This window comes from Pongo pygmaeus, chromosome 11 (genome assembly GCF_028885625.2).
Source record: "Pongo pygmaeus isolate AG05252 chromosome 11, NHGRI_mPonPyg2-v2.0_pri, whole genome shotgun sequence".
Taxonomy (NCBI): domain Eukaryota; kingdom Metazoa; phylum Chordata; class Mammalia; order Primates; family Hominidae; genus Pongo; species Pongo pygmaeus.
Window position 1 is genome coordinate 107,876,218 of NC_072384.2, and position 116,839 is coordinate 107,993,056.

General features: G+C 40.2%; 2 protein-coding genes across 21 annotated transcripts; one reads left to right on the forward strand and one right to left on the reverse strand.

Annotated features, from left to right (window-relative positions):
- Positions 1-2,435: 2,435 nt before the first annotated feature.
- On the forward strand, positions 2,436-77,441 carry CREB1 (cAMP responsive element binding protein 1). 8 transcript variants are annotated; one of them, XR_008501169.2, is made up of 10 exons: positions 2,487-2,706; positions 29,558-29,679; positions 34,147-34,293; positions 35,039-35,080; positions 41,384-41,484; positions 44,112-44,254; positions 49,217-49,399; positions 51,441-51,591; positions 70,944-71,513; positions 73,093-77,441. XR_008501169.2 is itself a non-coding variant. In XM_054478884.2 (9 exons), exons 2-9 carry the CDS (start codon positions 29,566-29,568, stop codon positions 71,086-71,088), a joined length of 1,026 nt encoding a protein of 341 aa, XP_054334859.1. In that variant the 5' UTR covers positions 2,466-2,706; positions 29,558-29,565; the 3' UTR covers positions 71,089-77,441. The 8 variants fall into 8 exon arrangements, 6 of the variants coding, with proteins under 6 accessions (XP_054334862.1, XP_054334859.1, XP_063503898.1 ...); XM_054478884.2 differs by having other exon boundaries at positions 2,466-2,706; positions 70,944-77,441; XR_008501170.2 differs by lacking the exon at positions 35,039-35,080 and having other exon boundaries at positions 2,476-2,706.
- On the reverse strand, positions 55,404-97,228 carry METTL21A (methyltransferase 21A, HSPA lysine). Of its 13 annotated transcripts, none has more exons than XM_063647835.1 (5): positions 96,812-97,216; positions 95,982-96,157; positions 93,553-93,664; positions 92,368-92,421; positions 55,404-55,883 (listed from the first exon to the last, which is right to left on the reverse strand). In XM_063647835.1, exons 2-5 carry the CDS (start codon positions 96,126-96,128, stop codon positions 55,816-55,818), a joined length of 381 nt encoding a protein of 126 aa, XP_063503905.1. In that variant the 5' UTR covers positions 96,129-96,157; positions 96,812-97,216; the 3' UTR covers positions 55,404-55,815. The 13 variants fall into 13 exon arrangements, with proteins under 13 accessions (XP_063503905.1, XP_054334868.1, XP_054334869.1 ...); XM_054478893.2 differs by lacking the exon at positions 55,404-55,883 and adding an exon at positions 83,164-85,173 and having other exon boundaries at positions 96,872-97,204; XM_054478894.2 differs by lacking the exon at positions 55,404-55,883 and adding an exon at positions 83,164-85,173 and having other exon boundaries at positions 96,843-97,204.
- Positions 97,229-116,839: the final 19,611 nt, after the last annotated feature.

A 116,839-nucleotide genomic window follows, 5' to 3' on the forward strand; every position in this document is an offset into this window, starting at 1 on the left:
CCAGATAATGGAGCTTAGACAATGTGTGGTAAGCAAAGGGAGGCCACTGGGGGAATTTAAGCAGGTCAATGATCAGATTTATATTTAAAAAATTATTCTGGCAGCAGTATGGCAAATGTATTGGAACGAGGCAAGAGCAGTTTTGGAGGACCTGAATGGGTTACTGTGGGACTTCAAGCAAGAGGCGACAGTGGTTTAGACTAGAATGGGAATGAAAAAATGGTCATGGGAACAGAGAGAAGTCACAAACCCAATTTTCCAGGGAGCAGACAGATGTAGGCGATTCTGCTGTGTGTTGGAGGTGTGCTAGGTTTCTGGCATGAACTGGGTAGATGTTAAGGTACCCTTTACTGAACCAGGGACTATGGGAGGAGCATTTTGAAGGAATTATGATATACAGGTTGAGTTTGAAATGCCCTAAGTCATCCAAATGAAAGTGTACCAAAGGCAGTATGTTGGAACTATGAATGTAGGATTCCAGAGCAAGATCTAAGCTTGAGTTATGGATTGAAGAGTCTTTGACAGAAGGTATTTGATGCTGCTGGAAGAGCATAAGACCACCTAGGAAAGTATATGGGGAGACTCAGTAAGAGGGCCAGGGGTTCAGCTCAGCATGATTCCAATGTGTAAGAGGTAGATCAAGGAGGAGCCGGTTGTTAAAGAGCAAACTCAGGTAGGGTGGAAACCTGGGACTAAGACCAGAGGGAAGAGGGTATTTGGAAGCGAGTGTGGTCAATCGTGTCAAATACTGGGATGAGGGCTTGTAAAATGAGGACTGAAAATGATCAGCTGCATTTACAGACATGAAGCTTGTCTGTGGACAACTCAGAGCCACTTCAGGTGAGCAGTTGGGACACTGGAGAGGGCTGGGAGGTGGGACATGAGAGACTGTCCATGGAGTAAGAGACAGCTGGAGTTGTTGGAGAGCAATTTAGGGAAAAGAGAAATCTTTTTAAAGAATTGAGAGACTTAAGCATGTTTAAATACTAGTAAGAAAAAGCCGGTAGAGAAAGAAAGGTTGAGAATAACAGAAGGAAAGGAGACTTGTGAAGGGCAAAGTCCATGAGAAAACAGTAGGGTACCTGGAGTACCAGGAAGGACAACTCTTTCTTTACAAGAGAAGTGAGTCATGGGCGGAGTCCAGAATCGAACCCTCTCTGCTTCCTAAAGACACGTCTCCTTTAAAGGACAGAAAAAGAATGATTAAGACTTGAGGCCGGACGCGGTGGCTCACACGTGTAACCACACCACTTTAGGAGGCCGAGGCGGGTGGATCACCTGAGGTCAGGAGTTCCAGACCAGCCTGGCCAACATGGTGAAACCCCGTCTCTACTAAAAACACAAAAATCAGCCAGGTGTGGTGGCAGGTGCCTGTAATCCCAGCTACTTGGGAGGCTGAGGCAGGAGAGTCGCTCGAAACCGGGAGGCGGAGGTTGCAGTGAGCCGAGATCGTGCCACTGCACTCCAGCCTGGGCGACAAGGGCTAGACTCCGTCTCATTTAAAAAAAAAAAAAAAAAAAAAAAACTTGAAACCCCAAGGAGAGGGCTGCAGAGTTCACTACCAAGGAGAATGGGGACCTAGTGGTGTGGTCCTGAGCGACCTCTGAAAGAACAATTCAGTAGTTTCCAGCCACGGAAGTCCCCCTGCTGGGTTTAGGGTGCAGTGGGTGCGAATCCCTGCTGTAGAAAACAGGCTGAGGAAAGAAAGCGACATAGGATGTTGTCTGGAGAAAGGCGGGCAGGTAGGATGGGGCGTATTTCCAGCGGTCCGGGCAGGTTGTGGCTTGGAGGCCTCCGAGGGCCGTCGACGTCAGCCATGGCCCGGGCACAGCCCCGCGAGGTGCCACAGTATCGGGGCCAGCGCCCCCCGGAAAAGCATGCTCCGCCGGCGGCCGCCAGGTTTCTCCGCGGAGTCTCGGAAAGGAAAACCCGTCCCCACGGGGGGTCCCACGACGCCCCCGGGCCCCAGGCCCCAGGCCCCAGGACGTTGGCAGAGGCGCAGCAGACCTTCTTCCCTAGCCCGCACAGCTCCCGCGGTCCGGCCGCGTCCCAGCCCGGGCTGCCCGTCCCCGGTCTCCCGGCGGCGTCGGAAAGTTCCCGGGGCTGGCGGCGGTCAAGAGCAGAGCCAGGGCAGCCGCAGCCGCCTTCTAGCCCGCCGCTCACCGCCGCAGGGGCAGGCCTGCGCGGGGGTTTCCACCAAGTCGCCGACAGCCCTCGGGAATTCCCCCACTGGGCCACACACAAACCCCGCTTCCTCCTTCAAATTTCCGCTGCCGGCTTTATCGATGCGAAAGCCGCAGTGGGGTTTAGACCACTCCTCCCGGCGCCGGGCTCAGCCCGCCTTCGCCTTCCCTCTCCCGGCGCAACCCCTTCTCCTCGCCCGAAGAAACCCGAAGGTCTTCGGCAAGTTCCGTCCCCAGCGCGGGGGCGGGGCCGCTCGAGCCGCTCCGGGCCTAGCTCGGCTGTTTCCGTGCGCGGCCGCTGCGCACTCGGCACTGGGCGGCGCTGGCTGGCTCCCTGGCTGCGGCTCCTCAGTCGGCGGCGGCTGCTGCTGCCTGTGGCCCGGGCGGCTGGGAGAAGCGGAGTGTTGGTGAGTGACGCGGCGGAGGTGTAGTTTGACGCGGTGTGTTACGTGGGGGAGAGAATAAAACTCCAGCGAGATCCGGGCCGTGAACGAAAGCAGTGACGGAGGAGCTTGTACCACCGGTAAGAGGAGCAGGAGGAGGAGGCAGGAGCCAGAGAGAGCCGGGGGGACGGAGGGGGGACGGGGAGGCGCCGGACACCCGCGCTTGGGGCCTTCCCCTCGCAGGAGGGGCCGCGGTAAAGATGGAGCCTCCGCCCGAGCCCCACAACATCGCCGCCGCTCGCAGCGAACAAAGAATAATGGCGGCGGACTGGAGCCAGCGGCGGCCGGGGCGGCAGCGACTCTGCCTGCAGCCAGCGGCGGCGCTCATGGCGGGGGGCGGCGGGCGGCGGGCGGGGTGGGAGCCGGCGGCCGGGGGTGTGTGCGGGCGGCCGGCCGCGGCGAGCTGGCGCCCGCGTTCCCGCCGCCGCCGCCGGGCCGGGCGCGGAGCCGGGAACCCGGAGCCGCCCCGGGGGAGGCCGCCCGCTCGGCCCGGCGCTGCCCCCCGCGCCGCTTGCTCGTCCGGCCCCCGCCGCCCGCCTCGCCCCCGGCCCGACCCGGCCGGGCCTCCGGGGCAGCAGCCGCCTAGGTGCCGGTGGGGGGTGGAGGAGGAAGAAGGCGACAGTTGAGGGCAGAGGAGGTGAAGGTGCCTGCTGCCTTCCCGGTGGCTTCGGTGTCTGCCATGCCCGCTTCGCAAGGGGAAGAGCTGCAACGTCTGACCTACTCTTCTCTCCACTCTTTGTGCAATAAAGTTCGAAACCCAAGGTTTCCTCTCGTGCTGTATTTTATTCATGCCCTTTCCCCCCCGCTCCTACACCGTTGAGGAAATGCTGCTTTCTGCCCTGTGTTGCTTAGTTGAGAGATGAGAGCTTGTGCTTTTGGGGGGAATTTTTGACTCCCTCACCCCTTTGCTTTTTTTTTTTTTTTTTTTAAGTCAGTCATGGAAATGCATGCTTTTTGGGAGAAAGGGTGCTAAGAAAAACATTTATAATAACTTTTTAAACTGTTGGGATCTTATAAAAGGGAAGCTGGTGTTTGAAAACAGTTTCGGTTTTAACCCTTTTCAATAAGGTAATCATCACTTGAGGTCTATCATTTTGAAACACTTAGTTGAAACGAGTATCAGCCGATGTACTCTTGTTTTACATCATTTCGCGGGGTGCAACCTTGCCAACCGCGTTTGGGTCATCTGGATCTCCCCTCACCCGCCGTCCCACTCCCCCTACCATATTTCCCACGAATTTCTGTGTGAACTTTAATGAGAAATTGATTTAATACTATTTCTAAAAATAGACTTTAAAGTATCCATTATTTGTCTCTCATGCAGTAGGTAACCCCCGTCTTGAGATTGACAATTTAAGCCACAAGCTGTATTTTTTCTTCGCCTGTTGGGAAAAGAGGACAGCAGAAAAGTCATTGACACATTAAAAATTAAAAGACAATTTTTAAAGGACGTGAGGAATGACCTATTTAAGTTTGTAATACCATCTCAAGTTATAATTCTAACCTCAGCTGGCGTCTACCTTCTGAAGGTTTAGTAGAAGATACTTTTGATTGCTGCCTATTGAAATCTTTTACATTTATGGCTCATTTCCTGATTTAAAAGTAAAGCCCCGAACAGTTATTTTAGGTGGTGCAAAAGACGAACAAGTTTGTTTTAAAAATACTTGTCTGTCACTGTATGATTGCATTGTGATTGATACGTACAAACATTCTGGTTAAGAACAAATATTGATTGGCAGCAGAAGCACTGTCTTATTTTTCTTTATCCTAGTCACTTTTCCAAAACGTGCTCTGCTGTATTGCTTCTCTTTAAAAGACCACCTTGGCAATTTGTCATTTCCAAGAAACTTAATTAAGAAGAGGCAATAAAGGGAGGTTTTCTATGAAGATTGGGGAAATGATTTTATTTCCAAACACTGAAAAAATTATAGTATTGATAATGGTAGGTTACCATTTTTCCTTTATGTTGTTCCGCAAGCCACTATCAGTTGAGTAGAATTTTTTTTCTTGTTAAGAATATAAGTCGGGCGCGGTGGCTGAGGCCTGTAATCCCAGCACTTGGGGGGTCGAGGCGGGCGGATCACTTGAGGTCAGGAGTGCAAGACCAGCCTGGCCAACATGATGAAACCCCACCCATCTCTACTAAAAATACAAAAATTAGCCGGGTGTGGTGGTGCGCACCTGTAATCCCAGCTACTCGGGAGGCTGGGGTTGCAGTGAATTGAGATCGTGCCACTGCACTTTAGCCTGGGCGACAGAGCAAGACTCCGTCTCAAAGGAAAAAAAAAAGAAAGAATAGATGACTCTTCATTTGTGAGATTTTTAAAAAATTGTTTACTGATGGCCGAGTGTGGTGGCTTACATCTGTAATCCCAGCACTTTGGGAGGCCTAGGCAGGCGGCTCACGAGGTCAAGAGATCGAGACCATCCTGGCTAACATGGTGAAACCCCGTCTCTACTAAAAATACAAAAATTAGCTGGGTGTCGTGGCGCGTGCTTGTAATCCCAGCTACTAGGGTAGCTGAGGCAGGAGAATCTCTTGAACCCAGGAGGTGGAGATTGCAGTGATCCGAGATTGCGCCACTGCCCTCCAGCCTGGTGACAGCGAGATCCCATCTCAAAAAAAAAAGTTTACTGATAGGTTCTTTCTTTAGTCTTGCCCGAGAGATATTTTAAGTTGTATTTTTTATTTTAATTTTTTATTTATTTATTTATTTGAGACGGAGTTTCGTCCTTATTGCCCAGGCTGCAGTGCAGTGGGCTGGTCTCGGCTCACTCACTGCAAGCTCCGCCTCCCAGGTTCAAGCGATTCTCCTGCCCCAGCCTCCCGAGTAGCTGGGATTACAGGTGTGAGCCACCGCGCCTGGCCTATTTTATTATTTATACATTCATAATTTGTGATTCTTAGCAATTCCAGGTGAAACTTCAAACTTATATTCATTAATACTTGAACATTCACCTGGAACGTGTTACTAAATTGTACTTCTGCACTGTTCCAGCCATGGGTAAAAATTACAGCTGGATCTGCTTGAATCTTTTTTTTTTTTTCATGAACACCTACATTTAGAAAGCTAATAAATTATTTGACAGAATTTGCTTGAAGAATGTTAAAAGAACACTTCTTTGGGAATTTAAGACTTAAGTGTTACCTGTTTTGAATGAATTTTTTTTTTTTTTTCACATAAAGAGCCTGAAGAAACTTAGACACCTGATCCATAAAAATGGCACCTTTTTCTACTTTCTGAAACTCATATTCTTGATTAGGTCTCATTATTAGAAATTTTGGTTTCTTCATAGAGAAGTAGCTTTATTTCTCTCTCATTCTAAGACATTTGGTTTTGTTTGTTTGGGTACAGTATGGTTATGGGGTTATAGTAAAACCAAGTATGTGTCTTCTTCACCTGTTTTTAAATTCTCCTTTTTATAACAAAATTATTTTTAACCTAATGCTTACAGTATATTACAAAATTTATAATTTCATTTATTCCATAAATAGCTTATCAGATATGAGTTACATAAACTTGTTTACGGCCAGCTTGTGACATAGTTTTGCAAATATCTTGATATGTGGTGTAATTTTGATGGCTTCTTTATTGAATAGAACTCAAATCTAAATTTAAGAATGTAATAAGATGTCAAGATGGAAAAATGCAGGATTTTTTTTTTCTTACCCATGTGTAAACTCATCTCTACTGCAGTATCACTTGAGACAACAGTTTATGGTAATTCAAATATTTATTTAGCACTCACTGTGACAGAGAAGGTAGTTGAAAGAGCATGAGGTTTGGAATCATAGGCCTAGGTCTGAATCCAAGCATTGCCACTACTATCCTGTACCCACCCTAAAGGAATTTTGTGTCCTAAAGGAAGTTTGTTAATCTTTCTCAGCCTCAGTTTCCCTATATGTAAAATTAGGATACTACTACTTATTTCATAAGATTGTGAGATAAACATAAAGTACCTTAGGGCTACAACTAATGATAGCTAGTCCCTTAAGCTTTATTTTAACTTCCTACCTGTGGGCCCTTAGGCAAGTTATCTTCTCAATACCTCACTTTCCTTTCTGATCAATGTAGAATAACTACCTCAGAATTGTGGGGGTTAACTATAAAGTAATACTAAGTTCCAGGCATTGTGCAAGTGTCAAGTGCCCAAGTGTTGACAAGGCTTTTTTCTTTTGTTTTAATTTTTTTTTGAGACGGAGTCTCGCTCTGTTGCCCAGGCTGGTGTGCAGTGATGCAGTCTCAGCTCACGGCAACCTCTGCTTCCTGGATTCAAGTGATTCTCCTGCCTCAGCCTCCCTAGTAGCTGGAAGTACAGGCATGCACCACCACGCCCGGCTAATTTTTGTTTTTAGTAGAGACAGGGTTTCACCATGTTGGTCAGGCTGGTCTTGAATGCCTGGGATTATAGGCGTGAGCCACCACGCCCAGCTGGCCTGTTACTTTTTAAATTATTTATTATTACTATATGTAATACAGTGGGTCAGAAGCTACAACAAATCCAAAGATGAATTACATTGTTTTATCTCTACCTCAGGAACTGTTGGGGACACAGTGACTAAGGCAAAATATGTGTCAAAAGAAAGCAGTCAAAGGAAAAAGGGATCACCTTTGGTGAAGTGAGGGGTATATTTTTTATATTTCTAATTTGGTTTTTTGAATAAGTAATTCATTCACATGATCTATAATTCAAAACATATATAATACAGCAAAATGCCCTACATTCTCTTGCCCTGTTACCTAAGTGTTAGCAATTTTTTATTTGTCCTTTAAGAGGTGTTTTATGCAAACACGAGCAAATATGTATGTACAGTCTCCCCCTTTTTGTACAAATGGTAGCATACTAGGTATACACTCTCCTATATCATGCTTTACCCCCACCACTTAATATGGCTTAGCAATTTTGTATCAGCACATAAAGAGCTTCTTCATTTTTTAACATACAATTGGAGGCATTTTATTCTGTAAGTAGACTGTATTAACCAGTTAGTGAGCTGCTTTTATTCTTAGGTCTTATATGACCTTTTTAACTAAGGGAAACTGCCATCTTGCCTTTATTTCTTTAAATGAAAAACTATTTATTTGAATGAAAAATAAATAGTTTGTGACAGGAAATTGTTATTTAAAGTCCCTCATTTCCTGTTTAACTCCAGTTTTTAAAAGTTTTAGTAAAATGATCAAAATGTACATGAGGAGGCAAGCAAGCCAGGTTAAGAGTTAACTCACAAGGTGAATTTAACTCTTTTGTTGAGGTTCTTACAGTTCTGAACAGACTACTTCTTTCAATTATTATTTTGGCCCAAAAGGTTTTTATAGCTTTCTTTCTTAATGAGAAAGAACATTTCATATAGTCCATTGTTTTTTGGTTTTTTTTTTTTAACAGACAGCTCATGGGATATTATTACCCAGTAAGGCTGATTACTATACTAGATTTCTCCCTGCATTCATTTATTTTTTACATACTTGTTAACTTACCTTGATGATTTTCTAGTATTTCTTAATGTAATTATGTGAGTTTTATATTTTGTATCTAAATTTAAAAATAGTGAGATTCACCTATATGATTGCTGAGATGATAAACTTTACTGCATAGATGATTTTTTTCCGCCTGTGGAAACCTTTGGTCAACCAGTTGGACCAAGTAATACGTATTTCAGCCAAAGCACAAAATACGTTTCACTACCTTTTTTTTCTCTAGCTTTTCGAAACAGCATTGAGCTACAGTACTTTTTTATTTATTTATGTGTTTATGTATTTATTTATTTATTTTTATTTATTTATTTTTTTGAGGCAAGGTTTGGCTCTTATCACCCAGGCTGGAGTGCAGTGGCACACACTTGGCTCACTGCAACCTCTGTTTCCTGGCTCAAGCCATCCTCCCATTTCAGCTTCCTGAGTGAGTGGGACAACAGGCGCGCACCACCAGGCCCGGCTATTTTTGTAGAGACAGGGTTTTGCCATGTTGCTCAGGCTGGTCTCGAACTCAGTGAGCTCAAGTGATCCACCTGCCTCAGCCTCCCAAAGAGCTGGAATTACAAGCGTGAGCCACCATGCCCGAATGCTGTAGTACATTTTAAATATACATGCTGTTTGTATTTATCTTTAAAATGTACACACTATGACTTTTTTAAGTTGATTAAACTCAGAAAGTGATTAATAATATAGCAGCAAGGGCACAAATCTCTTTCCAGAAAAACATCATTAAGTAAAGCTGTCATGGGCCAGGCGTGGTGGCTGATGCCTGTGATCCCAGCACTTTGGGAGGCTGAGGTAGGTGGATCACCTGAGTTCAGGAGTTCGAGACCAGCCTGGCCAACATGGTGAAACCCCGTCTCTACTAAAAATACAAAAATTAGCCAGGCATGGGGACAGGTGCCTGCAATCCCAGCTACTCAGGAGGCTGAGGCAGGATAATCACTTGAACCTGGAAGGCAGAGGTTGCAGTGAGCTGAGATCGCACCATTGCACGCCAGGCTGGGCGACGAGCGAAACTCTATCTTAAAAAAAAAACAAAAGCTGTCATGGTATATTTCGTTTTTTGTATTCCCAAGTTGGTGTTTATGCGTTGATCATATATGCCAAAGTTTTTAATGTAAGAATATTGTTTTGAGGTTTTACTAATATTTGATTTAAAATATTACTATGTGCTATTTGGCCAGGCATGGTGGCTCAACGTCTGTAATCCCGGCACTTTGGGAGGTCGAGGCGGGCGGATCACTTGAGGCCAGGAGTTTGAGACCAGCCTGGCCAAGATGGTGAAACCCCATCTCTACTAAAAATAGAAGAATTATCTGGGTATGGTTGTATACGCCTGTAGTCCCAGCTGCTTGGGAGGCTGAGGCAGGAGAATTGCTGGAGCCCTGGAAGCGGAGGTTGCAGTGAGCCAGTATCACGCCACTGAACTCCACTCTGGGTGACAGAGCAAGATGCCATCTCATAAATAAAATATTACTATGTGCTATTTGTACCTGCTAAATGATTAAAATGTTTACAAAGTGCTTTGTTGTTGTTGTTGTTGTTGTTGTTGTTGAGATGGAGTCTTTCTCTGTTGCCAGGGCTGGAGTGCAGTGGTGTGATCTCAGCTCACTGCAACCTCCGCCTCCCGGGTTAAAGCGATTCCCCTGCCTCAGCCTCCCAGGTAGCTGGGATTACAGGCGCCCGCCACCATGCCCAGCTAAAGAGACAGGGTTTCACCATGTTGGCCAGGATGGTCTCGATCTCCTTGACCTCGTGATCCACCCACCTCTGCCTCCCAAAGTGGTGGGATTACAAGCTTCAGCCACTGCGCCTGGCCTACAAAGTGTTTGTCTTTACATATTGGGATGGGGGTGGGGTAGATCATTGAAATCTGTAAAGGCAGAACGTTTTTTATCTGGAACATATCTGTAGACTAACAGAGTTAAATGATTTCCCACAGTGTCATGGAATCATCAGTGGATTGCCTCTTGGGGTGGAGGCAAAGATCATTAAAGCAACAAACTGATAATGTGAACCTGGTTGTTTTTTCTCTGCCAATTAAACATATGCTAGTTCATTCATTATAGAAGAGCCAGATGCTGGTCAGCGTGCTGAAGTTGTAAGTAGAAGGTGTGGTTTTATCACATCTGCAAATGTAGGTTTTTGAGACAAAACTTAAATAAGAATAGACATTAGTTTTTCTTCACATTCAGAATGTCTGACTCCCCTTAATATATACACACTCTTGCCTTATCTACTGGGTTTTTTGTTGTTGTTTTTTGTTTTGCCTTTTTTCTCTCTCTTTTTAAGCTCTGCCAGACAAGGCCCTATGAAGATAGGTTTTACAGGTTGAGAATCTTTTATCTGAAATTCTTGGGACCAGAAGTATTTCCAGTTTTGGGTTTTTTCAGATTTTAGAATATTTGCATATACATACATAATGAGCTATCTTGGGGATGGAACCCAAGTCTAAACATGAAATTTGTTGCATATACATATTATACACACAGCCTGAAGGTAATTTTATACAAAATTTTTAATAATTTTGTGCATGAAACAGTTTTGACTGTGACCTGTTACATGAGGTCAGGTGTGGGAATTTTTCATGGCATCATGTCAGTGCTCAAAAAGTTTCAGGTTTTGGATGTGTTATTAGGGATGCTAACCCTGTATTATATTTTGCCCAGATGTTTGCTTATTTGTTTTCTAGGCTACCAGAAAGAGGGTAGCTTAGAAAAACGTATTCTGGCCTTTATTCCAACAGATGAGAAGGCAGTTTCTCCAGTGATGAATAATTACCTATAATTTAATACATGCATTATACATCTCCAGTGATGAAAAATCACTATGTATTAAAAAATTCTTGAAGCTAGGTACATAATCTCCACTTCTAAAAAAGAAAATAAACAGTAGTACTCCTTGATGAACTTACAGATGCCAAGTTGCCTTTTCTTAGGGTTGAAATAAGGTGATAAAGGAGTTTACCGTGAGACTAGCTGTGTGAACAAAGATGAAAAACACCCTTTCAGTTTTCTTCCTCTTGGATGATTCTAGGATCTCTAAAAAATCTTAAAAGGGGCGAGGTTTTGAGAGGATGAGGTCTAAGGAATTGATGGTGAGTTTTTTCTGAAAGAAGAAAAGTGACATTTGATTAGATAAGAAAGGGTTAAAAGGGAAGTTATTAATAAAATAGTTTAGGAGTAGAGTGGATCTGAAAGTTGACTTATGCCAATGATGATAGAATGTGTCTTTCCCCAAAGATTATTGCATCTTCTCTGAAACGAAGACATTTCTTTCATCAATTTTAAGTGAATTTCTAAGGATCTGGTTATCTACTTGTGAGTTTTTGGTTGTAATTGTATGACAGTACAGATGTAACTAAAAATGTTTGTAATTTACCCAAGGTTAAATAACCATTATTTTTGAGGGCTGTTTTCCCTGTTGGTATAAGTAAGTAGTTGGCAGTAGGGGACGCAGAAATACCTTGTTTCTCACCACTGAAGTGAAAATTACAGATTATTCTGAATTATTTGTACTCTTTTTTTTTGAGAGGAATCTCGCTCTGTCTCCCAGCCTGGAATGCAGTGGTGTAATCTCAGCTCACTGCAACCTCCGCCTCCTGGGTTCCAGCAATTCTCCTGCCCCAGCCTCCCAAGTAGCTGGGATTACGAGCATGTGCCACCATACCTGGCTAATTTTTTATTTTTTTTATTTTTTTTATTTTTAGTAGAGACAGGATTTCGCCATGTTGGCCAAGCTGGTCTCGAACTCCTGACCTTATGTGATCTACCCGCCTCAGCCTCCGATTACAGGCATGAACCACCGCCCCCGGCCCTATTTGTACTCTTAAAGGGGAGTCATTTTCTTATAATAAGTATCAGTAGTAGCTCTATTGTTTGCTGTGATCAGTGGTAACACCTTGACTTTATGTATTGCCATTTATCAATCATTTATTCAGTGAAGATTTATTGACCATTGACTTTATTATGGTTGGGAAATAATCGCAAGAAAATTTATTCCGTTAGGTATTTATAAAAATACCTAGGTATTAAATGAAGATTGTTCTAGTTGATATAAGCAATAAAGCCTGACTATACGGCTCCTATCCTCAAGAATCTTATGGTGTAGTAGGGATGATGAAATAGTATAAGAATGATTTATATGTCCTAGAATACATGACAGAGTTTTTACTGTCTTGGAGAGCTATAGAGTTCAGAAGAGAAGGGGCTTAGTGAGGAAAAGTTTTGTGGGAGAAGTAGAATTCAAGTTGAATACTAAAGAACTTAAGTAAGTACAGATAAAATGGAGTGTATTCTAGGCAGTGGGATGGACAAAAAAATGAAGACATGGACATATAGTGAACTTGACATACTCATAAATTGGTGAAGAAAGTATTAGATTATAGATCTACATTATGAGGAATGCTGAGTATGAGGCAGGGAGCTTTGAGTTTCACATAAGAGAAGGTAAGATATAAACAGGAATACAATGATGAATTGGGCTGAAATGTAGATTTCCTGACTCCCAATCCTTCTCCTTAGTGTAGATAGAGATATACGGTCACGCACTGTATAAGAACGTTTTGGTGAATGACAGATTGCATATGCAACAGTGGTCCTGTGCTAGTGTAAACAAACCTATTAAGAACTTCAGATAGGTCCTTCAGGAGGTATTCCAGAAGAAGGCATTGTTACCATAGGAGATGACAGCTCCATGCATGTGATTGCCCCTTGAAGACATTCCAGTGGGACAGGTTGTGGAGGTGGAAGGCTGTGATGTTGACAATCTTGACCCTGTGTAGGCCTAGGCTAACATGTGTGTGAATGTCTTTTTAACAAAAAATTTTAAAAAGTGGCTGGGAACGGTGGCTCATGCCTGTAATCCTAACACTTTGGGAGGCTGAGGCAGGCGGGTTGCTTGAGCCCAGGAGTTTCAACCAGCCTGGGCAAAATGGCAAAACCCTGTCTCTACAGAGAATACAAAAATTAATTAGCTGGGCTTGGTGGCGCATGCCTGTAATCCCTGCTACTCACGAGGCCGAGGCAGGAGAACCCAGGAGGCAGAGATTGCAGTGAGCTGATACTGTGCCACTGCACTCCAGCCTGGGTGACATAGTGAGACCCTGTGTCAAAAAAATAAAGTTTAACAAAAAAGTTCAAAAAGTTAAAAAAAAAAAAAAAAAAGGAAAAACCTTAGATTCTTTTATTGCTTTACTTTATTAATAAATTTGCTTTCACTTAAAAACCCTTTAGAGAAAAAACATTTTTATACAGCTGTATAATGTATTTGTGTTTTAAGCTATATGTTATTACAAAAGAGTCAACAAGTTAAAAAAATTAAAAAGCATATGAAGTTACAGTAAGCTACAGTTAATGTATTACTGATGAAAGAAAATTTTGTTTATATAAATTTAGTGTAGCCTGGACGGGCACGGTGGCTCACGCCTGTAATCCCAACACTTTGGGAGGCCAAGGCAGGTGGATTACCTGAGATTAGGAGTTCGAGACCAGCCTGGCCAACATGGCAAAACCCTGTTCCTACTAAAAGTGCAAAAATTAGCCGGGTGTGGTGGTGGGCGCCCGTAATCCCAGCTACTCAGGAGGCTGAGGCAGGAGAATAGCTTGAACCCAGAGGTGGAGCATGCGGTGAGCCGAGATCACGCCACTGCACTCCAGCCTGGGTGACAAGAGCAAGACTCCATCTCAAAAAAAAAAAAAAAATTAGTATAGCCTAAGTATACAGTGCCTATGAAGTCTACAGTAGTGTACAGTAATGTTGTAGGCCTTCACATTTCTCACACTGATTCACCCAGACCAACTTCTAGTCCTGCAAGCTCCATTTGTGATAAGCACCCTGTACAGGTGTACCATTTTTTATCTTTTATATTTTATTTCTTTTATTTTTACTGTACCTTTTCTATGTTTGGATATGTTTCGATAACAAATACTTACCATTGTGTTACATTTCCCCACAGTGTTCAGTACAATACCATGCTGTATGGGTTTGTAGCCTATACTATGTAGCCTTGGTACATAGTAGACTATACCATCTAGGTTTTGTTTTCACAACAAAATTAACTAATGATGCATTTCTCAGAACATATTACCATCAAGTGACACATGACTGTATATGTATTACAATTAAAAATTGGACATCATAGATTCTTTTTTAAACAGCTTTATTGAAATATAATTCACATACTCTACAATATACCCATTTGGTGTGTACAGTTCAGTGGTTTTCAGTATATTCACAAAGTTGTACATCTGTTACCACAATCAGTTTAGGACATTTTCATTACCCCTAAAAGAAACCTACACATCTCTCAGCCATCACCTCTTAATCTCCCCATACCTGCAGCCCTAGGCAACCACCTATCACCTTTCTGTCTCTATAGGTTTGCCTATTCTGGGACATTGTGTATAAGTGAATTCATATAGCATAATGTCCATTGTGATGAGCTGCCTTTAGCATAATATTTTCAAGGTTCATGTTGTAGTATGCATCAGTATTCATTTTTATTGCCAAATAATAGTCCATTTTATGGATATACAACATTTTATTTGTGAGTTCACGGACATTGGACTTTTTGATTATTATGAATAATGCTGCCATAAACATTCATTTATGTTGTCTTGCCTTCATTTCTCTGAGTATATACTCAGGAATGGAATTTTATGGTAACTGTGTTTAACCATTTAAGGAACTGCCGGGCTGTTTTCCAATCTGCTGCACCACCATCAGTGTATTAGGGTTCGAATTTTCCCCCATCCTCACTAACACTTGTTATTATCTGTTTTTTGGGGTTTTGGGTTTTTGTTTTTGTTTTTTTTTGTTGTTTTTTTCCCAATTATAGCCATTCTACTGAGTGCAAAGAGGTAGCTCAGTTTGGTTTTGATTTGTATTTCCCTCATGACTAATGATATCAAGCTTCTTTTCATGTGCTGATTTGGCCGTTTGTATATCTTCTTTGGGAAAATTTCTGTTCAGATCTTTTGCACATTTTAAAATTGGGTTGGCTTTTTGTTGTAATAGTTGTTTATTATTCTAGATAACAAATCTCTTGTCAGATACATGATTTACAAAAATTTTCTCCTGTGGGTTGTCTTCACTTTCTTGATGGTGTCTCTTGAAGCACAAAAGTTTTTAATTTTTATGATTTCCAGTTCATCTAATTTTTCTTTTATTGTTTGTGTTTTGGTGTTATATTGTGTACATCATAAATTCTTGTTTATTATAAACATTTAAAAAATATCTCTGTGATCTCTGTGAAGGCCCAGGCAAACAAGATACCATTACTTAATGAAAAATAACTGAAGCTACTAATGTGTATTTGGAGTTATAATCCACCTACCTCAGGCCTTGCCTTTGTTCTGTGTCCATATCCTTCAGTTTGTAGTGACAGATGAAAGAAGCAAAGATGAAAATCGAGAAATAATTTTGAGTGAAACATTTTAATTTGAAGCACAGTTGTCCCTTGGTATCGATGGGGAATTGGTTCCAGGACCCCCTCAGGTACCAAATCCACGGATGCTTGAGTCCCTTATATAAAGTAGTATAGTATTTGCATGTAATTGACGAATGTCCTCCCATATACTTTAAGTCACCTCTAGATTACTTATAATACCTTATACAGTGCCTGCCCATCACTTGACTCTCATGGGTTCAACATAGGAGTCAGCATGCAGCAAATTCATGCTTTACTTTTGGGACTTGGGGATTTTTTTCCCCCAAATATTTTTGATCTGCAGTTGGTTGAATCCACAGATGCTGAATCTTTGGATACAGAGGCCCAATTGTAACTGTGATTCAAGAATTTATTATTTATTATGAGAGAATTTATTATAATGACTGTGATGGTAGTTTATAACTTATAAACTCTACCATATTTGGGAAATTCACAGTTAGAAACATTTACCTATGAAGGGGGAGTGAGTAGTCATTCCTTCATTTTTTACAAATAAGCTGAGTCGTAGAGAATTTAAGTGATTTATTTACTGTGTAGAAACTCACAGTAAGTAAGGCGTAGTCTTCATCACTCTTGTAGTACTGCATTATCTCTGTGAAGTTTTCAGGGTTTTTGTTTTATTAATGGTTATTATTATTATTATTATTATTTTTTGAGATGGAGTCTCGCCAGGCTAGAGTGCAGTGGTGCTATCTTGGCTCACTGCAGCCTCCGCCTCCTGGGTTCAAATGATTCTCCTGCCTCAGCCTCCCGGGTAACTGGGGCTACAGGTGCATGCCACCACACCCAGCTAATTTTTTTGTATTTTTAGTAGAGACAGGGTTTCACCATGTTGGCCAGGATGGTATCGATTTCTTGACCTTGTGATCTGCCCACCTCAGCCTCCCAGAGTGCTGGGGATCACAGGCATGACCCACCGCGCCCAGCCAAAATTTTGTTTGTTTGTTTGTTTTTTGAGACAGAGTCCTGCTGTGTCGTGCAGGCTGGAGTGCAGTGGCACAATCTCGGCTCACTGCAAGCTCCGCCTCCTGGGTTCATGCCATTCTTCTGCTTCAGCCTCCCAAGTAGCTGGGACTACAGGCGCCCGCCACCACGCCCGGCTAATTTTTTGTATTTTTAGTAGAGACAGAGTTTCACTGTGGTCTCGATCTCCTGACCTCGTGATCTGCCCGCCTCAGCCTCCCAAAGTGCTGGGATTACAGGCGTGAGCCACTGCCCGGCCAAAATTTTTGTTTTTAAGCAATATTAGTTTAGGCTTGTAAGTAGCTCACTTAGGGTAAATATTCTAGCCAAGATCATGAAAAAATACGTTGATTTCATTATGTTCTTAATCAGATCTGCATCAGATTACCATAAATAGGCAGCTATTCTTTCTTTTTTTCCACAATTCATTGTATTCCTACCATTTCCAAATAGAAGTTTATGGTTTTAAATTACTGATGTTAAGTACTTGTTTGGAAGGAATTTATAGTTAAACTAGTTATAATAATTTATTCAAGCTCTTTCATATATAGTACATATTTTATCTCTCATTAGTTTCTGTAAGCTCTTGAGAGAAAGGTTCTTTTTTATTTCCACCTTTTAAGTTCAGGGGTACATGTGCAAGACGTGCAGATTTGTTACATAGGTAATCATGTGCCATGGTGGTTTGCTGCACACATCATCCCATCACCCAGGTATTAAGCCCAGCATTCACCAGCTCTTCTTCCTGATGCTCTTCCTTCTCCCACCCCCAACCTTCTGACAGGCCGCAGTGTGTGTTGTCACCCCAACCACCAATGTGTCCATGTGTTCTCATCATGTACCTCCCATTACAAATGAGAACATGCGGTATTTGGTTTTCTGTTCCTGTATTAGTTTGCTAAGGATAAAGGCCTCCAGCTCCATCTATGTTCATGCAAAGGATATGATCTCGTTCTTTATGGCTGCATAGTATTTCATGGTGTGTATGTACCACATTTTCTTTATCTAGTCTGTCATTGATGGGCATTTAGGTTGATTGCGTGTCTTTGCTGTTGTGAATAGTGCTGCAGTTAACATATGCGTGCATGTATTGTTATAATAGAATGATTTATATTCCTTTGGGTATATATCCAGTAAGGGGATTGCTGGGTCAAAAGGTATTTCTGCCTCTAGGTTTTTGACGTATTGCCACACTGTCTTCCACAATGGTTGAACTAACACCACCAACAATGTAGAAGCATTCCAGAGAATGGTTCTTTTATTTTTATTTTGTTTTGTTCGAGACAGTCTCACTCTCTTGCCCAGACTGGAGTGCAGTGGCATGATCTTGGCTCACTGCAGCCTCTGTCTCCTGGGTTCAAGTGATTCTCCTGCCTCAGCCTCCTGAGTAGCTGGGACTCCAGGCATGTGCCACCATGCCCGGCTAATTTTTGTATTTTTAGTAGAGATGAGGTTTCACTGTGTTGGCCAGCTGGTCACAAACTTCTGACCTCAAGTGATCCACCCGCCTTGGCCTCCCAAAGTGCTGGGATTACAGACGTGAGCCACTCCGCCTGGCCTAATTCCAGAGAAAGGTTCTTATATGTTTTATGCTATAGTCCCATAGTATGGGACTACTACTATGTAGTAATTTTCAGTTCTGCTGAAAATGCTGTAGTCGTTACTACGTAGTAGGCACAGAATATTTGTTTGAGTTATTCTCTATTAAAGGGTCATAAATTTGAAAGGTAAAGGTTAAGAACAATTCCTCTTTAGAGTTGTACAGATTAAAGGAAGTGGACTTTTTTTTTTTTTTTGAGATGGAGTTTCGCTCTTTCTGCCCAGGCTAGAGTGCAATGGCGCAATCTCAGCTCACTGCAACCTCTGCCTCCTAGGTTCAAACGATTCTCCTGCCTCAGCCTCCCGAGTAGCTGGGATTACAGGCATGCGCCACCACGCCTGGCTAATTTTGTATTTTTTTAGTAGAGACAGGGTTTCTCCATGTTGGCCAGGCTGGTCTTGAACTCCTGACCTCAGGTGATCTGCCCGCCTTGGCCTCCCAAAGTGTTGGGATTACAGGTGTGAGCCACCGCACCTGGCCAAACATATTTTTCTTTAACTGAGGAAATTAGATTCATTGTCCAAAGCTTAAAAGGAAGGTTTTCTACTTTGAGTTTTTATTAACTCTGACACTTTGCTATGACAGTACTTCCAGCCTCTGAGACATGAGAAATAGCGTGAGATTGTAGTAATCAAAATGACCTTACCAGAAATCACCACCAGGTTGGTGAAAAACAGTACATCTACATGGAAGGATGGACTTGATGTTGATTCTTTCAAGATTAAAGATGAAGATGCCTGAACTTAAATCAAGTCTTTTATCAAAACCATACATAAAGCAAAATACACTGTATGATACTGTAATGGTGGACACATATCATTACGCATTTGTCCATAGAATGTGCAACACCGAGAGTGAACCGTAAGATTAAAAAAGAAACAACAACAATAGGCTGGGCGCAGTGGCTCATGCCTGTAATCTCAGCACTTTGAGAGGCCGAGGTGGGCGGATCACCTGAGGTCAGGAGTTTGAGACCAACCTGGCCAACGTTGTGAAACCCCATCTCTACTAAAAATAAAAAAATTAGCCGGGTGTGGTGGCGGGTGCCTGTAATCCCAGCTACTTGGGAGACTGAGGCAAGAAAACTGCTTGAACCTGGGAAGCGGAGGTGGCAGTGAGCTGAGATCATGCCACTCACTGCATTCCAGCTTGGGGGACAGAGTGAGACCCTGTATCAAAAAAAAACAAAACAAAAAACAACAAAAACAAATCAAAGCCTGTACATAAAGTATGTACTGTTGCCTGCATGCCATTTGTCAGTTTTAAAGATTAACTATGGTCAGTTTTTAAATGTAGTCCAGTATATCCTTGGTACCTTTGAGTTCTTGGGCTTTTTCCTTTGCTGTTTGACTAGTAAGCAAAATGTAATAAAAGTAATTAGCATATTGCATAATAGTCCACATAGTTCCATTCCCAAATATTACAGAGAACTCCTCATTTTTTATAATATGGGAGGCTATCTGTTATAACCCTGAAGTCTTGAACATTCCTTACAAATCTCTTAACATCTTTTGTTCTCCATCTGTGAAGTTAGCTAACACCAGAATTCCTGTATTATGACTCCTCCCATAACATGTGCTGTCTCACCTCAAGAAGACTGAATTTTCACTCTTCCATGTCCGATTTGTAAATAATTCACCAAGAATAACATTTCAAAATTTAGTTCAAAATAACAAATGTTACTTCATAAACTTATTTAAAAAACACTTGGACATTCATCTCCCATTTGGATGTAGTGATTTTGACGTAATCACTTTGATTTTCTTAAGTAAATGTAAGTAGGCTATACATTTTTAACTTCGGGGCATAATAACTTTTGGGTACTTACAGTTTCAGCATTGAGCTAGTTTACAAAGCAGAACTAACATTTGAAGACAGCTTCATTCTTTAGTCAACATAAAAATTGCTTTTGTCAAAGTAACTGTATGTAGGAAGTATACAATCCTTTTTTATTAAAAAAATGAGCTCCAAATAGCCATTTAGTAACACTTCACGTATAGAGGTTTCTGTGAGATCAATTCTTCGAAGTGTTCAAAGTGTAAAAAGCTGTGAAACACCCATTAAGTGGGTGTTTGGAATGAAAGGGGAATGGAAAGAGATGAGATAAAAATATTATCTAAAATAATGCATAGTCGTGGCTGCTGCTTTGCTAAGCAACACTGTCTCTTGGTGGTCACATACATGAAGACTTGTTTCAAATTCGTGAGTATAGTCTTACCTGAAGGAAAACAAGGCAAGTAAACTTTGCAAATACTTAATTTCAAACAAACAAACAAAAAACTTTAAGAAAGCACTACAGTTTTCTTGTTGAAAGGCGCTATAGAGTTAGTCACATATTCTGAGATGGCTGTCAAACCATGCAATATGTTTCTATATATCAGATGACTTTTTTTTTTTAATTGAGGTGGAGTCTCATTTACTGTGTCACCCAGGAAGGAGTGCAGTGGTGCAATCTCGACTCACTACAACCCCCACCTCCCAGGTACAAGCATTCTTGTGCTTCAGCCTCCTGAGTAGCTGGGATTACAGGTGCACGCCACCACGCCCAGCTAATTTTTGTATTTTTAGTAGAGGGGGGTTTCACCATGTTGGCCAGGCAGATCGCAAACTCCTGGCCTCAAGGAATCTGCCCGCCTAGGCCTCCCAAAGCGCAGGGATTACAGGTGTGAGCCACTGCGTCTGGCTGGCATTATTTCTAACACACTTCTGTTGAATACTTCCTTCAAGAACAATATCTTTGTCATAGAATATGCTGCATTTTTTAAAAACAAATTTATTTATCAAGGATGGCATTCAGTTACCCTGGTAATTACAAAACTGCAATAATAAAATACAAAATATTGAACTTAAACAGTTTCTCTGAATTAAATCCAATAAATAAATCAGAGAATTTGTTTTCTTAAATAATATTGAAAAGATTCCTGGGGCCAGGCCCGGTGGCTCACACCTGTAATTCCAGCACTTTGGGAGGCTGATGAGGGTAGATTGCCTAAGGTCAGGAGTTTGAGACCAGCCTGGCCAACATGGTGAAACACTGTCTCTACTAAAAATACAAAAATTAGCCAGGTGTGGTGGTGCACATCTGTAATCCCAGCTACTTGAGAGGCTGAGGCAGGAGAATCACTTGAACCAGGGAGGCAGATGTTGCAGTGAGCCGAGATCATTCCATTGCACTCCAGCCTGGGCAACAAGAGCAAAACTGTATCCCCGCCTGCCTCCCCCGCCCCCCCAAAAAAAGATTCCTTTTTGCTATTTATCGCCCTCTTTTTAGTGACTATGGTGGTAGTCGGGTTATTTTGGTATTTACTATTAATACAGAGTTTATAAAAGTAAACAAATTTTCAAGCTTGCTTTTATTTTTGTCATATAAGTAATTTAAATCTTATCAAATTCAGATCACAGAGTTAACTTCATATATAACTTTTCTTGCTTTCTAATATCTAGATTGGAGGCTGAAATAAGGATTTGTTCTCTGTTAAAAGCAGAAAGACCTTGGTAGGAGCACAGGGAAAACTCAGCTTGATAAAGATACCAATTTATTTTCGTTTATCACATTGTCTGCTCTGACTTGTTCCCTTAAAATATTTATAACCTTTGTTACAGTGTGATCAGTCCAATCTAGTCTAAAGTTTATTCAGTTGAGGTTGATCTATGTTGAGGAGTGTGTGTACGTATATACATACATGTATATGCATATGACATTTGAATATGCTTTTTTGCCTGTCTGGTTTCAATGAAGGTGTGCTATATTTAACACCAATAGACTATTATTAGCATCAGAAACCTGGAGTATTGCTAAGTTTCCAGTATTGATTAGATAACATCTCAGTTCTGCCGGGTTGGACATATGGTGAAGATAAATGACAAGTATTTTAAGGTTAACCCTCCCCCGCTAAAAAAAAAAAAAAAAAAGTGCAGGAAAAAAAGTAGGGGAAAACAGTAGACAGTGCACCCTAGTTATTGATTCTTGGAAAGGTAAAGTCTATCGTGTAGCACCTGAACATTATAACACTTTAGAAAATTAAGACATTTGAAGGATGTAAGAATGTATCAGCAAGGCGTTGGCTGGGCGCGGTGGCTCACGCCTGTAGTCCCAACACTTTGGGAGCCCGAGGCAGGCAGATCACAAGGTCAGGAGATCAAGACCATCCTGGCTAACACGGTGAAACCCCATCTCTACTAAAAATACAAAACAATTAGACAAGCTCACGCCTGTAGTCCCAACACTTTGGGAGCCCGAGGCAGGCAGATCACAAAGTCAGGAGATCAAGACCATCCTGGCTAACACGGTGAAACCCCATCTCTACTAAAAATACAAAACAATTAGACAAGCTCACGCCTGTAGTCCCAACACTTTGGGAGCCCGAGGCAGGCAGATCACAAGGTCAGGAGATCGAGACCATCCTGGCTAACACGGTGAAACCCTATCTCTACTAAAAATACAAAAAAATTGGCACGCGCCTGTAGTCCCAGCTACTCAGGAGGCTGAGGCAGGAGAACTGCTTGAACCCAGGGGGCGGGGATTGCAGTGAGCTGAAATCATGCCACCACACTCCAGCCTGGGCGAAAGAGCGAGACTCCATCTCAAAAAAAAAAAAAAGAAAGAAAAAGAAAAAAATGTATTAGCAAGGCTTTCAAACAGTTACCCTAAAAACTAAGTACAGGCACAACATAGCTATGTAGAAATAATTATGTATCACATGTAGGTACTTCTAGATATATTTATGCAGAGTATTTTTAGTTAACATATCTGACTGTGACAACAAAATAGTCATTTAGTTTTAAAATCATGTGCCCAAATATGCGTTTTGCTGTGGTTACCCTGGAGACTTTGGAGTTCTGCCATGTGATTTCCTTAAATCCCTGGAATTTTTGATTGCTGAGAATTCAGGAGGAGTTGCCCACTTGTTAGTGTGCAGGGAAATGTGTTTTTCTCATTTCTAGTTGAGGTCATTCTATTTTTTTTTTAAATCATAGCATGTGTTCCATTAGTTATGAATGTATTATTTCTTTAGAGTCAAAATTCATGACTCATTTCTTTGAATATTATCTCTGATCCTAAATGAGATCAAAATTGTCCTAGATTTAGGAGTTTTAAAAGTTTACTAGGTTGTGGGGAAGATGGGTTTATTTTTCATAAACTTGAGCTAGAATGTTGACGATTATAAGGACTGGGACACTTCCTAAAGGTCAAAATATTTTAAGGTGAAAGTATGTATTCTTTCCTTTTGCTTAACGATTGAAAGAAAAAGCGGTAATATGGGCTTGCTTTCTGTTACGAGCTTTAATTTGTAATTTGATGAAGATTTTTGTTAACTTGCTATAGGTAGTCAGTTAAGGAAACAGTGGTGCCAGAATTTGTCCCTGATTCAGTATAGTTCTGTGCAGGTCTTGAGTAGATGAATTTAAATGCTACTTTATTAGTAAGCGTTCAATGGTCAGCCTTATACTGAGAACCTCCAAACTTCTTCCCAGCTTTATTTTTCTACACGCTTCCCATCATCTGACTTGCGTGTTTTACTTGTTTACTAGAATGTAAGCTACATACAAGCAGAGTTTTAAAAATTTTTATTCTGTTCATTGCTTTATTCTCAGTAGCTATTATCATTTATCTTTTTTCCTTGTTTTCTATGCAGAGTCTCTTATCAGCCACTACTTGCTCATTTCCATACAGGGCTATAGTTCAACCCTTTGCTCATACCATTTTTCTTATAGAAAAAGTTCTTCCAAAACTTATCAATACTGTATTCATCCTTAATGTCTCTTTGGAATTCTCTCATTCTCCTGACTTGCTGAACATAGTCTCTTCTTTTAAATGCTGAGGAAGCACTCATTTGACACTTTGCTGAGATGTTTACCTAAACTACATTTTAAACTTTTTAATTACTACTGTTTTTACTGTGGAAAGGGGTATGAAAGTGTTACAGCCCTTTACGATTGGGAAATCTAGTCAGATAAATTTCTTGAGGCTAGGATGGAAAGGAAAAACTTTACAAGTTAAGCAAAGGGACTGTTGTAATTAACTGTTTAATAACTGTAACAACATTTATGACCAGAGCTACATAATAGATAAAAGACAATCTCCACTAAGAGTCTTCATTGGGTAATAGTATGACTTGTAGTTTTTTAAAAAAATGCTGCTAATAATCTCAGGTTGTATTACAGTCTCATGATTATACAAATGGTTGGGAATATCTCTATTTGCCTAGGATCAAGAGGCTAGGTGACCTCTTACTCAATGTGTCATTCTTTGTTATATGTATTAGTATATAGTAAAAGGAAATACTTCCTTTACCATAAATGTTATTTTATTATGTGGCCTTGTAATTATGGTCTCAGCTCCTAGGATCAGAGGATTTAAACTTAGAAGACATTTTTCGGCTGGGCGCAGTGACTCAACGCCTGTAATCCCAGCACTTTGGGAGGCTGAGGCGGGCGGATCAGGAGGTCAGGAGATCGAGACCATCCTGGCTAACACAGTGAAGCCCCGTCTCTACTAAAAATATAAAAAATTAGCTGGGCCTGGTGGCGGGTGCCTGTAGTCCCAGCTACTCAGGAGGCTGAGGCAGGAGAATGGCGTGAACCCGGGAGGTAGAGCTTGCAGTGAGCTGAGATCATGCCATTGCACTCCAGCCTGGGTGACAGAGCGAGACCCCATGTCAAAAAAAAGATAAAGAAGACATCTTTTAATTTTTTAATTCATCCCTCTTGTTTTTACAGATGAGAGACTGAAACAGAAAGTTTAGTTTGTCTAACAACCACTGGAGACAATACCAGTTGGTGACAAATCCAGCTTGTCATCACGTGTTAGGCTGTGTTTCCCACCTACTTAGAACAACATTCTTTGTTTTTCTAAGATTGAATGAATAATATTACAGAATCACTTGACTTTTTACTTTTTATATTAAGGGGTAGAATTCCAGAGACCATTATAGCAAAATGATGTATATCTGTGAATTGGTTAAAAAATTGTTTCTTTTAGACATAGCACTATTTCAAAATTTATTATATAAGCTCATAGTTTCTAAAGGATTAATCTTATGTTAATTTTAAGATAAATCCTAAAAACCCCCAAATCTTAAACCTTAATGCCAAATAAATTTTAAAAACAGAATCATTGGAAGAACAAGAATTAGAGGACTATTAAGCCAATAGTATATTTTAAGTGACTTTACGATACATTCTGTTTCTGATGTTCCAAGCCTGATGTTTCATGTCACATTCTGAGTTCATATGTATCTGGTCTTTTTCTTATTTTATAGCATTATTCAGTATTTTATTATTTATTTTTTGCATTTGTTCAGTGAATTAAGAATCTCCTTCATACCACTTGGGAACCCACATATGTGTCTGGATTATGGCACTGCCAGCTAGACTGGTACTGGGTAAATAGGAAAATTAAAAATTCTACACATGATACTATACCATCTCTTCTGTCTACACCTGAGGGTATAAACAAAAAGAGCAAAAACTTTCAAAGTCCAAAATAATTCTCACCAGCACTTTAAGGAAAGGCCTACTTTTTCTGATGAAAGATTATATTTATACTGTTGCCCAAGTGATTGATATCTACTTAAGATAAAAAATTATAAAAAGTAAGAAGGCTGGCCGGGCACGGTGGCTCACGCCTGTAATCCCAGCACTTTGGGAGGCGGAGGCGGGCGGATCACCTGAGGTCAGGAGTTCGAGACCAGCCTCAACATGGGGAAACTCCATCTCTACTAAAAATAGAAAATTAGCCGGGCGTAGTGGTGTATTCCTGTAATCTCAGCTACTTGGGAGGCTGAGGCGGGAGGATTGCTTGAACCTGGGAGGCGGAGGTTGCAGTGAGCTGAGATCGAGCCATTGCACTCCAGCCTGGGCAACAAGAGCAAAACTCCGTCTCAAAAAAAAAAAAAAAAATAAGGCTATCCTCTACCCTAAAAAGGATTGGTAGGCTGCTTGAATGAAATGATAATAAAACACCAGTTGTTTAAATGGGTCTCCTATACATTGGAAATATCACACTTTGTTTTAAAAAGAAATATTATCGAGTTGTGGAGGGAAGAGGATGAAAAGCATTTTGAGTATGTCTTTGTAACTAAAATTTACTGGATTCACTAATGGCTTTGTTATTTTATTGTAATAGAGTAATATTTTCTAAAACAAAAAGTTGTAATGGTGTTCTATACCTTAAATGTCAAAAAAAATTAAGTAGTCTCAATGTGTTATAAATAAAAATGAAAGAAATGGTCAATCTGTGCATTAGATTGTGTTTAATCAAATGGTAGGATAAAACTATGCATACCAGATGACAGCATAGCTTTAAAAATGTGGCTTGGAGTAAAGTCTTTCAAAAATGGTTGTGTATACTCTGTCCACAAAGGAGGTATTATGATACATTTGTATTTATCTTCATTCTAGATAAAATGATGGTTTACAAGGGGAGAAAATGAAGAAAAAATTATGAATGTCTATTTTTTTTTTTTTTTTTTTTTTTTTGGTAAGACAGAGTCTTGCTCTGTCACCCAGGCTGCAGTGCAGTGGTGCGATCTCAGCTCACTACAACCTCCGCCTCCCAGGTTCAAGCAATTCTCCTGCCTCAGCCTCCCAAGTAGCTGGGATTACAGGCACCTGCCACCACGCCCGGCTAATTTTTTGTATTTTTAGTAGAGACCGGGTTTCACCGTGTTGGCCAAGCTGATCTCGAACTCCTGATATCAGGTGATCCACCTGCCTCGGCCTCCCAAAGTGCTGGGATTACAGGTGTGAGCCACCACACCTGGCTGTGAATGTCTGCTCTTAATACCTTGACTCATTACTGTCATTGAGTGTATTCATTTGTTTATTTTATTTTATTGTTATTGAAATTAGTTTTTTGTGTTTATATGCCATTTTCTTCAAGATGAAAATTATGGATAACTTACAGGTAGACTTTTTTTTTTTTTTTTTTTTGAGATGGAGTGTCACTCTGACACCGAGGCTGGAGTGCAGTGGCACCACGTTGGCTCACTGCAACTTCTGTCTCCTGGGTTCAAGCAATTCTCCTGCCTCAGCCTCCCGAGTATCTGGGATTACAGGCACCCACTGCCACACCCAGCTAGTTTTCATGTTTTTAGTAGAGATGAGGTTTCACCATGTTGACCAGGCTGGTCTTGAACTCCTGACCTCAGGTGATCCACCCACTTTGGCCTCCCAAAGTGCTGGGATTACAGGTGTGAGCCATCGCGCCCGGCCCAGGTAAACTTTTGTTGTTGTTGTTTGCTACATTTGATGTCTTATTTTTAGTTTAAAAGACCACAGTTTGCAAAATATAACTCAGTGAGTTAATCACCAGTGATTATTTGATAATTTGATTATTTGATAATAACCAGAGTTATTTGATAATTTTTAAGTTTTTTTATAATTTAGAAATATAGGGTAAATAGGCAAAATTTAAACAAAAATGGTAATTTCATGTAAAAAAGTATCTGATATTTTAAAAACTTTGTATGCATCTCAAAATCATGATTAAAGTATAGTTTTGGTTTATTATTTTAAAATGTTATACATGTCTTCTGATATTAAAGTTTGTTTTAATTATACAAGTAATCCTGAATCCATGCTCATGGGAAGAAAGATACTTCAGTTAATATTAAAATACTGAAATATGTAAAGAGTTAAAGGTGAAAGTCATTCTGTACAGTTCTACAAAATTCTATTTCTCTGTTCAGAGCTACTGCTTATAGTTTAGTGTTTAACCTTTACAACAATTTGTTTTACTTTTTTTAAAAAATGGGCTCTATTTTACAATGTGTCAATATATTAATTTTTTTTCATTGTTACAATTTTGTAATGGTTCTCTTAATGATGGATAATTGTTTTCAGGGTTTTTTTGCTATGATTAAAAAATTTTACAGTGAATACTGTTGAACTACATCTGGATATTACTATCAATTATATGGTCAGTGCACTTGTGGCTTTATGAATATTTTAAATAATGTAGTCAAGTCTGTTTATCTTTTTCCTTGTCATCTGTGTTTTGTGGATTTTGGTATTTCCAAACTATTCATTTCTACAGAGATATTTTCATTTCCATTTCTTAAACTGTCACTTGTAAAACACTTTCTTTTTATAGAACCTTATGAGTGATAGCAAGATGTATTAGTATGTAATACATTGTGATGGAGTGTAATGATCACAAGGATCAGTGACAGTTTTGATGATCAATTTCAGAGTTATAAAATAAATGAAATATATTCTGGAAAAGTTGTGGGCTTTTTGTGTTATTTGTGGAATCACTAAAGGTAGTCCCTCACTATTAACAAATTTGTTTTGACACATAATATGTGAGGCACTGAATTATAATAGGCACTAGAAACGTTGCCTATTTTCCTGAATCCTTTAGACAGGATTGCTTCCCCAGTTACCAGAGATTTCTCTAACCTTGATTTACAGTAGCTACTGCTGGTAGGAATTGCTCTCCACTCCACTTTTGCTGCCATCCAGTGTTACATTACCCTACAAATATACTAAGTGCTTAGCAAAGCAGAGTCCAAATGTAAGATCAATTTCTGTCTTACCCAGAATTTTACAATTAAAAAATATAAAAGGTATTTCTCTGTGTGTGTATGTATGTGTACAGTATAGTGTTGCATGCTATACATGGGGTGAGGTATCAGAATGCTTTAACTTTTTCAGTGTTTGGCACCTCTAGTTTGGCTCTGTGGCCATTTATTCCACCTTTCTACCTTGAAATTCCACAACTTGGGCTCTTGAAATTACCTGGTATGGTGCCATGCACGTGTATTCTCAGCTACTCCAGAGGCTGAGGTGGGAGGATCACTTGAGCCCAGGAGTTTGAGATTGAGATTGAGATGAACTGTGAGAACACGCTACTTGTACTACAGTCGGGGCAACAGAGCGAGACCTCATCTCTAAAAAGTTTGGGCTTGAAAGGGGCTGATTTTGTCCTACCACTAGTAATCACTTTTGGAAGTAGCTTACAATTGCTGTTTTCCTTCTTATGGGGGGAAATACCCTTATAGGAGGTATTATGAAGCCAATATCTAAGACTCTGTCATCATTAGCTCACTTCCACTCTTCTGCCATCTCTCTGTACCTGATTAGTATAGTTTTGAAAAATTATAATTTTGCTACCACTGCACCTCTCCTTGTTAGTAGGGGAGATTTATGTAAAAGAAGAATCTTTTATTTCTAGACAAGGTAATATCCCATTGGGAAGAAACAGCCAAGGGAGAAGAAATGTTTTTTTCTTCTTTGAAGGGACTAGAACTTTTATAGCTCAGCAGATTTGAACAAGTTTGACCGTAATTCAGCTACATTATATTTTAACTAGATTTCTGAGTTCATATGGTAACCTAACCACCACATATATCCTATTTATAACTTGAAATTTGCCTTTAAAATCATGAAAGCCCAAAGCACTGTGGTGCTTGTAACACTCTTCCATATTATTATAGGTAACTAAATGACCATGGAATCTGGAGCCGAGAACCAGCAGAGTGGAGATGCAGCTGTAACAGAAGCTGAAAACCAACAAATGACAGTTCAAGCCCAGCCACAGATTGCCACATTAGCCCAGGTATAAAATACATGGAGAGATTCCAGTTTGTGTCTCTTCCTAGAGGAATACGTTTCCAAGAGAATTTAGTTGTTATTACATAGATATACATAGAATGAGCAGAGATATTCTTACAATATCAAAATTCCTATTTACTTAGTATTAGAGTATATTTAGAAATGATAGTATTCAATAACAGTAAAATGTATTATTAAACACTAATACAGTATTTTTAGTGAAATGATCCAGAAATAATTACATTTTAAACTTATGGGTAAATGGTGCTCTCAGATAAGGGAAGAAAACCTTGGCTATGTATGACAACTGCTTTTTTTTTTTTTTAATATGACACAGATTTATTTTTCAGCAGTGGGAATGCAGATAATATGAAAGCCTAAGTTTATATAACTAAACTAAAAATTAGGATAAGCAAATAAATTGACATGTAAGGAAATTTTAAGGATGATAGCAGCTTTTTGTTTCCTGTATATTTTAAATATAATTTCTGATTCTTTCATCTTTGTCTTTAACATCCTATCTTTAAGAATATTTTCTCTCATTCTTATGTTTTTGTTTGCATGCATTCTCCTCACCTATTTTATTAACAGTTGTTTACATAGATAGGAATGAGAAAGGTGGTTAACTTAAAAAACAAATAGCAAATACAGACCTGCTGGGTAATAGTGTGATACCGTCTCTTTCAGATGAAGGTTCCCAGGAGAATATAATCCTAGCAGAAGCTCTGATATATGTAGCTTCAGTTTCTCCAAGAGTTTAAAAGTTCCTAGAGAAGTCATCTAGCAAGAATGAATCATGGGAAATAGAGGACTCACCACACTTGGGTGTCTGGCTGAGATACTGTGAGCCAGATACTGGATTTCCAGCAAGAATATAGTCAGCAGGAGTGAGCTGTTTTGTGTTTTCTCCTAAGACCAGCAGGGTTTACCTCCAGCCTTCAGGAATAAGACAAAGCCAAATACATTTAATGTACTCATACAAGGCAGGCTGCAGGATTGAAGGGGAGAGAGCCAGGACTTCCATCAATATAGGGTCAACAGATAAGAATCTGGGCTCATCTGTACATTTTGCCCTTTAGAAAGAAGAAGACACAATGCTAGGCTGGGCACTGTGGCTCACGCCTGTAATCCAAACACTTCAGGAGGCTGAGGCGAGCGAATCACTTGAGGTCGGGAGTTCAAGACCAGCCTGGCCAACATAGTGAAACCCCATCTCTACTAAAAATACAAAAATTAACCAGGCGTGGTGGCATACACCTGTAAATCCAGCGACCTTAGAAGGCTGAGGGAGGAGAATTGCTTAAGTCCGGGAGGCAGAGGTTGCGGTGAACTGAGATTGTGCCACTGCATTCCAGCCGGGGTGACAGAACAAGATTCCCTCTCAAAAAAAAAAAAAAAAAAGAAGAAGATGCAATGCCAGCAGGCTTCTTTATGATGATAGCCCTTAATACATCTTATCTCTGGAGTCACACTATTTTGTCCAGTCTGGTTGTCCCCAGAGTCGGCTGTATTGTGTCATCCTGGGAATTCCTTTCTCCCTACTTACATTTTCTAACAGTTTGTGTTTTTGATACGGTAAAGCATGTTTTTCAGTGGTTTTATGAGAAAGAAAGGTTGGCTGAGTAAAGATAGCATGTTATAAAAATTGAATGTATGGGCCGGGTGTGGTGGCTCATACCTATAATCCCACACATTGGGAGGCTGAGGCGGGCGGATCATGAGGTCAGGAGATTGAGACCATCCTGGCTAACACAGGGAAGCCCGTCTCTACTAAAAATACAAAAAAAATAGCTGGGTGTGGTTGTGGGCTCCTGTAGTCCCAGCTGCTCGGGAGGCTGAGGCAGGAGAATGGCATGAACCCGAGACCGCACCACTGCACTCCAGCCTGGGTGACAGAGCGAGACTCCATCTCAAAAAGTAAATAAATAAAAATAAAAATTGAATGTACATGTGCCTTAACATCTAGAAGGTGTACAACAAAAATATTAAAAGTGATTAGCTGTGGGTGATAGGAATATAAAGGGTTTTTATTTTGTTTTTTATATCTGTATTTTATAAATTTATAATGAGAGGAGCCATTATATAAAATTATTAGTGTAGAAAAGGGATTATTCATTGCGTTAGCTAGGTATATTTTCCCTAGAGAAGACTCAGGAAAGAGAACATAGTAATTGCTTCAAATATTAGAATAGCATTTATATGGAATTGAGATGAGATACTCTGAATAAGGTTATGGTTCTCAAACTTCAGTGTAGGGGAAAGTATGATTGGATTCCTGTTAGAGTTGACTTTACAGAGTATCCTGTGTGACTCTAATGAAGCTATTCCATGGACCACATTTTGAGAACCAAATAAAACTAAGCAAGACTTATAGTGGCCAGAGAGAAAGTGATTAATAAGTAAGGACTTTATTACTATCCAGAGATGGAAGCTCCTGGTTTTAACCTATATGCGAAAGACTGTCTTTATAGGGATCTTTCCCCCAGGCTTCACAGTCACATATTTCGCTGCCTGCTAAAATAAACATCTCTACAAATTCAGATGTCAGATTAGTTTCATCATCTTCCATTACAACCCCAGTCACCCAAAAGCCTATCCTTACTTCTTGCATTCTCTTTTTCAATTAAGGACAGTCTGCCAATTCTCTTTCAGACATGAAACGTGGGTCATCTGCAATTCCTCTCTCACCTCTTTTAACCATTCAGAAAGCCCTTTCTGGACTGCTTCCAAATTTTCATAAAATCACTTCCCTCGTTCCCATCTCTACTACTACTAACTGCCCTCTTTTTGGCCTTCATCATCTTTCCTTAACTACTGCATGGGCTTTCTTCGTTGGTCTCCCCACCACCAGTTTTCCCCCTGAAATATGTATCTTCCACACTGCCACTAAAGTGATTTTTTTTTTTTTTAGATGGAGTTTTGTTCTTATTGCCCAGGCTGGAGTGCAGTGGCGCGATCTCGGCTCACTGCAACCTCTGCCTCCTGGGTTTAAGCAGTTCTGCTTCAGCCTCCCAAGTAGCTGGGATTACAGGTGCCTGCCACCACACCCAGCTAATTTTTTGTATTTTTAGCAGAGATGGGGTTTCACCACGTTGGCCAGGCTGGTCTCGAACTCTGGACCTCAGGTGATCCACCCACCTCGGCCTCCCAAAGTGCTGGGATTACAGGCGTGAGCCACCTTGCCCGGCCTAAAGTGATCTATCTAAAAGCAAACATCACCATGGTATTCAGGAGTTCAAAGGCCCTTCAGTGGCTTCTGCAATACCCTAAGGATAAAATGCAGTTTCTCTGATGTGACATAATACAGGCTTTTTATGACTAGCACATCTAGCCCCACCTGCCTCTGTTGTTTTCTCTCTCCCTACTTCATACATCATACAGTAACACACTTATGTGCACCATTGGTGCTGAGCTGCTGGTTATCCCACTCTGCCATGTGTGCTGTTTCTCTTTGCTTTTGCCACTACTCCACTCTGTGCTTGAAATTCTGTGACTCTTCCCTGTAAGTAATAATGACAAGTCGAACTTTTTTCTTTTGTTTTAAATTCACATTCTTCCCTGATAGCCTCCCCTTCTCTTAGGTTGGGTAGAGTAATTCTCAGTGTGTCCATTTTTCTTTTAGCAAACCTCATTACTACACTGAATTGTGTTGTGTTTCTTTTCCCCATTCCTTCAGATACATACCCCCAATAATTTATTTGAGGTCAGAGACTCCCATCTTTCTCACTTTTGTAGTTTCAGTTCTAACATTATTCCTGGAACATAGGTCCCCAATAACTGTTTCCTGAATTAGCAAATAAAATTCCTATCCTTGAACGTGTTCAAGCATAGGAGCAATAAATAGCATCTGATAGACATGTATGATTTAAGGACCCTTTTAACCTGGATATTGACTCATTAAAACTGCCTTAGTTCTAGACTTAGTAGGTCAGGTTTGCTTATGCTTGAGAGCAGTTAGATTTTAGAATGTGACTTATTTAATATGATATTCTTTAGAATTTTATGTTTCTTCAAGGATAGTATATCTGTTGGCCTTGGGTGAACACTTAATCTCATTGAGCGGTTATTTCTGTTTTTATAATGGAGATCATTATCACCCAGTCTTCAGTTTCTTCAAATAGCAAAATCAGAAATTGGAAATGAAAGCAGGTGGGAAAATGTAAAGTGCCATACAAATAAAGTGATATCTCATGTTCAGAGAGTCTGTATTACATATTTGGTCTAACATGGAAATAGTTTTTAATTTTTTGTCACTTGGGAAGAGCTGAAAAGGGTAGGGGTATAGTTTTTGGTGTTTTTTATAGTGTTTTTTCTTAAAGAATATTAAATTTAGTCATTACTTTCATATCAGTGAAATACATATCTAGCAAAAAGGTCACGTTTTTGCTTCTAAAAAGTTATTTCATATTGAACATGAGTACTGCCATAGAGTGTCTGGGATGATAATTCTTTTCTGTGTTCAACACCATAGGTATCTATGCCAGCAGCTCATGCAACATCATCTGCTCCCACCGTAACTCTAGTTCAGCTGCCCAATGGGCAGACAGTTCAAGTCCATGGAGTCATTCAGGCGGCCCAGCCATCAGTTATTCAGTCTCCACAAGTCCAAACAGTTCAGGTATGTGTATAAAAAGTTCTGCATCTATTTTAATAACTATTGTTTATAGCCATATCTCTCTCCTTTCACTAGTTATGAAAATAAGGACACATCTAGTTCAGTTTATTTTATTCACAGTATAGGAATATGCTGCATCTGTATAGTCACCTTATGTATAGGAACATATATACAGAAGAACAAACATAAAAGAAAATGACTAATTTCTTAAGCTGCAGAAGAAAAAGAATTGATTGGGGAAAATAACGAAGTACATGAGATAAAGTGGAAGTGTTTGGGAGAAACCGTAGGACTGAAGTACCTCAGTTAAGGAAAATTGAGATGCAAAAATAGTAACTAATTTTCTAAATCTGCAATTGGAAAAAATAAACCCTTGATCAAAAATTAATAACCTTACCTAAGATATTATTTGAACTTAGAAATTACATAAAGCATTCGTAAAATCAGCTGTGCTTAGGGTTTTCAGTTACAGTGTGTAACTTTGAAATAATATATTCAGAGGGTACATCTTAAGGGTCAGGAATTATACTATGCATGTTATCTAATTCTTTGGAGAGATCTTTCCTTTGGGTTTGATCCACAGGTAATAAAGGCACTGTAGACCTTTGAGGGTGACTACTCTGTTTAACTGTAGGGAATCGAGAGCAGTATAGATCATTGCAATTGAGCTTATTGAAAAAAAAGACTTGAACGTTCATTCAAGTAGGCCATAACCCCAGCCTCCCATTTCATATTTTTTGCTTCACAGTCTTCCTGTAAGGACTTAAAAAGACTTTTCTCCGGAACACAGGTGAGTCCTAGGTCCTAGATTTGGAGAGAACTATTATTAGAAAGGAAGGTGAGAAATTATTCTTTATGTCTTTGTCCTTTTCCTCTATAAACATGGAATTTCAACACTTGAACAAAAACCTCAGAGATCTTCTGGGTCTAGGCCATACTTGTTACCTCCCCAGCCCTTAGTCTGTTGCTTAATTCTGTTTAACATTTCTCCCCTCTTCCTAATGGTAGTCCAGCATTTACTTGAACACTTTCAGAGAAAGGAAGCTCAATCTCCTGAGGTAACCTGTTTACAATTAGGAGTGATTGCTAAAATATTCTTCCCTGTGATGATCCAAAATATATCTTCCTAAAACTTTTACCTAGTGATCCCGGGTAAACACAGGTTCTATTCTCGGAAACTAGATTAGCAAGTCTTAATTCCTGTTCTATTGGACTGCTTCCTCTTCCCCATCCCCCGCACCCTTCCTATTTTTAAGAAAATTTCCAGACTAAACAAACTATTTTTCTTTAGCCATTTATTAGATGGTATAACTTTGTTTCCTCTTCACCATCCTGGTTGTTTTCTTCTGGGTGAGCGCTGTTATGTTTTCTTTACATATAGTAACCAGAACTGATTAATATTTGTAGAGGGGAGAAGTGCTGTCTTTGTCCTGGAAGCATTCTATAAATGTCCTCCGTAGAATTTGTCAGCCATTTTATACTATTGAGTCATTGAACTGCTATTACCCACCTCTACTTCATTCTGTCTTTGTGCTTTTGGTTCGCTTTGACACTTAAGTGGGAGTGTGGGGGAGGAGAAGTAATGTTTTTGTGTGAAATCATCAGTTATATGAATTTCCGTAAGACACTGGGAATGGCATTTGTTAACAAGTAAAAGATAGTGTTGTGCAGGTAAAGATCTAAGAACTTGATATTTCTATGAAATCACAATGACTGAGCAATAGTCCTTTGCCTTAGTTTTTATTCCATTGAGTGCTACCTTACCATTGTCCATACTGTGCCATTACTAATTCCCTAACCATATTCTCCTCTTGGTGATAGTGAGAAAACTTGATTTGCTAGTGAGGAGACCTAGATTCCAGACCCAGTTTGGACATTAAGAAGTCAAATTGCCTTGGGCACATCTACCTTTCTCTTTTTCACTTATAGAAGATCTTTCTATAAAGAACACAAAAATTACTTAAGTTACAGCCACAAAATTTGCTAAGAGTACTGTTTTTTATTGTAATATGTGTTACTGTTGATCGTATTCTTGATTTTAATCATTATTCTGGGGCAACATAATTTGGACATGAAGATTTTATGGCCATTAAGTGTAGAAATATTCTTTTTTTTTTAATGTGCTTGTATTCATCTTTAAGGAACACATTTTTCCATTAAGGTCCATTAAGGTGAGCTGTACTTCTAATTTAAGAGTGTGTATTTATAAAAGTTAAGTTGGACTTATTGAACCCTGGATTCTACAAATAGAGATACAAATATAATATTTTTTTCTTTAAAAGGCCTAAACTATAGAGTATCTATTTTAATAGTTATCTTAGCCAGTTAATGGTGATTAGTGTTAACAACTAGGAAATAGTTTATATCAAAAGAGATGATCAAACAAGGAGAGGATCTTCTAGATGGGAGACCTCATTAATATTCCAGAATAAAGTTTCCAAAATATACAAGGTACAGTTCTCTTGATGTGAGAATAGATTATTACTTTAAATTATCATTCATTCCTACAACAAATGTTTATTGGTGACATGCTGTGTCAGTGTTCTAGTTGCTATAAAAGACAGCAATGAGCAAATAATACTTCTCTGTTCTCAAGAAGATCACATTTTAATGAAAAGAGACAGACTATGAAAAAATAAATTGTGTCAGGTGAGGAGAATTAACGAGAGAGATGAATAAAGCCAGGAGAAAGGGATGGAGAATGATGTGGAGGGAAGGGTGTTCTACTTTATGTAATGTGCTCAGGGAGCACAGCACAGACCAGAAGGCAATGAAGGAGGCTAAGGCATGCAGATCCAAAGGTTTGGAAGTAAGGGTATACTTGGGATATCAAGGAATAACAGAAGGGTGTGGCTGGAATAGAGTAAGTGAGGAGGGAAGTGATTGGAGATGCAATTTACAACGTAAATTTGTCTCCTTTAAAATGTCAAATCTACGTACTTTAAAACCCTAGGAATAGAACTTTGTAAATTGTTCAGGAGTCTTCCGGAGTTTCAGCAGGTATTGAACTTATTTGTTAAAAATACAAAATTGTAACCCCTTCCAATTAACATGGAATAAACTGACTTAGAGCCAGGGAGATGAAAATAATAAACTAGATAAATCTCATTGAAAGCTTACATAATTGGTAGATGCAAATGAAAATGATTATTTAGTAAGCATACCTCAAATGCACCTAGTTTTGTTATCTACATGAAGTTTTCTTTTTCAATGCCAGCAGTTGTTAAATCACATTTCAGAAAACCCAAGCTTAGAATCTGACTTCTAAATGACTGTTATAAAGTGTTAAATGAGGTCAGACTCCGTGGCTCATGCCTGTAATCCCAGCACTTTGGGAGGCTGAGGCGGGCGGATCACTTGAGCTCAGGAGTTCCAGACCAGCCTGGCCAACATGGCAAAACGCCATCTCTACTAAAAATGCAAAAATTAGCCAGGCGTGGTGGTAGGCGCCTATAGTCCCAGCTACTGGGGAGGCTGAGGCACAAGAATTGCTTGAACCCTGGAGACGGAGGTTGCGGTGAACCAAAATCATGCTGCAGTGCTCCAGCCTGAGTGACAGAGTGAGACTCTGTCTCAAAAAATAAAAGTGTTAAATGATTTTTTAATGAAGCATATTAAATCATGTCATTCTCACTATCCTGAAAAATAACATTATTTATCTGGAAGAAATGTATAAATTTTTAATATCTATGCTTATCCTATCTCTTTAAGAACTCTTGTTTTATAATACGAATACTTAAAATTTAGGAATAAGAAAAATGTATGCCTGTGTAAAATTTTTCTTATTTATAAGAGATACACACAGATCAAAAGAGTTGGAAAATCATTAATCTAGACTTTCAGTAAGCTTCTTGATCAAATGAGTAAAACAGTGTATCTAAGACCAGGTGCAGTGGCCTATAATCCTAGCCCAGGCAGGAGGATTGCTTAAAGCCAGGAGTTCAAGACCAGCCTGGGCAACATAGCAAGACCCTGTCTGTACAAAAAAATTAAAAATTAGATGGGAGTGGTAGTGCATGCCTGCAATCCCAGCTACTCAGGAGGTCGAGTCTGGAGGATCCCTTGAGCCCATGAGTTTGAGGCTGCAGTGGGCTGTGATCGCACCACTGCACTCCAGCCTCGGTGAGTGAATGAGATCCTGTCTCTTAAAAAAAAAACAAAAAAACTATATCCAAACCATGAGTCTCAACTCTACCGAGGGATAGTACTTAAGTTTCCAAAGGACCATATATAGGTTTAGGAAACATCGAATATTACCATTGTTTTGATTGGTTCTAGTTACTTTATAGTTTATTTTAAAATTTCAAATAATCAAAATGGAGTCCTCCACCTTTCCAATATAAACAGGTAGTATGGGTTTTAAATAAACCAAAGTTGAGAAATACAGACCTAAAACTTTATATCTACAAGTGGTAGTTTAGCTTTTTGAAAATTTCTTGACTTACAAGTGGCCAAAATTAAAGACCTATTTAAGGAATTCAGAAAGAAGTTAATAAGTGATAGGAGATGAGAATAAAAGGAAGGGGTTCCATCATTGGAATGTGATGATGATATGTGATGTTTATAATTGGGATATAATTTTTCATATGTATGTTTTTATTCTGTTATTTATAAAATAGATTTTTGACATGATTTTTATTGATCTCAGTTATGTGGGTCCAGTATGATTTTTTTTTTAAATATCAGTTTTAGGTTCACAGCAAAATTGAGAGGAAGCTACAGAGATTACCTGTATACTCCCTCCCCAACTCCGTGGATAGCTTCCCCTGTTCTTAACATCCCCCCCTAGACCGGTACATTTATGTTATAATTTGATGACCCTACATTAACACATCATAATTACCCAGAGTCCATAGTTTACATTAAACTTCATTCTTGGCTTGGTATATTCTGTGGCAGTATTTTTATTATTGATTAAGTGGTAGATAGGGACTCCATAGGAATTAGCTTCATGGCTTACTTCTCTTCGGATGGTATTCCCAAAGAAGAAGTATTGTGTTTATTTCAGTGGTCTGAATTCTCTTTACATTTACAAAGTTGCAAGCACTAAATAGTGATAAGTTAATTCCTTCTGTGTGAATTGACAAAATCTTACAGGTCAGAGAAAGGCAACCTTTTTTTTTTTTTTCATTAAGGGTCATAGATCCAGAGTTAGAAAAAAAAAAAAGGACGCAGATTTAAAAACAACATTAATTTGTTTCAATTCAGAACTATCCTGTGGGTAGTTTTTATGTCATGTTTTAATGTTGTTGTTTTAATGAGTTCCAACTTGGAAGGGGGGTGTTCCTTAATCACTATATGTCCTTAAGAGAAGCACGTAAGGATGGGGCATATGAGAGTCAAGCAGTGGACACAGAAAGAGCCGCAGAGGAGCTAAGTGAATTCTGAGTGGAGTATTAATGAAGGGAAACAACACTTGTCACAGTACTATCAACTTTGAGTTCAGTCTTGTTATTCCTTGAATTTCTGATCCTTTCCTTAGGCCTTTTCATAGCTCCTGATCTCCTGTATGTGAGAAAGTTTGTGCAGAGACTCGTGTGTGGGCTAGTTACAGCAGCTACTGATTAACGTGAAACTTTTCTGTGTGCTTCTTTGGCAGTAATTACAGCATTATTATTCTGCTGAGAATCACAGACTAAATTCAGCATTACTCATCTTTTTATCTGTCATTTGTGAATTCATTATATGTTGCCTGTTGATTTTTTCAGACTGTACTTAGACTTTAAAGTGTTTGGATGGGGCAGATTACTTCATTATAAATATATTTTACTACAAGTTACTAGCTTTACCTGGTTTCATTTTTAAAGGAGCATGCATATCACAAAGCCCTGTAAAATGAATGCCTACTTGGGAGAACTGTTAGGCTCAGACCACACATAGAGTACGCTTGGAATTTCTCAAGTACCTCTGAATATGTTTTCTTACTGCCATTGCCATACGTTTTGACGTGGAGCTGACCTACATAGACCCTTTTGTCTTGGTTAAGTATAATTCTTACTCTAACTGCATAACGTGCCCCTAGTTCAGGAAAGAGCATAACATTTCTGCTGATTAGAGAAACTTGGGCAGTATAAATTTGACAATCAAGCATACTTAGGTAAGTGAACTCTTCTAGTCTAGAAAAGGTGTGAAAATGCCACTGGTTGCTGCTTCTGACAAACCTGGTTTGAGACTAGAACAGTCTGGTTTGTGACTGGAATCACCAGGATTTTGATGCTGGTAAGGACGTCTAAAATGGAGGTACTAAATATTGACAGTGGCTCCACTACTTCCTAGCTTTGTGACTCGGGTGAGTTACTTCTTTGTGCCTTAGTTCTTCCATCTATGGAATGGATATAATAGTATAGTACCCATCTGGCGCCTACATTACTGTGAGTATTAAGTAATATAGTATATGTAAATGCATTAGCATAACACCTGGCACATAGGCATCTGTAGATTCTAGTTTCTATCATTAATATCCCATGTAAAATTTTTATTCACTTATCTTCATTACTTTTCAGTCTAGGTATTCTTATCAGAAAAGCATAGTTCTTTACCTTGAATTTTTACTTTAAAGTGATTATGGAATGCTAACTTTGAAACATGTTAGGAGTTTTTCCTAACTTGCTAGGAACAACTGTCAGGGATGTGATGATGGATCGCCAGTCTTACTGTACAACTGTAAATATATTCATAAGTGTTTATACAGTTAAAGAATAATATTGGTATAGTCACTATATAGACTTAGGACCAAATATTTAGCCATCCATTTTATCCCTTATATCAGAAACCTTATTTTAGTTGGTAGTTTTGTTCCAACAAATGTAAGAAAAAACTGGTAAGTAATACTGATGCATTTAGGATTGATTACATGGAGTCCTGAAAAAAAAATTAAACTGCAACTATTTCAGGTTCTCTAACTTCATCTTAGTTTATAGGGTAAGTAAAGGGAAGGGGAGAGTGATTGGTTTGGTTGTCTCCCATAAGAACTGATTTTTTTCTACTGAAGCATGTATAAAGTTTATATATGACTTTTTGTATTTGACTGTTTAATAAAAATTTTATAGGAACTAAATTTGATTATCAATATGAAGTTTTTCTTTATTTTCAGATTTCAACTATTGCAGAAAGTGAAGATTCACAGGAGTCAGTGGATAGTGTAACTGATTCCCAAAAGCGAAGGGAAATTCTTTCAAGGAGGCCTTCCTACAGGTATGGAATTTAATATTTAGAATCAAAGATGTGGAGGAAGTCTTAGGTAGTTGCAGATAAAGAGATGTCAGAAGACCAGTTAGTTGCTCAAGTCAGTTCCTTATAGATTACTTTTCTTCATCTTGAGTTATTTGTCTCAAATAAAGTGGAAGCTTATCCTACAGAATAAGAAGAGCACTTTGTTACTCTCACCAGTCCTTTTTTTTTTTTTTTTTTTTTCTGTTTCTGTTTCTGTAGACTGTGCTGGCTGTCTTTCTGTTAAAAGTTTGGAATACAGTTGATAAGGTTATAGCATTTTTTAGTTATAAGCCAACTCCGAGGCTCCGTTATTTATCTACTTAGTAACACATTGCAAACCATTTTTTATGCCATGGTACTTAACAGATAGCTATTAATTTAATAATTGTCTCAGGGAGATGCTTTACTAACATCCCCTAATTTTAGCGGTAGCTTACTGTAATTTTTATGTTCAGTTATAGATGTTGCCTAGTCCATGCCTTGCCTCCAAGGGGAACCAAAACCATTTTTTAATGTAAAAATTAGCTCCACATTAAATATCTTCAGGAAGGGCAGTTCCATAAATCTTGATAAGTTTACTTCAGCGTTGAAGAAACTTCAGACTCATAATTATCTTCCTTGTTAGTGTAAATTATTTTTTATATATTCCTGTTTTTCAAAGGGATGGTTTTTCCCCCCGCTTGGCTATTAAACTAACCCTTTTCTCTGTCCTTACAATTAAATTAAGAATCCTAAGTGACTAGCAATAAATTGATTTTGAGGTCTAAGAAATTTTATGTTACCAGTTTATGTTATATGTATTTGTATTCATAATTTAAGTATAGCTAGTGTTAGATTTTAACTTTGAAGTATATCTCCTGTTAGTATATAACACATTTGATCCTGAAGCAAATCCAACCAAATACTACTAGTAAAGTAATTACACAGGTAAATACAAAAGCCAGGATTATTATAGTTTTGGTTTGTGACTCCTTTTTTTCATAAGTGATTGGAAAGACAAAGGCATAGAACAATAACTATAAATTTATGTGAATAAGCACATGATATATGAAGATGTCATTTTTGATAATAACAGCATAAAGGGACAGAGTTTATAACTAGTTTGTTACAAATTTAAGATATCAAAAATTACTTGGGTTAGGGTTTTTAGGGGTTTTTTCCCACCTTTCAGTGTGATTATGTTATTCATTTGAAATATGGTATGGTTCCTTTGTTTTTGGGTTCCATTTTAGAGTTTCTCCACCCATCCTTGTTGATCTTTATTTTTTTTTTTTAGTAAGTGAAACATTTAACACTGTACCAAAAGTCAGAATTGCACAAAAAAGGTATACTCAGTAGTGCCTCCCCATTCCTTCTGTCGTTTTCATTTCTTTCCTACTCATCCCCAGTAAATAGCTAAAACCATTACTCTGGTTTATCTATCCTGATTTTTTTTCTTGAACAAATGAGCAGATACATGTCCGTTTTCTTATTTCCCTTTTTTTACTTCCACAAAAGATATGCTGTATCCATTATTTGGATGTACCATAGTTTATTCAACCACTCGCCTGTATATAGGCATATAGATTGTTTCCAGTGTTTTTTTTCCTTTTTATTTGTTTTTTGATTTTAGACCTTGGATATATGTCTCCAGTATTTTGCAGTTACAAACAGTGCCAATGGGAATAATCTTAAGCAAGTTTATTTTCATATTGTTGGAATTGGGGTGAATTCCTGGAAATGGGATTGAGGCACGAACACCTGTATTTCCTTAAATATCAACAATTCCTTATATTGGGGTTGTGCCAATTTTATACTCCCAGCAGCAATGTATGAGAGTGTGGTGGTTTTTTTGTTGTTGTTGTTTTGTTTTTTTTTTCTTTTTTTTTTTTGTAACTTTGCTAACAGATTTTGTTACACTTTTTTATGTTTCCCAATCTGAGAAGTGAGAATTTAAAAATCAGGTTTTGATCTTTTTTCCCTTTAGTTGATCGTTGACTTTTTACTTTCCGACTTTGTGTGTGTGTTCTTTGAGATGCAAAAGATTTTTTTTAATGTAGTCAGTCTTATTATTACCCTTAATTGCACCCTTCCTTACATTGAGGTTAAAGATAATACATCTTTTTTTTTTTTTGTACATATTTGGGTTCCTTTTGACATCTAGATCAATCCCTGACCGATGAAGAGTTTATTCATGTAATTTATATATTTTAAACTTCTGCTGGCTGGGTGTGGTGGCTCACACCTGTAATCCCAGCACTTCGGGAGGCCAAGGCGGGTGGATCACCTGAGGTCAGGAGTTCGAGACCATCCTGGCCAACATGGTGAAACCCCGTCTACTAAAAATACCAAAAAAATTAGCCAGGCGTGGTGGCGGGCGCCTATAGTCCCAGCTACTCTGGAGGCTGTTGCAGGAGAATTGCTTGAACCCGGGAGGCGGAGGTTGCAGTGAACCAAGATCGCACCACTGCACTCCAGCCTGGGCGACAGAGCAAGACTCCGTCTCAAAAAAAAAAAAAACCTTCTGTCCTAAGCACTAGCAGCTTTCTGTCAGTTTTCTCATCTTTAACTGTATTTAGCCAGTAAACTTTACTTATATTTTTAATTATTCTAGTTTTCTAATTTTGTAGGAAAATTTTGAATGACTTATCTTCTGATGCACCAGGAGTGCCAAGGATTGAAGAAGAGAAGTCTGAAGAGGAGACTTCAGCGCCTGCCATCACCACTGTAACGGTGCCAACTCCAATTTACCAAACTAGCAGTGGACAGTATAGTGAGTAATAGACAATTTCTATTTCTATTGTGAGGAGAAAAAAGTGAAGAGAAAAGCTAATAGTTGCATTCTCTTCAGAGAAACCATATAAGTGCCAAGTCTTCTCAGTTTTGCTGCCATTATTATATTTCCTTTACTCTTCACTATGCAAAGGTCTGTAATGGTAGTATTTTCTTTTCTTCAGAGAGTTTTAGTTAGGATTAGTCAAGTATATAAGCCTTTTAGATGTCCTTTTGTTTTGTGCAGATGCATGAAAAGTCTGAAGTTTTTGAACCACTAATTGAGACCCTAGGTTTGAGGCCTCATATGTGTTGAGAGAACATGAGTTTTTTAGATTAAAAAAAATCATTCCTTGAATATATCTCGGTATTCATTTTAATAGTTTTTCTTGCCTTCTGAAAGTAGCATTTTAATATCTTCGTATTTAATAATGTTTCAAGTGGGGATAAGCGTGGCTTGGTTGAGTCAGCACATTCAATTATTCCTTTTCATATGAAAGATAGTAATATACTTTTTGGCCCACATAAAGCAAAAATTGCTCTTACAAAATTATTTAAAAGTTTTCATTTCTATGATGTCTCTGTCTGGCACTTAGGTCTGTCTTCTTATCTTTCACCAAAATCTGTTATAAGGCACTTTTGAATTTTATTTTGTTTGATCTAAAATCAAACAAAATTTGTTTGAATGGTATTTGTGTGAATGGTACTTTTTTCTCTTTCCCTTTTTTTTTTTTTTTTTTGCCTCTCAAAGTGCTTTATTCATTCAGTGATTTTTTAAATTTGGATTTATATATTAAACCCAGTGCTGCCCATTTATATCCTTTTCCCCACCCACCTTAGTTTCAAATTAAATGTACACATTGAAACTTCTTTACTGAGATAGTTTCCTAATCCCTGAGGGAATCTGTATCAGAAATATGCATAAAAGTTTGAGGCCAGGCACAGTGGCTCATGCCTGTATTCCCAGCACTTTGGGAGGCCAAAGTGGAAAGATCACTTGAGCCATCCAGGAGTTTAAGACCCCATCCCTATTTATAAAATTAAGAAATATGCATGAAAGTTTGACCCCCATGTTATTTTTTAGTTCCGGTTCAGCTTTGTTTTGCATAACTCTAATTTGCATTCCCAACTGTATTAAAGACAAGTTCTCAAGTAGCAAACTTTTTAACTCTGCCAAGGCTGAAACTTTTGACACTAAGTAGAAGGAAGGCATTTTTGACTAAGCTTTTTATCCACTATGCTCAATTAGCTTAGTCATGTTTTTTCTTCTTAAGATCTTTGTGGCAGATATAAAGTACAACTCTTTACCTACAACTCTGTACGTGTGTGTGTATTATCAGTTGAAGTCTCATACCAGATGCTTTTAGTTATTCAAGATGTATATTTGAAGACATTGATACATGATCTTTATTTTTCCCCTACTTCAGCATACCTGAGGGATACAACATACTCCTGTCAGTAACAGATTCACTGTTACAGAGATTCTCACTTGAACTAGGAAGCATGCTCTTTAGGAAAGAGGCCTATCAGAATCTAAAAAGGGGAAATAAAGGTTAGAGAAGTACCAGCGCCCCCATAGATGTTTAATTTGGTACACTCGTCTCCTCCAGCAGCTGAAAATTGCTAGTTTTAAGAGATTGAGCCAGGCGCCGTGGCTCTCGCCTGTAATCCCAGCATGTTGGGAGGCCAAGGTGGTGGATCACGACGAGGTCAGGAGTTCAAGACCAGCCTGCCCAACATGGTGAAACCCTACCTCCACTAAAAATACAAAAGTTAGCCGGGCATGGTGGCGGACACCTGTAATCCCAGCTACTCGGGAGGCTGAGACAGGAGAATTGCTTGAACCCAGGAGGCGGAGCTTGCAGTGAGCTGAGATCACACCACTGCACTACAGCCTGAGTGACAGAGCAAGATACTGTCTCAAAAAAAAAAAAAAAAAAAGAGAGATTAATACTTTGAAATTTTTAAAGCTTTGTTCATTATTTTTATCCTGTGTCCTCTCTGTATATGCACACATGGCTTTGATGGAACTGATTTAACATTATATTCTTGATTTTCATTAAGAGCAATATAATAAATACATATACAGCAACATTTATATTTCTTAACTTACAAAATGAACATATTGTTGTCAGAATTCACCATAGATATATAAACACACATAGTTATATATTTTGTTTAATAGCTGCATTGTGTTTCACTGTGTAAATACAGCACTTATTTAAACATTCTCCTGCTGATGAACATTTAGGACATTTCTATTGTTTCAAACAGTGCTATATAAATATCCTAAGAGTGGAATTATCGACCATCCTGGCTAACATGGTGAAACCCCGTCTCTACTAAAAATACAAAAAATTAGCCAGGCAAGGTGGCGGGCACCTGTAGTCCCAGCTACTTTGGAGGCTGAGGCAGGAGAATGGTGTGAACCCGGGGGGTGGAGCCTGCAGTGAGCCAAGATCAGGCCACTGCATTCCTGCCTGGGTGACAGTGAGACTCCATCTCAAAAAAAAAAAAAAGAGTGGAATTATCAAATTAAAGCATATCCTCCGCAAGTACCCTTCCAGGTGGAGGCATGAATTTCCACTCCTTCCTTAAATTGGTTATTTTATTAAATTCATGCTGTTACTAGATTTATCTGTTACTTAGTTCAGTGTCCCAGATAGTAGAATCTTATTAGTGATTCTGCTCTTAGATAGAAAATGTGTATCTGTCATTTTGAACTTGAATTTTTTTGTTTCACTAAATAAAACTATGACTCATGATGTTTCCCTCTTTATTCTGGCCACTCTGATTCTTAGCTAACTTTCTGTTTAATTGTATTCTTTTCTTAGTCTAGATTTTCTTCTACAATTGTTTTATATAACTAAGGATACATCCGTTACTCGACTTCTATCTTTTTATTTTTGTTTTAATGAATTGTGTTTTATTGAAAGCTATCTCAAATCTTTTTGGAATAATAAAGTGTATATACGTAAATATTATAGAGAAAAACTGTGTTCAGTAGGATTAGACTTCAGTTTCCAAAGTATTTTCATATACATGACCTCATTTGATATTTACAACAATTGTACTTAGTGGCTAGAACCCAGATGCTTTTGTTTTTAGAGAACAGATAACAGAATCAAATAACAGTTTAGTGATGGCTGGGCACAGTGGCTCACGTCTGTGATCCCAACACTTGGGGAGGCCAAAGTGGGAGGACTGCTTGAGGCCAGGAGTTCAAGATCAGCCTGGGCAACATAGCAAAACTCTCTACAAAAAAATGTTTTTAGAAAATTAGTAGGGACTGATGTCCTGTGCTAGCTACTTGGGAGGCTGAGGCAGGAGGATCACTTGAGCCTACCAGTTGGAGGCTACAGTGAGCTGTGATCTTGCCACTGCACTCCAGCCTGGAAGACAGAACAAGACCCTGTCTCAAAAGAAAAAAATGAAAACAAAAAACTGTTCAGTGATGGAACTCAAACTACAACCCAGTCTTGTCATATATGGTTTACTATTTCTTTCTTCTTCCCACCTTGAGTTCACTGCTCTGTAGCCAAGAAGAAAGTGGTATGTTAAATACAGTAGAATTCACTCATTAACTCTAAATGAGAAATTGTGATTTGTTTCTGTTAACCTTCTGATTCTTTCAAGTAATCATGCAAAATTAATCTTAGAATAGTTCTTACTCATTTTTCTCCCTGCCTAAGATAAGTAAAACTTCTGGGATTAGCTAAACTAGATCCAGTGTATATGCCAGCATCTTAATTTTCACAAGTGTCATTTTGCTGAACTAATCACACTGTAGCCATTAACTCTTCTTACTTCTTGATGGGGCAGTAATCAATTTTCCATGTACAGATGGCTCAGGATGTTATGATTTCCCATAGCTGGTGGATAACTGATCCCAAACTAATTCCCTTGTAATGGACAGTAACATGCTTAATCAGACATGTTGACTTTCCTGCATTGTTTACTTTTTTCTTACTCAGTTAAAATCAGTTTTGCAGTTTTATATGTGATATTGTGATTTTTGGTCCTTCTCTTTCTGAAAAGCTTGACCCCTACAGGGAGAATTGTCTAGAGAGGATATTGCCACCTATCTAAAAAATGCTTTTTCCAAATAAATCATCTAATTTTTAAATTAAATTTTTCTATGTACTGTAGCATAAAGGTGATTTAGTTTTTCATAAAGTGAAATATCTACTAGTATGAGCAAAAGTTGACTGATTTATTGTTTAACAAATGAATGGCAGGTGTGGCTAATTAGGGCATAAACAACAAAGGGTTCTATATGAGAATGCTTGGATATGTATTAAATAATTTAGAAATGACAGTAAAAGTTTTTTTTCTAAATGATGATCTTGAGCTCTGATTTTAAAATTCCTTGACAGACTGTTGATAATTAAGTTCCATAGGATATTTCAGTTGTTTCATTGAGCGGATTAGGTACCATTAAAGAATTTCTAAAAGAGTTAGGGAATAGAATGCACTGATGAACTGCTTTATTAGTTATATGTTAAAACAACCATTTATTGGGTGCCTATTTCATGGCTGCCACTGTGCTAAGTGTATGAAAGTATATAAGAAAATTCCTACTCTCCAGAAATTTATTTACTAGTGGGACAAGTATTAATATATTATGCAGTTAATGCTAAAATAAAAGAAAGGATCACAGAGTGGAACCTCTTCAGAACCAAATAACTTCAGAAGGAATTTAACATTTTTCCACTTAAAAAAATTGTTAACAGGCATTTATTATAATAAATTAGAATGCAGTTCATAGAGTGCATTTCTGTTGTAGAAGTTGAATATGAGTTTCCTGAGGAGCAAGTTACTTGAATATATCAGACCCTTCTTGGTGATGTTATTTGCTGTAACTTCTCCTAGATTATTTTACAAATTATTCTACATTGGATGTAATGTTTTAAAAGTCTTATATGGTATTAAACTTGTAACAATAAAATCCATTGGCTTTTAGTTGCCATTACCCAGGGAGGAGCAATACAACTGGCTAACAATGGTACCGATGGGGTACAGGGCCTGCAAACATTAACCATGACCAATGCAGCTGCCACTCAGCCGGGTACTACCATTCTACAGTATGCACAGACCACTGATGGACAGCAGATCTTAGTGCCCAGCAACCAAGTTGTTGTTCAAGGTAAGGGAATTCAGAATTCACAGGTGTGGTAAATTCTTCAAAATACTAAAATTTTATAAACTCACAGAAAAAGTAAGTATCATATTGCAAAGCACCATTCAAATGTAGTTAACATTTCTTCAGTATAGATAGTATTTTCCATGAACTCTTCCATTATTCCAATTGGACCAAAATGTCATGGCATAAAAACAACTATTTTCAGTTTTAAAAATATTGCATCTATCTTTAACATCTTTTGGGGTAGAAGAAACAGGATAGGTTAGAAGGAAAGACCAGGAAATCAGAAGTTAGAAAAGATGGATTCTATATCTACTGCATGGATCTGCTATGAGGCCTTGAGTAAAAGTCAGCTGCTCTGAGCCTCAGAAAAGTGTTTTGTTTTTTGTTGTTGTTGTTTTTGTTTTGTTTTTTCATCTGTAAAATAAGAGTTGCACTGAATCTCTGGAAACAATCTTCAGAAGTTCAGGATTCCGTTTCTCTGCTTTTTTTTTTTTTTTCCAAAAGAAATTTAAATCTTCTGAGATCATCAGTTTTTATTATTATTATTATTATTTTCTAGAGACATGGTCTCACTGTGTTGCCCAGGCTAGTCTTAAACTCCGGGCCTCAAGCAATCCTCCTTTCTCGGGCTCCCAAAGTGTTGGGATACCTCTGCACTTGACCCAGTTTTTGTTTCAAATGAAAACATTATATTCCACAAGATCTTATACCAATATGCAAATCTGCTGCTCTTTAGAGAAAAAGTAGTTGTTAAATTCTTGACAAATTATAGAAGTTGCTTTTTTGGTTTTTTGGTTTTTTTTTTAGGTTTTTTTTTCTGTTTATTTCAGGAATCTTTATGGATAGCAGTTAACCATTTTTTTTTGGATTCGTTTGGATATTTCAAGAATATAGTTAATGCCAGGTTAGAAATTTGCTGATTGAGGAAATAATAATAAATTTGTTTCTGAAAATATTTTTATAAATAATAATGCATTTTGCCTGTGTTAGGTAATGACAGTTGTATCCTTTCACCATGGATAATTGAATAATCCTGAAACACCAACTGGAGAGAGTCATAACTTATTTAAAGAGCCCTAATGTTTACAGAATATATTCTGTTATTAAACGAGTATTTGAAAAAGATACTATTTTGCTTATTGATGAGAGTAAAACACCTTTTCACTTTACATGCAGGTACTCAAAAATTGTAAAGCAGGATGTCAGTGAATTTGAATTCTGAACGTCAGTTTGAAGATGGTAACATGTTTAGTATATAAATCTTTTCCACTCAAACCATACATTTTAATTGATATTAATAATTAATATGAATAATTTTATAAAGACCTTCCAATTTTTTTAAGTAACATTAGGTTCCTTATTCTTAGGAGAGCATATTACGCTGTTTTTAGAAGCAGTTTGACAAATAGTGATTGTGTTTGTTTTTACAAATGGTGAATCAGTTAGAAAAATAAAACTTGAGTTTATTTAGCCATTATCATTTACATTAAAACAATATGTATTCAAATAATATAATTGGCATCAAGTGATACACTTTTTCATACTTTTAGTTTTGTTTTAATTCAAAATTTATAATAGTTGACCATAATGCTTTATTTTCTTTTTCATTTTGCTATTTTATGAAAAATCATGGTCGTTTTTATGTCGTGGCAAGAGTCTACTTGAAATTTTTTAATATGAATTTACCAATATCAAAGGAAGACATTGAGGACTATACTCTATCTAGGAAGATCATCCAAGCTGTGCCCCACTTACCTTTTAGACTTAAGGTTGGTAAGCATGTTAACAGAATAGAACTGCATTCAAATGAAAAACGTAAGATCCAGCGGACATAGGTTACTGTAATAAATACATTACATTGGGAATTATTTCTTAGTAGTGGCACAAAGAGTGCTGATTCTTTCAACACTTTAGCCAGAATCATCTTTTCTTTTTTGTTTCCCTTTTATTCCAAAATACATGCTTAGATTGATGATTGATACACATAATTGAATCAAGTTGCAGTGTTTCTGTCTTACACCATGCTCACTCTTTTTTTCAGCTGCCTCTGGAGACGTACAAACATACCAGATTCGCACAGCACCCACTAGCACTATTGCCCCTGGAGTTGTTATGGCATCCTCCCCAGCACTTCCTACACAGCCTGCTGAAGAAGCAGCACGAAAGAGAGAGGTCCGTCTAATGAAGAACAGGTACAAATACTGCATTTACTTAGATTGTTGTGGGTTGTGTCTTCACATTCTGCTGGATGTGTATCTTTACATCTACTGGTAATAGGATCTTTGCATTGGATTTTTTTTTTCCAGCAGAATTAATGGATCTTGCTAAATTTTCTTTATTTAATAAGCTGCACTTATAAGATAGCTATATGATTATGGGTCAATCTTTGATCATGGAGTAGTTTTCTTTCATGCAGTTTCCCCACAGGAGATTTAGTGCACAACTTTCCTATGTTTGCACTCCAACCAGTTAGCCAGGTTATTTAAAAATGGTTTCTTTTCATGTATAGTATTGTTCAAGAAGATCAAGAGTTTCATATATGTATATTAACTGTGTGTTAAATTTTATCTATATTAAATTTACTTGATATAAAGTAAATGTATGGTGGCCAGTTCATGTTTTAATGAATAATATCTTTACTCAAAATAATAACATTTTAACACCTAAAGATTCTTCAAAAATATGTTAATTCTAAGAATACCATGTTACGGACAAAAATCTTAAAATATAGTCTTCAAAAAATACTACATTCAAAATCTGTGAAATGCTGGTAAAGCAATTCTCAGAAAGTAACTTTATTGCTGTAAATGATTTTGCCATCAAAAACAATAAAAATGTTACTAAATATTAATTTAGAACTTTCATATAGAAGTGACCGAGACAAACAGAAGAAAATGAAAATAAGGGTATGTAAAGGTTTAAAAAGTTTGAAATTGGTGAAAGTATCTCACTGTTCATCCCAGGATACTTCAAACACTGATAAAGTGAAAGAAGCAGGGCTTCCAAGTCCTAGCCCTATCCCTCCATTTTGGGAGAAGATAGTAACCTCCTGTACCTCAGTTTTGTAAAACGGGATTCCAGCACACACCCAAAGTATTGTTTTAAGAGTCAAGTAAGAGAATTCCTTTGAAAGCACTTTGTAACTGTAGTGCTCTGTTGAAATGGGTTTGTGTGTGTGTGCAATTTCACTTACAGCTCAGATCAGCTTTTTTGTTCCTAAAATATTCTTAGCTGTCACAATGTTAGTAAATTATATCTAAACTCTGAGAAATGGCAGAGATTTTTCTGGGATATTAGAAAAAGAGTTGGAAACAAACCAAGTGACTTTTTTTTTTCCTCCCGAGACGAAGTCTTGCTCTGTCACCCGGGCAGGAGTGCAATGGTGCAATCTCAGCTCACTGCAGCCTCTACCTCCTGGGTTCAAGCGATTCTCCTGCCTCAACCTCCTGAGTAGCTGGGATTATAGGCGCCTACCACCACACCTGGCTAATTTTTGTATTAGTAGAGACATGATTTCACCATTTTGGCCAGGCTGGTCTCGAACTCTTGACCTTGTGATCCACCCTCCTCGGCCTTCCAAAGTGCTGGGATTACAGGCATGAGCTATGGTGCCCAGCTCTCAAGTGACTTTTATTTGTGCTCCATCCATCTGTGATTTTGAGTATCTAAGTTTTACTAAAGAGAAGCATAAAAGCTGCATTCATAATTCAAATATATTTTAAAATATAAATTAAAATCTAAATAAAAATTAAAATATTTTCAGTTTTTAAAAATCTTTATAAGGAAACCTTTAACTTAAAATTAGAAGCAAGTCTGATCAAGAAGTCTCAAGCAAAGGCTGAATAGTAATATTTAAGACAACACTGCTTACTAAAGAAAACAGTTCTAAGCAAACATAGGAGCAGAATCAAAAAATAAATCCTTTTGATTATAAAAAACAACAGAAGGACTTCTGTTTATTGTCTATGTAGTTTGGCTCTGTGGAATAAAACGTTTCCCCCCGTTGACTGGCAGACCAAATTTCCTTTTTCTTCTATTTATTTTTCTTTCAGATTTATGACCACTGCCACCAACAAGTTAGGAACAGGGCACACATAACTACAGTTCCTACCAGGCTTTGCTTGCCTGAGGTCTTCAGGGAAGCTACCTGACTTACCATGGACTCTTTCATAACATTACTTTGCTTAGATATAGTTACCCTACTCTTTAAAAAGGAAACTTCCCATTGATTCTGCCGTAGTTCCTTTTCCCCTTCCTTACCAAATTACTGCTGCTTTTACTTTTTCAGCCTCCATTCACTGGAATCTGGCTTCTTTGACTAGCATACCGCTCATATGTCTATAAAAAGGTACAAATTCCCTCCCACTTGGCAAATCTAGTATTTTCTTTCATTTAATTTTAACTCTGTGGAGTATTTGACACTTTCGACTTCTCATTACTCTAAACTCTTCCTTGGCTTACTTCACCTGGTTTTCTGACTACTTTTCAAATTTTTCCTTTGAACCTTCATCCATACCCATGTATTTCAGGCATTACTTTATATGCTGATACTTCCTAATTCTGTATATTCTGGCTTTGACCTTTCTGCCGAGTGCTATTTATTAAGCTCCAGTATATATTATTTTATTAATTCTACTTACAGTGAGGTAGAAGCTTATCCCCACTTTAGAGGAGGAGAAGGTAAATATCAGAAAATTCAAATATTTTGCCAAAGTTCACACACTTTATGAGATTAGTAGAACTGAAATTTGAACCCATATCTGGCACCAAAGGCTGTAAACATGCTACTTCACTGATTGCAGTATGCAGCCGTCTTCTGCTGTGCCTCTCAAACCAGAGCACATGGCAGTATGCTAGGGATGTGTAGCCTTAGGAGGTAAACATGGAGTGCTTTCCTTGACTGTTCATTTTGCTAAAATATTTGAGAGAAATAAATCTTATTTTTAAGGTAAAATAAGAGATTTAAAAGAAATTTATACCAGCAGTGGTTTTGCTGCACCCCCAGAATCTCCATATTTGGTTTCCTCTTTTAGTGTGGCTATTTCAGTGGGAAAGTTAAGAAAAGCACACTCCTAAGCATGCTCACTAGGATGAATTTCCCTTATGCACATCAAACACAGCCTATCTTAAACTAAAGTTTGATAGGAAAAGATTGTAATCCAAAAAATTCATCACTATCCAAATTGCCATTTATTTCAAGATGAAGGTAAGTGGTAAACATTCTAAAAGAAAGTGTAGATAGCTCTTCTGTTAATTTGTGTTGCTACAGTAACAACCACGAATCTCAGTGTCTTAAAATTTCTTCCTCACTTCTGTTACATTTTGGCAGCTGCGGGTCAGTTGCTGTGGCTCTCCTTCATATGCCCATCTGGGTCTAGGATCCTGGGCTAGAGCAGCCTCTTTGAGAAAGGGGCAATGCTTTTGAAAACATTTGCTTGATTTTGGTGAACGTTACATCTACTCGTGATCTGTTAGCCACAGCACAGGCAAGGACAAGCCCAAAGTCAGTGGAGTGGGAATGAACTCTTCCTACAGGAAGTGGAGAGTGAAAAATTGTGAAAGTAATACAATCTATCACCTTTGCCTTTATGTAACTTTACATTGTAGGGGGATTTTACAAGCAGATTCCCTAAAGGCAGAAGTAACAAAGGAAAAGGTTAAATGGATTTGACCATATAAAACTATAAACCCCCTATTTAGCAAAGTAAAAGATAAAGTAGCAAACATTTTAACAAATAATGTCAGAAGACTAATGAGTTGAGGGATATAAATAGGCAGATTCTTAGAAAATGGATACGGTAAAAAAATTTGAAAAATTCTAAAAAAATTAAAATGTATTTGATATGAATTAAAATATATCCATTCAACTATATACAACTAGCCATTAAGAGTAAATAAAGATGTATTTTTATTCAGATGGGAAGATGTTCTCGGACAAAAGCAGGTTACCAAAGAGTATGTACATTATTATCAATTTTTTTAAATTTATTATTACACAAGTAAAACATGTTCATTATAAGTAAATTAAGAAACATTACCTAAAAATTTAATTACTTCTAATTTCACCATCTAAAATGTTAACATTCTAAAGTCAATTTTTTTACTCAAACCAGTACAAAGGTAAACATACATTTTTAATATATTTTTAAGTAATTTTAAACTTACAAAGGAGTTGTAAAAATAGTACTACAGAGTTCCAGATACTCTTCATCCAGCTTTCTCTAATCTTAGTATATTACATAACCAGGGTACATTTATCAAAAATAAAAGTACATTGATATAATACCATTAACTGAATTATACATTTTATTTCCCCAGTTTTTTTACTTACATAATCCAGTTTGGGTACCATATTGCATTTAATTATAGTCTCCGTCAGTCTGTGAAAGTTTATTTGCTTGTCTTTGATGGCCTTGTCACTTTTGAAGAGTAGTGATCTGTTTTCTTTTAGAATATCCCTCAGTTTGCATTTGTCCAGTGTTTTCTATGGATACATTGAGATAATAGGTTTTGGGGAGGAATTCCACAGAGGTATAGTGTGCTGTTCTCATAACATCACATCCAGGAGCACATACATAACTGGGGATGTTAACTTTGATCACTTGGTTAAAGTGCTGTCCAGGTGTCTCCACTGTTGAGCTACCATTTTTCTCTTTGTCCAGCCCATATTCAAGGGGAGGAGAATTAAATTCCACCCCCTAAAAGGGAGAATATGAAAGAATTTATGGTCATATGTTAAAACCACCACAGTAATTAGGTGTATTTTAGAAGAAATACTTGGAGGCTATGCAGATATATTCTTTTCTCTTTAAAGTTTTGCCCACCAATTTTAGAATTCATCAGTAAATCTTGTCTACAGTAATTATTACTATTTGCTATTCTAATGGGAATTTTGTATGTCTCCATCCCTTCTATATATTTAACATCTGAATTCTATAAACAAGATTTGTTTCTTCTCCACATTATTTATTTTATCAATACAGACACATACTTTGGGAGTTATAATCCAATACTATTGTTATTTATTATGTTGTTCATATTGTTCTAGCTTTGGCCACTGGGATCTTTTATAAGTGTCTTCTGTGTCCTTTTGACATGCCCCATTTTTTTCTTTTTAAGCACATCTTTACTTTCTGAGACTACAAGATTGTCCACGTTCTCATCTTGTGTTTTCCCTTCCCTAGCCTTGGAATGAGCCGTTTTTCCAATGATCTCTAGTTCCTTTATTAGAAAATGGTGGCCAATATGGTGAAACCCTGTCTACTAAAAAGAGAAAATTTAGCCAGGGTGGTGGTGCACGCCTGTAATCCCAGCTACTCAGGTGGCTGAGGCAGAAGAATTGCGTGAACCTGGGAGGTGGAAGTTGCAGTGAGCTGAGATGGCACCACTACTCCAGCCTGAGTGACAGAGTGAGACTCTGTCTCAAAAAAAAAAAAAAAAAATATATATATATATATATACACACACACACACATACACCTTCATATATGCACACATTCTTATTTCTGTATCTTTATATATAGTTGGCTCTGTTTTCCATAGTCCACATTCAAGAAAAAAAGTAACAATATAACAATTTTTTAAATAATACAAATAAAAAAGTAATCTAGTATAACAACTATTTACATAGTATTTACATTGTATTAAGTATTATAAGTAATCTAGAGATGATTTTAAGTATATAGGGGGATGCATATAGGTTATATGCAAATATAATGCCATTTTATATAAGGGACTTGAGCATCTGTGGATTTTGATACTCATGAGAGTTCCTGGGACCAATCCCCCACAGATACTGAGGGACAACTATATACTTAAATAGGAATACACACTAACATATCTGACTCTAAGCTTTAACCACATAGCTCATTTTAGACTTCTCTTTGCCTATTTGTAACTTCTTTCTCCAACAGAAACTTGGCTTATATGTTTGTTTAAATCTACTATACATACAGAAAACTTGTAAGAATTGATAATATGTACCATTGTGAGAAACAAGTTTTACCAGTTACAGTGCAGTATTTATATACACTTCTTTTTGGTTTTGGCCTAATAGTATTTAGCGAAAGTGCTGTTTTCTAAAGTTACTTCACTCTGCTCCTTTTTTCTCCACCCCTTTCAATGAGGTTATATCATATGATTGTAGTACAGTTAGATTTGTCACAATCTTCAGTCTGGGATTTTCTGACATCCCTAAGTTTTTATCCTTAAATTTGCATATACATAAGTTCACTCTTTGTGCTGTGTATAGTTTTATGGGTTTTGATAGATGCAGTGTCATGTATCTGTCACCACAATGCCATATGGAACAATTATACTAGTTAACTAACAGTTATATAATACTAAGTATTCTCTTATATCCCTTTGAAGTCAGCTTTCCCCACACCCTGAAAACCAGTGAACTGTTTTCTACCCTTATAGTTTTGCCTATTCCATAATCTCTTATAAATGGAATCTTAAATTATAATTTGTAGCCTTTTAGATCTGGTTCCTTCATCTAGCAAAATGCATTTAAGATTTATTGATTTTGTTGCATGAATCAGTAGTTGGGACTTATCCCAGATAATTCCATTTTATAGATGTACTGTGCTTTGTTTATTCACTTTGAATTTCATCCCAGTTATTTCCAGTTTTAGAGAAATAAAGTTACTATCAACACATAAAGGTTTTTATATGAACTTTCCATTAACATGAGTAAATATCTAGGAGTAGGCTGATTGCATGAAATGTAACTAACTATATATTTAACTTTTTAAATAAACTGTCCAATTGTTTTCCAAAATGGCTGTACCATTTTATATTCCCACCAGGAATGTATGAGAGTTCAGTTGCTTTGTATCCTTGCCAAAACTTGACATTGTCAGGTTTATTATTTGTCCCTCAGCTCTAGAACTGGTATAATGGATATCTTATGGTTTTAACTTGCACTTCACTAGTGACTTTTTTTTTTTTTTTTTTGAGACGGAGTCTCTCTCTGTCACCCAGGCTGGAGTGCAGTGGCACCATCTCGGCTCACTGCAACCTCTGCCTCCTGGGTTCAAGAGATTCTCGTGCCTCAGCCTCCCTGAGTAGTCAGGATTACAGGCACCTGCCACCACGTCTGATTTTTTGTATTTTTAGTAGAGACAGGGTTTCGCCATGTTGGCCAGGCTGGTTTTGAACTCCTGACTTCAGATGATCCACCCACCTCGGCCTCCCAAAGTGCTGGGATTACAGGTGTGAGCTACTGTGCCCAGCCTTCATTAGTGACTTTTGTGTGATTTGCTATCTATATGTTTTCTTTGATGAAATGTCTATTTAGATCTTTTACTCATTTCTATTGTTTGTTTTCTTTTGTTTTCAGAGAACTTTTTTCCAAATCCTTTGTCAGAGCAAGTATTTTCTTTCAGTCTGCAGCTTTTTCTTTAATTCTCTTAACATTATCTATCTTTTGCAGAGCAAAAGGTTGCCATTTTGATGAGGCCCATTTTATCAGTTGTGTCCTTTTGTACATCATGCTCGTGGTATTGTATTTATGAATTTTCTGCCTGGATAGGCTCAGCCCACTTACACACGTCTAGGAGCCTATGGACAGGCCCATTGGTGTCCACATGCATCATCTGGGGTGCCTGAGGATTGGTTGGTCCTGCCCACCAGCACCCACTGTCTGGAATCATGAAGGCCAGCTCGCTCTCACTATCACATGTGCCACCCAGAGGCCTGCCTGGCCTGCTGCCACCATAAAGGCCTTTGTGTCCACATACCAGCCAACCTGATGTCCCCATCCTCAGCAAAGCTTTATCACAGCCTCCACTGACAACCAAAGCCTAAGCCACTAAAGAAATCAAGATGCCATGAGAGAATCATAGATACCACCATTGATGACAGTAAAAGAAACCATACAGAGACAACACATCTGAACCCACCTAGAATCAAATCCAGAGCACCCTACCCAGCTAACATTACAGCTACATCTACAGTAAAAGTCTGTCTCTACAAAAGCTGGTCCATAAAATTGGAGAAAGCAGCAGTTGCACAGATATCAAGATAAGGACACAAGAAACATAAAATACTAAGGAAACATGATACCTCCAAAGGAACACAATAATTTTCCACTAACAGATCTCAAAGAACAGGTAATCAATAAAATGCCTGAAAAGGAATTGAAAATAATGATCTTAAGAAAACTCAGCAAGAAACAACAGAACACGATAGACAATACAAATAAATCAGGAAAACAATTCATGATCTGAATGAGAAATTAAAGAGGTAAATATTTTAAGAAACAAATTCTGGAACTGAAGAATTTAATAAATAAAAAACAGTCGAGCAGAAAGAATTTCTACTTAAAATACTTTCAAGTAGAAGAAAGAATTTCTGAACTTTAAGAGAGAGGTCTTTTAAAATAACCCAGTCAAACACACACTAAAAAGGATGAAGAAAGCCTACATAGGACATCATAAAGCAAAAAAATATTTCAATTTTGGGAGTGCCACAAGGAGAAAAGATAGGAAAAGGCATAGAAAACCTATTTAACAAAATAATCACTGAAGACCTCTCATGTCTTGAGAGAGAGATATACATCCAGATACAGGAAGCTCATATGTACTAAAACAGTTTATCCAAAAAGGCCTTTCTAAGACACATTATTTTCAAACTCAAAAGTCAAAGACAAAGAAAAAATTCTTATGGAACCAAAAACAGCCCAAATAGCCAAAGCATTCCTGAACTAAACGAACAACATGGAAGGCATCACACTACCTGACTTCAAAATATACTACAAAGCTGTAGTAACCAAAACATAGTATTGATATAAAAACACATAGACCAGTGGAACAGAATAAAGAACCCAGAATAAATCTACTTATTTACAGCAAATGTGGCAAGAACATACACTGGGGAAAGGACACTCTCTTCAGTCAATGGTATTGGGGAACCTGGATATCTGTGTGCAGAGAATGAAACTAGATACCTATCACCATACCCAAAAATCCACTCCAAGTGGATTAAATACTTAAACATAAGACCCCAAACTCTTAGACTACTAGAAGAAAACATAGGGGAAATGCTTCCTTACATAAGACTTGGCAAAAACTTCGTGGCTAAGACTCCAAAAGCACAAGCAACAAAAAGAAAAATAGTTAAGTGGAAATATTAAATTAAAAAGCTTCTGAACAGCAAAGGAAACAACAGAGTGAAGAGACAACCTGCAGAATGGGAGGAATATTTACAAACTGTTCATCTGACAAGGGACTGATAACCAGGATATATAAGGAACTCAACCGAACAGGAAAACAAAAAAAACCTATTAAAAAGTGGACAAAAGGTCTGAATAGACATTTCTCAAAAGAAGACATACAAATGGCCAAGAAATATATTTGAAAAGCTCAACATTACTAATTGTCAGATTAAAACCACAATGAAGTATCATTAGATAGAATGGTTATTATCAAAAAGACAAGAAGTAACAAACTAATGAGGATGCAGAGAAAGGTGAACTCTTTCTCTTTGTGTTAGGAAGTATCATTAGTTAGAATGCCTATAATCAAAAAGACAAGAAGTAACAAACACTGATGATGCAGAGAAAGGTGAACTCTTTCTAACTCCTTGTGTTAGAATTTTCTCAATGTTGATGAGAATGTACATTAATGCAGCCATTACGGAAAATGGTGTGGAGGTTTCTCAAAAAAAACCAAAAGGGCCGGGCATGGTGGCTCACACCTGTAATCCCAGCACTTTGGGAGGCCAAGGCGGGCAGATCACGAGGTCAGGAGATCAAAACCATTCTGGCTAACACGGTGAAACCCAATCTTTACTAAAAATCCAAAAATTTAGCCGGGCATGGTGGCGGGTGCCTGTAGTCCCAGCTACTCGGGAGGCTGAGGCAGGAGAATGGCGTGAACCCAGGAGGCAGAGCTTGCAGTGAGCCGAGATCGCACCACTGCGCTCCAGCCTGGGTGACGGAACGAGACTCCATCTCAAAAAAAAAAGAAAAAAGAAAAAAACACAAAAAATAAAAGAACCACTATATGATCCAGCAATCCTACTACTGGGTATTCATTCAAAAGAAAGGAAACCAGTATTGCATCACTTCATAGTAGCTAAGATAGGGAATCAACCTAAATATCCATCAACATATGAATGGATAAAGAAAATTGCAGTATATATACACAGTGGCATACTGTCAAGCCACTAAAAAGAATGAGAATTCATCATTTGTGGCCATGTGGATGAACTTGGGGGACATTATGGGTTATGCAAAATAACTCAAACATGGAAAGATAAATACCACATGTTCTCACTCATGTGGGAGCTAAAAATTTTTTTAGCTTATGGCAGTAGAGGGTAAAATTGTGGGTATTAGAGCCTGGGAAGGGAAGGTGAGATAGGGAGCATGGGGAGAGGTTGGTTAATGGACACAAACTTACATCTAGGTTGGTAGAATGAGTTCTGGTGTTCTGTAGCACCATAGGGTGAATATGGTTAAATACAACTTGTGTATTTTCACAAAGCTAGAAGTGAGGATTTTGAATGTTCACAACCCAACAAAATGATAAGTTTGAGGTGATGGATATGCTAGTTACCATAATTTTATCATTACATACTGTATACACATAGAATATTACTGTATCTCATAAATGTCTACAATTATTTTATGTCAACTAAAAATAAAAGGGAAAAAAGAATCCTTTGTCTAAATCAATATCACACAGACTTCTTTGTTTTCCTCTAAAAGTGTTATGTTTTATGTTAGAGTTTTATATTTAGATCTATAATTCCCTCCTGAGTTTACTGAGTTTACTTTTGTATAAGGTATGAGGATGTGTCAAGATCCATTTTTTTATATAGGAACATCCATTTGTTCCAGACCATTTGTTGAAAAGACTATTCTTTCTCTATTGAATTGCCCTTGCTCTTTTTTTCAAAAATTAATTGACCATATTTGTGTGGGTCTGTTTCTTGGATATCTTTCCATTGATCTTCGTGTCTGTCCTTTAGCCAACACCATGTTGCCTTGAGTTCTGTATAATAAGTCTTGAATTTGATAATGTGAGTCCTCCAACTTTGTTCTTAAAATTGTTTGGCTATTCTGGTTCCTTTGCACTTTAATGTATATTTTATAATCTGCTTGTTGATGTCTACGGAAAATGTGCTAGAATTTTGGTTAGGATTGTGTTGTGTCTATAGATCAAATTGTGAAGAAGTCACATCTTAGCAATACTTAGTTTTTGATTCCATGAACACAATATAATCTTAATTTATTTTTCAGCGTATAGATCCTGTACATATCTTACTGGATTTATACCCAAGTATGAATTGTTTTCTGGTTTTTTTTTTGTGGGGGTGGGGGGACATGTGCTATTTGAAATGGTGTATTCAATTGTTCATTGCTGGTATATGGAAATAAAATTGGCTTCTGTATATTTACCTTTTATCTTATGACCATTCTAAATTTACTTATTAGTTCTAGGAGCTTTGTCGGGGGGGGGTGTAGATTCTTTGGGATTCTCTACACAAATAATCATGTCACCTACAAATATGGACAGTTTTAATTATTTCTTTCTAATCTGCATGCCTTTTAATTTTTTTTCCTTATTGCAATGTCTAGGACTTGTGCTATGATGTTGAATAGGAGTGGTGAGAGAGGACATCTTTGCCCTATTCTTGATCTTAGGGGGTGTATTAGTTTTCTATTGCTGCATGTCACAAACTGCCACAAACTTAGTGGCTTAAACAACACAAATGTATTGTCTTCCAGTTCTATAAGATCAGAGGCCTTCATTGGGTCTCACTGGGCTAAAATGAAGGTGTCAGCAGGACTGCATTCCTTCCTGGAGGTTCTAGGTGAAAATGTGTTTATTTGCCCTTTCTAGCTTCTAGAGGCCACCCACATTTTTTGCCTCATGGCCCCCTTTCTCCATCTTCAACATAGTGTATCTCTGTTCCCCTTCTGCAGTCACATTTTCTTCTGCTTTCCTCTTCTACTTTTAAGAATGCTTGTGGTTTAACTGGTCCCACTCAGGTAACCCAAGATAATTTTCCTATTTTAAGGTCAGCTAATTAACAACCTTAATTCCATCTGCAACCTAATTCCCCTTTGCCATATAAGGTAACATACTCACAGACTGCAGAGATTAGTACATGGACACCTTTGGGGGACCTTAAGTAATGTAATAGCTGTAGGGTCTCTGTAAAAAGCTCTTCATTACATTTTTTTAAAAACTCTCTTTGATTTTTAGTTTCTGAGAGTTTTTATCATAAATTGTTGTTTAATCTTGTCAAATGCTTTTCCAGAATCTACTGAGGTGATTGTGTTGTTTCTCTTATTTAGTCTGTTATTAGAGTGAATTACATTCATACTCCAATTTTGAGATATGCATGCATTCCTGGGATGAACCCCCAGTTGGTCATGAAGTATCATTTATACATTGCTGGATTCAATTTGCTAATATTTTGTTGAGGATTTTTATGTCTACGTTTATGGCTAATACGGGATTTTAGTTTCTTTGTCATGAGTTTGTTATTAGGGTAATGCTGACCTTATAAATGAGGTGGAAGTCTTCCCTTCCCTTCTCTTTTTCTGGAAGAGATTATAATATTTGTATTATTTAAGCCTTATATGGTTGGTAGAATTTGCCAGTGAACCCACATAGGCCTGGAGTTCTCTATTTTGAGAAGTTTTTTTTTTTTTTTTTTTTTTTAATAGATATGAGATCATTCAGACTATTTCTTCTTCAGTGAGTTTTGGAAGTTTGTGTTTTTAAGACATTGGTCCATTTCTTCAAAGTTATCAAATTCATGACCATAGAGTTGTTTGTGGTGTTAGTTTATTATTCTTTTACCGTATGGGATGTCAGTAGGGATGTCCCCCCCCTTCATTCCTAATATTGATAATTTTTGTCTTTCCTCTCTTTCTCTATTCGCCACCTCTACCCCAGCCACCCTCCTTTTTTTTTAGTCTGGCTAAAGGTTTATCAATTTTGTTGATTGTTTTTAAGCAACGAAAATTCTTAGTTTCATTAGTTTTCTCCTTAGAATTGTATTGATTGTACTCTGATCTTTATTATTTTCTCCTGCTTGCTTTGGTTTTTTTAGTTGTTCTCTTTCTAGTTTCTTTTTTCATTAACTGTAAATTTTTTCCTATTAATATATACCTTTGTCTTATTTCAGTTTCTAAGAAAACATCTGCAGGTATCTAGTTTCTTAAGACAATAGTTGGATCAGTTTGGCAAATCTTTTGTAAAGGTCCAGATAGTAAATATTTCAGGCTTTGCAGACCAAATGATCTGTCACAACTACTCAACTCTGCCGTTGTAATACCAAAGCAGCAATGGATAATACTGACTGTGTTCCAGTAAAACTTTATTTACAAAAACAAGCAGGGGAGCAAAGTTTGGCAACCCTTGATATAAATAATTGATTTAAGCCCTTTTTTTCTAACATAAGTATTTAAGGCTGTAAATTTCCATTTTAGCATTGGTTTAGCTGTGTCCCACAAATTTTGGGTTGTCATTTTTATTTGCATTCAGTTTAAAATTTTTTTTATTTCCTTTGAGACTTCTTGTTTGACCTATAGACTTAGAAATGTTTAATATTCAATTTCCAAATAATCGAGGATCTTCCCAGGTGTTTTATGGCCCAAGAACATACTTTGTATTATTTTTATTCTCTCAAATTATCAAGTATCATATCAATGTCAAATAGGTGTAGTTGATTATGTCATTCAGGTGTACTATATCATTTTTAATTTTCTACTTATTCTGTCATCTCTGAGACTCTACTTAGTCTATCATCACTGACAGGAGAGTGTATTAAGGCATTCATCCCTTTGTTCATTTCTCCTTTCAGTTCTATTAGCTTTTGCCTCATACATGAGAATTACATCTTCCATTTAGAATTATGTCTTCTTAGAGGATAGACCTCTTTATTATTATATAATGTCTTTCTTTATCCCTGACAATATTCCCTCTTCAGAAGTCTTTGTCTGATACTAATAAAACTACCCCAGTTGGTTTGTTTTGTTTTTGTTTGTTGAGACAGAATCTTGCTCCGTTGCCCAGGCTGGAGTGCAATGGCAGTGGCACAATCTCGGCTCACTGCAACCTCCACCTCCCTGATTGAAGTGATTCTTGTGCCTCAGCTTCCCAAATAGCTAGGATTACAAGTGTGCGCCACCACACCCAGCTAATTTTTGTATTTTTAGTAGAGACGGGGTTTCACCATGTTGGCCAGGCTGGTCTCAAACTCCTGACCTCAAGTTATCCACTCACCTCAGCCTCCCAAAGTGCTGGGATTACAGGCATGAACCACCATTCCCAGCCTCCTTTTGATTAGTATTTGCATAATATATCCTTCTCCATCCTTTTTCTTCTCTGTTTATATTTGAAGTGGGATTCTTGTAGATGGCATATACTTAGGTCTTGCTTTTTTACTGAGCTACATGCCTTAGATCTGATCTTAGATCATGCCTTAGACCTGATCTGCATGGTTTAGATCAGGGATTGGCAAACTATGGCACAAGTAGAAATTTTTAATTTTACATTTATATATTTAATTTTCAATTGTCTTCATTTCCTTATATAAATCCATGTTTTAATCTATTATATTTCTGCCTCAAAAACTCTTTTTTACATTTCTTAGAAAATAGATCTTCTGGCAATGAATTCCCTCTAGTTTTGTTTGAAAAAGTTTATTTCATCATAATTGAAAGATATTTTTGCTGGGTATAGAATTCTGGATTTATCATTTTTTTCTTTGAAGTAACAGACTTTACAGATGTCACTTAAGGCCGAGGTAAGCAGATCACGAGGTCTGGAGTTTGAGACCATCCTGGCCAACATGGTGAAACCCCGTCTCTACTAAAAATACAAAAAAATGAGCTGGGCGTGGTGGCACACGCCTGTAGTCCCAGCTACTCGGGAGGCTGAGGCAGGAAAATCGCTTAAACCCAGGAGGCGGAGGTTGCAGTAGCCCAGATCACATCACTGCACTCCAGCCTGGCAACAGAGCAAGACTCCATCTCAAAAAATAAAAAAAGATGTCACTTTTTTTCTTATGATTTAAATGGTTTCTGACAAGAAATTTGTGTGTATATAATGCTCCTTTTCTTCCTCTGTCTCTGATTTTCAGCAATTCAAATATAATATGCCTAGGGATTTTCCCTCCCTTCCCTCCTTCCTCCCCCATCCCCACCATATTTATCTTACTGTTCTTGTGTCTGTGGCTTGGTGTCTGTCATTAATTTTAGAAAATTCTCAGCCGGGTGCAGTGGCTCACGCCTGTAATCCCAGCACTTTGGGAGACCAAGGCAGGCGGATCATGAGGTCAGGAGATCGAGAACATCCTGGCCAACATGGTGAAACCCCGTCTCTACTAAAATACAAAAAATTAGCCGGGCGTGGTGGCGCGTGCCTGTAGTCCCAGCTGAGGCTGAGGCAAGGGAATTGCTTGAACCTGGGAGGCAGAGGTTGCAGTGAGTTGAGATCGCACCACTGCACTCCAGCCTGGCAACAGAGCAAGACTCCATCTCAAAAAAAAAAAAAAAAAGAAAAAGAAAATTCTCAGATATACTTTCTCCAAATATTTTTCCATCCTGTCCTCCCTCTTCTTCTGAGATTACAGTTACAAATATGTTAGGATGTTGGAGACGGTCACACAGCTTTTTGTTGTTCTGTCTTCAAGTTCACTGATTCTTTCTTCAGCTGTGTCAGTTTTACTTATGAGAACATCAAACATATTCTTTATCTCCATTTCCATTTGGTTCCTTTTCATAATTTCCATGCCACTGCTGAAATAACCCATCTGATCTTACATGTTATCCACCGTTCCTATTAGAGCCTTTAGCATATTAGTCATACTTAAAATTTGTATCAAGGCCGGGTGCAGTGGCTCATGCCTGTAATCCCAGCACTTTGGGAGGCTGAGGCAGGAGGATAGCTTGAGCCCAGGAATTCAAGACCTGTTTGGAAAACATAGCAAGACACTCTCTCTACAAAAAATAATAAAAGAAATTAGCTGGGCATGGTGGTGCATGCCTATGGTCCCAGCTACTTGGGAGGTTGAGGCAGGAAGATCACTTGAGCCTGGGAGGTCAAAGCTGCAGTGAGCCCTCATTGTGCCACTCACTGCACTCCAGCCTGGGCAGCAGAGCAAGACACCATCTCTTAAATGAAAAATAGAAGCAAATGCTGCTTTTTTCTGAATCGATAGTTACATGAGGATGAAGACATCAATGGAATTACAGTATACTGCCATTTGGAGTTACCTAAAAATAATAATAGCTAACACATCTTCAACATGCTAGGCACTATATTGTGTGCTTTACATATATTAACTCATTTGATCCTCACAAACTTTTTTTTTTTTTTGGAGACGGAAACGCCTATCACCCAGGCTGGAGTGCAGTGGCGCTATCTTGGCTCACTGCAACCTCCGCCTCCTGGGTTCAAGCGATTTTCCTACCTTAGCCTCCCAAGTAGCTGGGATTACAGGCACCTGCCACCATCCCCAGCTAATTTTTGTATTTTTAGTAGAGACAGGGTTTTGCCATGTTGGCCAGGCTGGTCTCAAACTCCTGGCCTCAAGTGATCTGCCTGCCTCAGCCTCCCAAAGCGCTGGGAGCTGGGATTACAGGGGTGAGCCACCGCACCAGCCCTCACAAACCTTTTGAGGTAGAAAATATTACCATGTCTTTTTTACAGTCAGGAAATTAAGGTTATAATAAGATTGTGGCCCTTGACCACACAGAGCTAAAAAAGAATTTACTGGTTTAGATTGAGCAGCTTGCTAAAGAATAATTTTTAATTATTTTTAATCTGTGTTAGATTTTTAAAAATAATTTTATTTTTAATTGTGGTAAAAAAATTAACAAAATTTACCATCTTAATCAGTTTTAAGTATACAGTTCAGTCATGTTAAGTACATTCACATTGTGGTGCAGTAGATTTCCAGAACTTGTTCATCTTGCAAAACTGAAACTCTATACCTGGTAAACAACAACTCCCCATTTCCTCGTTCCCCCAGCCCCTGGCAGCCACTAATATAAGTCCTGTTTCTATGAATTTGATTGACTTTAGATGCCTCATAAGAGAAATTACACAATATTTGTCTTTTTGAGACTAGCTTGTGTCAGCATAATGCCCTCAAGGTTCATCTACGTTTTAGCATGCAGAGGGCCTTCCTAAGGCTGAATAATATTAATATTACATTGTATGTATATACCACATTTTGCTTACCACTCATCTGCTGATGGACATTTGGGCTGCTTCCACCTCTTGGCTATTGTGAATAATGCTGCAATGAACATGAGTGTTCAGATATCTCTTTGATACCCTGTTTTCAGTTATCTCTTTGATACCCTGTTTTCAGTTCTTTTGGATCTGTAGCAAAAAGTGGGATTGCTGGATCATATGGTAAATTTTGTTCTTAATTTTTTGAGGAACCTCCATTCTATTTTCCATAGCAGCTGCACCATTTTACATTCCTACCAACAGTACACAAGAGTTCCAGTTTCCTCACATCCTCATCAACAACTGGTATTTTCTGCTGGTGGTGGTTTTTGATAGTAGCCATCCTAATGGTTGTGAGGTGATATCTAGTGGTTTTGATTTGCATTTTCCTAATGATTAGTGATGTTGAGCATCTTTTTTTTTTTTTTTTTCTGAGATGGAGTCTCACTCTGTTGCCCAGGCTAGAGTGCCGTGGTGCAATCTCGGCTTACTGCAACCTCTGCCTCCTGGGTTTAAGCGATTCTCCTGCCTCAGCCTCCTGAGTAGCTGGGACTACAGGCACCCGCCACCATACCCGGCTAATTTTTGTATTTTTAATAGAGATGGAGTTTCACCATGTTGGCCAGGCTGGTCTCGAACTCCTGACCTCATGATTCACCTGCCTCAGCCTCCCGAAGTGCTGGGATTACAGGCATGAGCCACCGCGCCTGGTCTATATTGAGCATCTTTTTATAGGCCATTTATATATCTCTGGAGAAATCTCTGTTCAAGTCCCTATGCCCATTTTTTAAATTGGGTTATTTTGCTGTTGAGTTCAAAAGTTCTTTGTATATTCTAGATTTTTTTTTTTCCCCTTTCTTTTGAGACAGCATCTTGCTATCTCCCAAGCTGTGGTATAGTGGCATGATTATGGCTCACTGCAGCCTCGACCTCCCGGCCTCCAACCTCAGCTTCCTGAGTAGCTGAGACTACAGGCACACACCACCTAACTAATTTTTAATTGAGACAGGGTCTTGGTTTGTCACCCAGGTTGGAATGCAGGTGGCAGGATCACGGCTCACTGCAACCTAAGACCTCCTGGGCTTAAAGCAGTCCTCCCACCTCAGCTTCCTGAGCAGCTGGGACTACAGGAATGTGCCACCACACTTGGCTAAATTTAAAAAAAAATTTTTTTAGAAACAGGGTCTTAATATATTGCCCAGGGTGTTCTTGAACACATGGGTTCAAGAGATTCTCCCACCTCAGCCTCCCAAAGTGCTGGGATTATAGGCGTGAGCCATACACCTTGCCTATTCTAGATCTTAACCCCTTAGCAGATATATGATTTGCAGATATTTCTTCTCATTCTGTAGGTTGCCTTTTCACTATTTATTGTGTCTTTTGATGTGCAGAAGTTTTTTAGTTTGATATAGTCCTATTTGTCTATTTTTGCTTTTGTTACCTCTGCTTTTGGTGTTGTATTTAAGATATCACTGCCAAATCCAATGTCAGAGAGTGCTTTCTTCTAGAAGTTTTATAGTTTTAGGTCTTACGGTTAGGTCTTTGATCTATTTTGAGTTAATATTTGTGTATGACATAAGGTGCGGCCCAACCTCACTCTTTTGCATGTGGATATCCAGGTTTCCTAGCACCATTTGTTGAAGAGACTGTTAGATTTTTTTAAATGCCCTGAAATGATTAGTTTGTAAGATTTTCTATTTAAAGGATTGTTACACATTGAAATTTAGCTTTAATGTTTTCTTAGTTATGGATAGAATTTCAAGTTTTGCAGGAATTATGCAGAATATTTTAATTAATAGTAAGAGATGTAATTTTTAAGTGGTCATTTAGGTCTTGTTTGTTTATGGAGTTGTTTTTTGTTTGTTTGTTTCTTTGAGACGGAGTCTCACTCTTGTCACTCAGGCTGGAGTGCAGTGGCGCAATCTCAGCTTACTGCAGCCTCTGCCTCCCAGGTTCAAGCGATGCCCATGGCTCAGCCTTCCAAGTAGCTGGGACTACAGGCATGTGCCGCCACACCCCGCTAATTTTTGTGTTTATAGTAGAGAGGGGTTTCGCCATGTTGGCCAGGCTGATCTTGAACTCCTGACCTCAGGTGATCCCCCTGCCTTGGCCCCCGAAAGTGCTGAGATTACAGGCGTGAGCTGCCACACCTGGCCAGATTAAAATTTTAATATAAGGCAATTTCCAAGTCATTCTGTATATCTTTTCCAGTGCTTAATATATACTAAAATGTTGGTTGCTGTGAGCTATTTCTTTAAAAAAGAAAAAAAAGGGTAATCCAAAATAAATATGTGGAAATCATTTGCATAATTTTTCCCATCCTCTTTTGCTTGTAGGGAAGCAGCTCGAGAGTGTCGTAGAAAGAAGAAAGAATATGTGAAATGTTTAGAAAACAGAGTGGCAGTGCTTGAAAATCAAAACAAGACATTGATTGAGGAGCTAAAAGCACTTAAGGACCTTTACTGCCACAAATCAGATTAATTTGGGATTTAAATTTTCACCTGTTAAGGTGGAAAATGGACTGGCTTGGCCACAACCTGAAAGACAAAATAAACATTTTATTTTCTAAACATTTCTTTTTTTCTATGCGCAAAACTGCCTGAAAGCAACTACAGAATTTCATTCATTTGTGCTTTTGCATTAAACTGTGAATGTTCCAACACCTGCCTCCACTTCTCCCCTCAAGAAATTTTCAACGCCAGGAATCATGAAGAGACTTCTGCTTTTCAACCCCCACCCTCCTCAAGAAGTAATAATTTGTTTACTTGTAAATTGATGGGAGAAATGAGGAAAAGAAAATCTTTTTAAAAATGATTTCAAGGTTTGTGCTGAGCTCCTTGATTGCCTTAGGGACAGAATTACCCTAGCCTCTTGAGCTGAAGTAATGTGTGGGCCGCATGCATAAAGTAAGTAAGGTGCAATGAAGAAGTGTTGATTGCCAAATTGACATGTTTTCACATTCTCATTGTGAATTATGTAAAATTGTTAAGAGACATACCCTCTAAAAAAGAACTTTAGTATGGTATTGAAGGAATTAGAAATGAATTTGGAGTGCTTTTTATGTATGTTCTCTTCTAAATTTGTCCTTGGTTCTTAAAAGCATTCTGTACTAATACAGCTCTTCCATAGGGCAGTTGTTGCTTCTTAATTCAGTTCTGTATGTGTTCAACATTTTTGAATACATTAAAAGAAGTAACCAACTGAACGAAAAAGCATGGTATTTGAATTTTAAATTAAAGCAAAGTAAATAAAAGTACAAAGCATATTTTAGTTAGTACTAAATTCTTAGTAAAATGCTGATCAGTAAACCAATCCCTTGAGTTATATAACAAGATTTTTAAATAAATGTTATTGTCCTCACCTTCAAAAATATTTATATTGTCACTCATTTACGTAAAAAGATATTTCTAATTTACTGTTGCCCATTGCACTTACATTATACCACCACCAAGAAAGCCTTCAAGATGTCAAATAAAGCAGTGATATATATTTGTTTATGAAATGTTACATGTAGAAAAATACTGATTTTAAATCTTTTCCATATTAACAATTTAACAGAGAATCTCTAGTGAATTTTTTAAATGAAAGGAGTTGTAAGGATATAAAAAGTACAGTGTTAGATGTGCACAAGGAAAGTTATTTTCAGACATATTTGAATGACTGCTGTACTGCAATATTTGGATTGTCATTACAAAACATTTTTTTGTTCTCTTGTAAAAAGAGTAGTTATTAGTTCTGCTTTAGCTTTCCAATATGCTGTATAGCCTTTGTCATTTTATAATTTTAATTCCTGATTAAAACAGTCTGTATTTGTGTATATCATAATTGTTTTCAATACCACTTTTAATTGTTACTCATTTTATTCACTAAGCTCGATAAATCTAACAGTTACTCTTAAAAAAAAAAAAGACTAAGGTGGATTTTAAAAATTGGAAACTGACATAATGTTAGATTATAATTTCTCATTTGGGGCCGGGCGCAGTGGCTCACGCCTGTAATCCCAGCATTTTGGGAGGCCAAGGTGGGTGGATCACCTGTGGTCAAGAGTTCAAGACCAGCCTGGTCAACATGGTGAAACCCCATCTCTACTGAAAATACAAAAATTAGCCAGGCGTGGTGGCGGGCGCCTGTAATCCCAGCTACTCGGGAGGTTGAGGCAGCAGAATTGCTTGAACCCAGGAGGCAGAGGTTGCAGTGAGCCGAGATAGCACCATTGCACTCCAGCCTGGGCGACTCCATCTCAAAAAATAAAAATAAAAAAATGTCTCATTTGGGAAGGAAATTCCTTTTAAAAAAGAGTTGAGACACTTAGAAAACTAATGTTTTATATTTAGTTAAGAGTTATTTAAGAAAGTCAAGCGTGTTTAACAACAAAATATGAAGATTTAAGTGTTAACTGCTGGATCCATTTTAAAAAGTAAGATTTTAATTAACATTTGTAAATGGTATATTTTCGTTTGTAACAAACCATTGTCTTTTTTCAAGGATGAACAGAGTTTATGAAGGAGCATCATTCTAAGAATTGAGTGATGTAGTCTTTATGTTTGGACAGTCCACCAGATTCTCAAGAAGGCTTTCAAACAACTATAAAGTTTGATGTTTGTCCTGCTGAGCTAATGGGGAAAGTTATAGCATAAAAATTATGTAACAGCATAGGATATGTCATTTTTAAAAACTGGTTTAACAGAAATCAAGCAAAGTCACAAATATGTTCACAAGTTGGAATTATTTAGAGTCAAAATGTCATATTGAACATTTTGAATGTCATGTTATAAATGAAAAATTGCCTGATGTTTTAGCAGTTTGTATTTTCTAAAGCTTTTTTTCAAAAGTTCAGGCTTTCTACTTACTGGGAAGTTGGTGGTCCTCTTAGTCCCTGATAAATTAAGGCAATCACATTCATGTGAGCTGGATGAATTTTTAAGTTATAAAGACCTTATCCTTCATACCTTGAGGATGATTGCACTGGTTTTGAAGTCAGTTACTTAATGGTGAGGTGAGAAATGTATCCTGTTGCTAAATCTGTCTTAGACCCTTGGTGAAACTTGAAGATTTCAGTTTATAAAGATAAAATCAAGCATCTTTTGTGCAGTTTTCTTTTTTTAATGCAAGAATGGTGGGGAGGTTTGTTTGTAAGCATGAAACTTTGAGAATCTTTATTAAGAAAATGACATAATTTTTAAAAACCTTGTAGCCAAGAACATATGTGGCCACATTACCAGTGATAAATGTTTTTCTCTTTATATTGGCCAAAAGGGAATAAAAATGTCATCATAGGAATTTGTACATATGCTACTGATTTGCCTAGAAAATAGCAAGTTTGGTATTGCTCACTTTGCAAATATAGGGCCATGTGGCACTTTTATCTATAGGACAGATTAACTCTAATAAAAATGAAGTGGGGAGGGGTTTATTTTTGATATATTACTCTTATGAGTTTTCAAGCTTTGATAGTGTTTAACTGAAAAGTGGCTTAGAAAGGGCTAGATCCAATGTGTTCATTATTAAATAATTGCTATCAGATACAATTTTAAGTTCATTCTTTTTCAAACTCAAGTACCATATTGGCAACCATAATATTGTCATAGGTGCTCTCTTCATTTAGATATTCTTGGGGGGGTGGCATTTGTATAATATATGTGTACATATATATATATATATATATATACAAACAGTATATAATCTAAAGCTCTGAGAGCTCTTAAGTCAGGAATGCTGAGTATTATAGTATATTGAGGTCAGATGAAATTTTACATTTTTGTGTGTTCTGTTGCATCCCTTCTGGTAGTTTCTATGACTGCATTACTCCAGCACTCATGATTGATTTTATCTTCTAATTTTCTTCCAAGTATTTTATTTTTTATTAGTTTTCTTTGGCTTGATACTTTTAAATATGTTACTAGTCACTTGAAAGCCTCTCCCCCAAAAGTATTTGGTTTTTATGCTTTGTCTGTGGCAGCTATAACAGTGGTAAGAACATTTTGAAGATAGCTTTTTAAAGGAACCACGGATTTTTTCAAAAATCATCCTGGGGGAGGAATTTTGGCATTTCATTTGAGCAGGGATTTTGTCAGAAAATGTGTTTTGACAGTAGATCAGCAGCAGTGCTAGTCTCTGAAAGCACAATACCAGTCAGGCAGCCTATCCCATCAGATGTCATCTGGCTGAAGTTTATCTCTGTCTCTCAGGACAAATCCCTACTATCTTTTTTACCTTTTGGGGTGACATGTGGAATCATACAAAGGCTTAGGAAGAAATACGTTTGTTTAAACCAGGATGCTTTACTTACTTGAAGTGACTTCAATCTAGATTTCTTTTAATATTTAACAAATTTTTAATTCTATGATCAGCCACAGTCAGCTATTACCATAAATTGGTCTCTGTTTATTTTGAAGATCACGGCTGCTTCATTTTGCAGGATTAAATAGGGCTAATATATCTTAAAGTTAAGATCTTGAATTAAAGTGGGTTTTAGAAATAGTGTTACATACCTTTTCAGTTGTTTTCAAGAGGCTTTATTTTTGTTGCCTTTGTAGCCCTGAAAGCTGTTGGTATATTTTTTCCCTCATGGACCTAATAGAAAAGTTGTATATTTATTTGGATTATATTTACATTCTGTCCTTTGTAAATGTTTGGTGTAACTTGCACTTTTTAAAATGACCCAGTTTGGGTATTAGCAACTTAAGAAATTCCCTCATCAAGTAATTCTCAACTTTTTAGTCTTTCTCCTCTCTTCAAATCATGTGACTTTTTAAATGGAAGTTTTTCATTGATTAAAATATTTTAGCACCTAAAAGCTAGCCTTAAAAACAGCTGTAAAAGAAAAACATCAGTAAATTAGATATGACTAGCCCAGTTAATTAAAAGACGGGCTCAAACCTTGTTTTATTCTTTTTCATCTTGGATAAAGATTGAAGGGAAAATAACCCAAGTGCATAATATTTGTTTTCAATTTTTAATGAGACTTTATCCTCATCACAACATTAATACTGTACAAAGTATGCCAAAATATCCATTAATTTGTCTAGAATAGTACAAGACTTTTTAAAGCAATTATCTTCACAGAGACCACATGTAATAATGATTATACTGAAATATGTTCATTTTTAATGGCTTTGTTAACATCAAAGAAATGCTGCCTAAATTTGACTGATTTCAGATGAGGAAGGAGAAAGTAAAGTGTGCATAGTAAGGCTGTAGGTGAAGAGTTGTGAGATAAATAGTTCACTCAGTTGTACAAAGCACAACTAGAACTTTTTGTTGGGTGGCTTACATACATCTTGAATATTCTTAATGTAATAATGTTGACTATTAAGTTGGCTACACAGTCACTGTATGTACTAGGAACTGGTTTCCTTGACATTCTAGAATCAATGGCTAGGAGAGGCATTAATCTTTGAGGGGCTGAACATATCATGAAGCTGAGTCAGTATGGAAAATTTTCAAATAAACAGGGTGCTGAAGTTCCATCTGTCTCATCTGCTTATGATAAGTTCTTATTGATTAGTGAATGTAGCTTAAGCCTTTGTATGTGTCCTCAGGGGGCAGACCGACTTTAAGAGGGACCAGATAACGTTTGAATGGAGGGATTATATTTCAGGTGTTTTAGCTTGAAATTTATTTTTTAAAAAAAGAAAAATTTAAAAAATATATAAATAAAATAGAACAAAGCCGGTGATGCAAGTTGATATTATAAACAGGCAGTTTTAGCACAGAAAGAAAATACTGACCTGTCTGCATTCTGGTACGGTGGGTGCAGGTCCCAGCTGGGTATGACATGATACACTTTTAATTATTCTCACCAGCAAGTAAAAGGAAAATGAACAATCTTTTGGAAATGTCTTTGAAAAGGATCAAAGAGTAGGAAATTCACATTTGACCTAACATTACTTGCCCATGGAAGTAAGGCATTTCCAAGCTTTTGTCTGAGGAGCATCTCAGAGAAGTGAGAGTAAATCTGAGATAGTTTAAAAATTGGTAGGGAAGGAAGAAAATCTCTGCAAATAATGATTTTATGTTTGTTGGCCAAGTGAAATGATCTATCATTGTGTTTGGGAGGTTTTATTTTCTTATGTTTTTAAAATTGAATTGGTAAATGCTTTATAGATGTATTTTTATCCAAGTGCCACTCCAATTTGTGTATGTAATAAAATTATTTATATTAAAAGTGGGAAATAATTGTCAACTTTTTTTGAGTATAGATTTATTAGGGGTGGCAAAGAAGAGTGCTAGTTAGCAGTTTTCCATGTAAAGTTGTCCTTGACTGATTTGTCCACATGTCAGTTGTAACTCCCCCACTCCCTGCAAAAGGAATTATTTCTAACCCAGATGTATCACTTGAAACTTTAGAAGCAAAATAATCAGGGAAGTTCCTAGAAAGGTGTTTGGCTTTTTGGTTTTTGAGGATTGGGGTAAAGAAGACTTCCCCCACAACTGTCAGCACAAAACAGGGTATTGATTTTTAACTCTGATGTTTCTATTGGAGTTGAATACTAAATAAATAACTATAATGAGAGAAATACATTTCTAATAAAATTCCCTACATTCTAGAAACATCCCTGTTTTAATTTTTTTACTTAAATCTTTTTGTGCTTTATGTGTAAAGAAAAAAATGTACTGAGTTACAATGCATTTTATTAACACTATGTACATAATAGCTGCTTTATGTTCAGAATGGTAGCAGTTGCTTTGTATATTAAAGTGATCCTTGTGAATTTGTGAAATATTGTCATAAAGTGCTTTTTCTTACTGTAATCTTTGTGGTATCAACTGTCATAATGCTCTTTTTACACAAACATTTATGTGCAGTCACATAAACATGCTTTTAAAAACTCTGTAAGTCTCTTTTTTGGGGATGGGATCTCTATTTTGTTGGTTTTTTTGCTAGTGTGTGAAGCCATGTTTTATTGGACTTAAAGTTACAATATATTACAAGCTTGTGTTGGAAGGCAACAAAACTAATTCAGACAACAACATGTCTTCAGTTACTGGATCCCTAATTTTCAGGACAAAACCTGTTTTTCAGTAAGATTGAACAGTGCCTATTTGTGGATTTGGAGATGTTACTGTCGAGATGACTAATGGAGACATACGACCAGCTGTCTCTGATGTCATAAAACACACGTGTTCACTGAAAGGACAATAAGAATACCTTCTCAGGTCCCCTTGCAATTCTAAAACTCTGTGATCATATAAGCTGGCAGGAAAGGGGAGGGGATATGGTTAATCTTTGCTTAAGATGTAAGAAAAAAGTTATCTCCTATACTGTTAACTTCAGAAATAAGTTCTGAGACGAGACATCTGAAAATAAGCAGCTGCGTTATTTGTATGTTTCTTCACTGCCAAGATGTGTTCAAGCCTGCTATACCTGCCATTGTATTGGAAGGCTTAATGAATTTCATTTATTTTCTGCAACAACGATTACATAATTTATTGCACAAAATGAGACATTTTTGAGAGTGATATTAATTACATGAGGGACAATAGGCATGAACCAGGATTGTTCTGAGCAAATCGGAATCTGGGGTCACCCTGCCACGTTCAGGTGCTTGGACCTTCAGGAACAGATTGCTCATCTTGTCATTTGACCAGGCACTGAAGTGACAAGACCATCCTTGAGAAGTCACATCCAAAGATAAAATTCTGATCCATTTCTAGTTTTAGTGTTTCGTCACTGAAGACTTAACATACGTCTTTTACACTCAGGTTGCAAAACACAGGCCCAAGACAAAACTTCTCCCCCAGATCTTCTTCCGCTGGTTTTTCCATCTCGAAAGTGGTGCCACTATCCATCTGTTAAATTGTTTAGGGGAAACCTAGAAAAGCACTACCTTAATCAGTGTTATCCTTCCTCTTAACTGTGCGTCCTAATTTCTCCGCATCTTTCTTAAGCGCAGTGACCAAACCGGATGAGAATTCTAACACGGGCCTGACATCAAATGGAAAGGAAGGATAATGTCCAGGAGTTTGAATGCTATCCTTGTTTTTAATTAAAATGCAATTCACGTAACAAAATTAACTTTTTAAGTGAACAATTAAGTGGTAGTACATCCACAATGGTGTACAACCACCACTTCTATCTAGCTCCGAAACATTCTCATCACTCCAAAAATAAAGCCCCATTACTCTCCATTTTCTCCTCCCCACCCTTGTCCCTGGCAACCACCAATCTGCTTCCTGTTTCTATGGATTTACATCCGGGTATTTCATGTGAGATTTATACACTATGTGTATTACTTTTTTGGTCTAGCTTCTTTAACGTGTTGTTGAGGTTGATCCATTGTAACATGTTATCAGTACTTCATTCCTTTTTATAGCTAAGTATACTTTTTATAGTAAGTATGCCATTGTAGATATATACCACAAGTTTATCGATTCATCCAGTTGAGTTGTTTCTACTGTTTGGCTAATGTTCATAGTGCTGTTATGAATGTTCCTGTACAAGTATTTGAGTCCCTGTTTTCAATTATTTGGGGTATATGCCTGGGAGTGGAGTTGCTGGGTCATATTGAAATTGCACATTTAACTTTTTGAGGAACTGTCAAACTTTCCCTCAGCAGCTGTACCGTTTTACCTTCCACCATTGATGTATGAGGGTTCCAATTTCTCCAAACCTTCACCAACACTTATTTTGCCATTTTAAAAATTATAGCCATCCTCATGGGTGTGGTCTGTCATTGTGGTTTTGATTTGCATTTCCCTGATTACTAATGATGTGGAGCATCTTTTGTTGTGTTTGGCCACCTGTGTATCTTTGAAGAAATGTCTGTTCAGGTCCTTTGTTCATTGAAATTTTGTTGTTGGGTTCTGAGTTCCTTATATATTCTGGGTACTAGGCCCTTATAATATTTTCACCTATAAGTTTTTGCTTTATAATGTCCTCATTGTTTTCAAACTTACTTTATGTAATATGTACACTTCTAAAAAAAAAGAAACATGGAAAAGGGCAAACTGTAAGAAGTAGTTTTTTGTGTTTTTTTGGTGACAGTCTGTGCATATATACACAAATATAATGTATGTTCTCTCCTCCTCCCTCTCCCTTTTTTACACAAAAGGTAGCTACAAACAGTGGTTTATAAACTGCTGCCATTATACAGATACAGTTTAACCAGTACCCTCTTTTGGGGACATTTGGCTGTTTGAAATTTTTTACTGTTACAGATATACACAGGTTGGTAACTAGGTCTACACAAGTTGTATCTCCAGGATACTGAGAAGTAAAAGTTATTTCTGAATTATGGTTTTCTTCATATTTGGATATTGTTTCCTAATGATTATTAGGTATCTGCTAAGCAATTTTTATTAACATGTTGATTACTATTTTTATGTCAAACTTTACAGTCTAGGCATTTTTTTCTGGAATTAAAATTAGAAGTGGCACAGACTTTCATAAGGCTTTCCTTTTCTCATCTCTGTTAATACTGTTTTCTTTCTAATATCCTCAGAAATAACTGTTCTCAGCAAAGAAACAAGTTTTCAACATGCCATCTTTTCTAGTGTTACTAAATTTTTAACCCCTCTGGTTGTAGAAGGAAAGGTGTAACGTGATTTTAGAGCAGAAAGAGCTAACAATTAAATCTTCAAGTTGGGCCGGGGTGCGGGTGGCTCACGCCTGTAATCCCATCACTTTGGGAGGCCAAGGCAGAGGCAGGCAGATCACCTGAGTTCAGGAGTTGGAGACCAGCCTGACCAACATTGTGAAACCTCATCTCTACTAAAAAATACAAAAATTAGCCAGGCATGGTGGCGGGCACCTGTAATGCCAGCTACTCGGGAAGCTGAGGCAGGAGAATCGCTTGAACCCAGGAGGCGGAGGTTGCAGTGAGCCGAGATTGCGCCATTGCACTCCAGCCTGGGCGACAGAGCAAGGCTCCCGTCTCAAAAAAAAACTTCAAGTTTTAAGGTAAAACAGAGCTAAGGACTGTCCGGTGTCATGCTGTTTATGTCAGTGCTAAGACAGTACAAGTCTCCAGCTTCCCAGAGGAGGGTTCTCTATACTCACTGTACTTACCAATTCATGTTAAAGACCTTGAGAAAGCTACTTCTCTCTAGGTAGAGGTTCTGGGGAGCAGTGAGGTTGTGACTTCGTCTAACACTAACACAAATTACAAGTCTGTTTTACCAACTATTAAGTGAAGTCCTATATCTAGGGCCACTTAACAGTACTGGGGTACATTATATAGTGATTTTTTAAAGTACTTTAAAATTTTATTTTTGTTCATTTTTAATGAATTGGCAGTAAATGCTTCCCATAAACAGCAATTAAATGGTATTATTATTGGAGGTGAATCTTTTACATTATGGTAATTTTGTTATTCAGCATATGCCTTGATACTTTAATATCCCTTAGAATTTATTTCTCCCATACCTTCGGCAAGGAGAAATAAAGCACATAAATTAGGCATATGGTAACTCATCTGTAAAGGAATGTGTATTTTTCATGAGTCAGTGTGAACACCCTTTATGAACAGGGCACCATGTTACCACTTGAAATACAGAATATAAGGTCGGGCCTGGTGGCTCACACCTGTAATCCCTGCACTTTGGGAGGCTGAGGCAGGTAGGTCATGAGGTCAAGAGTTCAAGACCAGCCTGGCCAACATAATTAAAACCCCATCTCTACTAAAAATACAAAAAATTAGCTGGGCATGGTGGCAGGTGCCTGTAATCCCAGCTACTCGGGAGGCTGAGACAGAAGAATCGCCCGAACCCAGGAGGCAGAGGCTGCAGTGTGCCAAGATCACGCCACTGCACTCCACTCCACCCTGGGTAACAAGCAAAATTCCATCTCAAAAAAAGAAAGAAAGAAAACAATATATGGATATATGCTATCATCCTTGCCTTCTAGGAGCATAAATTGTATTTGCTAAGATAAAACATTCCAAATAATGTTATTCTGCCCTGAGTTTGCAATCTAGTGTTCAGTTAACAGATAAAAGCATTTTGATCAACTACTATTTGAAGATGGTATCCAGGCCATCTACCATGAACTAAAAGCAAGCTACCCTTTAAGTGATAATCTACTTGGAAAACAGCATTCTTTATAGCGGGGTTCCAAGAACCTGGTATCATACATACATTTTAACATAGCATCTTGGCAGCAGTATTTGGTATTAATTGGGGGAAAAATTAGTGATACCCACTGGATTATTTAACTGCATAACTTTAAAGAAACTGGGCAATGTGAGTGAGAATCAAGACTTAGTAAAATAGGTTTGGATTAGGTTTCTATCTTTAACTTGAGAACAAAACAAGCACACTTAAAATGTACATTTATGGGATAAAATATGTAAGTAAAAAATATGTCCCAACTTCACTGACATTCATAGTGGACACTGTGGTGTGCTGCCCAGATACACGAGCTCTCTCTCCTCTCTCTCTCACACACACACCCCACACCTGAAACACTCATTTCCCCAGCTTCCAGGAATGTTGGTGGCTGATGGCTCCCAACTGACTCCCTCTCTAATATTGTCTTCAGCCTCAGGTTATGACCCTTGTATCCACTAGTCCATGCAGGGTCATAAAGGACCATCACCCTGCCTCAATATGGCCTAACTGCAGGACCATCTCAACTCTAAAGAATTAGCTGAGGACTTCCCCGACTACATCCCAGCCCAATTTCTTCCTCTTTCCCAGTCTGTCTTCTTTCCAAGATCAGAATATTGATCTTGGAAAAAGCATTCCCATATGAACTTTTCACACCCTAATCTCAATCTTTGAGTCTATTTCCCCAAGAAACCTGACCTGCAACAACATTCTAAGCCCAAAGCCAAGAAAATCACTTGATTTTCACTTGGACAACCCAACTATTTCTGATGATTTTTTTTTCTTGCCTGTGCTGCTAATTTGTAGAGCAAGGGAAAAAAGCTGCCTTCAAATTTTTCTGATTCTTAATGTTCTATGAAAATGGAAAACAACCCAATAACAGCTTACCTCATTTGATAGATCACCCAGGCATATTATTGAAGCTCCCCACCTCTAACCCACCCTGCCCCATCCACGTTAACATCCATCTCCAAAGTTAATGGATCTTAAAGAAACTGAACTCTGCCGGGCGCGGTGGCTCACGCCTGTAATCCCAGCACTTTGGGAGGCCAAGGCAGGTGGATCACGAGGAGATCGAGACCACCCTGGCTAACACGGTGAAACCCCGTCTCTATTAAAAATATAAAAAATTAGCCAGGCTGTGGTGGCAGGCACCTGTAGTCCCAGCTACTCGGGAGGCTGAGGCAGGAGAATGGCGTGAACACGGGAGGCGGAGCTTGCAGTGAGCTGAGATCGCGCCCCCGCACTCCAGCCTGGGTGACAGAGCGAAACTCCATCTCAAAAAAAAAAAAAAAAACAGAAACTGAACTCTAATATATGCATTTCCAATAACATACCTAAGTGGGACTGGCTTGTCATTATAGTGTTGGTGATACTGCCAGGCTTTATTTTAAACAATCTTTCATATTCATGGTGCAGTACTGACATTTTATGGATTCAGTAAGCTATGGATATTTCCATTTCATGTGTATTAGAATTGTGTTGAACTCGTATATCACAGAATGCTCACAACTTTTAATCCATCTTTATTAAACAAACTGCTATTTCAATAGATGCAGAAAACAACATATTGGATATTTTCACCTCTGGGATAAAGGTTCAAAAGGAAGAGAAAGTCCTGTTTTTAAGATTTTATAAAAGAAATCTATCTCTAGTACCAAATACCATATTGAGATTATAATATTCTTGCAGTCTAAATTTAAGCTATTGTTTAAACTTTTGCATTGTAAAAAGAAAAGTTCATGTGTGTGTGTGTCAGACGTCAAAGTGTATCATAGATAATCCTAAAACAATATAACAATCATTTAACCCAAAGTCAATGCCCTTTAAATGGAATATCTTTTTCATTATTTGGTTATGAAATATGCAGAAGGTACTGGGGAAGCAACAATGGAAGAGGCAGAAGCATTCTTGGCCCTCAAGGAGCTTACACTCTACGGGGCAATACTAACATTGAATGAGCAATTACAAGTACAATACAAAAGGAGCTTATATGTGGGAAGCTAACCTCCCAGGCAGGGATGAGATTTAAAACTTTTAATGTCATCCTATGCGTTGTTAAGGAAGCAGGGAAAGCACTGCATTAAGACATTTGAGCAAGGGTAAAACAGAATGGGAAAACCTCAGCTCTTGACTTGAAATAGACAACCTATTCAAGATTTCAGGTGCTTTTTTTTTTTTTTTTTTTTTTGAGACGGAGTCTCGCTCTTGTACCCCAGGCTGGAGTACAATGGTGCAATCTCAGCTCACTGCAACCTCTGCCTCCCAGATTCAAGCCATTCTTCTGCCTCAGCCTCCCGAGTAGCTGGGATTACAGGCACCTGACACCACACCTGGCTAATTTTTGTATTTTTTGTAGAGACGGGGTTTCACCATGTTGGCCAGGCTGGTCTTGAACTCCTGACCTCAGGTGATCCGCCTGCCTCGGCCTCCCAAAGTGGTGGGATTACAGGCATGAGCCACCGCACCCAGCCAGATTTCAGGTGCTTTTAAAAAGTAACTGAAATTTTATTTTTACTTAATTCCTTTATTTATATATATACATACCTGAAATTAAGGCAAAAAGCATGATATGAGACCCAAAAAAGCTCATATCCTACTCAACCAACTAAAAGTGTTTAGGACCTAAACAGGGCAAAAGATTTCAATAGCACTAACAGCTCAAGGAATGTATAGGTTAAACCTTTCGTTTTACATCCAGAAAATTAGAAAACTCGGCTAAACATTGTATATATCAGAAGGTTTTAAAAATAATTTGTAAGATTTAATCTTACCAAAGAAAGCTTACTCATTTAAAGACATCTTTATAGCAGCCCTTCATATCATCAGTGGAAACTGTTTATTAAAAGGGAGGAGTATGGGATACAGAAATAGCATAAATCAAAATCTCACACTTAATCCTTTAATGTTAATTGGATTTCAGACTGAGTAAAGTCTGACTAAAAATCACAGCAATGGGACAAAGCACTGCTTTGTTTTAAAACTGCACATGTGCTTTCTCACCTGAGAACCTTTGGTTTAGACTTTTTGTAGTAAGACATTTCATTAAATATGGTTAGATTTGCAGTCTAAGACCTTAAGTGACACACTCAATGACAACATTCTTATAAATTATAGCCAATTATAAGTCCTCCTTCTGGTTTCTCTTCTGTGCTTCGTAAATATGTACATCTTTTTCAGGATCATAGTGAACCTTTCTCACAGTAAATTGCCTCTCCAGCATTGCTAAGAAGTTGTTATCCCGTTCATAGCGAATTCGGCATGCTAAAAGAATCACAGAGTGATTGCTACAGAGATGTTCCAGTGTTTGAAGAAGATCTGTGAATGTTTCTTCTAAATATATGATATCAGCTCCAAGTATCAGGTCAAATTCTCCAGGAGAAAAACTCCCCAAATTTTGTCCCCAAGTCAGCTCCTTAACAACAGTTTTGGGTTGGATATGAGGAGGTAAGTTGGCTTGAACGTTTGATTTAAGAAATTCTAATGCTACTTTTCGATCCGTGATAGTCACATGAGCACCTACAATGTGGAACAAAGAAAAAGTGATGTGCACATCAGTACAATTCTGTTAGGTAGAGAGGGGGTCAAGTTAAATGTAGAGTGTCTCTTAAATATTGCATCTGATATGCAGAATATCAATCACGCCTTTCATGGACAGCTGCAATAGAAAAATGACTCACAGCTCCTTTTGCATAAACTACTGGTAAAAGTGACTCTTGATTTGCCTCTATGACATACCTGCTATTTGCTAAAATTGTGCCTATAAATTGCAGAATTGGCTGGGTGTGGTGGCTCATGCCTTTAATCCCAGCACTTTGGGAGGCCAAAGCGGGCGGATCACCTGAGGTCAGAAGTTGGAGACCAGCCTGGCCAACATGGCCAACTAAAAATAGAAAATTAGCCAGGCATGGTGGCGGGCACCTGTAATCCCAGCTACTCGGGAGGCTGAGGCAGGGGAATCACTTAAACCTGGGAGGCAGAGGTTGCAGTGAGCTGAGATCTCACCACTGCACTCCAGCCTGGGTAAGAAGAGCAAAACTCCATCTCAAAAAAAAAGTAGAATTAACCAGTGACACAGCTGATGCTTCTGAATTCTGCCAACAGAGCTGGCCCATACTTTATTCATTGGGTCATTATCTTTAAGTCAGTTGGCCGCAGGGCAAAATGGAATCCAAGAATGAAAAACCTGGGAGCAGGCCAGGTATGGTGGCTTATGCCTGTAATCCCAGCACTTAGGGAGGCTGAGGTGGGAGCCCTTCAGCCCAGGAGTTCAAGACCAGCCTGGGTAACACAGGGAGACTCCATCTCTACAAATAATTTTTTTTTAATTAAGCACAGTGCACACCTGTGGTCTTAGCTACTCAGGAGGCGGAGGGGGGATATCATGTGAGCGTGGGGGACCAAGGCTGCAGTGAACTGTTATTGTGCATGGGCAACAGAGCAACACCCAGTCTCAAAAAAAAAAAAAAATCTGGGAGCAGACTATTATTGCAAAGATGACAAGATACCAAAAACAGGGAAAGGCTGTTTTGTAAGGTTACAGTTTAAAAAAGAATCATGGAAGAAATAAATTGGCTACTAAGAAATCCCAGTCCACTTCTCCTTAGGCTGTTATGAAGCAGCCAATTTACACGTTTTACGTATATATAATTATTGAAAAATTGTAAGCTTAAAAATTACTTAATTTTATTAATGTAGGTTAAAATGCTTGTTCTTAATGCTAAGTTTCTACACACAGTGTAGGAAAATTAAACTGTTTCTTATGGGTTGTTGACAAAAAGATCCTTTTTTTTGAACCAATGTGGCTAAGAAAGACCTTAAGGTGGAGCAAGCACATAAGGTCAGGTCGGATCCACCTCATCTACGTTGTAGGAAAGATATAATATGTGTAGTACTCTTTACTTCTGGCCCCAGAAATTCTGAAATTTAAAATTATGTTTCAGTCTTCCATAAAATTCTTTCCGTTTGCATCCTTCTTCAGTTTGTAATCTTCATAGGTAATCTTCCCACAGGATTCCAGACTAGTTGCAGTAAGCACTATTTCAGTGGCAGCTGATACTCAGTGTTTCTTATCTTGACACATAAGTTAGGGCAGTAATTCAATTTGACATTTACAGTCCTAGTATGAGATACTGATGAAAATGCTCAAGTTGTTAGGTTTTACAAGCCTGAACCTACCACTTTGACCATTCGTTGCTAGACAGTGTGTTGCCCAATGGACAGATTTCAGTGACAGTTTTCATCTTTTCTGAAAATAAAAAATTGCAGACAGCCAGGCCGAGTAGCTCAACCCGTAACCCAAGCACTTTGGGAGGTCGAGGCAGGAGCATCAGTTGAGCCCAGGAGTTCAAAACCAGCCCTGACAACATAGAGAGATCCCATCTCCACAAAAAACTAAAAAAATTAGCCAGCCGTGGTAGCACTATTCAGGAGGCTGAGGTGGGAGGATCACTGGAGCCCAGGAGGTCAAGGCTGCACTTAAAGAACAACTTTAGGCCAGGCGCGGTGGCTCACACCTGTAATCCCAGCACTTTGGGAGGCTGAGGCAGGTGGATCATGAGGTCAAGAGATCAAGACTATCCTGGCCAACATGGTGAAACCCCGTCTCTACTAAAACTACAAAAATTAGCTGGGCATGGTGGCGCGTGCCTGTAGTCCCAGCTACTCAGGAGGCTGACGCAGGAAAATTGCTTGAACCTAGAAGGTGGAAGTTGCAGTGAGCCAAGATCACACCACTGCACTCCAGCCTGGCAACAGAGTGAGACTCCATCTAAAAAAAAAAAAAAAAAAAAAAAAAAGAAAAGAAAGAAAAGAAAAGAACAACTTTAACTTAGCACTTAAAGAACAAGTATTTTCACTTACTGTCATACAATTCAGTAATTTTTCAGTGATTATATATGTATTACATAAACACATATAGATTGGCTGCTTCATAACAGCCTAAGGAGAGGTGGACTGGGATTTCTTAATAGCCAATTTCTCTCTTCTATAATTGTTTTGTTTTTTTTTCCAAATATACAGAGAGGATTTTGCCATGTTGTCCAGGCTGGCCTCCAACACCTGGGCTCAAGCAATCCACCCGTCTTGGCCTCCCAAAGTGCTGGGATTACAGGTGTGAGCTACTGTACTCAGCCCTATTATTCTTTTTTAAAATTTTAACCTCACGAAACAGGCTTTCCCTATTTTTGGTATTTTGTCATGTGAGCAATGAGCCATGGTCATGCCGCTGCACTCCAGCCTGGGCAACAGAGCAAGACCCTATCTCTTTAAAAAAAAAAAAAAAATGCAGACAGCCTTTTCCAAGGTTTGAGTTAGAACTGTATCTCTGAATCTCTTAACAGTACACAGAGCACTCTGCAGGCAATATTGGAGTGACTGAGTCATCTGCACATCACCTCAGTATTCACTTTACCAGCTCATAGATAAAGGCCTTCTCTAATGCCTGTCCCAGGCATTTCAAAGGCTACTTCTAACCTGGTAGGTATTCCAGAAGTCTGAATAGGATCTTATTGTCAGTTGACCACTCCCTGTAATTCCACACATATCTGAATGACTACCATCAGCCATGGAACAGAAACCTCTCCCCTCATACAACTCACATTCAAGTGAGAGATAGGCAGTAAGATGTTTTTTAAAAAAAACAGAATATCCGGCTGGGTGCAGTGACTCATGCCTGTGTAATCTCAGCACTTTGGGTGGCCAAGGCGGGTGGATCACCTGAGGTCAGGAGTTCGAGACCAGCCTGGCTAACATGATGAAACCCTGTCTCTACTAAAATTACAAAAAATTAGCCAGGCGTGGTGGCAGGTGCCTGTAATCCCAGCTACTCAGGAGGCTGAGGCAGGAGAATCACTTGAACCCAGGAGGCAGAGGTTGCAGTGAAGATCGCCCCACTGCACTCCAGCCTGGGCGACAAGAGTGAAACTCCCACCTCAAAAGAAAAGATACAGTGAAACCCAGCAGCAGCATTTCCTTCAGACCCACTCAGCCACAGAGGCACAGACCAGGGACAGTGGAAGGCTGCAGTTAACCTGGCTTGTTTTGAAGCAAGGAAAGGCAGGGAGTCAGTGTCAACCGTACATGAAGATGGTGATGAAATGACTGCCCGTGAGATTTATGCTGGGTAAGGAGGGTGAGACAGTATTTAGTTCAGAAAAGACTAGTGGAAACTGACCCAATATGACAACACAGTATGCTGTCCATTAGTAATGGGAAAAGAATGTATAAACATGTGTCATCACTTTTCGTTTTAGTTTTATAGCACCTTATTTATGCAAACATTCGAGCACATACTATGTGCTAGAGATACAAAGATGAGGAAGAAAGTCCTTACACACAGCTCAAAGTCTCATGCGGGAGAGACACATAAACACAGTTGTGATGCAGTGTGGGAAGAAAAATAATAGAAACATGAGTGTGCACAGGAAATCACAAGGTCACAAAGGAGAAATTCTTCAAGAGGAGCAGAGGTCAAAGAAAAATTCCCAAAGGAAGGGAAATCTGAGCTTCACGCTTAAAAGATGAGGCATGAACCAAGGGAAAGGTGTGAAGAAAGGGCATCCAAGGCAAATGGGACAGGCCAGAGCAGGATGTGTGTCCCAGGAACTTCATACACTCCAATCTTGCTGAGAAAAAGTGAGGCTGTAGAGTCAGGCAGGATGAGATAACAAAGCCTTACTAAGACGCCTGGGATTTAGCCTGCAGGCAGGCAGTGGGAAGGCAAAGAAGTGTTCAAGCACAGGTCATGCCATCGATTTTGCATTTTAGATGCGCCACTCTGACAGCTATTGAGAAAATAGGTTTAAAAAGACGAAACAGAGGCAGATAGGCCAGGTGGAAGAGTGACGTGATCATGCAGGCAGGTGACAGATGATAAGAGCTCAAACCAGGCAGTGGGAGTGGACAGAGAGAGACAGATCCAGGAAATAGTTAAAAGACAGAATCAGTGGGACTCCAAGGGTTAGGGGAGGTAGACGGGAGTCAAGGAGTTGGGTGGGGGCGGTGACTACGAAGGCGATGCCAGCTCAGAATAAAGGAGGAAGAACAAGTTTAGAAAGAAAAGAGTTTGGGTTTAAACAGATACCATTTGAGGTGCTGGGAAATAGCCAGGTATAGATATCCAGCTTTCAGTTAAACACACAAGCCGTAAGTTCAACTGAGATTTGCGCTCGAATTACAGAAAAATCGAAGACAGTATCTTCCTGAGCATTATATTTCAAGACAGTGGTCCCCAGGCTTGGCTGGGCATCAAATCACATGGGAAGCTTTTAAAATTCAGATTCCCTGACCCCATCTCAATTTACAGAATCCTCCTATCTTCAAGATGGAGTGTTTTTATTCTATGAATACAGCAGTTCCCTCTTATCTGCAAGGGATACGTTCCAAGACCCCCAGTGGATACCTGAAACCACAGATAGTAACAAACCCTGTATATAAGATGCTTTTTCCAATATGTATATACCTATGGTAAAGTTTAATTTCTACATTAGGCACAGTAAGAGATAAAACAATAAATAATAAAACAGGATAATTATAACTATACCATAATAAAAGTTATGGGTGGATCACAAGGTCAGGAGTTCAAGACCAGCCTGGCCAAGATGGTGAAACCCCATCTCTATTAAAAATACAAAAAAAATTAGCCTGGTGCGGAGGCAGGTGCCTATAATCCCAGCTACTCGAGAGGCTGAGGCAGGAGAATCACTTGAACCCGGAGGCGGGGCAGAGATTGAAGTGAGCTGAGATCGCACCACTGCACTCCAGCCTGGGTGACAGAGTGAGACTCCGTCTCAAAAACAACAACAACAAAAGGTATGTGAATGTGGTCTCTCTCTCTCTCTCTAAAAAGTATCTTATCATACTCTAGTCACCTGTTTTCGGACCAAGGCTGACAGTGGGTAACTGAAGCCGGGGAAAGTGAATACAGGTGAGGGGGGACTACTATAGTTCCAAGTAGCATAAAGACCAGGGAGATTTTCAAACTAAGAACGAGGGTTTGAGAGTCAGATTGGATTCACATTCTAAGCACAATCCATTAGCTTTGTGACCTCAGGCAAGTTACTTACCCTCCAAGTAGCCTCCCTTTCACCACTGGAAGGGCGCTATAAGTAGGTAAGGCCTACTTACCATGCAGGGTGACTGTGAGAATGAAAGGGTGTAATGCACAGTCCTCAGAACACAGGAACTACTCAGGAATTAGCAGCTGGTTTTTAACAGGAAAGTCTCATCACCCTGTATTAACATCTACATAGCACCACTTTTTTTTTTTTTTAAATCTTCTTTCTTTACCTCTACCCACTAAACTCAGAACGTAAGCTTCCAGAGACACCTGCTGGCCTGTTTACTGCTCCATCCACAGTGGACTGCCAGGCTTGTGGTGGGTTCTCCCCAAATTCAGGAATAAATGACTAAGGTTACAAAAAGGGAATATACTTTAAAAAGAATAATTATTAATCTCTTCCTGACATTTCAAAATCACTACCTGTTTTAGTACTCACTGATTCTATTTTGAAGAGACTAACATTTTCTTACCCTCAGGCTCCAACAGCAAAACTTCTCCAACCTAATACTTTGAAGCGACTACAAATAGTGAGTATGAAAATCATACAGTAGCAGAGAAATGCTATGACATAATGTGAAAACATCATTTGTATAGGTGTGTGTATACAGATACACAAAACACACATACGCAGACATATATATTTATATATATATGATCATAATTACAACTATGATTAAAAATACAGATGGAGAGAAACAAAACATACCAAAATGCTAATGGTAACTCTGTGGTGGGATCTGAAATATCTTATTCTGACTTTCCCAACCCCAGAGATCCAGATTGCTAGATCAGAAAAAGCAGTACTCAGAGAGTAATCAACACTCATGGAGCACTTCCTTTGTGTCACTCAATGAGCCAGCAGATGTTATACACACAATCTCATTGGTTCCTCACTGTGGAGTAAATATTACTATTATGCACAATGTGCAGATGGGGTAATCAATGTTTAAAGGTTAAGCAACTTGCCCAAGGTCACACGACTAGTAAGAATGAAAAGAAATGTCAAAACCAAGTATAACTAAGCCTATGCACTTTGCTACACTAACATGTCTATACACCAGCCAAGAAAGTTATGCATGAAGCCCTGGTTCTCAGGAGGAAACAGAAGAAACCTCATTTCCCCTTATAGTAACTCTTATATCAGCAGAGAGAGAAGTTGGTGTTACAGAAAAAAAATAAAACAGGCTTGGCACAGTGCCTCACTCCTGTAATCCCAGTACTTTGGGAGGCCAAGGTGGGCAGATCACCTGAGGTCAGGAGTTCGAGACCAGCCTGGCCAACATGGTAAAACCCCATCTCTACCAAAAATAAAAAATTAGCTGGGCATGGCAGCACATGCCTGTAGTCCCAGCTACTAGGGAAACTAAGGCAGGAGAATTGCTTGAACCCAGGAGGCGGAGGTTGCAGTGAGCTGAGATCATGCCACTGCACTCCAGCCTGGGCAACAGAGTGAGACTCCATCTCAAAAAATAAATAAATAAAATAAAATAAAATAAAATAACTAACTGTGTCTAACAAGCCTGGTTTTGAGTCCCAGATCTCCAGTGATCAGGACTTCAGAAAGTAGCTTAATCTCCCAGAATCCCAGCTTTGTTTGAAAAATGAAAATTAAAAATAATACCTAACATACACGGGAATGTTATAAGGCTCACCTGAAAAGAATAAAAGGCAGTGTACCAGCAAGGGCTTCATCGATGACTTAAGTGCTGTGGTTGAAGACGGACGGAAACCTCTGTCAATTTACGCAGACTTTTAACCACCACCCCTGCCCATGCTCCCTATTGAATTTTGGAAAGCAACAGCTAAGCAGAAAAAGGAGTAGTGAAAAAGAATTCGGTTTCTGGAAAACAGGCAGAACAAAAGAGGGGCTTTAGCTGGTCCTCAAATATCTGTAGACAATGTGATGGGTTTAGAATACTCTGGAATCCTGGATCCTTCCTACCCAAGTGTGGTCTGAGAACCAGCAGTGTCGGCATCACTACTGACATTTCTACTGCTTGTTAGAAATGCAGGTTCCCAGGCCCCGGTCCAGCCCTGCCAAATCAGAATCTGCATTTTAACAAGAGCACCAGGTGACAATATGGAAGTGATAAATATTATACATGGTATCTTGAAAGCTGGTCTACCCTTATGATTAGATAGCTCGAACTATGTATGTCAGAAGTTATAGAAATGAGTCAATAGTCAATAATAAAAATAACAATGAAGCCTAAAAATGCTCTAGCTCCAAGCCTCAATTAATGTGTGTATACCAAATTTTAAAATGACAAACATTGATATCAAGTCAGAACTGTATACTGTTCATACAATTTTAAAAATAACAAGTCGGTACAAACTATAGTGGGGGCTAGCCCTCCCTACAAGAGAAAAACCAGCAAAGTTTCCTCAGCAATGAAGAAAAGACTATCTGCTATATCTCCCTCACAGGGTTAAATCAGATAGTGTGTGGGAAAGAAAGCCCCTGAATGTGAAAAAAACTCTCTCCATGGGTAAGATTATTCTCCTTGAATCAACTCACTTTAAGATCGTATTACTGGCATCACAGAATTGAAGGGGGCAGAGCAATCTCCCATGGGAAGTATAAATAACACAGAGTGTGTGTGTGTGTGTGTGTGTGTGTGTGAGAGAGAGAGAGAGACAGAAATTAGAGAGAGAGAAATTAGCCCGTTAGCCTCACTGGAGTTAAGAGCCCCAGCAGTTGGCCCACAACTCATAAGTATAAGCAAAAGATAATAACCCAGTAAGGGGAAAACCCACAAAGGGTTTTCCGCTAAGAAAACAGCAAATGCACCTCTCAATGAGTTCTGCTCACTAAGGAGTCAATGCATGACACTCACCCAGCAGGGCAGCCACTATGCCCACCAGCCCCGTGCCAGCACCCAGCTCCACGGCAGAGCGGCCCCTGAGCTCCACAGCTCCCATCTCCAGATACGTGGAAAGAACGATGGCCTGAGTGAAAACAGTGTGATGACGATTAAGGTCAACATGTGCTTGAGTAGCTGCAGGGTTTCAGGTCAGCTACACACACCCCTCTCCCACTTCGAGGTTCAATTCCCAGCTTAACAACACATACAGGAACTTAGCTGGTGCAGCAAGGTAACCTCCCCCTTAGAGCAAGCACAGGGTCCCACAGCAGTGCCCAGAGATGGCGCCCACACTAAATGGGGTCCTGCTGGATCTGGAAAGCTTAATTTTTTTTTTTTTTTTTTTTTTGAGATAGAGTCTCAGTCCATCTGTTACCCAGGCTGGAGTGCAGTGGCACAATCTCGGCTCACTGCAACCTCCACCTCCCAAGCTCAAGCGATTCTCCCACCTCAGCACCCCCAGTAACTGGGACACAGGCGTGCACCACCACACCCAGCTAATTTTTGTAGTTTTTTTGGTAGAGATGAGGTTTTGCCATGTTGGCCAAGCTGGTGTTAAACTCCTGAGCTCCTGCCTCAGCTTCCCAAAGTGCTAGGATTATAGGCGTGAGCTACCACACCCAGCCTGGAAAGCTTAACTTTTTACTGTGTCACAGCACTTTTATGCTTGAAGTTTACACAACTATTCTGCAAGAACTGACATGAACAATTTCTATGATTTTGTTTAAGGGAATGCCCAGTTCCTAAACCAAACTCAGGTCACCAAAGCCACAACTTCACCCATAGGGAAAAAGCAACACATTGCCCAAGGGTCTCTGAACTGCGTCACTGATGGTCATCACCCCACAGGGGCCCTCACCATACGTTTTGGGCATCAGAAGGTAAGTTTTGGCCAAAGTTTTGGATGCTTGATGTGTGGTTTTAACATTTGTTTATGACCCTACAGAAAAAAGTTTATAAAGCTAACATAACTTGTTACTATAATTTATTTCTCACAGCCACATACTGTGAGTATAATTGGCAATTCCTCTTCTTGGTGAGCATTTACGAGTCTTCCCATTCCTCATTATTATTCATCTTTTTTTTTTTTTTTTTGAGATGTAGTCTCACTCTGTCACCCAGGATGTAGTGCAGTGGCACAATCCCAGCTCCCTGCAGCTTCTGCTTCCCAGGTTCAAGCGATTCTCCTGCCTCAGCCTTCCGAGTAGCTAGGACTACAGGTGTGCGCCACCACAGCTAATTTTTGTATTTTCAGTAGAGATGGAGTTTCGCCATGTTGGCTAGGCTGGTTTCAACTCCTGACTTCAAGTGATCCGCCCACCTCAGCCTCCCAAACTGTTGGGATTACAGGTGTGAGCCACCACACCAGGCCTATATCTTTATTATTACCCGAGTAATTTTCATGTAGTTACCTGGACAGGATTCCTAGAAGTGGTATTACTACATTGGAATATATTGAGATTTTTATTGCTACGTGTTTAACATCCCTAACAATGCTAAAACTGTCAAACTGTATTTATGCCAATCATGCATTCAACATTAATTGAGTTCCCACTGAGTCCTAGGTGTGGGGCTAGATGCTAAGGACTCAAGTCAGAACAGGGCTGGGAGAGGAAGAAGTTAAAAAGCAGTTACAATTTTTTAACAATTACAACTATGGAAAACTTAAAGAAAACACATAATCTTCATTTTGGGCTCTGCCACTTTACAATACTCTGTGAAATAAAGAGACTAACTCGGCCGGGCGCGGTGGCTCACGCCTGTAATCCCAGCACTTTGGGAGGCTGAGGCAGGTGGATCACTTGAGGTCAGGAGTTCCAGACCAGCCTGGCCGACATGTCGAAACCCCATCTCTACCAAAAAATACAAAATTTAACCAGCTGTGGTGGCGCGCACCTGTAGCCCCAGCTACTCTAGAGGCTGAGGTGGGAGAATCACTTAAACCCAGGAAGCGGAGGCTGCAGTGAGCCAGGATCGCGCCACTGCACTCCAGCCTGGGCAACAGAACGAGACTATGTCTCAAAAAAAAAAAAAAGGACTAACTCGTGTCCAAAGCAGTTGGGGGCTTTCCTTCCTATCCTCCCCGGCAAGTCATTAACTTTCCTCAGCTTTCATTTACACCTTTAAAATGTAATCTATGTGGAGGGACAAGAGGAGTGACTAAGGATACGGGTTTGAGAGTGGCAGTGATAGTAAAACTGTTTTAAAATTGAAGCGGTAATAGTTGCACTACTCTGCGAATATACTGTATTTTTAAAACCACACTGAATTGTGCACTTTAAATAGGTGAAGTGTATGGTATGTGAATTATATCTCAGTAAAGCTGTTCAAAAACAAAATAAAAAATAAAAGCCAGTCTTGCAAATGTGGACGTTTTCGGAGGTGCCCCAGGGCTTACTTACCGCATCCCAAACCACTGCTGCGACTCCCAGGTGTCTCCAGTCCTGCCGGATCTGGATCGTGTGGTTTGCAAAGGAAAAAGTTTTAAGAGGCTTGTGGAATTTCTGCAACCCAAATTCCGTGGTCTCCTCATAGGGCACGAGGGCCATTCCGCCTGCACCCCGCCCTCTGCTCAGACCTGCCGTGCAAAAGAATCCTGGGTGACGCTCTGGCCAAAAGATACATATCTGTTCTTAACTAACTCCAAATGCTTTTACGGTTGTTTACAAGTTCAAAAGAAAAAAAGAAACAGGTGAAGGAAGCCTTTGTCCAATTTCTTTTGCATGGCTCCTCCGAATCTGAGTGAGATTTGGCTCGGAATTTGTGTCAACGGATGTGTTTGGGGAAGAAAAAAAAAAAGCCCAGAACATTCCAACTTCCGCAGAATACCCTATACACTGCACTGCTACCACTCCGTGAATTCAGAACTACACAAGCGGCGGAAGCGGCGGTGATCGCCCAGGGCCCCAGGGCAGCCGGAAAGCGGCGCTTCCAACCCAGAGCCGGGGGCCCGGACTGCAGCTGCAGCCAGCCGGGCGGCCCGGGTTCTTTCGTTACGGTTTCGCTACCCACCTCCCCTCCTCCATCGGCTGCTTCAATAGTGGTAACAATGGGACCGAACCTGCCCTTAGACTGGGTGTTAGCGGTTTGATAAACCAGAAATACACGGTCGCCGCAGTTCCGTCTCCCCGACCCTGGAACTGAGCGACACTGGGGGCCTCCAAGCGGCTTGCGGGGACAGCGGAGACTCGGAGGCCTCCCCGAAGTCCCCCTATAGCTGCCCCCCACTCACCCCTCTCCCGGGACAACCAGTGCGCCCTTACTGCCCGCCGGGCCCGGAGCTGCGGCAAACCTCCAGGGGTGAGAGGGAGACCAGGCGAGGAGGGTCACAGGGCCCCTCAGGATCCCCAGGCCATGCGGGGCGCCGTGAGCTGCCCGGCGGAGCACCCAGGGCTCGCCCAGGCCGGGCTGAGGCGCCGCCACGCCGGTACTTACGGCTCGGGAGGCGGTCCCGCGTGGGGCGCGCGCTCCGCTTTCCCCGCCCCGGGCTGGCTGCGAAAACCGCTGGCCTTAAAGAGCCCGCGAGGCGGGGGCGGGCGGCCCCGGCCCGGAGCCACGCATTTCCGGTCTCCCGGCACCCCGCCTCCGGCAGGTGCCCCCGAAGCTCAGGGCGAGGACGGGGCGGGGCCGGGCCGTAGCGCGGTGGAGGAGTGACGTTGCGGGAGGGGGGACCGGGGCTTTCCCTCGTGCGTCCGCAAGGTACACGGACGACCTAATCCGTTTCCCCGGCCGCTGAGGGAGGCGCTGTGGGGGCGGGAGCAAGAGTGAGATCGGGGTGCCGAGCTGCCGCGGGTGCGCAGGGAGAGCATGGGGTGCCCCGGGCTCTCCTAGCGGGAGAGAAAAGCCACCCACCTGGCGCTGAATGTGCCCCTCGACCTTTTCTATCATATGCTTCGCCGCTCTCTGCCTCTGACTTTCTCGCTTGCGGGTTGTGCCTGTTTTTTAAAGGTGGCGCGTTAGCGGATGATGGAGACAGCTCGCTCCGAATAATGCATGGTCACTCTCGTCCCCGCGTCTCCACGGTGGGGTCAGAAGCGGCGTAATAGCCCGGTTGGCGGCAATCGAGTGGAAAAGTCACAAAACCCTTTTCAACTAAAGCGCAGTGAGGGAAATGAACACGTGACGCCGGAGTCCAAGTTTTTAAAGTGGGTCGGGGGGCACGGCGGGCTCCGGCTGCAGTCGGAAGCGCGGAGCTCTGGGCGCGCTCTGGGCTCCAGCCCCGTCCCCAGGCGGCGCTGCAGACTCCAGTGCCCCAGTCTCCCTCCTCCAGATGCCGAGACGCACCTGCCCGTGAGGACCCACGCTGGACGTGGAAGGTGCCGAGGGCCTGGTACCCTGGCCGCAGGTCCTGGCAGAGCGCGCGGCTGGAGTGGGTCCCCTTGAGTGGGAGCGTGCGGGGACCGGCATCCTCCCGGGGCAGGCTTCCTTTTCCTCCTGAGCCCCCTCTCCGCACGCCGCCCGCTGCGCTCTCAGCGCAGCTGCTCGTTAGAACCAGCTGGGGCAAACCTCCCTTACCAGTCCCCCGCCCCGAGAGCCGGCCATGGGAGGGGGCCCGAGGGCTGATTTTTTGTTTGGTTTTTTGCTTTGGTTTTTGTTTTTGTTTTTGTTTTGTTTTGAGACGGAGTCTCTCTGTCGCCCAGGCTGGAGTGCAAGGGCGCGAACTCGGCTCACTGCAGTCTCCGCCTTCCGGGTTCAAGCGATTCTCCTGCCTCATTCTCCCGAGTAGCTAGGATTACAGGCCTGCGCCAGTACGCCAGATAATTTTTGTGGGATTTTGTTTGTTTGTTTGTTTGAGACGGAGTCTTGCTCTGTCGCCAGGCTGGAGTACAGTGCCGCGATCTCGGCTCACTGCAGCCTCCACCTCCTGGGTTCAAGCAGTTCTCCTGCCTCAGCCTCCGAAGTAGCTGGAATTACAGGCGCCCGCCACCACACCCGGCTTTTTTTGTATTTTTAGTAGAGACATGGTTTCAGCATGTTGGCCAGTCTGGCCTCGAACTCCTGATCTCCTGTGATGCGCTCATCTCGGCCTCCCAAAATGCTGGGATTACAGGTGTGAACCACTGCCACCTCCCCCACCCCTACCGCCCGAGGACTGATTTTTTTTTTTTTTTTTTAATTCAGAGTTTCACTCTTGTCGCCCAGGGTGGAGTGCAGTGGCACTCCCGCCCGCCACCACGACTGGCTAATTTTTGTATTTTTAGTAGAGACGGGGATTTCACCACGTTGGCCAGGCTGGTCTCGAACTCATGACTAAAGGTGATCCACCCGCCTCGGCCTCCCAAAGTGCTGGGATCACAGGCATGAGCCACCGCGCCCAGCAAGCGCTAGTATTTTTAAGAGCTCTCCGGGGGCCCCGAGCCTGCTTCCCGCGGTGGGAGCCTGGCGGGGGCCTGAACCTCCCTCTCGTGGCCTCTTCCGTCCTGTAGGCGGCGTCCCCGGCCTCCAGATTAATCTTCCATCGGAAGGCTGGGGCCTGCGGCTTCGAGGGTAACTTCAGGGAACTTGGAAGACCACCAGTGAGGGTCTTTTACCTCCTTTTTCGTTTTCTTTTTTGGTCCTCTCACTTTCTCTCTCAGTATTCCCTTTCTCCCTTTCCTCCTGTACTTGGTGTTGTTTCTGCCTCTCAGCTTTCCCTTTATCGAAGACCTCCCTTTCTTGACTTTATTTTCTCTCTGTCCCTTATTGCAGGGAGAACCAGCATTGGGCACAAGAAAGAATATGTATGGGCTTTGGGGCTAGACAAATATGGAAAATTTAAATTCTTCCTCTGACTCTTTAAGTGGGATGACTTTGGGAAATTACTAAACCTCCCTAGATGTCAAGACTGCTCATCCCTGAAGCCTGGCCTGGAGCCTTGGGCCCCTTCTGTTTCTTCTCCCTATTCTCCATCCTTTCTCCTGAAATCAAGCATATGACCTCAAAAAACAAAGCAAAACCTTCCCCACCTCTCCATCACTCTAACATGGAATATGTGCCTCATTATATTTACTTATGAGTTTTCTAGGAAGGTGTCATTTACTTTTTCTCAACTGTCTTGTCCTCCCAATGTTCTAAGCAGTATCAGATGGCTCAGGAAGCACCAAAAGGAATATTGAGGAACATGTACAACTCGTATAGCAGTGTAGCCATTAAGCAGAGCTCTGTTTTTATCAAAATAAGCCAGTGGTCCACTGAATATTTGAAAATACATTTTTAATCCTAAAAACAAGTTGGTGTGTGGCAGACTATGTATTGTTTAGGATAGTCAGCTGAGTGTGGTGGCTCAAGCCTGTAATCCTAACACTTTGGGAGGCCAGGGTGGGAGGATCACTTGAGCCCAGGAGTTCAAGATCAGCCTGGCCAGCATAGTAAGACCCCATGTCTAAAAAAGTTTTTTTAAAGGCCAGATGCGATGGCTCACATTTGGGAGGCTGAGGTGGGTGGATCACAAGGTCAGAAGATAGAGACCATCCTGGCTAACACGGTGAAACCCCGTGTCTACTAAAAATACTAAAAATTAGCCGGGCATGGTGGTGGGTGCCTGTAGTCCCAGCTACTCGGGAGGCTGAGGCAGAAGAATGGCGTGAACACGGGAGGCAGAGCCTGCAGTGAGCTGAGATTGCACCACTGCACTCCAGCCTGGGTGACAGAGCGAGACTCCGTCTCAAAAAAAATAATAATAATTTAAAAAAAAATAGTCGAGCATGGTGGTGCACACCTATAGTCCCAGCTACGTGGGAGGTTGAGGTGGGAGGATCATGTGAGCCCAGAGGTGGAGGCTTCAGTGAGTCCTGAAGTCACACCACTGCACTGTATCCTGGGTGACACAGCAAGACCCTGTCTCAAAAAAACAAAGAATTTCTGACAGTCTTTTGTTTGTTTGTTTGTTTGACACAGAGTCTTCTCACTCTGTCACCCAGGCTGGAGTGCAGTGGTGCAATCACGGCTCACCGCAGCCTGGACCTCCTGGGTTCAGGCGATCCTCCTAAGTAGCTGGGACTCAGGTGTGTGCCACCTAAGTAGCTGGGACTCCTAAGTAGCTGAGACTCAGCCTCCTAAGTAGCTGGGACTACAGGTGTGTGCCACCACACCTGGCTAATTTTATTTTTTGTATAGAGAGAGTCTTGACATGATGCCCAGGCTGGACTTGAACTCCTAGCCTCAAGTGATCCCCCCACCTCCTGCTTCAGCCTCCCAAAGTGCTGGGATTACAGGCGGGAGCCACTGAGCCTGGCCTCTCCTGACAGTCTTGTTAGGAATATGCAAAAAGATAGATTTACTTTCTGCATTATTTGTAATTCCGAAGTGCAATTTAATCGTAATGTTAACAGTGTATAAAATAGTGCTTTGGCTGGGCGAGGTGGCTCACGCCTGTAATCCTAGCACTTTAGGAGGCCGAGGCGGATGGATCACCTGAGGTCAGGAGTTCGAGACCAGCCTGACCAACATGGAGAAATCCCGTCTCTACTAAAAATACAAAATTAGTCGGGCATGATGGCGCATGCCTGTAATCCCAGCTACTCGGGAGGCTGAGGCAGGAGAATCACTTGAACCCAGTAGGCGGAGGTTGCAGTGAGCCAAGATCACACCATTGCACTCCAGCCTAGGCAAAAAGAGTGAAACTCTGTCTCAAAAAAAAAAAAAAATAGTGCTTTTTACTTTTATCTGAATGACTGAAATGGCCTTTTCCCAATCGTATGACTCCTGACTGCAAAATAATGGTAGAAGGACACTTAGGCATTTGTCCCTCCTGTCTTCTGGAACTAGTCCATGTCCAAAGTCACAGTGGAAGCAGTCACCTTGCTACTACCTAGGCATAGCTTGATCCCTATGTTCCCCCAGGCATGTTCCCTTTTTAGGCCAGGGTGGATACCCAACCCCGCGCTGGGTACAGAATTCTCTCTGCAGAAAGAATGCAGAGTGACTATCAGACATCTGTTGTTACTGCCTGCCCAACATCTATTTTTCATTTTCCTGGTAGCAGCAGTTCTCTTCTGCTGATGGTCAGGAGCCCAGCTTCTGGACTGTAAATTCTGCATCAACTCAGCTCTGCAATTTATTAGCTGTGAGGGCTTGGGTGAAATGCATTAACCTGTGTCTCAATGTCCTCATCTATAAAATAGGGATAATGTGATGATTGTATGAGTAAACAACAAAGATAACCTGAGATTAAAATGAGTTAACTTATCTACTTAGAACTGTGCCCGAAAAACACATTTTATAGAGCAGTTGCTTATACTGTTATGTGTTTGGACTGGTCTATCCTCAGCCTTTACTACATGATCAGGCACATGTCCCAGGCCTGGCCAATATGAACAGATTCCTTCCACCTGGCCACAGGTAGGTGAGACGTGAACATGTAACCAAAGCTGGGCCTAACCAGAGCCCATTCTGAGACTTGAGACTCTCAGAGAACCAGCCTGTTGGGGAAGGATAGAAATGTAGAGGTCCTATTGGTCATCTGGTCCCAAGAGGACAAAACTAGCAGCAAATGTGGCCAGTGAAGGCGCTGGTGGAGAGAGAGGCTGCCTCCTGTTGATGTTTGACCACCTGGATCCAACTGTCCTGGAATTTTCAGTTATTTGAGCCATTAAATTCCCTAATTAGCTTAAGCTGTCATTTGAGCAGCTTTTTTTTTTTTTTTCCCCCGTGTCCTGAAGAAGAAAAACAATCCTAATACATTCAGTCTGGGCCGGTCCCTTAAGCAAAGGAGAGATATAAAGCCATGCCTGTATGGGGCCATCTTCACTGTGCGGTATAGATGGAGAAACCACTCTACAGAGAGCAGTCACCAGCAGAAACTTGGGGCTGAGCTGCCAGCTGCCAGTTTCCCGATGCCTCTCTTGTCCTGAGCCCTTCCTGGCTGCACCTGGGTTCTCAGGTCCCGTGGGAACCCAGGGTAACCCGACAAGACATTTTCCTTTCTTGATTAAGCTCGCTGGAGTGCCTGTGACATACATACAGCCAGAGTCCCAGTGAAAAGGATGTTTTTTGTTTTTAGGAAGTGATGTAAACAGAATATAAACATTCTATAAGCTCCTCAGACCTGTTTTGATAATGGCTGACTTCCATCCTATTTGCCAAACAACCTGATCCTAACAGACGGCTTGTATTTGAAAGACGTCAGTCCCCTCACCACACTTGCTGTCTGCAAGTGACTTGAGCTAGCACAAACATCAATACATGTTTGTGAAATGGAAGCATGATCTCTGGCTCCATCTTTCTGTCCATTCCAGGATGAAGAGGCAGATGCTGCCTGCCCCTGCCACCACCACCACCACCACCACAAATGGCCCTGGGTGTTCTGTCCCCTCTCCAGTCCTGAGGAGGCTTGCCCCTCAATTTGTTGCCACCACCATCTCCTTTTTGCCTCTATACGTGTATGAGAGTCCCCTGTTATCTGAAGACTCGAACTCTTTTCGTTCTCTCCAGCATGCTGTCTTGCTCCTTCCGTCACAGTCAGGATTTGAAGAGTGATCCAAGCTTACTGCCTCTGGGTTTGCACTGCTCAGTCAGCTGCCTGGAGTCTGTCTCTGCTCTCTGTGCCCTACTGAGATGAGCTACTCCTGGCCAACATCAGGTCTTGCCACTATCTTGGACCCCCCAGACTTCTTTATGGCACTGGACCCAAGAGGCCCTTCTGTCTGCGGCATTCCTTCCCATGACATTGGGCCACCAGTTTCCAGTCTCACCCTCTTCCTCCTCTCCCACCACTTCCACTCAACCTCTAGGTTTCCCCTAGACTAGTGCAGCTTCTCAGAGGGCTTGCTTTTCTTTTTTCCTGCACTTTTGCCTACTTAACCATTTTACTGTGATTTCAGATTCAACATGTTCAAGAGTACCACCTCCACACAAGCCAAGTCCTCTGCTCAGCAGCCACAGCAGTGTAGTGGAAGGAGCGGGGAGGTTGAGATTGCAGGACTTGAACGTGAGTCCCACATCTGCTATTCTCCAACCATTCAACCATAGGCAAGGCACTAAAACTCCTTGAGCCTCCATTTCCTCAACTGTAAAATGGAATTGGCAATAATACCAAACTCATGATGTATGCAAACACTCCTTGAACACTGCAGCACATACGATAGAGTAACACAGTGTATAGCGCAAGAATGAAGAAAACCAGCCTGGAGTCAAAGGACTAGATGTAACTCCTGGCTGTGTCTTTTCCTAGCTGGACCATCTTGACCAATGAATTAGCATTTCTGTGCCTCATCTTTCTCATCTGCAAAATGCAGATATTACCATGCCCCCAAGGCTTGTTGTGAGAGGAGAAGGTAGTTAACACATACTCAGTGCTTAGAGCAGTGCCTAGTGGACTATAAGCATTTACTAAATACTTGCTGTTACTTACTTCTTCATTCTTGGGTGTTACGCCAGCTTTTTCCTGGTAAACAGGATTTGTAACCTGAGAGCCACACGTATGTAGCTCCTTCCTCCCATTCAGTGCCCATATATATATATATATATATATATTTTTTTTTTTTTTTTTAACACAGTTTTGCTCTTGTTGCCCGGGCTGGAGTACAGTGGCATGATCTCAGCTCACTGCAACCTCCGCCTCTCAGGTTGAAGCGATTCTCCTGCCTCAGCCTCCCGAGTAACTGGGATTACAGGCACCCACCACCGTGCCCAGCTAGTTTTTTGTATTTTTAGCAGAGACGGAGTTTCACCATGTTGGCCAGGCTGGTCTCGAACTCCTGACCTCAGGTGATCCACCGCCTTGGCCTCCTAAAGTGCTGGGATTACAGGTGTGAGCCACCACACCCGGCCTAGTGCCCATAATTTTCATCTGAGTGGTTGATGCTTGTATAATCCCAGGTGGCCAAAGTGGCTCTGCCTTCATGGGAATTTTCAAAGGACTAGCCCTGGGGGATGTGCCGTGGGAAGAAGCCCAGGGTTTCCCTCTGCTCTTCCCCCACCAAGCTGTGGGGTAGACGCCTCTGACCTGAGGACCCAGAGAAGGACTTGCATCATTTGCCATCTTTCAGGTTATGTCTGAACTTTTTTTTTTTTTTTTTTTTTAGAGACAGGGTCTCGCTCTGTCACCCAGGCCGGAGTGCAGTGGTGTGATCAGAGCTCACTGCAGCCTCAAGCGATCTCCCGTCTTGGCATCCCAAAATGCTGGGATTACAGGCATAAGCCCCCACCCTAGGTCTGTCTGAACTTTAGGATACTTAATGTATAGCAGCAGTCTTCTTGTTTCTCCCTGAAACCTTCTTTCCTCCTCTGAGACAAACCCCAATATTTCCAGACAGGCCACCTAGTCTCCCATCCATGTGCCAGCATCAGCACACATTGGGCAGCCACACCGGAGTTTAAAACACTACACCACTCTGCTGTCAGCCTGAGGGCTGCCTCCCAGGTGGGGCGGGAGCGTCTCCAGGCCCCCACGGCCATCCCATTGGTCAGTGCCCAGCCTTTGCAGATGATCACTCTACCACCCTCCCCTAAAAACCTACTGTCATCATCATTACATTCAATTCAAAAGCCTGCTGTATTTTTCTTAATATTCTACCTTGTTCCAGAAACTTTCAGGTAGTCTCATTATTATGGTTTTTACAATTCACAATGATCTCACTCTAAAACTAACCACCAAAATAACCCAAGAACCCAGATTAAATTATGAGCTCAGTGTGCTCAGGTCATATGTTCATTGGATTGCCATCTCCCTAGGGATACAAAAGTTAAGGTCTCTCTTGGGCTCTAGGTTCATCTGGGACCGCAGCCCAGGAAGTCATTGTATTAGTTCCCATGGCTGCCATAAAAAGGACCACCAATTGGGTGGCTTGGGAAAAAAAATGATTCTGTCACAGTTCTGGAGGCTGGGAGTCTGAAATCAAGGCGTCAGCAGGGCCATGCTTCCTCCAGAGGTCCCAGTACAGAATCCTTCCTTGCCTTTTGTAGCTTCTGGTGGCCTTAGGTGTTCCTTAGCTGGCATCAGCATAACCCCAGTTTGCCTCCGTCTTCACATGGCGGTCCTGTCCCTATGTGTCTGTGTCTCATTCTCCCTCTCCTTAGAAGGACACTAGTCACTGGATTTAGGGTCCACCCTAATCCTGTATGACCTCATCTTTACCTGATTACATCTGCAAATGTGCATATTTGCAAATAAGATCACAGTCACAGAGATGGAGTTTAGGACTTCAGTGTATCTTTTTGGGGAGCGGGGCAGAGGGAGGAACAATTCAACCCACAATAGTCGGAAACCAAAACAGCAAAGACAAGCAAATGAGGATAAAATTGTAATGAAAATATTTCTGTTTCAAAACTCTGAATTTGATCTGGGTATGATGGCATATACTTGTAGTCCCAGCTACTCAGGAGGCTGAGGTGGGAGGATCACTTGAGCCCAAGGAGTCTGAGTCCAGACTGGCAACATAGCAAGACCCCCATCTCTAAAAAAAAGAAAAAAAAAAACCTGTTAGGGATTTGTTTTAAAAGCATAGGATAGGTTGGGCACAGGGGCTCTCGCCTGTAATCCTAGCACTTTGGAAGGCCGAGAGGGGTGGATTGCTTGAGCCCAGGAGTTCGAGACCAACCTGGGCAACATGGCAAAACCCTGTCTCTACAAAAATATACAACAATTAGCTGGGTGTGATGGTGTGCACCTGTAGTCCCAGCTACTTGTGGGGCTAAAGCAGGAGGATCGCTTGAACCTGGGAGGTTGAGGAGACTTCAGTGAGCCGAGATCTCCAGCCTGGGTGACAAAGTGAGGTACAGTCTTAAAAAAAAAAAAAAAAGCATAGGATAGTGGTTGAGAGCCTGGGTTATTGACTCATACTGTCTGAGTTTAAATCCTGCAAAGATCAATTTCCTCACTTTTGTAAAAAATTGAATAATAGGGCAGGGCGCAGTGGCTCACACCTCTAATCCCAGCACTTTGGGAGGCTGAGGTGGGCAGATCATGAGGTCAGGAGATCAAGACCATCCTGGCCAACATGGTGAAACCCTGTCTCTACTAAAAATACAAAAATTAGCTGGGTGTGGCGGCATATGCCTGTAATCCCAGCTACTCAAGAGGCTGAGGCAGGAGAATCGCTTGAACCAGGGAGTCAGAGGTTGCAGTGAGCCGAGATCCTGCCACTGCACTCCAGCCTGGTGACAGAGGGAGACTCCATCTAAAAAAAAAAAAAAAAATTGAATAATACTAATGCCTACATCTTTGGAGTATTGGGAAGTGGTGGTGAATGCACTGAAACATACCAGTCACCATGTGTACACCTGCACAGAGTTATTACTTAATAGCACTTAGCCATTATTAACCCATGAGAGTATGGGATAATTTCACCTGGTTTACTGGTTTTTTATTTTTATTTTTATTTTATTATTATTTTTTTTGAGACAGAGTTTTGCTCTTGTTGTCCAGGCTGGAGTGCAATGGCGCAATCTCAGCTCACAGCAACCTCTGCCTCCCGGGGTCAAGTGATTCTTCTGCCTCAGCCTCCCGAATAGCTGGGATTACAGGCATGCACCACCACGCCTGGCTAATTTTGTATTTTTAGTAGAGACGGGGTTTCTCCAAGTTGGTCAGGCTGGTTTCGAACTCCCGACCTCAGGTGATCCGCCCATCTCAGCCTCCCACAGTGCTGGGATTACAGGCGTGAGCCACTGCGCCTGGCTCTGTTTTTTTAATTTACTATTTAGAATCTTAAGTTTTCAAAAAGCTGGAATAATTTAAATGAATCCATTGTTATCAAGCCTTTAATCATGCATGATAATGGGCTACTTTGTGCCACATAGCAATTTTTTTATATAAGGTAACATGAATTATTAATATCAAGTTATTATGACATATAGCTATTGCAGTGAACTGGAAGAAAGTGGCCACTTGATTTTATTTAAACTGAAGTTTACCATAATGACAACAACATAGGACAACACCTCCAACCATCAGCCAAGTTTGAGAGCTATTTGTTCACACAGCAGGGCAGTTCGAATGAGTTTTGCCATGGAATTTCACCTGTATCCAATTCTCATTAATTGAGTAAATCAATGAAGGTAAATTGATTAGACTACTAATCTCCAATAAACAGAAGACCTCAGTGATTGAATGTTGTGCTGATAACAAATTGGACCCATTTTCCTAATATTCTTGAGAAAGAATGGAATTAGGGAAAAGAGAAAATTGAGGACATTTTTGAATTTATTATTAATGCTCCTCTGTTAGTTCTTTAGAGTTCTTGATTCTAATCCAGGTTACTGTGAGATGTTTTAAATTAATCTTTTATTCAATGTTATAATATAGGTAGTATTAAAAGTGTTCTTTAAAAAGTTTAAAGAAATTGAGGCCGGGCATGGTGGCTCATGCCTGTAATCCCAGCACTTTGGGAGGCCGAGGCAGGCGGATCACGAGGTCAGGAGATCGAGACCATCCTGGCTAACACGGTGAAACCCCATCTCTACTAAAAATACAAAAAATTAGCCGGGCGTGGTGGCAGGTGCCTGTAGTCCCAGCTACTCGGGAGTCTGAGGCAGGAGAATGGCATGAACCCGGGAGGCAGAGCTTGCAGTGAGCTGAGATCACGCCACTGCACGCCAGTCTGGGCGACAGAGTGAGACTTCGTCTCAAAAAAAAAAAAAAAGGAAAAAGAAATTGAAGGCCAGGCACTGTGACTCACATCTGTAATCCCAGCCCTTTGGGAGGCTAAGGCGGGGGGGGTGTGGATCACCTGAGGTCAGGAGTTCGAGACCAGCCTGGCCAACATGGTGAAACCGCATCTCTACTGAAAATGCAAAGAATAGCCGGGCGTGGTGGTGCACCCCTGTAATCCTAGCTACTCGGGATGCTGAGGTAGAAGAATTGCTTGAACCCGGGAGGCAGAGAATGCAGTGAGCCGAGATTGCACCCTCGCACGCCATCTTGGGCAACAGAGCAAGACCCCATCTCAAAAAAAAAAAAAAAAAATTGAGACAGAATTTTTAACGATTTTTTTTTCTTTTTAGAGATGGCGTCTCACTGTGTTGCCCAGGCTGGTCTTGAACTCCTACACTCAAGCGATCCACCCGCCTCGGCCTCCCAAAGCACAAGCATGAGCCACTGTGCCTACCCTAAAAGATTTTTTTTTTTAACTGAGATCCTTAATTGCTGTACACTGGAGATTAAGCTGATATCAGAAAACACATTTCCTTGCACTGTCTAACCCAGCAGCAGTTCTCACATTTTTTGGTCTCAGGATCTATTACACTCCTTAAAATTATTAAGGACTCCTAAGAACCATTCATATTTATTGTGTTAGAAATGTTAAGTTTTAAGAAGTTAAAACTTAAAATAATAAACTATTTGTTACTTTATGTAAAGGTAGCAGCCATACCTCCATTATGGATTAACATCACAGCAGTGACATCCTCACATATCAGGGAACCCCTGGAAAACTTCACAGTATACTCATGGGAGAATGAGAACGAAAAGGGCAAATAACATCTTAGTATTATTACGAAAATAGTTGCAATCTCATAGATGCTCTAGAAAGGTGATAGAGTTTCCCAGAAGCTGCAGACCATATTTTGAGAACCACTAGTCTACACTGCTTCTTAGCCTTCTTAGCAAAACTATCTTTTGTCTAAGTTACTGTTGTTCAAGGACTAAATAATAAGAATACTTATAACACTGACTTCCTATCACTGACTGTAAATATACAACTGATACGTTATCAATTTTCTTATTATCTTTAATGTGAAAGCAGTATAGAGAGCGTGTTCAAAGTGGGTTTTGGAGGCTGGTGTCCTGGATTCTAATCTCAGTGCTTAGCTGGGTGACCGTGGGTGAGTCACCTAGCCTTTCTGAGCCTCAATGTCCTATCTGTAAAATGATCATTATATTACTATTTACCTTTGCTGTGAAAATTAAGTGAATTAATCTATTCTTCAAAAGTGGAGAAAGAAAATAAAGTAAAATTTTTATTAGGAAAAAAAAACAAAAACTGGCTGGGCACGGTGGCTCACGCCTTTAATCCCAGCAATTTGGAAGGTCAAGGTAGCCGGATCACTTGAGCCTAGGAATTCGAGGCTGCAGTGAGCTATGATCGCACCACTGCACTCTAGCCTGGGTGACAGAGTGAGGCCCTATCTCAAAAAAAAAAAAAAATCAATGTAGAAGAAAACTAGTTTTTCACCCCTCCTTCGAAATAACTTGAGGACATTTGCCCATATGCCTGGGTCCTGGCCAGTATGATGTGGGCCGTAATGCCCCTGCCTAAAAGCCCTTTCTTCCCCATCTGCACGCCCTCAGAGGTGGGCAAACTGGAGAAGCTGGATCCCTGAGTCATTGCTTAGAGGAGAGTCGTTCAACTCACAGTGGATTGTGACATGAGCAAGAAATCAATCTTTGTCATGTTAAGCCACTGACATTTGGAATGTATTCACTATTGCAGCATATAGCCTATCTCCATTAATACACAAGGGCAGGCCATTTGAGCTGGGGAAAGGAGAGGGCTCTGAAGAGGTGACATTTAAATGGAAATTTAAAAGAGTAGAAGAAAACAGCCACTTGAAGAGCCAAGGGAATGGCATTTCAAGCAAGGGAACAGAAACTGCAAAAGCCCCCAGGCAGAAGAGAGAAACTGTCAACTGACCAGCCAGGAGCAAGGGGGAAGTGGCACAAGATAACTCTTAAGATTAAGTCAAACAGAAGAATGAAAGCTTTGAACTACCCAAACTCCACTAACAACTTACACCCTGCAGGAGAGGCATTTTTGCATCATCACTACCCAACTCTCTGTGTGAGTCACAGACCCTGGGTGCCCTCAAGGGTGAGGCTGGCTGCCCTGAAGACACTACCATACAGCTAAGGAGTTGGCTTAAGGATATTCAAAAAGCCTTAAGGAATAAAGCTCCAGCTGGTGCCAAAGAAAGACAACTAGCGACAGAGTATTGGTATAACTGTGTTCACCACCATCTTTTTTAAGTTCTTCTCTAGCTTCTCAGTATTTCCGTAAGACCTGACTGCAGAGAGAAAAAACAAGACAACTGCTCAGCGCTACCTTGAGGGAATATGCAGCATAAATAGCTACATTTGGATTTTTCATTTTGCTGATGAAATCACATTTTTGATCACAGCTCCTGGACAACTGCAGCCATGCCTGATGCCCTTGTTCTACAACAAAATAGAAGCAGCAGCTAGGGGAGAAGTTTCCAGACTTGTGTTCTGTTGGGTTTTAGAGTCACATCTGTGGCTTTTAGCTGGAAATGGCTGGACAACTATTTGTTAAATGAATGAATGTTACAATACATCACATCAAATTATAGTCCACCTCACTCCAAAAGTGTTTAAATGCAAATTCGACTTATTAGATACTTTTGAGTTAATGATGCTGAAGAATTTGTAGTTACTTTCGTTATTTGTGTTTCATTAACCTAGGGTTCAATAATATTCACAGGTATAGTACATGTTTGGGCAAGAAGCTATTGACTGTCTTATCTTTTGATGACTCCAAGAAAAGATATGGAGCCATTTGCCTTTTCATACTTCATAGGTTAATTTGTGTGTAATTAGAAAAGCAGGTACATTTTAATTAAGTCAAACCAAAAGACAACATCAAGGGGAGAATAGTAAATAGTCAAGTGAAAATGCTAGCTTCTAATTCCAAGAGCTCATATATTTATAGCAGTGCCTCTTCCCAGGTGACACAGGGCATTTGGAGTTCAAGTTTTCCTGGTGGTATGTACTGGAGTGGGAGTGGAGTTACATGCTAATGTGACCAGAGAGGATGCAGTGCTGAGGATCCAGGGCAGGATGGAGGCAGTGTCCCCGACTGGCAGCCTCCAGAAAGCCTTGACCTACAGGTGTGTTTTGTGTGTCCCATGCAGACTTGGTTCTCATGGTGTTTTGTTTTTTAGTTTAGTGTCAATATTTGAAAGTAGGGAGATGTATCTTAGTCCATTTTGTGCTGCTATAAAAGAATTATCGGCTGGGCGCAGTGGCTCACGCCTGTAATCCCAGCACTTTGGGAGGCCAAGGCGGGCAGATCACAAGGTCAAGAGTTGGAGACCAGCCTGACCAACATAGTGAAACCCCATCTGTACTAAAAATACAAAAATTAGCTGGGCGTAGTGGCACGCGCCTGTAATCCCAGCTACTTGGGAGGCTGGGGCAGGAGAATCACTTGAACCCGGGAGGCAGAGGTAGCAGTGAGGGGAGATCGCACCACTGCGTTCCAGCCTGGGTGACAGGGCGAGACTCCATCTCAAAAAAAAAAAAAAAAAAAGAATTATCTAAGACTGAGTAATTTACAATGAGCAGAAATTTATTGACTTCTGGTTCTGGAGGCTAGAACGTCCAAGATCAAGGGGCTGGCATCTGGGGAGAACCTTCTTGCTGTGTCATCCCATGAAGGAAAGACAAAGAAGGAGTGAGAGAGAGCAAGAGTTCAAACTTGCACCCTCAAGCCCTTTTATAATCATTATTAAACCATTCATGAGGGTGGAGCCTCATGACCTAAATACCTCCATTAGGCCCCACCTCCCAACACTGTTGCATTACGGATTAACTTTCCAATACATGCCTTTTGGGGGAACACATTCAAACTATAGCAAGATGTCAGATAAAAATCAAGATAGTAAAATTGAGATAATTATTTGAAATGGCTTTCTTTGAAAATTTTGAAATATCTGGCAAACATGGGTCCAAATGCCCACAAGATGGCAATGAGCTAGAGCCAAGCTGGCTCTTCCCCCTTTGGACATTATGGTCTCTCCTCAGTGTGCCTTGGTCCCCTCCCCTGCTTGTTGTCTTGTCCCCACAAGCTTCATTCATTTACTTACGGTACTGTCAGGGTCTGTGAGGGAGCACCAGTAAACAGCCTCTCACTTTATCTTCTCTGGGTTCTAAACAAGCTGAGAAATAAAACAATGACTAAAGCTGAAGGCAAAAACATCCTCTCTATTTACCGAGAGAGAAGAAGTTGGAGGGCGAGGCTTATATCTGCAGGCAGATGGACCTACAAAGAACGCTAAGGTGACTCATCCAGCACTGAATGGGGCAGGCCTTCCATGTAATTCCTATAGCATTAAGGAGCAGAGGAGAGTGCAGGTTCTGCCCACAGGCCTGCTCCTAGAGGAAGAAAGATCTGGACTGAGCCGCACATAGGGAATTTATTGCCAATGCATGCTCCAGGGCAGAGAGGCCTGGAGTGGCATTCACAGAGCTCCCGTTGAGGAGAAGTAGCACTCCTCAACTCACCGGGGCCTCACTGGTCTGGAGTTGATGAAGGCTACGGAAGATTTCTTTAACATCCCAAGCAAAGAATACCTGATGTCCTCCCCATGGTCATGCTGATTTTTTTTTTCAAGGGGTTTTTAGCTCAAGTAAATATGGTAACATTCAGCTACCATGGAAACACAAAAGTTTCTAGGAAGAAAAAAGGAGAACTCACCATCTACTGGGGCAAATCAACTAGAATAAAAAGCAAAGGCAAGAGAATTAAAAAAAAACGAAAAAAAAGGGAATCCAAGATGTGCTGTTAAGATAGATGCTAAATTGAGGAAAACAAGAAAGGGCCCAGGCACAGACAGGTGACCAAGTGGGGTCCAGGCGCCAGTGACTGAGGTATAACCACCATATTCATTGAGCACTAGCTGGTGCCATGCACACTTGTGATGATGCAAAGTAGGTCATGCGAACCCCACTTTAGAGATGAGGAAGTTGAAGCAGAGAGTGATTCCAAAAGGCCAGTGGAGATTCCACAGGCAGCCCCACTGACTCTGAAAGGAACCTTTCCCCTCTCCTTGCCTGCTGTTTCAGCCAAATGAATGGGGCTTCATAGAGAGCAGGAGCAGCCTGAGGCCTCTGGGGTGGCTGGAATGGGCTCCTTTAAAGAAGCGGAGGGCAGGTGCAGTGGCTCCCACCTGTAATCCCAGCACTTTGGTAGGCAGAGGGGGAAGGATTGTTTGAGCTCAGGAGTTTGAGACCAGCCTGGGCAACACAGAGAGACATTGTCTCTACAAAATATAAACAAAATTAGCCAAGCATTGTGGCACATGCTTGAGTATAGTCCCAGCCACTCAGGAGGCTGAGGTGGGAGGATCCCTTGAGCCTAGGAGGTTGAGGCTGCAGTGAGCTATGATCATGCCACTGCACTCCAGCCTGGGCAACAGAGCAAGACCTCATTTCAAAAAAATAAACAAAATAAAATAAAAAGAAGGGCAGGTCTGGAGCCAAGGCCCTCAGCTGGGGCTGGAAACTCAAGGCTCGCCCTGCCCAGAGAGTCCAAGCACTGGCGCATCTTCCTGCTAACAAGCGCTCATTTTTGTCTTCCTGTTCATCCTCTTCCCTGTGGTGCTGTGACCTGACCGACCGCTCCTCTGGCTGTCCAGTCCCCACTCCACACCACAGAGCAACACCTAGCCAAAGAAGGAAGCTGGGAAAAGGCTAAACACCCAGGGATATGAAACCAGCCTCCACAGACACCGTTTTTGACCCTTTCCAGTCATCAGCAACAAGGTTTCCAGAAAAGCTGGGGAGCTGTGTGGCAGGAGAACCTTCTTCCAGGGACCTCCTTGACTCCTGATTCAGCAGTCACGATGCCACCAGCAGACAAACCTAACACATACCTGTATAGAGTCACGTTCACTCAGCAGTTCTCTAAGAGAACAACTGTGTAAATTTCCTTAATAGGAAATGTTTTTAGAAGGAACATATGGAGAGTCAAAAAGTGGCTAAATATAAATCTGTATTTACAGAACTGAATCAGGAGCAAAGAAAATTTGAACAGAAAGAGCTGGATGGATAAGCTTTCTTTAAAGACAGGTTTTTCTTTGTGTATGTTCAGTATATGTGAATTTCTAGAACACCAGTGTTACCTACAGTTAAAAAAAGGAAAAAATCTGATGCCAAAAATAATTTTGATGCCAATCACATTACAGAAATACCCAAGGCTCTGTCCCTCTATCCACTAACTTTCTTTTTTTTTTTGTTTTTTGTTTTTTGTTTTTTGCGACAGAGTCTCGCCCTGTCGCCCAGGCTGGAGTGCAGTGGCACTATCTCGGCTCACTGCAACTTCCGCCTCCTGGGTCCAAGCATTCTCCTGCCTCAGCCTTCCAAGTAGCTGCAACTTACAAGTGCCTGCCACCATGCCCAGCTAATTTTTTGTATTTTAGTAGAGACGGGATTTCACCCTGTTGCCCAGGCTGGTCTCGAACTCCTGAGCTCAGGCAATCCGCCTGCCTCGGCCTCCCAAAGTGCTGGGATTACAGGCATAAGCCACGACACCCGGCCTCTATCCACTAACTTTCATCAGCAATAAACCCATTTGGTTGCATGATAGACGTGGAGATGATCAAATAGAGCATAGATTTTTCTTTATTTTTTTTTTTTTGAGACGGAGTCTTGCTCTGTCGCCCAGGCTGGAGTGCAGTGGTGTGGTCTCGGCTCACTGCAAGCCCCGCCTCCTGAATTCACGCCATTCTCCTGCCTCAGCCTCCCGAGTAGCTAGGACTACAGGCGCCCACCACCACACCCAGCTACATTTTTGTATTTTTAGTAGAGACGGGGTTTCACTGTATTAGCCAGGATGGTCTCGATCTCCCGACCTTGTGATCTGCCTGCCTCAGCCTCCCAAAGTGCTGGGATTACAGGCGTGAGCTACCGCGCCCAGCGAAGCATAGATTTTTCTAATAGAAGTTTCAAGCTTAAGAATTTTTTTTAACTAGTTAAAGTAACCCTAGGAGAAATGTTTTACATTATCGACGCTGAAAGAAAAAAGAGGCAAACTTTGGGCCGGGCTTGGTGGCTCACGCCTGTAATCCCAGCACTTTGGGAGGCTGAGGTGGGTGGACCACTTTAGGTCAGGAGTTCAAGACCAGCCTGGCCAACATGCTGAAACTCCATCTCTACCAAAAATACAAAAAAATTTGCTGGACGTGGTGGCAGGCGCCAGTAGTCCCAGCTACTCTGAAGGCTTAGGCACGAAAATCACTTGAACCTGGGAGGCAGAGGTTGCAGTGAGCAGAGATCATGCCACTGCACTCCAGCCTGGGCAACAGAGCGAGACTCCATCTCAAAAAAAAAAACAACAACAACAAAAACAAAAAAAAGAGTGGCAAAGTTAGCAGGACTGAAGGAAATTCCCATGGCTTAAAAAAGAAAAAAAAAAGTGAGAAAGGAATGAACATTTATTGAGCAACTACCACATGCAAGGTGGTTGGTGGGCATTCTCTCCTTTGAGTTACATAATGTAACTTGTATTAGTCTATTCCTGCATTGCTACAAAGAAATACCTGAGACTGGATAATTTTTTTTTTTTTTTTTGAGACTGAGTCTCACTATGTCGCCCAGGCTGGAGTGCAGAGGCGCTATCTCGGCTCACTGCAACCTCCTCCTCGCAGGTTCAAGCGATTCTTCTGCCTCAGCCTCTTGAGTAGCTGAGATTACAGTACATGCCACCACGCCTAGCTAATTTTTGTATTTTTAATAGAGATGGGGTTTCACCATGTTGGTCAGGCTGGTCTGGGTCTCCTGACCTCATGATGAGACTGGATAATTGATAAAGAAAAGGGGTTTAATTGGCTTACGGTTCTGCAGGCTGTACAGGAAGCATAGTGGCTTCTGCTTCTGGAGAGGCCTCAGGAAACTTACAATCATGGCAGAATGTAACGTGGGAGCAGGCACCTTACATGCCCAGAGCAGGAGGAAGGTGGGTGGCGGGGGGAGGTGCCACACACTTTTAAACAACCAGATCTCGCAAGAACTCACTATCACAAGAACAGCCCCGAAAGGGAAATCCTCCAGCATGATCCAATCACTTCCCACCAGGCCCCATCTCCAGCACTGGGGATTACAATTTGACATGATATTTGGGTGGGGACACAGATCCAAACCATATCATAACTCTAAGGTAACAGGATGATTATCCCTTCCTTATAGACCAAAAATCTCAATGCCAAAGGTCACACTGCCAGTACATGGCAGGCTTGGGGCCCAAAGCTATTTCAAAGCTAACTGTCTGGGGCCAAAGCCCTTTGCCCTGGTAAATACATCCTGGTTATTCAGGATGGCACCAGTAGGCATTAGTCCTGATGTTCTTATTTCCCCTGCTCCCCCCGCTCCCAAGTTTTCAACTAGAATCTGTTGGAGGATTTCCTTTCTTTCTTTTTTTTTTTTTTTTTTAAGACAGAGTCTTGCTCTGTCGCCCAGGCTGGAGTGCAGTGGCGTGATCTCCACTCACTGCAAGCTCTGCCCCCCAGGTTGATGCCATTCTCTTGCCTCAGCCTCCCGAGTAGCTGGGACTACAGGCGCCCGCCACCACGCCTGGCTAATTTTTTTGTATTTTTAGTAGAGACGGAGTTT

Excerpts from the sequence above, each read along its gene's own strand:
- CREB1 (XM_054478884.2), top strand. The coding sequence starts at position 29,566 with ATGACCATGGAATCTGGAGCCGAGAACCAGCAGAGTGGAGATGCAGCT. Across the intron at positions 29,680-34,146 it reads AGATTGCCACATTAGCCCAG|GTATCTATGCCAGCAGCTCA; the intron begins GTATAAAATACA and ends TCAACACCATAG. Across the intron at positions 41,485-44,111 it reads TCAAGGAGGCCTTCCTACAG|GAAAATTTTGAATGACTTAT; the intron begins GTATGGAATTTA and ends CTAATTTTGTAG.
- METTL21A (XM_054478893.2), bottom strand. The coding sequence starts at position 96,128 with ATGGCCCTCGTGCCCTATGAGGAGACCACGGAATTTGGGTTGCAGAAA. Across the intron at positions 93,665-95,981 it reads CAGCAGTGGTTTGGGATGCG|GCCATCGTTCTTTCCACGTA; the intron begins GTAAGTAAGCCC and ends GTTTTCACTCAG. Across the intron at positions 85,174-92,367 it reads CTGCCTTTTATTCTTTTCAG|GTGCTCATGTGACTATCACG; the intron begins GTGAGCCTTATA and ends TCCACATTGTAG.